Genomic DNA, 144,179 nt, shown 5'->3' with positions numbered 1-144,179 from the left:
AAGGTTCTCGGGAGGGTTTCAACTCGAATTAATAGTGGAGAAAACTCTGATTTAGGTAGAATGATCATGAATTGTCCTGGGTTAGGATTTGAGTATAATCCGAATATTTTTAGACCATTAGTTATTGATTGTAGTGTTTTATTATTGTTTTGGACTAAGAACAAGACAATGAATTGCAAAAGGGGAAAGCTCAGACTTTTTAGAGTTTTCAAGGCTTGATTCGAGGTAGGTGATGGTTTATTTATTTTCTATAGTATGTAATGTGTGCATTTTAACTGCCTTATAGTATGATTTTGTGATGTATGTAGGGGAAACTAGAAGGCTAATGTGCAATGACTTTATGTGATAATCTCATGCGATGGACCTGTTTATTTACTTGTAATTTCAAGTTAGTTGTACATTGTGAATGTGACAGTGCATGTTATTTGTGATTGATGGTTGACTCAGATACCATACTAATATAGAATACTAATGATTTGCTCGGATACTGCGCCTGATGTGAATCATTTATGGTTGGCTCGAGTACCACACCAGTACACTAGCAGTTTGTGTATGGGCTCCATGAGAGGATCATGTATGTGCATCTTGTGACCATGCTAGACATGTTTTATGTATGTATCGGTTAAATCAAGGCTATGATTGAAAATTTGTATAATGTTATGACTGTTGGTATATGGTTTGGTCTGTATTACTGTTCTGTAGTTACTTGTTCATATTCATATTTTGGAACTGGTCGTATGATCCTACCAATACACGGTGTTTGTGTACTGATATTGTACTTGTTTTTTCTTATTGAGTACAAGACATATTCAAGTGAGTGCTATGAATTCTTGCTTAAAGGACGTTTGATCATCCAAGGGTGAGCTACTCTTTTGGACTGCCATGAATTCTTCTCCACTTCTTTGTCCATCTTTTCATACACAAAAAAATTAGATTTTTAGGTTGATGTTTTCTAGTTTTCAGGGTTGCATCCCCATTCTTGCCTATTTAAAGTTTTGGTGCCATGACCTTCAGGTTCTAGGGAGTTTAATTCCACATTGATTTTGTTAATTGATTGAGTTTATGGGAACTTAACCTTTTAATTTTTTTCAAACCATTTTCCTAGTAATTTAGATCGTGACTTTGTTTTTTAAAGTGGTTTGATGGGTTTGGTTTGAGTTGGTAGTTGGTTCTCCCACCAGATGATTGCGTGGGTACCACTCATGGCGGGTTAGGATCGTGACACTTAATCATTCTAATGTAAGTTACAAGAACACCTCTAGCCTACAAACATCTCCAAAGAACCTCTTTTGGGATTTTGTCGTATGTTTTTTCTAACTTTATGAACATCATATGCAAATCTCTTTTCCTTTCCATATATTACCCCTTTAACCTTAGGGTGAATGACTTCTATATTCAACCACATTTGCATGAATTCGAACTGGTTCTTAGAAATAAACATATAACCCTTCCTCATCCTCATATCTATCACTCTCTCTCAAATTTACATAGTGTGGCTTCACAACTTAATATCTTATAATTATTGCAATTTTAAATATCAATTTTGTTTTTGTACGATAAAATCATCCAACTCCACCTCTTATCTTCGGGCATCTTCATAGTCCTAAGAATGACATTAAAAATTCCCTTGCGTCACTCCATGCTTCATGTCTTGTCTGTATTCTTCTAAATTTTCACTAGTATCTTGTATGTACTCTAGATCATACACTACATATTAGACATGACACATCTAGTATGTCGAAGCCATGCCATTCTCATCTTTGATTCACTTCACTTTACTAGATCACGAACCTTCTATTTTTTTTACTTTAGCTAACATGTACAACTTCTTATCCCCACCTTTGTCCCCATATTTAAATTCAGCACCAATAGAAAAAAGAAAAAAAGACAAATAAAGGCAGGACCCTTCTCCTAACTCCCAACTCTAAGCAAACTAACTCCTTATAATTTAATGTTGTTTGTCCTGGATCCTCTTTCTCTTTCCTCAAAAAAAGGAAAAAAGAAAAAAAGACAAGACCTACTTCATGGTTTGCATTCTTTGACTAAACAATGTGAAATCTCAATAATTGACATTTCTTTACTTGACATAACAAATGTGACAGAGCTGTGTGGTCATTAAAGACGGAAGACTTGCATACCAACCAACATGTATACATGTGAATGTGTGGTGAAGTCTTCTTTCTTTAATTAACATTTTATTAGTAGAAAAAGCCAAATTAAGGGCCGTAGCCTTTACAAACTCCGAAAAGAGGCTGATTTAATTCAAACACGCATAATAAAAAATAATATTGTAATCAATTACTATCAAAAGACGTGATGCAGTGGATGAAGTTGTTTCTTCTTTAACTAAAAGTCTTATGTTCGAATCTTTAGTACGAAAAAGAAATCATTGATAGGGAAAGCATTTCTGATCCCCCGAATGGAACTCCTTGCGTCACGAATCTGAATTAGTCGAGCTCCAATAAAAATGTTGTTTGCACTTTGAATTAATCGAACTCCAATAAGGATGGTGTTTGCACTTGTGTTTCTATTTTGTGCTGGTCTTTAGTTTTTGTCTTTCGATGTAAATAACTTTTTCATAGAACATAAATTTATATTTGAATCTTATAATATTCTACGAATCATGCTTCTGGCATAAAAAAAACTTATGTTTCACTTGACATAATTTAAATGACAAATCATGCTATGAGAGGATTAATTACTCTTAGCCCTTAGGCTTTCGAAGACACTTTTGAAAAAAGGCGGCTCTTTACATTTAACACAATATATAAAGGTTCAAATTATTTAATTTGATGTAATAGTATAAAATAATAATCTTTTTAACCATTTGATTGCGTGTGAATCTTATATGTTGAATTACCTTGTACTCTTTTTCTTTTATATTATTTGGCCTATGTTGATTTAACAAATTTTTAATAAAATTTTAATTAAAAGTGTATTTATCAAGTTTAACCTTATTAATCATATTTTAAAATTCTAAGCTTGGTTATTACTATTTCATGTAGCTATTTAATAATAAGAACAATATGAAAAATAAATTCTTTTCGATTTGCTAAAATAACCATTTATTTTTATACAAAGATTATGTAAAATAGAACAGAAGAAATATATAGTAATAATAACACAAAAAATTCTTTATGGTCTAATAAAGAAAATAGCAAAATAAATTAAATTTATTTGTTAAAAAGTATTAAAAAAAATTAAAAGAATATTGTGTAAAATATAAAATGTTGTATAGTATTTGATTTTGTGTTGTAATTTTTGATGGATCCGAATTGTGCACCTACCCCAAAAACACCTAAGATTAAAAGGTGTGCTAGAAAGTTGTTAAACATACTAAAATACAAAAGTTTTTTATTATAATTATGTCCATCCCAAATACAAACAAAATGATATATCACACTATATAACAAATTTTAATTTCATGATAACTTTCTTTATTAGAAAAAAGAAATACGAGAATTGAATTCATACTTATTCTGACAAAATTTCATTCATATTATCCGATGATAAATCTTAATTGTCAAGAGATTTTAAAGGATACAATGTACACATTCTTTTAATTTTAATAAAAATTCAACCCTTTTTGACTAATTCTATATTAGTATATTTAATAAATCTTTTTTTCCATTTGAAGAAGCTTTAATATACAATGAAAATGGGTCAACCCACTTGAATTGACTCAATCTTGGTCATAATTCACATCCTTCATGTATTCAAAAATCACCTTCTATACAAATTAAATACATGTAAATTATCTCTCCCTTTTACAAATTTTTCCCAAAATACACATAAAAAAAAGTTACACAAAATCCTTGAATTAAAAAGGAAAAAAAATCCTAATTAAAACTACTCTCCCACATGATGAGCACATGGACCACCACCTCCTCCTTTTTTCCTTAAATCCTAAAAAAAATAAAATATTTACGTTTCATCGTAATCCAAGCATTTCAGTCATGAAATGCATATGATCTCTTCACCTTCAATTAAAGGTCATGAGTTTACATCTTGAAATAGATGGTTAAGAAAAAGTACGACGAAGTAATTTGTACATAAATTAGTTTAGATAATAATAGCGAGCCCAAATGGATCATTAATAGGAATAAGTGACCCGGTTGATGACCCGACCCTTGAGCATAGCATTGTAGAGGGCGGCCCGATTGGCCGGCATTTCTTCCACTTTCTCCCTCTTGTTTAATTTATTTGAATTCGAATTTGAGAAAGAAGAAAAGACTTCGTCTTTATTTTTATGACGAAAATTATTATTAGTATTATTATTACTATTAAAATGACGAAGCTTTCTATATTCTTCACTATTTCCACTTGGCTCCACCACATCTTCTGCAAATTTCACCTTCTTTTTCTTCTTCTCCTTCTTCTTCCCATCTAAATAAAAATAAATTTAAAAAAATCCAATTAACATATGAAATTACGATATATATATTTTTTATATTATCATTATAATTTAATCGCTTATAACAATTATTTTTCTCCTGTCATTTCACATGACAATATTTGATTAGACAAAAATAAATTAAAAATTACTTTTTGCATATATCAAAATTATTTTTGAAATTTGTGATTTTAAACATGACTTATCTACGATCGCGAAAGTATTTCATATGGTATAAAAATGAAAAAAATTATCATCAATCACCCCCAATCCTCATTATTGACAAAACACATTACCTTGTGCTAAAGTTGTACATAACTTGACATGACTAGGACTTAACATAGATTAAATGAAACAGACTAAAAAGAAAAGCGTGTCATACCTGTAGATATGCAAGATCGAGGAGGGATATTGGAAATTGAATTGAAGGAGAATTCTTGAGTTTTTTGAAGACGAAAAGTGGCTAAAAGGATCATAGTGCCAGCGGAAACAGCCATGGCTGTGGCAAATACAACACCTTGAGAAGTCAACAAAGAAGACATAATTGATAGTTGTTGAAGAAAGAAAGAAAACTTTGAAATTGAAGAAATAATAGTGAGGACTTTCTTGGAGTTTTTTGAGTTATAAGTAAGAGGGATTAATCAAAGAAGACAAGATATAAATAGTATAAAGTTTGTGGAATTTTTTTGAATTTATTAATCTTCTAGATGAAATAAAGTAATGAGGAGGAAGGATTCAATTATTATTGGTTAAATTAATTGTTTTGTTGGTTAGACTTTTTAAATTTTAAAAAAAAAGTATGTGGAAGAGTATTTGATGGTGTGGCAAAAAGGCAAATGGAAATGAATATGTCAGCATAAATTTAAAGGCTTTTGGTAAGTTAGAGAGGGTACTAGACACTACCAAAAAAATATTAATATTATTTTTCCAATGTTAAATATTCGGGATATATTCACGTATATTTTGATTTAATCAATGAGAAAAGAAAAAATAAAAATATTTCCATACGAAAAATAGAATTTTTTTTTATTGTTTCAATGAAAATATGTTTCCTGTCATGACTCATGCATTTTTCCATACGCTGATTCAATGAGAAAAAAAACATATTTTATAGACCAATTTTTTTACTGATTTGTGGTGAGAAAAACTTTAGTTTCTATTAATAAATTTACTATTTTATAGCACAAATTTTATATTTATTTTAATTTTTATATATAAAAAATTACTTTAATTGTTAATTTAGCATAGAAAATAGAGTCCACCCATAAGGGGTGTTCTTAAGGTCCACTAGGCAAAAACCCAACAACTTTAGTAATTACTATAACCCAAGCAAACAATTAATATGATTAGTTATTGTTTTTGAAATTTGTAAAGATGGATATAATATATATTATTTGTTATATTATGTAGAACAACAATTCAAAACAAAATAAAAAATGTATAACATTGATAAAATAATTTAAATGTTCTTTGGTTGATCGTGCAGAACACGGCAATACCACGTTTAAAACTACAGTGTGAACTCTGATTTCAATTCCTTTCTAAACATTTTGTTTTTGAAAGTTACGCATTTGACTGGTCGACACAATTGAGTACTCGTAAAAAATTGTGTAACCTTTGAGAAAATAAAATTAGAATTCTGAATTTCTACGAGTTTTAAAAAACAATTTATTGAATGTCTGATAAATTATTTGTATATATATTGCATGCATATCTTAATATTACAAATACATAATTTAAATTATTGAATTCTGTTGAATCAGAAGTGTATAGTTTCTCCCACCTTCCAAGTCCGAAATAACAATTGTGTCACATCTACAAGTAAGATAAGATGAAGTAAAAAATTATATATGCTAATTATAAGTGGTTCTTCAAATTAACTTGTATTTAAAGATTAATTTAATTGACCAAAGTGAAAGGATAAAGAGGTCATATAGCAAATGAGAAGCATATGAAATAAGGAAAAAATATATAAATACACGACTTAAATTATCATAATTTCTAAAATTTTATATCATTTTATTTTATTTTAAAAAAAAACCCTCTCTGATATATCTCTATTTCAATGTATCAACCAACCAAGAAATATATCGGAAAGTAATGAAAAATTCGAACTTTTGTAATTTGAGAAACTTCTGATATATGATATAATTAGTCAAAATGTATAGAATTTATGTACTTTATACAAAAAATAATTCTACTCGATTAACCAATCCATTTAGCAAGTAAACTATATAATTCTCGAGAAGGTGCTGTGAAGTTTCCTTTCATATATTTTATATTTTATTTTCCACGTTCACTCCTTTATAAAAGAAGAAAAATAAAAATAAAATGATAAAAAAATAAATTAGGAAAGATCGTATCTTGACTTAAGCAAGTCATATATTACTTCTCCCTTTAGACGTGGTGTTTATTTAATTATTTTTTAATAAATAATTCTAGAATTTATTTTTCCATGTGTTACTTAGATTAACATATTTCTACAATAGCATGTCAAGTTTTCGAGGCGAAATTGATAACGATCATTTTTTATGAGTGAACTAGAGAATAAATTTTTCGTGACAAGTATCGATCTAGGATCATGTGTTCTTAGGATAATTATGAATGTACAATTCAATTTTGACAGTAATATTTCATTTTAGTTGGAAAATGTAGTCATAATAATATACTACTTTAGATAGATAAAAAAATAAAAATCTGGAAAAAAAAATCCTTTGATTTTATTTGGTTGTAAAGGTTAATATAAATCATCAAATTTCTCTATTTTCCTTTCAAAGACATAAAGAAGCGTATTATCTTGTAACTAATCTTCAGCTAATAAACTTTACGGAAAAGGGTAAAAATGTCTTTTAACACATTAGAAATACCTTTAAAATATCTTTCTTCCGCCTAGTGAATTAAATTTGCCCCTAACGTTATTTTTAGACTTGAAATTTCTCTCTGTTAACGATTACAATTATATGACATTTGATTTAGTTTTAAGTAAACACATGGTCATTATTTATCGGTCTACATAAAAATTTGACCCAGCCCAACGATCCATATATTTAATTTATAATAATTAGATGTGTATTTTACTAAATTAAGCTTATTAATGATGCTTTGGACTCTGAAGTTGATTACTACTACTAATATTAACTTTATTTATAGTTATTTAATACTAAATATAATATGAGGAAACAAATGAAATAACTTTTTGGATTATAGGGGTCAAGCAAAATGAAATGGAGGGAGTAGTTGATGTGTATTTTAATAAATAGTTGATAGTAGTTCAGGAAAAAAACCTGCTCACATTAGTTCTTACGGTTCAGATATGAAGTCCAAAAAATCAAAATATTTTAATGTATTTTTTTAACAATTAACTCTATTATCGACACATTTGGCTTTGGGGATCAAACAAACGTGTACGTTATTTTTTTGTTTGACATTATAATATCCAATAATTGTACCAACTCAACTTGTTATGGAATTGTAATAAGAGTGTATTTATTTTGGATTAAGAAAGTTTGTAAAGATATAATATATCCTCTTAGTAAATACAAATAAATATGTATATTTGCTTGGTGATTTATCATTCAACTATTAATATAATATTAAAAAAATCGAAATATTTCCTTTTTCAAAATATAAATAACTTTTTTTCAACAACCTCTTTTTGTTTTTGGTTGCAATTGTCTTATATGTGAAATAGAAGACGTGTGGAGAATGAGATATCAAAGTAGTAGTACGTAATTGGACATTTCGCTTTCGAAAATTATTGACCTTTATTTAATTCGAATCGATATTAAGCAAACTCATTATAATAAAATAGTAATCTCCGTGCTAGAAATAATTACTACTATTTTTAGACTTGAACTAGTAATACCTCATAACTATTCATAACCTAATCTAGAAAGATTAAATCTTAAATTAGCCTCAATTATCAAACGATCAAATTCAGACTGGCCAAAATTTTGGTATTTGTATGGTATCAAATTCTCAACAATTATTTATTTTTCTCTCTTTTTGAATTTTTATTGTTTCTGTATTGACTCTTATGCTTTCATCATTTCTATTATGGAAAACCTTTTTCTTTTCTGGTCCTCAATAAATATCATGCTTAAATTATGGTAAATAACAAACACACAATTAGTTATACAAGTCTTATAAGAGATATACATTCTGAGATACATATATGAAGGAAAAATTAGCTCATGTCATGCTTAAATTCTGTTAAATAACTAATATACGATCATTTATACAAATTTTATAATAAATATACATATAAGAAAGATAACTTATACAGTTATACATATTCAAAATATTTTGAAGGATAAATCGACTCATGTATATTACGTTTGAATCCAGATATACATGATGATATACCTAGAATACAATGAGGGATACACAAATCAAGTTTCTTGCCTTCTTTTTATGAGGGACAAGTGAATATCCCTTATTTTGGTGTTTATCAATGGTATGGTATATATACAATCTCGATTAACGCACTAATCTTATCAGTTATGGTATATATACAATCTCAAAAAGAGTTTGTTGCATCAATAAAGTATACATAGGCAAACAAGGCTTACTTAAACCCATCGATGTATACAAAGTCCCTTCATTTTCCATTCATCCCCATACACAAAAAAAAAAAAAAAAAAACACTCAACATACATTTTGGCATATTCAAACAATTCACTACTTTTTTTTTTGTCTTAAAAGTTACAACAATTTAATAGGTACTTATAAACAAGACATAAAAAAATAAAAACTACAAGATTGTATACAATTGCTAAACATACTTGTAATAGCTACTATATGAACCTTATTTATTACTACTAGTTTTGAACTATAGGCTATTCTAAACCTCTCTCACATGTTGACTTTAAAATAAAAGTAGACACAATTTGCTTACACTTATATATGATTGATGATGATCAACAAAAGCATGAATAAGCCCAGTGTGATTTCTTGGATATGTATGGAGAGACATAGTTGACAATAGAAGATGAAGTAGAATCCTTTTGTGTTGGATCAAGTACCTCTGTCTTTCCAGAGGCAATTCTCTTTGCTACAACATTAGTGTAGAATAGATTGGAGATTGTTGGTACAAATACATCAGCTTGTGTGCATATTTGGAAGTCAATAACTTTCTCAAAATCAGAACTTTTTGTGATTTGGTACTTAGCCTTCTCATATGCTGGAATTATTGCATCCTGTTGCAATTGCATAACAAGAGGAAAGTTGTTCAATAATCAAGAAATAGGAGGATAAATAGAATTTCTACTTACTCTCTAGCGTGACTTGAACCCTCAATCTATCAGGTGGTGTTTGAAGTGCTCAACCACTTGAGCAAGCCTCACTCTATTAGTTACTCTCTCTATACCATTTTATATGACATCTTAGTCTGTTTAAAAGAGAATGACACAATTCTTCATTAGGATCTTGTAACTATAGAATTGTTATGACATGTTTAAGATTTAGACCACGAGTTCTCAAGATACTTTTGATATGTGTCAAAAGTCCGTCTATCTTCTCATACTTAGTACTCAAATGTTTTCATATCAAAATAAAACTAAGAAAAAATAGTTTTATTTGATTCAACCTCTTAGCTTTATTAGTTACTCCCCTACTCCATTTTATATGATACTTTTAGTCTGATTGAGAAAGAATGACACATTTCTGTATTTGAAAAACTCTTCAACCTTCACCTTTTCGTCTTACCCTTAGTGACATGCCCTTATAGACATAGAGATGTCATGACACCATTCAAGATCTAGACAACAAGTTCTAAAGGTACTTTTGGTATATGCCAAAAGTCAATTTTTCTTTCTTAAACTTCGATCTCAGTCAAACATCGTCAAATAAAATAAAACCAAGAAAATACTAAATAAATAGCCAATGTACATAGACATAAATGTTACCTTGGTGAATGTGTTGGGGAAGATCTTTCTGAAATCATCAAGACTGCCATGCCATCCACTTTGAGTCAAGTAAATAGTAGTGTGCCTTTGATAACCAATCTTCTTCAAGAACTCACCAATGCCTTTGGCATTAAAACAATCCTTAGTTTTAATCACATTCCCTTTGCACAAATTTCCCAAACCTTCAACCTTTAAGTCCACAGCAACAAATTGTCCATTTGTTTTATAGCTCAAACTTCTTAATGTCCCAATCATTGAGCTAACCAATTGATTTAACTCTTGTTGCAATTCAAGACTCCCAAATATAGCTAAGCATGCATAAGGGTCCATCTTTATATTGTCTTTTTTTATGATCTCTTTGGCTTTTGACATAGTTGAAGGTGACAAGTTTGGTGTAAGCATTAAGTTTCCTTTGGCTTTGAATATTGGCTGAATTTTGGATTCAATGAAGTCTTTGGTCACCATGAAAGGCACCTTTATGTTTGTGATGTTCACTTTTGATGCTTCCATTGGTGGATCTTTCACTACTTGAATTGTACCATCTAAACTTGTCATGAATCTCTCTATGTCATAAATATCACCAAATTGCCTACAAATTTAGACCAAAAATAAGAGAAAAATGACATGAGGATTAGATATTAATTTAAGTCATGACTTGTGAATCAAAGGGGGAAAATACCTTCATTCCTTTTCAACAAAAATTAGACTTTGTTTGAGATTCTTTATGAAGGGTGTGCTTGGTAGGGAGGAACCTTAACATATTTTTCAATTTTTTCATGTCTGATTGGTCAATTTTTTTGAAAACTATTTTACTTCGAAAAAATAAATTTCTTACAAATGGGTAAAATAACTTTCTAGGTGGACATGAAAAAACAATTTCGATAAATGACATTCCAATAGCCATTGATTGTCTCCTCCTCAACCTCGAACACATTCCACCACAACCTCCCTAACCCCCACCGCCATACCGCACCCCGACTTCACTTGCATCCACATAATTTTTTCTTAGATTATATTTAAAAGGCTTTCGAAAAAATATTTTCAGCTTACTTATCAAATTTTAAAAAATATAAGCAATTTGTTTTTAAATTATTTTTCATGAAAATATTTTTTTCGTACCAAACACACCATCTCTATCAATCTCACCTACTCTTATTTTCAAAGAAAAATCCTTAAAAAATCATTTAATTACAAAAATAAATAGTTGATTTGTAAAATTGTAGATACCTTATAAATAAGATTTAATTTTTCCTTTTTTTTATCTCATGTAATTGAATTGCTAAATAAATAGAATTATTTTCCAAAAAAATAAAAACGTAAATAACTCATTTACCTCTTGTGCCCTGTTTGGGTTCCTCTTATTTCAGGAAGGACTAGAGTTGCTCCAACATATTTGGCCACAACCACTGCATTAGCAATCTGAGATGCATAATAACTAAAGTCATATCGAAATTTATTAATTTGATATAAACATCGATAAATATTTACTAATAATAATAAATTCACTTTCCATCTTAGGAAAGAAAAAAAAGGAAAACGACTAAAACTAATAAATTATTTGGATAGAACAATTATGTCATCGATTTGCTTTTTGACACAAATATGTACTATAATATATTCTTAAACTTAGAATAAAATAGAGGAATTATGTTATTCTTTTGCTACAAAAATGTTTAATCAAGTGGTGCAAAATTTCATAAATCAAACTAAATATGATTATATAAAATATGTTTTTTTTATTATTTTTTGCTGAATTAATATTCTGATTGGAAAAAATACAGTAAATTTACTAACCAAAAATAAAGAAGAGAAATGATAAAAAAAATTAAAAAGACACCAATGATGCCAGCTAGTTGACTCGTGGCAGCTTCCTGTAACCCAACCCCCTTGCCTATTTTGTCTTTTTGTTTCTTTTAAATAATTTTTTTTATGTGATTGAGTTTTTTAATTTGGTGTCGTATTATAACAAATAATTTATCTTATTTTATAAGTCGTCAAATTATAGTTATAGTGAAGTGGTACAATTTTATAGGTGCTTTATAAATATCGAATGTGAATAAATTTTTGTCGTGAGATTTTTGATAATGTATATCAATTCTTTTGAATTATCAGTACAAATAACTGAAACTAAAAAGAAAAAAAAAATTAATACCTGTATAGTATGATCTTCAGGGTTGTCTGTTAGATTAAAAAAGATGTAGCCTTTTGCCTGTTCTTCATTTGCTGAAAATTAATTAACAAAAAGTATAAAATTGAAAGGGAACTAATTTACTATCATTCAAACAATATTGACAGATGGTTAAAATTCCAAAACTTTAATTTATGAGTTTAATTATTTTTCCCCCTATTTTGTCTTTTCGAAATCTTTCAGAAATACTTTCTCTATCTTCATGTGGTAGAAATAAAATTTACATACATTCTACCTTTTCAGTTCACAACTAATGAAATTCAATAGGTATGTTTTTCTTTTTTGATGCTACCACTACTAGAAACATAGACTTTTCTCGCTGCGAATCAATGAAAATAAATCGTATTATAGAACATTATTTTCCTACTTAGTAAGTTATTTTCCACTGAACCAGCTCATTGAGAAAGAAAAAAGTGAAAAACGAATCTCAATAAAATACAGAGAAACTTATTTTTTTTTTTTGTAACACTACAATTTTTTTCTTTTCTTACTAATTCGATCAAAATGTTTATAGAAATAGTCACTAAAAAATTTTTTGTAAAAAATCTCGATAATAAAATAGTATTTTTTTAGTAGCGTAGCTAGTAAAATAATTTAAGGTGAACTTACTTGTTGATAATGGCTTCCTCCAACAAGGTTTAAGGGAAAAGTTTTCCCTCCAAATCCCTCCACTTGTACTGTCTGAGAGTTTAACAAGACTTTGCTTTGAAACTTTTACCAAATCATATTGCACTGAAAGATTTTCCTATAACAAAATAATAAACAAATATAAAATTTAACTTTTATATACTGACATAATTAAAAAAATAAATAAATTATACTATCAGATCACCGTAAAGAACTAAAGATAAATAAATATAACTATTAATTATTAATAATCCATAAATTTAATTAATGCTAAGTGGTGCTCAATTGAATATTTAATTAGTGTGACTAATTAGAAGACAATCAATTAGTTCACATACTTTTTTCTTATTCTTTATTAATATTGAGCTTTTGAAAAAAGTTTCCAATTATTATTTTTTTCATTTAATTCCAAGAATACTTCAGAAACTTTGGCCTTATAAAAGGAAAATTTCATGACTTAGAAAAAAGTCATGATGAAAAATGAGGGAAAAAGAACCATGTATTTCTTTTTAGAAAGTTAGCGTTATATTTACTCTAAAAATAAAAATAAAAACAAGCATAGTACGTTAAAGTAAAACTATTTATAATAAAATATGTAGAGAAAATTCCATTTAAAAATCTTCATTTTATTGGACTTTTCATGTGTGCATATGAAGATAAAAAAAGAATAACTAAAAATCTTCCAACTTATATCAAGTTTCAAATTTTGTTCACCAATAATATATTTAAGATTTGTATTTTTTGAAAATAAATATGTTATCTGTTATAACAAATAAAAATAACTTGATAGTATTAAAAAAATTATACTAGTAATGCATATAATGTATCTGTTTTTTTTTTTTAATTTGTTTTTTTATATGGTAGTTCTAACATCATGAACTCTAGTTTGCCAACTAAAATTGGTGCACAATTTTTAACGGTTAACTGTAAAAAAGCAAAGGTCGCATAGTCAAAAAAGCAAAGGTCGCATAGTCAGGTTAGATTCATTAAAAGAGAATATTTTTTTTATTTTTATTTCTGTAATCTCTGTTAAAGATGAAGAAATTCTATCTACTGCAATACAAAAATTCAACGGTTCATATCTAGCTATTACTTCACGTAAGCCTAGTTTACGAAACTTATAGAAACCACCTCCTCCTCCTCTCCTCATCATCATCATCGCAAAATGGAATAACAATTTCATTTTTTATTATCTCTGTTAAAGATGAAGAAATCTTATCTACTACAACACATTCGAGAAGTGCATATCTTCTCCACCCCCACCCCCTTAACAAATACTCATTTTCAAAATATTCAAGTTGAATTCATGACCTCCAAAAAAAAGATCAAAATTGGAGTATTGAGAACATGGCTTCTTATTAATTATCATCTAGCACAACATGCTTATAACTAGAGAATTTCTAAAGATATAAAAGGGAAGAACAACAAATTGAAGAAGAGATTGATTATAATTAAAATAAGATAATAAAGGTCCCATATTTCTTACCACATAAATAGGATCAAAATGATCTCTTTTAACCATATTGCAAAGCATTATAAGCATTGAACCTGTTAGTAAACCAGCCACCACTTGCCTTACATCTCTTGCCATTTTTTTTTCAATTTTCTATAGTATATGCCCTCTTTCTCTTTCTCTAGTAAGATTATATCATATATAAAGACATGTATATATATACATATATAATACTTCCTAGGTCCCATTTTATATGGCCTTTTCTTTTACTTTTTTAGGCTGTCCTAATATTTTAAAATAATTTAATTTTTAAATATTTTTTTTATTCTTAATGAGAGGATCTTTTTGCCAAGAAATGTCGTGATATATTTAAGATTAGAAGCTTCAAAGATACTTTTAGTATATAGCAAAAGTCTGTCTTTTTTTTATTCTTAAACTTTGTTCAGTCAAATACTATCATATAAAATTAAGAGAACATTATTCTCTCGTAAGTTCGAATTAAATATAGACGAAAATTTTTTAATCCAAATATATATAAGTGTTGTTTTAGAAAATCAAAAGAATGCATTAATTCTTTGATCTATGCTATACAATTTGCTAAGAAGTCTTTCCATGAACATTTAAGTTTACTAGATTAAAGAGGGAACATAATTTAGTCAAATAACTCTAACTAATCTTTTAATAGTATACGAAGCGATACTTATTTTGAAACCATAATTCAAATTTACAATATAAAATATGACTTCAGCCGAGCTTAGTAACTTCCACTCAATATCAAATACACTAACTCAAATAATTAACCGATTTAATCACATCTCAAAACACTCGTAAAATTCAACTTCTGAAAACTTTACGGTATAAAATATGTCTTCAACCGAGCCTAGTGACTTATTCCAAATATATACTAAAAGTTTTACAACAAAATCTCAAACATCACACTAACTCACATAATTAATCGTTTTAATCACATCTCAAAATAATATTCATAAAGTTCAACTTCTGAATCTTCCTCGATAATGCTATGTTGTGTGTGAGGAGGGGTGTGTAGAGACAAAGAGGAAGGAAAAGACAAAAGTATACCGAAGACAGTTAGGTAAGAGGATGGTGTAGAGAATTAGGAAAAGAAAACACCTATATATCATCACTTCAATTAAAAGAGAAAATGACAAACTAAAGACAGCTATAAAATATCATGCACTCTATATTAGCATTGTGTCTTTTCATCTATATTGGATCAGCATAGACCGCTCTATATAAAAAGAAAAATTGTATGAATATCATTGACATCATCATTTAATATAAACTAATAAACAATATTGCTTGCACACTTTATACATTTCGATTTTGTTTTCTCCTTTATAGGATACATAAGTTTTGAGTTAATTAAATTCTCAAAGTAACTATCCAATTTTGTATTATAGATTGACTTAGGGGGAAGGGCATTTGTGATTAGGCTTAGACATAGTTAAATGTCACACTTTGTGTCACGACCCAGACCATCGTGATTGGTACCTACACTAACAATTCGGTGAGAGAACCACTACTACAACCCAAACCAACCAATCAATCTAAAAACTAAGGCATATAAGTCAAATGCTAAGGAAAAAAAATAGAGTTTCCACAAACTCTAACAAAAGTTCAACAATAACTAACAAATGCGGAAGAATTAACCTAGAACCTGAAAGTCATGTACCAAAACTCTACTAACGACAAGTCTAAGAACAAGGGGTACAACCCCGAAACTAAACAACACCTTAAACAGAAGTGTGAGTCCGAAAAGAGTGGACTTAAACAAGAAAGATCCATGGCAACCCGAAAGAACTGGCTCACCCTTGAATCTAATCAGGCTCAACAGTCACCTAGCTGAGGTCTATCAATAGCCGCCTGAAAATGCCTTGTACGCAACAAAGAACAAGCAAGTGCAGTATCAGTACACAATCACAATGTACTGGTAGGATCACGCGACTATCCCAATAAGTGTAACATACATTAGTCAATACAATAGTATAATCACATGCACATATCGAACATATACAATATCATCAACATATAAGAACAATGAACAACTTCACGATTCTCACATATCACAGTTATATCAATATAGAGCAACATACCGTCTTCTAATATCAATTATCATTAGATATAAACGAACTCATCACAAGTAGATGCACAACACAATTTAATGGTCCTCTTACGGAACCCAATTCAATGGTCCTCTCATGGAACCCAAACTCAAACAGTTAGCACGCCCGAACGTGGCAATTTGATCCCATATTTATGCCAAAACATGGCAATTGATCCCATAGTTATGCCGAAACGTGGCAATTCGATCCAAGTTAGTTATGCCGGAACGTGGCAATCCGATCCCATATTTATGCCGAAACGTGGCAACGGATTCCATATTTATGCCGAAATGTGGCATCAGATCCTAGTTAGTGTGCCGGAACGTGACACCCGCCCATTCAACAAACCACAATCACAATCACAATGTATATTTTCACAATAATACAACAAGAGGTGATTCATGGCATACAATTATTCAATTATCTTTATTTACAACAAGCGTGATCAATAATGAAACATTCGCATACATATATGTATCATAATGAAGCAAGAACAAACATAGATCACACAATCATTGAATCACAACCATCACCTACCTCGAAACAAGCTTGAAACCCTAAGAAATTTGATCCTTCCCTTTCTAGATTCGCTCCACTTGTTCTTGGTCTACAAACAATCACAATAACACGGGAATCAACAAACAATCGCTAATTACCCGAAACTATAACAATTCTAGGAACCCTAAATCAAACTCATGATCCCAAACATCCAAACTAGAGTTGTTTCCACCATAGAATCTATAACAAAACCTTCCCCCATCAATATTCACCCATTATATTACGTTCTACGGATTGAGAAACGGATTCGGGGAGTGAAAAACTTACATTTAGCCTCAAGAATGGTGAAAAATGAGTAGAAATTGCATGGGGGTCGTTCCTTAGCTCTAAAATTTGAAAAGTGTCAAATAAGGTCGTTTAGGGGTTTATTAAAAACATTAAGTCACGTCTGCCCGCCACAGCGACCTTCATCCCGCTGTAGCTAGGGCTGGGCATAAACACCGAAAAACTGAAATACCGAACCGAACCGAAGAATTTTGGTATTTCGGTTTCGATATTTCGGTTTTCGGTTCGGTATTTGGTATGTGTTTTAGTATTTTTCGGTAGTTCGGTTCGGTTTTCGGTATATAATTTTTGTATTATTCGGTATTTCGGTTTACCGAAATATATTATATTAAATAATAAATATTATAATTTAAATTTAAAAGCAAAATTAAATTAGGTCAAAAAAGTGCACAAGAATCAAGACCTTTTGTGAGTCTTTTCAAACTTTTCCACTTTTCTGTGTTTCTTTACACTGTACACTACTATTTACTCTCTTTTCCACTTTTGAGTTTTGACTCAAGTGACAAGCAGCAGGCACTAGGCAGTCTGCAAGTTTTTATTCATATTTTTAAATTAAACAAAAAAAAAAGTAAATTTATATTAATGTTCCTCGTTTTTGAAAGGAAAAAAGGGACAATGAGTCAATGACGGATTGACGTCGGTGTCAGTCTGCAAGATTGGTGTCATGGTGTGGAACTTGGAAGATTCATACAATAATTAAAAAACAAAGCAAAATACTAAAATAAGCAAAAAGAAATAAATATAAACAAAAAAAATTACAAAATTGTAGAAAGCCCACAATAAAAGAAAAACCGAACTAACAAAAACCGAACCGAAATAACATAAATCGAACCGAACCGAATTATTTCGGTTCGGTGTTCGGTACACATGATACAAGAACCGAAAAAACCGGAAAAAAAAAACCGAAACCGAACCGAAATACCGAATGCCCAGCCCTAGCTGTAGCGGCGGCGCTAAGGCTGGGCACCGGAACGGGTTGTACCGGTACCATTCCGATTCGTTCCGGTCCGGTAGTATTCGGGACGGGATGGGATACGTTGAACCGGTACACGGAACGGAACGGTACCATGATTTGGTACCGGTATACCGGTACCGGTTCATTCCGGTTCCGTTCCGGTCCGGTCCGGTCCGGTCCCGGTAAATCATTTTTAATTAAAATAAAAAATAATATTTTTTTCATTATTTACTTTTATTAGCATTTCTTTTTTGTTTATTTAATTTTTTAAAAATTACAAACTTAAGTTATTTAACTTACAAGTTATAAGTATAACTTAATAACTTATAAACTTCAAAAGATTCAAATCTTTAAAACTTATAACATAACTACATAAGCTCAAAAACTAAAAAAAAAAACTTTATCAAACTTAACTTACAAACTTATATACGTAAAAATTAAAAAAAATATCTTTAAAATAAACTTAAGTAAAATTATTATAAGTTTTAAAACTTAATTACTATAAACGAATATAACTTAGAAAAATAAAAAAAACATTCGTATTTTCGTAATTCAAAATAACTCAAAAAAAATAATTATTTTTTGAAATAGTTATATGTGCCGTCCCGTTTATCCCATCCCGTTCCGTTCCGGTCCATTCCGGTCCGTCCCGGTTCTATCCCAGTATATAGTGGGACGGGACGGAACTGAGCCTCCATCCCGGTAGTTCCGGTCCGGTTCATCCCGGTACCGGTCAACAACCCGGTCAAACCGTCCCGTTCCGGTCCGGTACCGGTTCGTTCCGATCCGGTGGTCCCATTTCGGTCCGGTGCCCAGCCTTAGGCGGCGCCAGAGCGATATCAAGTCCCGCCAGAGTGGCATTTTCGAACCAGTGAGATATCCATCATTTTCTAAGAATTTTAAGTCCCGTCATACCCGCCACAACGCCCCATGTCCCGCTGTAGCGGCCCCGCCAGAGCGGCCAAACTCCCGCCAAAGCAGTACAAACGGAACCAGAGAGTCAACTGAAGAAATTCCAAAATCCCTTTTCACTACACATCTCTAACCCACTAGGATCAGAAAATACCTTTCACGCTAAGATCGATTTTGGTAGTTCTACTCGCCCGAATTCAATTTTGTAAAGTCGTACGGATTTCTCAACAAGTTATCTAACTACTCATGCAATCAAAACTATAATTACTCCACCCGATTGTTACCAGATTTCTCCACACCTCAAGAACTCCGATTTCGTTCAAATCTGGACAAGGTTGGAAAAATTCAAGTACTACGAAAAAAAATTCCGGCCCCAATTTTTCCCCGTTGGTATTTCTATAACGACGAAACTCGATAGTTACAATAGATACCAGTTTACCCATCATTTGTCCCCGAGTGACAAAACTTAGGAAAGATTAACTAAAGTAAGGGTAGAGTAGTATCTAAATCGTCGAATTACTGGGGATACTTGTCTCGCATGCCCTTCTTACCGAATTACATTACCCCCTAAGGGTTTCACATCTCCAACCTCAAACCAACCAATTGAATACCTACATATCCTCCCTTACAATGCCTCAATGAAGTTATCTCAACACTCGAGTGATAATTATTGTTGTATGTAAACTTAACTAATAACAAAAGTGATTCTCAATAACCCTCAAAGTTGATCGCACACATGTCTGCAACATGTTATCAAAGACTTTGACACAACATCAGGACAAATCATTTCTCACATAACCATAATAAAATTCTAAATCAATACTCGCTACAATTAGAAGTGAACCTGAACAAACCAACACACATTCATAATACTCAAATAATCACAGTTCTTAACAACATCTCCATCCCACAACATAAATTCCCATGAGCTTAAGTTATAACAATTTGATCTTTAGAAATCAGATACTCATTGAGGGATATGTCCAAGCATATAACCCCTCCAACAACACTATCAAAATGCTAGATTTAGTAATTGTAGATTACCCTTAAGAACAGTAGAATTGGACCCAGTGATCCCCAAATTCAACCACACATAATCGATACATAACCTTGACGACAAGATGAAATATTAGATTGTCGGACAACCATAAATACGCAGGGTAGCTCTTCTATAAATTCTCATAAGCAAGGCGGTACATGTAGAACCACTAAAATACTTTAACAACTCCAAGACAACACCAATTATGTCATTCGAAATAACCAAATCTTTCCACTCAACCAAGAGAGCGACACCGAATTGGTAAACCTGATCCACCATTAGAGATTCACCCACAAAATGAAAAGCACATGTGACCATAGCTAGTTCATCACACTCACAACTATGTACAAAACTAAATAGATAGTCACATAAGAATTTATTGAATAACATGAAAGGTTTTCCTTTGAAGAGTCGATACCATCTATTTCCATTCTCTTTACTCAACATACTTTTCACATCCTTCGACTGAAGCCAACACTCTTAATACTAACAACCATCATAACCACTCCGACCATTGACCTTACTTTAAACCAACACTTTGTAAATGAAAACATTTCTAAGGTACTTTAACAATCAACAGTAATCAACTTTACGACTCAACCCAGGGGTAAGTCTTTTCAAATGCTCAATACATGATACAATTGATCATTGTTCACCTTGAAATTCATACCTTGACAAAATATATCACCATGAATGTAGACCTACGATGAAAAATATGAATTGTTAATTCAATTGTATAACACAAACTTATCTATCAACATTAGCTTGTACTTTGAAGATTCTTATGAATTCATAGATCTTCGCTTATCATTGATCGCATCTCCATCGATCTTACAATATCTTTCGCTAAAATTCAATCGTACTTATTACTAAACTCAAAACAAGAATCAAGCACTTGCCATCACACTCAAGCTAATGTCCGCACACTCTTTTCGATAGTTTTTAACCACTCAGACACACTTGTGACACTATTTCCATAGCCACAACAAAATAAATGAAATCACGCGTCTCTGAACCCAATTATCTACTCCTCTAAAGATAACTCTTTAGCCTTAAGAATCAAATAAAATATTCTTCATCTAGCCTTTCTCTAAAGGTCGTAGTACATCCCACCATTTTTCTTCATTATGACTCTAGTTCTTTAATTTCTATTTGAATGGTGTCCCACCATCTCTTAAAACTTTTCATACAACCACGTTACTCACTAAATTTTTTGAAAGCCACAACCTTAGATACTCGCAAGTCGCAATTACTATACAAAAATTCACTTAACAACAATTTTATTATATAGTTGCCTCCCGTCACAATCCATCACGAACTCTTATTACCATTACGTTGAATCAGCCTTGACTATCACTACTAAGCCAACATTTCACCAACACGACACTTCAACTCAGGTAAACTCATTAAATTCAAAAGACTAACCCAATTTATACGCACTCTCTTACTAAAATATTTCATTTTCCATAAGCTTGTCATTTCAGTATCAATCCACTCATTTATGACTTAAGATAAAATCATCAGTCCTCATACTACCTTCTTGCTTCTTAACAAACAAGACAGGAGCACCCCACGGAAAAGCACTAGGACGGATGAAACCTTTATCAAGAAGCCCTTGGAATTGAGCTTTAAGCCGTCTTAATTCTCACACCACATGAATAGATTCAATAGAGGGGATTCGACCTCAACATTTTGAAAATGAGCCAATTACGTCAAACAATTCTGCCCTAACAGATTCCTACCCCTCACGAAAGATACAACCTTAGTTGACTTAGGCTTGTACCCCCTTTTCACTCTAACATTTCCCTAACTGGGATCTCTAGAGTTACCAACTTATTATTACAATTAAGTCCGATATAATAGGGGGACAACCAAGTCATGCCTAAGATTATATCAAGTCAGTCATATCCAGCATAACCAAATGAACCCAAATCTGAAAATCCATAAATACAACAGGACAAAATTGATATACAAGGATGACCATGACTAACTCTTCAACTAAGGTAAAAACATGGATGAGGGCATCAAATATATCACAAACCACATCAAATTCCAAGGTAATTGAACTGACATCTACGAATAAGAATAACCCATATCACACAAAACAATAGTCATATGGGCACAAACAAGAGTAGAACTAGTGACCACTTCATCACACCTCAAACTCAGTTTTGCCTAGAAAATCTTATAACTAAGCCCTGTCATCTTGACGGGCAACCTCCTCGCCTGATTGCACTACTCGTCTACTTGCATTACCATTTCCCCAGCCTCCACAACCTCACTGATTTCCTCCTCATATGCCCAGGTTCTCTATAATTTTAACACACATTATAACATATATTCAATTGTTGAATACTGAACTAGCTCGCGGGGGCTAGTTTGAGTAAAATTCGAGTTCTGAAATTGTGACTAGGAAAAATAGGGGAGACTGGGCTGAGATTCTGTCTCGCCATGTCCCACTCTGGCCGAGGGAACCCCGCACTGGCGGCCTCACCATGGCGGAAAGAATCCCGCCCCAGCGGCCGTAACAGAAATAGAATCCATACCAACAACTTTTTTGGGTTTCTTTTCTTTCCCAATTTCCCCCTAAGGTTCCTAGCTATAACACAAACATTTTTAAAGTACTTAATCCCCTTAGTTAGGATAATTATTGCCTACCTCGAGTCAACCCAACGATACACGCTCCTAAATCCCTTTACGTTACTTCAACACTACAACATCCTCGTCCCCAGGATATACCTAGACTCTCACACGATTATCAATTGGTCGCAACGCACGTCCATATTTCTCGCTTACGAACCACATCGTAATTTATCTAAATCCTTGAACCTAATCTCGTGATGACTTTGTTTTTACAACAAGTTCCAATTTCTTTAATTAGTTCGTTCCATAAACAACCATCAGCCATGCCTTATACGATCCCAAAGGCCAGATACCAAATGGGAGCTTCTCAGTTCCAATTAACTTGCTTGTGTCCCTTCAGCCGGGACTACCTAGTTTACCTTGTTGAGATACCAATTGAAATCGGGAGATTCCAATTGGACTCAACTCATACCACAAGCGACAATAGTAGTTAGCGAGCCCCACAAAACTACTAATTTCAATCATAGAACTTGGTGGAACCCAATTCTTAACCGCATCAACCTTTAACTGATAGTAACTAGACCTTAAATCAATCTTAGAGAAAACCGATGCACCTTACAATTGGTCAAAAAGGTTATTTATCCAAGGCAATGGATAATTTGTTATAAATTGTGACCCTATTCAACTGTCGGTAGTCTATGCACATCCTCTCTTGCTAGTGATGGTGTTACCGCTGTTGTTGCTCTAGCTCGGACCATAGAATGAAGGAGGAGAGATACCAATTTATATAACCCAGCTACCAATTGGATTTAAGTCATAGCACGAAGGAGTAGAAAAAAGTGAATTTTTCCTATAGTTCTATAGCATCTTGAAGAAAAGTACGGACATCACTGTACCGTTCCGCAAGACTCTACTAGACTCGTTTTGATATAATGAGATCAATGAACCTAGGGCTCTGATACCAACTTTGTCACGACCTAGACTGTCGTGATTGACACCCACACTAACAATTCGGTGGGAGAACCACTAATACAACTCAAACCAAGCAATCAATCTAAAAACTAAGGTATATAAGTCAAATACTAAGGAAAGAAATAGAAGTTCCATAAACTCTAACAAAAGTTCAATAATAACTAACAAATGCGGAAGAATGAACCTAGAACCTATAGGTCAATGCACCAAAACTTTACTAACGACAAATCTAAGAACAAGGGGTACAACCTCGAAACTAAACAACACCTTAAACAAAAGTCTGAGTCCGAAAAGAGTGGACTTAAATAAGAAAAATTCATGTCAGCCCGAAAGAACTGGCTCACCCTTGAATCTGATCACGCTCAACAATCACCTAGCTGAGGTCTATCAATAGCCGTCTGAAGATGCCTTGTACTCAACAAAGAATAAGCAAGTGCAATATCAGTACACAACCACAGTGTACTGGTAGGATCACGTGGCTATCCCAATAAATGTAACATACATTAGTCAATACAACATAATAATCACATGCACATATCGAACATATACAATATCATCAACATATAAGAACAATGAACAACTTCACGATTATCACATATCACAATTATATCAATTTAGAGCAGCATACCGTCTTCCAATATCAATCATCATTAGATATGAACAAACTCATCACAAGTAGATACACAACACAATTCAATGGTCCTCTCACGGAACCCAATTCAATGGTCCTCTCATGGAACCCAAATTCAAACAGTTAGCATGTCGGAACGTGGCAATCCGATCCAAGTTAGTTATACCGAAACGTGGCAATCGATCCCTGGTGCCGGAACGTGGCAATCCGATTCAAGTTAGTTATGCCGGAACGTGGCAATCGATCCCTGGTGCCGGAACGTGACACCCGCCCATTCAACAAACCACAATCACAATCACAATGTATATTCTCACAATCATACAACAAGAGGTGATTAATGACATACAATTATTCAATTATCTTCATTTACAACAAGTGTGATCAATAATGAAACATTCGCATACATACATGTATCATAATGAAGCAAGAAAAAACATACATCACACAATCATAGAATCACAACCATCACCTACCTCGAAACAAGCTTGAAATCCTAAGAAACTTGATCCTTCCTTTTTCGGATTCGTTCCGCTTGTTCTTGGTCTACAAACAATCAAAATAACATGGGAATCAACAAATAATTGCTAATTACCCGAAACTATAACAATTCTATGAACCCTAGATCAAGCCCATGATCCCAAACATGCAAACTAAGGTTGTTTTCACCATAGAATCTATAACAAAACCTTCACCCCTCAATATTCACCCATTCTATTACGTTCTACGGATCGAGAAAGGGATTTGGGGAGTGAAAAACTTACATTTAGCCTCAAGAATGGTGAAAAACGAGTAGAAATCGCCTGGGGTCATTCCTTAGCTCTAAAAGTCAAAAAGTGTCAAATAAGGTCGTTTAGGGGTTTATTAACAACATTAAGTCGGTCTGGCCCACCACAACGGCCCTCATCCTACTGTAACGGCGGTGCCAGAGCGACATCAAGTCCCGCCAAAGCGGCATTTTCGAACCAGTGAGTTATCCATCCTTTTCTACGATTATAAGTCCCGTCGTACCCGCCACAATGCCCCATGTCCCATTGTAGCAGCTCCGCTAGAACGGTCAGACTCTCGCCAAAGCGGCACAAACGAAACTAGAGAGTCAACTGAAGAAATTCCAAAATTTCTTTTCACTACACATCTCTAACCCACGACGATCAGAAAATACCCCTCACGCTAAGATCAATTTCGGGAGTTCTATTCGCCAAAATTCAATTTCGTAAGTCGTACGAATTCCTGAACAAGTTATCTAACCACTCATGCAATCAAAACTATAATTACTCCACCCGATTGTTACCAGATTTCCCCCACACCTCAGGGACTCTGATTTCGTCCAAATTTGGACAAGGTTGGAAAAATTCAAGTACTACAAAAAAAAAAAAAAAATCGGCCCCAATTTTTCCCCCGTTGGCATTTCTATAACGATGGAACCCGATCGTTACACTTTGTTGCTATACATGAGATACAAATGCATTTTTTTTGTTAAGTTTATTCTGCTAGAAATAGAGAATTAGATTATAACTTGAATAGACACACAATTGTTCGATAGAAAATTGCAAGTTTAACCTTGTGAAACAAATCCGACTTCTCAATACAAATAGTTAAACATTAATATAATTATTGATAGTCAAATTACAATAACACCACCTAAACTCTTGAATTATAATGACAATTAACTAAGGATAGAGATAAGAATAGAGATGAGAAATTTAGACTCTAAAAAGAAGATGAGAGGAACATATATACAGTTTCTTCACAATAGCATAACTCTTCTATCTAACCCTTGGTTAAAGGGAACTTACATAAATCCCACTAGTTTAAGAGCTAATTACTTAGATATACTCTATTTTGTAATATTACGTATCTTATCAAATTTTAGTGCCTCAAATATGTCCAGATACGTATCTCGGATAAATTAGGTCAAACATAGGTGTAATTTATTTTAGATACATTGTATCCAAGTGGATTCTCATGTATATATGATACATAGCAAATCTCGCGCGCCACCCTTCACTCTTTCCCATCTCGCTGGCCACTCTCCCATATATCTAGCATCCCAGATACATGTGAATCACTACTCCAGATACATACAAATACATGTATCTAGTGTGATTTGTATGTATCTGGATACATACGAATCTCGCTCACCTCTCTCCCTATTTCTATGTATCTGATAGCAAAAATACATTTATCTAAGTGTAAGATACATAGGAAACTATTAATTAGTGGAAAGATACGTAATATTTTGAAAATATAGGTAATAATAATATATATGGTACTAGTAGTGAAGTATGTCTAATTATGTAATTTTCACCCTATTTAACCATAATTAAGCTTGGATCCTAAATAAAACCCTCTAATATTTTATTCGGTCCAATATCTAAATCAGCCCCGATTACTACTTTTAACACATAGATAGATCCGTACAAAGTCGACTTTGGTTCACAACACCTTTTTGAATTCGAAAAAAACATATGTAAAATGAATCAACATGTCATTTAATCTTATGATATTTAATATTTCATGTGGAAAGTAAGAATTGATAAATTGTTACCATGGAGAAAAAGTTAATTTATTAATACATCATAAAAGTAATAAAGGATAAATATGTAAAAATATTTGAACTATTTGATATTTTATGAAATAAAAATAATCATAAATTGAATTTTTTGCACAACACGCGGGTACATGTACTAGTTAGTTTAATCGGAAAGACTCAACAGGATTAACATAAATTCCATGACCCTGGAATATTCCCATCTCATTATTTCAATTTCTTAATTATTCGTTTATTGTACTTGAGTTCACAAATTACTTGCTTATGATTGATTTATCACAATTAGTAAACAAAATATTCACAATATTAGAAAATCGCTTGAATAATAAGTTCATTTTAGTTGAAGTAAGTTAATAGATAACCTTATGGGCACTACATTCTAAATCTTATCACTTTATTACTTGTGCAACTGCGTGTACTTGTGTGTGTTTTGTCCTGCATATATCTTGGAGAAAAATAAAAGTAAATCTCAACATGTTTTATGTAAGAATAAAAGACGGAATTGATAGGTAATTATGCAACACTAAGATTTTCACATAAGATGGGATCGGAGTTGACCAAATGAGACCAAAAGCTCAACCACCAACAACAATTTATATTACTCACTAATGTCAATTACTATACCATAAGATATTACCTATCAGGAGCGGAACTAAGTGAAGGTTCAGACAAATTCAATAGCTTTTTAGGAATTTTTACGTGGTTAATTATTGGTTCTGGATTTGAAGTTGCTAGCGCCTTGCTATTTTAGTTAACTAAGCATACCTAATTAAGGTAGATCGTGCACGTTACACCCTTACGCGGAATGCTAAGGCTGCACTTCACATGCCTATTTGACTTCTTAGTCAAACTTATCCAACCATTATAAAAGTGTAAATTCAAGGGCGTAGGGTGAGTATGAGTTACGAGTTCAGACAAATTAATAATTTTTATTTTGTTCCTATATTTTATTATTAGAAAAATCATTAAATGTATAACGACTCACTATATTAAAATTGACTTTTATCAGTAATTAATATAAATGTTCATAAAGTCTACATTGACATTAAATTTAATGACAAAATTAACTAATGTCGATAAAGTCTTTAATATTCTTTGTTAATGTACATATTTATTACCGCTATTATAACGACTATTAATTCAATGATAAATTTAAAATTTATAAGTACTAATTCTAGCTCCGCTTCTAAAATGTGGTTGAATTTCCTCTGCCATCTGTCGATTTGTTTTGTTGTTCGTACAAAAAGACATATTTTTGGGGTTTCCTATTTCCCTTTGCGTTTTATGTAGAAATTGTGAAGCCATCAATTAACAGTTGTCTCCTCTAAAGGCTGGCATACAACAAATTGCTTTTTCAACAAAAAGGATCCAAAACCTAAATCAACGTATTCCCTTTGATTATCCACTATAAAAAAATAAAAAAATAAAAAGGAAACAACAATATTTTAGTATATTTTTATAAGAAAAATCACAATTATTATACTTTCATACTGGATGACCATAATTATTATATGTATGGTATTACAAGCCATTGAATCCAAGATTCTTTGATATCGTAATCTTTTATTATCCATAACTTATTATAAGTGCATCACCACTACTGAAACACTATGATCGAGCATTGATATTTACTGCATTCAGCTTTGCCATAAAGATCTTTTAGTCATCTTTTTCCATAATGTCATGATCCAAAATTCAGAATCGCAATGATAAATATAGATCTCACACTAATCGGTAAGTCAATCCTTTGCTAATTCATTATGTAAGTAGAAAATGCAAAATTTTAAATATAAACCTTAATAAGTCAAGCAAGTTTTGACTTATTATTTTTTAATGAAAATTAAATATTATAAAATTAGTTGCTACAAAGTTAAAGTTACTTGTCACAAACATTTGACTCGAACAATAAGCATAAATTTCTTACTTTATGTTGCATTAATTTGTCAAAATTTAGAACTTTTATTTTCTATTTGTTTATTTAATCATATTTGTAATTATTTTAAACTATTGATTTATTTTTATAATTTTGTGTTATTATATTATTATACTATAATATAAAATTACAAATTTAAAAATCCATAGGGCTTATGCCCCACGTCTCGAGGCTTATGCCTCGCCCTATACTAAGTAAAACGCCTCGTCTCACTCCCCCGCCTTTTAAAACACTGATATTTACTCTTAGCAACTCTTAGGTTACAATTTTTCACATGGCAGGTTTAAGATCATAATTTATTCTTAGCAATTCTTTAATTACAATTTTTCGCGTGGCATGTTCAAGATTATAGGATTAAAAGACATTTTTGATACATTCTACCTATCTAGTTTAAAGCCACAAAATTCGAAAATCTTGTTTACTTTCTTAAACTAGACGAACAAATTGAAACGGAGAGAGTACTGTTATACATGGGAGGGAAGGGAATCCTTCTTCATTTGCAACTGTATCAGTGGTTGGTGTGTGTGTACTTTTTCATGTGCAAGTGTATTTCCGTGATGGGAATAGAGAAAAATTTAGTCTAACGTTGTTGAAGTGTTTTGTGTATACTGTTATGAGAGCTCTTATTTTCAAAGTGTAGCTTGCAAAGTTCAATTCAATCTGCTTAGGATGCTATATCCTAACGCGATGGTAAGATACCTGATGACGGGGAACGAAATTGTATTGACAATAGGACAAGTAAAACAGAGAGTATTGAGTTATTCTGCTCTCTGAATTGCAGGGTACACTGAACAGATCAAAGAGCCTAGGCAATATTTCACTGGAAGGTATTAACCCTCGTTCGTGTTATTCTTGATATGTACTTATATCTGTTTTGTTCAAGTAGCTAATCGTTGAAATACAGATTGGGGAATGTTGAGTATGTTGTATGTCGAGATGATGGTGGAAAAATACATGCTTTTCACAATGTTTGTCGCCATCATGCCTCTCTTCTTGCCTCAGGAAGTGGGAAAAGCTCTTGCTTTGTTTGTCCATACCATGTGAGCTTTTTATTACTCAGTATTAGAGTTTTCTTGATCCTTTTAGCTGATTTCAGTTTTCCTCGTCTCAGTAGTAAATGTGATTTCACCATCAGTTAATTTCTCAAATGGTCACTCAACTAAGGGTAGTTCACTCAGTAAATGTGAGTCAACTACCAGATATTGGCTGTAAATCTAAACTCGTTTTACTTCAATAGTCAGCATGTAATGACATTTACTAGAGGAAAACGAGTTTAGATTTACAGCCAATATTGTTTTGCTTGCACACATTTTGGGTACTGTTATGACCCAGCATATATAAGTTTATTTACCATTTAATATAGCAAGTTAAAAATAAGAGTTTCAACTTTGCATTATTCCTTATTAGTCATGTGTCAAGCTTGCTAATTATTAGAGTATATGAGTTTGTATTGTTGTCTTGTGATATAAATTAAAAGAAAATTTAAGATGTATTTTATTTTAAATTTGATGTCGTCAAATGTATGAGTTGAGTGAAGAAGATATCATACCCAATGTAATCCCACAAATGGGATCTAGGGATGGTGGTGTGTATGCCCCTTTATACCTTGTGAAGGTAGAAGGGTTGTTTCCGATATACCCTCGGCTCAAGTAAAGCATCAAGTATTGAAAGAAAATAGAGTAATGAAGAAGCCATGCTAAAACAAAGTAGAAGAGAAGAGTAGCAACAACACGTTGAAGACTCAAATTCTCCTTAGTTTCTTCCTCCTTTAGTTTGTGATGAGTGCTTATTGTGACTTAGTATTAGGCCCCGTACGGATATCATTCTCATGTAACTTATTTGGTTGTTATAGCATGCAATAGTATAATTTTAGACATAGAGGAGGAAGTACTATCTGATATACTTCATTTACTGGTTCTCAGGGGTGGACATATGGATTGGATGGAGCACTTCTAAAGGCAACAGGAATCAACAACTTCAAAGTGAATGTATGTAATAAATATATGTTATATTCTCACTAGCTTCATGGTCGTATTCTCTTTGATTATCCACTATAGAAAGAAAATAAATTAAAAGGAAACAACAATATTTTAGTATATTTTTATAAGAAAAATCATAATTATTATATTTTTCATACTGGATGTCCATAATTATTATATGCCATTACAAGCCATTGAATTCAAGATTCTTTGACATTGTAGTCTTATATTATCCATAACTTATTATAAGTGCATCACCACTTCCACTCAAAGCATTTCTCTCAACACTAAAACACTATGATCGAGCATTGGTATTTACTACATTCAGCTTTGCCATAAAGATCTTATAATCATCATTTTCCATAATGTCATGATCCAAAATTCAGAATCGTAATGGTAAATATAGATCTCACACTAATCGGTAAGTTTTTTTTAATTCATTATGTAAGTAGAAAATGCAAAATTTTAAATATAAACCTTAATAATTAAGTCAAGCAAGTTTTGACTTATTATTTTTTAATGAAAATTAAATATTATAAAATTACTTGCTACAAAGTTAAAGTTACTTGTCACAAACATTTGACTCGAACAATAAGCATAAATTTTTTCCTTTGTGTTGCATTAATGTGTCAAAATGTTTCATATTATATACTCTCTATTATATAATGATAGTTGCTAGAACATTATATTTCCTAATTATATAAAATTTGAAGATTTCTTATAAGAATAAATTAAATGACATAATATATCATTTATTATTTTGCAAATAAATCTGTCAACTCAACTTTACTGGTGATCATATTGTAAGGGAGGTCCTGAAAAAAAAAAAACAGTTCAACATCCAGATTCCAGATGATAAGTTTTTTAGCAATTCTCATTTTATTATTTTTCCAGTGTGGGAAAAAATTGAAAAATAAAACTGTCATTTCATTATGGCATCCCATCTCTCCTATTCACATCTCGAAAAACGCTTTCACATATTTCAAACTCAAAATGATTCGAAATGTTTTCAAAATAATATTTTTATTAGAATATAAAAGTTATCATTCAATTCATTCATACGATTTTATCTTAATCGATCACTCGTACCAATTTATGGGACACGCTTCATTTTTTGAGAGTCAAACAGTTAAAGTTCGATCGAAATTTTGTTCATGAAATCTTCAAATTTTTTTAAAATGAAATTTATATATTTGTAAACTACGTAAAAAATATTATAAGGGCCCGTTTGGCCATGCGATATGGTATCATGATATGGAATCATGAGATGAAATTGAAGGTTTGTTTGGACATGCGATATGGAATTTTTGTGTTGTATATTTTCTCATAAACATAAAAATCTCATAAGTTGTAAAACTATTAAAATAGCCCCAATTGTTTATTCAATCTTATCAAATAAACAAAAATTATAAAATCGCATAATAAATTATTACAAAGTTATTTGTTCTTCAGTTAAATAATTGTTTCATCTAACTTTAATTTAATTAAAAAAATTGAACATAAATTGTACTTGATATGTTCATATCTCTCAACTACTCTTACAAATAACCTATAAAGTTAAAAAAAAAACATACATTAGTGAGTAAATATTAACTTAGAAGTTAAATGCACTAAGATAAAAATTAACAAACATCACTAACTTCTAACTATTTACAAGAAAAATCAATAGTTAAATATTATTGAATAACGAAATTTTAAAAAGTTACCACAAGTTTGAGTCAAAAACACTTCTAATAAAATTTAATCAAAAAAATTATAACTAGTCCACTTGACTAAATATTAACAACTAATTGATCAAATTTTCCCAAGTCCTCAATCAATTGGACTTGATATCCTTCAGTCATGTGAACGAACATTTTGCAAATACTAAGATTAAGAAAGTGCGGCACCGCCAATGAAAATTGTCTTTTATCAATATTATGCTTAGTCATAAGATTAAGACGTTTTTTTTTATTATGAAAAATCAAAAAAAGTATTACTCCCTTCGTTCTCATTTATATTCACCAAATGAATTTCTACTTTATCATTTATATTCACCAAATTTAAAGTGATAATAAATTTTATATTGGTGAGAATAATAAATTTTAAAAAGTAATGATGTGATTATAAATTCTATTTACATATGAAACAAATGGTTAGTAGATATAAATGTGGGGTTGTTTTAACAAAATATAAACTCATAGATCAATTATTGTATTAAAATATCTCAAATCATGATATGGAATCACATGGTGATTCCATATCATGGTTTTTGGAGAATATGGTATCACCTCTCATGATTCCATATCATGAGATGGAATCAGCGTAAAATCGCATGTCCAAATGATGATTCCATCTCACGACACCATATCGTGATATGGTATCGCATGGCCAAACGCCTACTAAGTTACAATAATTGATAATTCAAAAATTTACTATCAATGATAAACTTATTTAATTCTCAAAATTCAAAATGTGTCAGAGACAAAGAAACGGGTGAACTATAAAATAAACTCATCTTCCTAAATTAGTTACTCCTCTTTTACCCAAAACATTATTAAAAAAAAAAGGCAAATGTAGTGACAACATTTTTCATTCATTTGTATTTTGTACCATGGCAATGCTGCAGAACTTCAGTTCCCTCCATCAATCCATAAAAATAACTCCATTTAAGATTCACATGATTTTCACTTGTTCTGTAAAACCCCGAAAGCATTATCATTCACTTCAAGTCTCATCTAAATATACTCAAAAATTGGTTTTAGAATTTGATCCCAAAATCCCTATTGAAGAAGCCACCACCCCACCAAGTTCTTGGTACACTGATTCTTGTTTTTACACTTATGAACTCAATCAAGTCTTCTTCAAAGGCTGGCAATCTGTTGGTATAACATCATTTTTGAATTTTTACTTTAGATAGTATTCTCTTGATTTTCCTGAATCTGTGTTTTTTTTTTCTCTATAGTATGCTTCAGTTTTTGAACTGTAATTGTTGGATTTATTAGTAGACTGCAGCGAGCGCGCATTGCCTGCCGTGTTATTGTAGTTTTTGCTTTTGATATCTATTATAGGCTATTGTTGATTGTGTTTCGAATATGCACTATTTTGTTGCTATGTTTCTTCTTCTTTGTACTTGGATTTGCTGCTCTTGAGCAAATGGTCTTTTGTCAATGAGGTAGTGGTAAGCAAGGGCGGAGCTACGTTGTTCTCAGGGAATAACACCAGTTATTGCGCCTCAATCTTGTCAAGTTTTTCCTTTTTGATATTAAATTTTTTGTCTTTAATATCAATATGGCTAAAGCTTGGATGTTTAGAGCCTTGCTTCTCCATTTGCAACTGTATCAGTAGTTGGCATAGCTATTGGTATTGTAGTCTTGGAATGTAGCTCTTACATATGTTTCTCTGTTTTCATGTGTAAGTGAGTAGAGAAAAAATACTGTTATGAGAGCTCTTTCAATGCACAACATGCTTAATATGAAGTATTTCCAAAGTGTAGCTTGCAAAGTTCAAATGCAATCTGCTTAATATGCTATATCCGAAAGGCGTTGGTTAAAAACCTGATCACATGGAACAAAATTGTATTGACAGCAGGACAAGTAAAAAGAGAGTGTTGAGTTATTCTGCTCTCTGAATTGTGAATTTTCTGCAATTTCAGGGTACACTGAACAGATCAAAGAGCCTAGGCAATATTTCACTGGAAGGTGCTAACTCTCGTTCGTGTTATTCTTGAGGTGAACTTATATGCCTTATCTGTTTTGTTCAAGTAGCTAATCGTTGAAATACAGATTGGGCAATGTCGAGTATGTTGTATGTCGAGATGATGGTGGAAAAATACATGCTTTTCACAATGTTTGTCGCCATCGTGCCTCTCCTCTTGCTTCAGCAAGTGGGAAAAACTCTTGCTTTGTTTGTCCATACCATGTGAGTTTTTTCATTGCATGCTCAGATAGAGCTTTCTTGATCCTTTTAGCCTATCCTTTATGTACTTAGTTATTAGCCTCGTACACGAGGATATCATTCTCTTGATATAGAGGAGGAAGTACCATCCAATATACTTCATTTAATGGTTCATCCTATCGCAGGGGTGGACATATGAATTGGATGGAGCACTTCAAAAGGCAACTCGAATAGCAGGAATCAAGAACTTCAGAGTGAATGTATTATAAATATATGTTATATAACCACATTCTTCGTTCGATATGTAAAATGGTTTGATCTTCTATAGTTTTCATATAGGAGATGGGACTAGTCCCAGTGAGAGTAGCTGTATGGGGACCATTCATACTTCTCAACTTCGAAAATGGAGTTTTACCCGAAGAAGAAGCTGATATTGACTTGGTTGGAAATGAATGGCTGGGTAATTCATCCCAAATCTTGACTGATGGTGGAGTGGATTCTTCATTGAGTTTTTTATGCAGACGTGAATACACCGTTGAGTGTAACTGGAAGGTTAGTTCTCACATTATGGTTATAAATCAGTTCTTTTCTAATCTTTGGCTTTAGAAACATACTTTTATGCTTTGTCATCTTGTTAGCTATTCATTTTAGTGTAAACTCTGCTCGAGAAAAGCATTTTACGTCTCCTTACTTACTATCTGATCAATTACTCAGAATGATGATATGCTCTTGATCCTAGAATCAAGTTAAATTTTCAAACTTGAGTCAATTCAAAGTTTCAGACCAGTCTGTTCTATTGCAGGTCTACTGTGACAACTACTTGGATGGTGGTTATCATGTACCGTATGTTCATAAAAGTTATGCTTCGGTTCTGAAACTTGACTCGTACTCCACCACTGTATGCCCAAAACCATCTTCGTCATTCTTATTTCTTCATCCGCATTTTATGCTTGTTTTCTATTTACTCAAGAACATGGTTAACATTTACTCCTAATAACGAATCAGATACATGAGAAAGTCAGCATCCAACGATGTGATGCAGAAAAGGACCAAGAATTTGATCGACTTGGATCAAAACCAGCGTTATATGCATTCGTGTATCCCAACTCCATGATAAGTAGGTATGGTCCTTGGATGGACACGAATCTTGTACTGCCTCAAGGACCTCGGAAATGTCTAGTGATATTTGACTACTTTCTTGATTCATCTCACAAGGTACACACACAATATGTTTTCTTACTCAAAGATATATAAATGTATTACTTCAATCAATTTCATCTCCTTTGTCCACAGGGTGATGAGAGTTTTATCGCCCAGAGTCTCGAGGATAGTGAGACAGTGCAGGTACAGTATCAAGTTTTGTCATTGACACATGATTTATCGCGTATATGTAATCTGTATGTATTTAGACGCGCAACGCTCATTGCACTTTACAGATTGAGGATATGAAGTTATGTGAAGCTATTCAAAGAGGCCTTGAATCACCTGCATACTGCTCTGGCCGCTATGTGCCACAAGTTGAGAAGGCTGTGCATCATTTTCACAGCCTTCTATATGAAAGTCTTTCTAATTGATCTACTTCTTTGTGCAAATATTGCATTGATAAGATACTATCCGAAAATTATTATATTCACATCATCGAGATGATTCATGTGTTTGGGAGTACGACAATCACGTGTACAGTGTTCTTCTCATCCCCGAAAAGAGAATTTCGATCCTGACCATAATCATGATCACGATCACAACCTTTTTCAATGTGGTGGAAAAAAAAAAACAAGAATAATAGTATAATTTAGCATCAAAAAAATAAATAAAAGAAAAGAAGAAAACATAGTTTCACTTAATAAGAGGAGAAAATTACTTGTTGTCACCACTATAACTAGATCTTAATAGGGGATTGGTAGATTAAAGTTACTAATTGGGCTATTGCTGTGTCCAATTTTCCCCTTTGTTTTTTGGGCAAACTAAGATTAAGAAAATCAAAACTATTTTCCTGTGGATATATTGTAATTTAATTTTTTATCTCTAAAAAGAAATTAGAATATCTATAATAAAGTTTATAAGAAAATAAGTGAAAAGAATAAATTTAACCATCAAAATAATAAATTCAAATTAGACGTTGAATTAAAAAAATTTTAAAAAAAAACATGTGAGAAGGATAAAATATATCCCTACATAAATTGTCTTTTTTTAATAATAAAAATTAGTTTTTTCATTTTTTTTTCACTTACGTTAAAGGAAAATAATAAATGTGAGTCATTTATATAATCAATAAGAGTATATATTAGTCATTTTCAGAACGTGAATTTATATTAGCTCTGATAAAGTTGAGGAATATATATCAGACCCCTTTTCCCCTATTTTAGTAATATTATTTTCTCATATTTAAGTCTCAATCAGTAGCTAAATTCAAGATCATGTTATTATTGTTTGGCCTGCAAAATACAGAAATAATTTGAGTCTAAAACATATCCAAAAACATGGTAGTGCTACAGAGATTCACTTCTTTTCATCAGTTCAACAAACACAAATTATCTTCTATTCAATTTTTTACTTGTTCTGTAAAACCCAGAAAACATCATCTTCCATTTAAAATTTCATGTGATTATAATCAAAAATTGGTTTTAGAATTTGATCCCAAAATCCCAATTGAAGAAGCCATCACCCCACCTAGTTCTTGGTATACTGACTCTTGTTTTTACACTCATGAACTCAATCAAGTCTTCTTCAAAGGTTGGCAAGCTGTTGGTATGACATCTTTTCTTATCTTATTGAGATCTCCCCGTCTATTTTTACGTGTCCACTATACTATTGAATTGTCCAACCAGTTTATAAAATCAATGAATAATTTAATATGTTATGTCTATTTTACCCTTGTTGTTTAGATGACTTATATTTAACATGGATGATTTGGTAAAATTACCCCCTTCTTAATTCTTGTGTCGAGTCAATAGTGGACAACTATTGTTAGACAGAGGGGAGTATATATGCTTCTTTATCATCCTTGAAATTTTTGTTTAAAGATTGATAGTTTATATAGTATTTATTCTTACTTTCTCTGAATTTCTGTTTAAAGATTGATACTTTGGATAGTATTTTGTTATTGCTTTGTCTTAATTTTTTGTTTGAAGATTGATACCTTGGATAGTATTTACTCTTAGCAACTCTTTTTAAGATCATAATTTATTCTTAGCAACTCTTTAATTACAATTTTTCGCGTGGCATGTTCAAGATTATAGGATTAAAAGACATTTTTTATACATTCTACCTATCTAGTTTAAGGCAACAACATTCCAAAGTCTTGTTTATTTTTTAAATAAACTAGACAAACAAATTGAAACGGAGAGAGTACTATTATACATGGGAGGGAAGGGAATCCTTCTTCATTTGCAACTGTATCAGTGGTTGGTGTGTGTGTTCTTTCTCTGTGTGTGTGTACTTTTTCATGTGCAAGTGTATTTCCGTGATGGGAATAGAGAAAAATTTAGTCTAACGTTGTTGAAGTGTTTTGTGTATACTGTTATGAGAGCTCTTTTTAGGCATATTTTCAAAGTGTAGCTTGCAAAGTTCAATTCAATGCGAGTGCAATCTGCTTAGGATGCTATATCCTAACGCGATGTAGGGGCGTATACAGGAGGGGGTCACCGGGTTCACGTGAACCCATGGTCCCCTCCCGAAATCATATATAGTAGTGTTATATTTTTAAAAAATATTTAAATACAGATGCGTGAACCAAGACTTGAAGTATCATATAATGTAGTACGATGATGATTGGGTGCACCTCTCTAGGTGAGGTTAGAAATTTGAATCTTTTATCTATCTTGTTTTAGTTTTCTTTCTAAGATTTTGTAACTGGTTTGGATAAATAAAAGTTAATTTTGGACCTATGATTTTAAAATTTTAATGTTTTTCAATAAAAAAATCTAACCGGTCAAATTTATGTCTTAGATCCACCTTTTTGTAATAGTGCACCCATTATCTATAAATCCTGAATACGCCTCTGACGCGATGGTAAGATACCTGATCACGGGGAACGAAATTGTGGTAATTGTATTGACAATAGGACAAGTAAAAAGAGAGTAGTGAGTTATTCTTCTCTCTGAATTGTGACTTTTCTGCAATTTCAGGGTACACTGAACAGATCAAAGAGCCTAGGCAATATTTCACTGGAAGGTACTAACTCTCGTTCGTGTTATTCTTGAGGTCAACTTCTATGCCTTATCTGTTCTGTTCAAGTAGCTAATCGTTGAAATACAGATTGGGGAATGTCGAGTATGTTGTATGTCGAGATGATGGTGGAAAAATACATGCTTTTCACAATGTTTGTCGCCATCATGCCTCTCTTCTTGCCTCAGGAAGTGGGAAAAGCTCTTGCTTTGTTTGTCCATACCATGTGAGCTTTTTATTACTCAGTTTTAGAGCATTCTTGATCCTTTTAACTGATTTCCGTTTTCCTCGCCTCAGAAAATGTGAGTGAACTAGCAGATATTGGCTGTAAATCTAAACTCGTTTTACTCCACTAGTCATCATGCAATGACATTTACTAGAAGAAGAGACTAGTGGGGTAAAATGAGTTTAGATTTACAGCCAATATCGTTTTGCTTGCACACATTTTGGTTACTGGTATGACCAGCATATATAAGTTCATTTAGTACCATTTAATACAGCAAGTAAAATAAGAGTTTCGACTTTGCTACGTCCTTCATGTGTTAAGCTTGCAAATGAAATACAGTACTACAGTCAAACCTGTTACAAAAGATATGCTAATTATTAGAGTATATGAGTTTGTATGGTTGTCTTGTGATATTATTTAAAATAAAATTTAAGATCTATTATTTTAAAGTCGATGTCGTTAAATGTATGAGCTGAGTGAAGTAGATATCAAGGTTACAACAACAAGATACCAAGTATAATCCCACAAGTGGGGTGTGGAGATGGTGGTGTGTTACGTGTGTATGCAGTCATACCCCTTTATACCTTGTGAAGGTAGAAGGGTTGTTTCCGATACACCCTCGGCTCAAGTAAAGCATATCAATATCAAGTATTGAAAGGAAATACAATAATGAAGAAGCCATGCTAAAATAAAGTAGAAGAGAACAGTAGTAACAACACGTTGAAGACTCAAATTCTCCTTAGTTTCTTGTGTTTCTTCCTCCTTTAGTTTGTGATGAATGGGTATTGTGACCATCAACAAGTCAGACGAGGGACGTAATATTCACTTACTTAACTAGTTAATTCAGAAGTAAACTTTTTGCTTCTTGTCAATCGATTTTTTTTTTCTTGATTTCTTTATGTACTTAGATATTAGGCGTCGTACACGCATCCCAGAGGATATCATTCTCATGTAGCTTATTTGGTTGTTATAGCATGCAATACTATAATTTTAGACATAGAGGAGGAAGTACTATCCGATATACTTCATTTAATGGCTCTTCCGTTCGCAGGGGTGGACATATGGATTGGATGGAGCACTTCTAAAGGCAACTAGAATAACAGGAATCAAGAACTTCAAAGTGAATGTATGTGATAAATATATGTTATATTCTCAGTTCATGGTCGTTATGTATAATGTCGGGGTGATTTGGTCTTCTATATGAAGGATAGGAGATGGGACTAGTCCCAATGAGAGTAGCTGTATGGGGACCATTCATACTTGTCAATTTTGAAAATGGAGTTTTGCCTGAACAAGAATCCGATTTTGACTTGGTTGGAAACGAATGGTTGGGTAGTTCATCCCAAATCTTGGCTGATGGTGGAGTGGATTCTTCATTGAGTTTTTTTATGCAGACGTGAATACACCATTGAGTGTAACTGGAAGGTTAGTTAGTACTCACATTATGATTTCTCCTCCTCTTAGCTATGCATTTTAGTGGTCGAGAAAGTTATTTGACATCTCCGTTCTTACTATCTGATTATGCGCTTGATCCCAGAATCAAGCTTAATTTTCAAACTTGAATCAATTCAAAGTTTCAAATTAGTCTCTTCTCTTGCAGGTTTTCTGTGACAACTACTTGGATGGTGGTTATCATGTGCCATATGCTCATAAAGGTCTTGCTTTGGGTCTGACACTTGACTCGTACTCTACCACTGTATGTCCAACATCAGCTTTATCATTCTATATACTTCTATTGTTGCGTGTAACTCCTAATAATGAATCAGATATTTGAGAAAGTGAGCATCCAACGATGTGAAACTGGTAGTGCAGAAAAGGACCAAGACTTTGATCGACTTGGATCAAAAGCTTTATATGCATTCGTGTATCCCAACTTCATGATCAACAGGTTGGTGCTTCATTAACATATACATAAACGTCATGACCTGCAATTCTTGTAAAACTAAACTCTGGAGCTTTGTGAGGGGGAATGTAGGTACGGTCCTTGGATGGACACGAATCTCGTACTGCCGCAAGGACCTCGGAAATGTCTAGTGATATTTGACTACTTTCTTGATTCATCTGTCAAGGTAAATGTACGTAGTACAATATGTTTTCTTACTCTAAGATAAAAGGTATTACTTGGAGCTAGCAATTTCATCATCATCTTTGTTCACAGGGTGATGAGAGTTTTATCGCAGAGAGTCTCGAGGATAGTGAGACAGTGCAGGTACAGTAAAAATATGCAAGCTTTCATCGTCACGATAATTGCAATCTGTATGCTTTCATACTCATTATAACATTGCTGATTACAATTAACAGATGGAGGATATAAAGTTATGTGAAGCTGTTCAAAGAGGCCTTGAATCACCTGCATACTGCTCTGGCCGCTACGCGCCACAAGTTGAGAAGGCTATGCATCATTTTCACAGCCTTCTATACCAAAATCTTTCTGATTGATTCATGTATATTTTCATCTTATATTTAACTGCACAGTACTTTAATGGGGTTATGTTATACTTGTTTAATTCCTCATCACTTCCATCGTAACGTGTTAAGTTTTAAAAAGTATTATAAGTAACAAGCTTTGAGGAATTGCTCAATTGTTCATTCTCCCTCCCAAGTGGCTTTTGAAAGCTCGACATGAAAGAATGAAGAAATAAAGCCACAATACCATCCCTACTAACCTTGTAGTCATTGGGTATGAAAAGAAGTATGTTTGCAAATTTTGCCAAGCCAAAAGATTACAAATAAAAATAACTATATTGTGTACCAAACTTTGGTTGGTAACTTGAGAAAAAGAGAACATTCTTTAATCTTTAGTGAATATGAGAATTCACGCCCCACTCATTTATTTGTCAATGCAGGTGAAAGAATCATTTCTACCTGTAATACTATTTCGGCAAGCCAACATTAAATAAAAATTATATGTACTGTCAAAGATTGGCGAAAAACACCGTCCATCTCCTCATTGCAGAAGCAAAATAATGTTATAATCAAGTGCACATACAAATGGAAAATTTTGAAGTAATGATAAGAAGTTCCATCTTATATTGAACAGCACAAAAGGGCTTTCTAGACCAGAACATCACAGTAGAATACAGTCGCGGGAAAACTAATATCTGCTGCAAAAGGTTGACTGCATCCCCAAACTTAAAAAGGCATATTAAAGAAATATAATTATACTGATCTACTACATCCACAAAATGAAATGTTAGCAGTATATTCCTGTACTGTACAGCAGCAAAAGAAACGCCACTCTTACAAAGCACGACATACTTTTGGTTAGTTAAGTTTGTGTGTGTAGATGTCTATGAACACTCCTGTCGATTTCTTCGTTTTAGTAGTTTCTCGGAAAAATATTCACTAAATGGCTTCTCGGGGACAGGTATCAACTTGCCAAGAACTGCAAGGGGCCAGCTGTTGAGCAAAAACTAACTTCACTTAGTACCGGAAAAGATTAAAGATCAATTATAATGCAGTGCATAAAACCAGACTGACCTTATTACTCCAATGACGATTGAAACTAGCCATAATTGCCAACTCAGTCTCACAGTTGAAGTGAATTTTCCAAGGAAGAATATTATGATAACCTAAGCAATAAAAAGATATTGTTATTTTTATTTTTTTTTGAGAATGGTAAAGTTGTATTCATCAGCAATGAGGGTATGCTGGCAACCAAACAAAAGTAAAAAATAAAATTCAAAGGCCAAGTAGTCATGATTACAAAGAGCCTAGGAAATCTACTACCTGATCTACTTCATATATACCCTCCTCTTTACACCAAAAAAATAGAGTATTAATGCAGTTTTCTTTAACTTTCTGCATTGGGTTAGTAATATTCTTAAAGCACCTATTGTTTCTTTCCTTCCAAATTGACGACCATATGCAAGATGGAACTAGATTCCACCATTTTTTCTGTGTTTTACTCCCCCCCTCTTCTCATCCAACAGTTTAGTAGGTCAGCAGTATGCTCAGGCACCACCCAAGGATCTTGAACAATGCTTTGAAACATATACCATATCTGGGAAGTCACTCTACAGTGAAGGAACAAATGATTGTTTGTTTCCTCCTTCTCATGGCAAAAGAAGCACCTAGAAACAATCTGAAATCCTCTTTTTTTCAGTCTCTCCTGAGTCAGACATGCTCTTCTGCACACTAACCATGTGAAACACTTTATCTTGGTTGGGGTGTTGGATTTCCAAATTTGTTTCCAAGGTCCAAAAATGCCCCCCGGGTGTGTTGCCAGGTCTCTTTTGTACATTCTTCCAACAGAAAATTCCCCATCCCTATCATGTTTCCATCTGATTGCATCAGGATTAGTGTTGAGTCCCGGAAAATCTTCCAACCTTTGCAGTAAATTGGCTACTCTATCCACCTCCCAGTCATTTAAGAGCCTCCTAAGGGTTATATTCCACCCTTGCTGAGACCACATCTCAGCAATAGATGCTCCAGGGTTGTCGCAAAAAGAGTACAAATCTGCAAAGTCCTCCATGAGGGAGTTCTGTCCTATCCACTTGTCTTTCCAAAAAAGGATCCTAGTCCCCTCACCCACCTTGTAGCATATGTTCCTCGCTAGTTTTGGCCACAAATTTCTGATAGACCTCCAAACTGAGACCCCATAGGTGCTGGTCACAGTGTTGGATGTCCATGAATCAGTTTGTCCATACTTGCTAACAATAACATCCTTCCACAGAGCCTGCCCCTCTTTACCAAACCTCAATAGCCATTTTGACAGTAAGCACCTATTTTGCAGACCTAGATTCTTAATGCCAAGACCTCCTGATTTCTTGCTTAGTTGGGCAGTTTGCCATTTGATCAAGTGAATGCCCTTTCCTTCCTTGTTGCCCAACCAAAGAAAATCTCTCCTTAGTTTATCTAATCTATCTTCCACCTTTGCAGGTAAGGGGAAGAGAGACATAACATAAATAGGGAGAGCATCTAAGACAGAATTGATCATTGTTATTCTTCCTCCCAGAGATAGGTATTGTGTCTTCCAAGTGGCTAATTTTTTCTCAGTCTTCTCCACAATTCCATCCCATATTTCTAATTCTTTGTGGTTGTTACCCAACGGCATCCCTAGATATGTAGTTGGGAGATTTTCTATCTTACAACTCAAAAGATATTGTTATTATAAAAAGGTCGATGTTCAGTGCCAAAGAGAAGGATAGGGATGATGTATATACCTGAAGCACCACTGTGAGGCCGACAATTGAAACAAATAGACGGTTTCTGAGGACTCCTTTGAACACATTCATCTCATCTGGCTTCCGAGCATTGAATTCATTGAAAACCTGTGGTTTTAAGTCATTAGCAGGGATTAAATCTCGATAGGAAGGCAAATATCTGAATTTATGTTGCTCACTTGTTGAGAGCAATATGAAGAATTCAGTTTCAGACTTATCACATACGCCCATACCCCCAAACAAACTAGCTTCAGACTTTTTACCTCATACACAGACCTCCTGAACAAACTAAAAGAAGAGGAAAAAGGAAGACTGCAGGAGAAGTTGAAGGAAGCCCAAGAAGATTGTTATATCTCATATTTAATTTTCAAGTCATCTCAGGAAACACAACCAACATCCTAAAAAGGGAAGAGATCAAATACTCTGTCCGTCCAAATTTGGTTGCCCACTTTTGATTCAATAAGGGAAGAGTCAAAAAATATGAATTATTCAAAATCTGTTGTGTAAACAGATAGAACATGTTTTGATGTTTTTATTGGTGAATGAAGGGGAAAATTATAAGGGGAGGCTAAAGTTTTAGAAGTATTTCAAACATATTAGAATTAAGAAAGTGGACAACCACAATCCAAAAGCATAAGTAGGACAAATATCCTGGGACAGCAGACATGCTTGAGTTTGCACCAAGTACCCACAATAGATAATCTTTCTCATGGAAGGAAAAATACAATATGGAGAGTGCAAAAGCCAATCATAGGATAGTTTTTATCAGTTATATTCTTACCTGGCAGAAGACAAAAGCGTTGAAAATCAAGGTGTTCTTCACTTCAATAGCCCGCGCACTCGTCTCATGCTCCAAATGCAGAATTTGTTTACCTCGGAAATTGAGGACCAGGAGAACTGAAACTTGATACAGAGCCTGCAGATGTTCAACCAGGAGTATTAACCTCAAAACTAATATAGAACGAATGTTTCTCATCTGGGAACATCGCTGTTAAATTTATTTTACCTGTATTAATAGGTTTCTCCACATGATATTGGTGACTAGAGGTTCCCTGAGATAGAATTAAACAAACAATCAATTGATGATGCGCCCGAGAAACATTATAACTATAGGAACATCAGCTAGTAATATAGAAAGAAGCTGAAAATGAGTTGATCCAATTGGAAAATCATTGCCTGGAGTTGCAAAATAGTTTCACCACTAGATGTGTTTAATACAAGATGGATGTACAAAAGTACCAAAGCATAAAGTGTCCTAATGGTCAAAATTAAAGTAGGAGGAGAATCATGAGGTCTCAAGTTAAAATCCAGCGGAGACAAAAGCACTAGGTCATTTCTTCCCTTCTGCCCTCCTAGCCTTAGTGGACAAAGTAATTGTTGCTGGTGGGAGGTAGCATGTATCCCGTGGAACTAGTCGAGGAGTGCGGAAGCTTGCCAGACCACCACGGTTATCCAAAAAAGGTACCAAAGCATTAAAATGAATGGCTGAAGGTATTCGATAATTATAGAAGTCCCTACAATTTAGTAACACGAGTGGAAAGAGTCGGAAATGTATAGAATCCAGCTTACACTATAATCACATGAATGTTAAGAATGTAGTGAGATTGTTTAAACCCACTGCAACAAGAATGCACAGAAGAATGGTTTTCCTTTTCTTTCTTTTTTTTAGCAAGGAAGAATGGTTTTCCTTTAGGGAGGTTTTCACTCATTTCAGCACATCATAGGGCCAGATGTTTAATAGGTCATGCTATTTAATATATGGGCAGCATCCAAAATCTAAATAGGCATGGTGCGATAACAAAATATGGAGAAGAGTAGAACGACTATATTATAACATTGATGGGCAAGCCGGATTGTGCGCACCACAACTATTCCACCGGATAACTGCTATCTCTTACCTCCCACCAGCAGAGGTACCAGGTAACACTGCAACCACCTAGCATTTTTTGTCTTTGTTCGGTTTGAACCCTAGTCTCCAAGGCTTGAGTCCACTTCATTTTTTAATGAAGTAACCTGGTAGGCCACTAGGTCACATCACTCACAGGTCATTGGGTACTTGAAGCTCTAGATATCTCACAGCTTCAATACAAATCTACTTCCAACACTTTATGCAAAAGAAGAAATTCTAACAAACCATCGTGCATAAAGGCCTCCTAATAGGAAACCAAGTGCAGAGCCCCATGACAGATTAGCTATCTTTAAAAACCTAGCCCATCTGTAATACTACAAATAGGCAGATAAAGTAATAGAGTCAAGCTAAAGTAACTTGACGTCACAAACCCAATATCCTTGCAATTAAAATGTTGAAGCAAGTTACTTTTTTCAGAAGATTAATCTACAAACTAACCTTCGACCAACAGGATTTCGGCGCATAAGGTGATCAGTTGGTGGTTCTGTGGCCAGTGCAAGCGCCCCCAAGGTGTCCATAATAAGATTTACCCAAAGTAGCTGCACAGGTGAATGGGAAAACGTCAATGATCAACATCAGAATGTAATGTAGAACACTACAGTGCATTTTCTAATCACACTGATCGATGATACAAGGCAGAGTAACAAAACCTGAACAGCATTCAATGGGACATCACCAGCAGTAACTGCAGCAACAACATTAATTATAAGAGCAGCAACGTTAACAGTGAGCTGAAACTGGATGAATTTCTGGATGTTAGCATACACAGATCTGCCCCATCGGACAACCTGCATTTGGCGAGGAAAGAACAATAGAAATAATTATACCGTGAACTGGTTTGAAAATCTTAGAACTTCAATCAAAGCAACTAGAAAAGATACAAATGGGTTTGCAGAATATATCAGCTAAAATAGATAGACTTCAGAACTGCTGAAGGCAATTTAAATTTTCATAGAGAAAACATGCATTCTGAAATCGGAAACTCGGTAGTACTAAAATCTTTAGGGAAAATTCTCATAAAGTAAGAGATGACTAAGCGCTTCTGTCATAAAGTAAGAGATGACTAAGCCCCACAATAAACTTATCCTTAGCAGCATCTTGTTTTAGGTTCAAACTATATAAACACGACTCTTGGGTATACATTCAAAGCAGTTTAGTCAAACATGCGAGTCAAGTTAATCTTTTACAGTTTTACTGTAGAAAAAAACCTGATAACTTCCTTGATAAACTGACCTTCACAACAGAAGCAAAATTGTCATCCAGTATAATGATATCTGAACTTTCTTTGGCAACTTCTGTTCCAGCAATTCCCATAGCAAGACCAATATCAGCCTACAAGACAGCGATGAAGGAAATCTTATTAGCAAATATGGTGGTTAGTTTTGAAGGTAAAACTGCTACCCCATGAAAGAATCACAAAGAAAGTTTGATCAACGAATTAAAAAACAGAACTGCGGATAAGTGGCAACTGATGTATCCAGCCACGATCAACGCATTTTAGACATTCATCCCAAGGCCCTATGCGTGTATATCACCATAAGTAACTAGAGCAGAGACTTCAACAATCACAGGTCCGGCAAGTTACCACATAGCAACAGAAGGAAAATCCTTGGGCCGAAGGAACAGCGAACAGGATAAAATGATTCAGAAAGAAAATATACACCTAGTAGACCTCATGTTTTCTATAATCACACAAGTATTTTCTCAACCAGCCAAGAAGAGCACCTCGTGTAATGCAGGAGCATCATTAGTACCATCTCCAGTTACAGCAACAACATGGCCATTGCTCCTTAGTGCTTGAACAAGCAAGAGTTTATCATTGGGCGACGATCTTCCCATAACCTAGACATGGTGTTGAATTTAAAGTGAGGAAGAACTTTGTTGAACGACTAAAAACAATCTAGTTTCATTCCATACCGATATTTTATCTGCCACGTTCTTTCTTTCCTCCTCGGACATAGCTCTAAACCTCTTTCCTTCAATCAGATTTGGTTCAGTTGCATCAGCATCAGATCTAAGTATCCCACATTCCAAAGCTATTGCCCTTGCTGTTTGTAAGTTGTCACCAGTAACCATCCTTACCTGTGAATTTGACGGAAAACAGTTATATGCCATCACATATTGTGGAAGGTATGGCAGCTAAATATTATTTAAAAAGATTTGGAAGAGACAAATACAACAGTACATCCTATAGTGGTGGACATCCTACACTACAAGCATGTAACACAGCTCCCCATGCTGGGACTTACTAAGTTCAAATACGAAAAGGGATAGGTTACACTATGAGCAAATGAACCATTTTTATTAGAGGCATATACAAGTATGGCCACACTCGAAGCTTTTCAGGGATTAGTCAACCATTTCAGAAATCACTATGCATGCAAGAGGAACACAGCTTGTCAAGGAAAAACATTCCATAATACACTCCTAGAACAGTCAGGCTGGTGACACAAGACAAGAACTTTACAACAAAATCACAAATTAACAAGCAGCTGAGGTGCCTAATTTGTTTCAGTCCCATGAATCTGAAAAGATCTCTAAGAAAGTATACCAATAACAGGAAACACTAGTTCAATTCTTTATTGTCAAGGCATCACACTATCCGTTCAAAACCACAACTACGATGAAACCAAAAAGAACCAATGTTTATGCATTACAAAATACAAGTATCACAGACTCCCTACCAAGAACTACCACTCAGTCATGGAGTTTGCAACTTTCCACATTGTTTCTTTATGGCACCAGAAACCCAGTACTGCATTATATTTAACTCTTAAGTATCTTCCATTGGATTAACTGTATTGAAAACTGACAATCTGACTTGCTTTAACAAAATGCCACTGACAAACACAAGCAGGACAGTGAATAGAATAGAAAATAAAATACAGATACACATAGAAGCAACAAAAGATACTTTATCTTAATAAGAAATACACAAATAGGCAAATTCCCATTATAAATAAAAACACAAAGGCTTTCTTCACGATTCTCCTATAAATTAACAGCACCAACACATCAATGTAACACTCAAAACCCGTGAAATGCCATGTTTGGAAATAGAACACAATTTCTACAGAAACCAAAAGAAACTAGAATAGAAGAACCATTTTTACAGCAAAAACAGATATGCGAGCATCATTGAGCTAATAACAGAATACATGACAAATCAAAAAACTAAGTGCAAATGCATTATTCTAATCACCTTCACGCCAGCATCAATACATAACTGTACTGCATCTCTTACGCCTGGTCGGCATGGATCCTATAATACAAATATAAAGAGTTAATTACATGTGATAAGAACAAAGGAAATGATACTTAAGCATTATATATTCTTAAAAATGGAAAGGAAATGTAGATATAGCAGGAAGTCAAATGAACTGTAACTGCAGAAAAGGCTATGACACAGTAAGTAGAAAAACTGAGCACCCAGTTCCTAGAATTATCCAGGCTAAAAGATAAAGCTGCCACTTTGTTAGGCTTATTTCTTTTAAGGTTGAGCTAGGTCAAAAGACTCATCAGAAGACAAGCTTGCTTTTATTCACTTTTCTGATGTTGTGCATTACAAATATTTAAAGAGGAAACACTAGTGCTTGTCCGGTGGCCCTAACCACCCCTCCTCCTATCTCTCTCTCCATTCTCAAACTTCCTAGCCACCACTGCTACTTCCTCCAAGTCACCGCTACTTGCTCACCACTCAACTTCCCCATAGTTGTGGTTCTGCACCTGATTGCTTTAGCTTTTCTGCATTAGATTGTTTACACCCCCTTTTGCACCACCACTGTTGCTCCATAGCATAGCTATAGGTTTCACTCCCCAAAGAGTAACCACCATTGACTCTTGTACTATTGTGCATTGCAGCTGGAAAACATAGATTAATTTGGAAGATCTCATGAAATCAATGTCAACAAAACTTTGATCTATCATCTCCAACCGCGACCTTTGGGATTTGCATTCATAGACATACTATTTATGGCTAAAAAGTTTTTCCAGGTAAGATAAAGCCAAACTGAAAATTAGGATTTCTGTTGCAGTCTTGATAGTCAACTTCCAAAGTTGTTTTATCTGTTTGCCACCCTAGGTCAGCCTTCCGCACACAATCTCAAGTTCATAAATCATCCCCATTGTATGAGCTCAAGCCTCAATTTTCAGTCAGCCAAACACAAAAAACAGTTCGGACAAGGATCAGTTCAAGATGGCTCATAAAGATCTCAGCTTGGTTTTGACTTGGCTCAAAAATTTACACCCTTTAAACAGACAACCAAAATAATTCAATAACTTGCAAGATCCGTAACATTTCCATCTGTGTGCTGCAGAAAAGTTTCCCTTGGAACATAGAAGAGAAAAAGATGTCGACATATAAATAAGGGGGCGGAAGATTTTACGAGTACCTTAATGCCAACAATTGCAAGCAATATTAGGTCACCCTCAGGTATTTCCCAGTGATCTATTTCTTCCTCAGTAGGTACTGTTTCCACCTCATATGGCCGGTATGCAATAGCAACACATCTCAAACTCGAAGCAGCCATGTTGCCAATTGCTTCCTTGAAACGTGACATCTGTGGACCGTAAATGAACTTATACTCAGAATTAAAGCCAAAAATCATATCATATATATATATATATATATATATATAAAAGAGAACCTTATGCCCGCCTACGTGGCGCCACCACAAATCAGAATTCCCTTTTAATTTATTTATTCCCAAAACTTGCCTTTCCTTTTCATGAAAATTTGTGACTTTTATGAAGAGTTGCGACTTTTATGAAGAGTTGTGACTTCAATGAAAAATTGCGACTTTAATGAAGAGTTGCGGCTTTTATGAAAAAGTTATGACTTTTATGAAAGGTTGTGACCTTTCCCGAAGGGTTGCAACTTATCCAAACAGTTGTAACATTTTCGATAAGGCACAATAAACAGTTGTTCACAGTACCCTTTGTTGTCTATAAATAGAGGGATTTCCCCTCATTTTAGAACAACGAAAATTCTGAACTACTTCTTCTTCTTCTTCACAATTTAATATTTGTGTACTTTACTCATGTTGAGTGGCTCACTGACACCACTGCTTATGTTACAGATCCTGATATGTATTTTTACAATCATTAATTCATGCTTATGTTATTAAGGATAAATGATAATATGTAATAATTTTCATTTTCCTTTACATTATTAATGTTTGTTACTACGTAATCTTGTATGTAAGATAATATAGTGTTTTAGCTTTAATGCCTGATAGGTTTTAAGTATTATTTTATAAACTTCGTGTTATTAAATTTCCGCGCGAAGCACGGATAATTTTACTAGTTTATAAAATAATGCCAAATCATTTTGAATCGATAAAATTATGCAGTCTCCTGCAAAAAACAACATGCAGAAATCACTCACATCTATATTGAAGAAAGTTACAGCAGATAGTAAAATTTCATGGAAGAGACCATTCAAATTTGGCATTCTTTTATCTCTTAAAGCGCCCATTTCAGATGCAGTGGTTCATATGACAATTTTCCACGAGTGATAATTGACCGATATTCCTCAAAATGAGAAAGAGAACATCACCCTTTTAAAATAGGATAAAATGCTAGTGATTGATTAGTTTTTAGTTTTTAAACAGATCAACTGCTTGATAAGACAAACATTTCCACAAACCTTATCATCGCCCAGAGGAACTACCGACCCATTCTCATCAATGAAACTTGTACAACAAGAGAGAACAATTTCAGCAGCTCCTTTCCAGTGCAAGTGAACCTCAGAATCCTGCAAAACAGCAAACCAAACATGAAGGGTCACCACATGTCGAATCAAGAAACACAGCATTGGTATCACCTGAGGCATCATCCAGATACAAATCCTATTTTATAAGGTGGTTTTTCCATGATCAGAAATCTCTAAGATCTAATTTACAACATCCAGACATTCCAGATAGCTTCAGATATTTTCCCTATCATGAGAAAATCTTATAGCATCCATAGAAGAGGTGGGACTTTTTCTTTGACAAGGAGATGGACATAGAAGCAAATGTTTTTGTTCGAGTCATCTGGATGCCAAATAATAGATTTCTGAACATCGCCTAAGCAACTTTTGGTCTTTAGCTAGCCATCAAGTAGGAAAAAGATCCAGCGAGTCAAGTTCCAGAATGATTAAAGCTCAAAGCATAAACAACTTTTACATTATAAGCCTGACTCTTCAAGATGATGCGGAGATTGCTCTTCACAAGCTGGTTAGAGAAAGAAAATTGGAAGAAAAGAAACAGCACATGGCTACTATTCAGAAGTAAGGATCAAATGGGAATCGTATGTCACTTTTCTCTTAGTTTGCTTACCTGTGAAGTCCTCAAGTAAAAGGTATAATCACACTAAAAATCTATGTTGCTCGGACTTCCAAAAATGCCTTCCAGTGTGTGTCGAATCCTCCAAAAGTGGTGTATTCTTTGGAAGATTGGACACGGGTATGGCAACATATTTTGGGAGTCGGAGCAACATAGCTAAAAATAAATCCTATTATATGATAAGAAAATAAGCTTCAGAATTGAGCATTGCATTACCAGCTTCACAGCAACGCCACCTCTTTTTTTCTCTGAGTTGAATGGGAAAGCATGGATTATAGATGCCTCTGATCGTACTGCATCAAAATTCATCCCTAGCTATAGAAGAAAATACCAGTTTACTTCAGAGAATTCAGGGATCAATTACTATAAGCATAAAGCATAGCGTAATTACATTGAGACCCCATTGGAGGATAGCTTTCTCTGTCGGCGATCCAGAAATCTCAACAGCAGCACCACCCTATCAGAAAATGAGGAAGCACATGATTTTCAATTGCAGTATGTTCTCTATCTAAATGCAGAATGTAATCCTCACAAAGTGAAAAAGTAAAACCGGCAAGACCACCCCTTAACTGATTAACACGAACTCACACCATAAGGAACCAAAGGACTCCGAGGTGCTTCAGCACTTGTTTAATTAGAGAAATCACTCTCAAAACAATCTGTTCTTTTCTTTGATAAGTACAATATTTATACACAAGCATCACCAGCGCAGGCCCTATGGAACCATGTTGGACAAACATATCAAGCAGTATCTCACCCCCACCAAAAGGATTCTATCTGAAGAAAACAGTACCTAAGCCTCCATTTTATTGAACTATTCGATAAACCACCATTTTATTCAACCATTGATAATTTCCATTCATACAGCAGTTCATTTTCCTCTTACTATCTAAAAAAAACTAGTGTGAATCCCTGTCAACTTTGCAAGTAAGCTTCCACTAATTGAAACACTATATTTCAAGGCAACAGGTTCATGTCAAAACTTGCCAACACCACTTCTAACCGGACCACAAGGACAACGCCAACACACAGCTCAAAAATATCAACCACCTTATAAAATGTGGAAAAGCTATCAATATAAGCAAAGAAAACACTTTCCGCAATAGTAATGGAATAGCAGATTAACAACCATTCAGAGTTAATAGATCACTGCAAACATCAATAATTCCTCAAACATATATAGTATGTGTCAACATCGTATTGTCAAGGAACAAGTGCAACCAAGAACTCTTCTCCATTCATCATAATCAAGAAGCACAAGACAGGTGTTGGTGTAACTTGATTTTACTTTACCAAAAGTGTCAGTTTTTCAAAGTACGAACAAATAAACACCCATTCAAAAAACATTTCTACTAACTGAGACCATCAGCTGGGAGCAGCAACTGTTACGCCAAAAACTAAAAAGGAATGAAAGAATAATCAAAAAACAATGTCATATAAATTAGAGCATTGCCACTAAAACATCTTATTACCCAAATTATATCAACTTCTAATAAAAAGGATAGAAATCACATAAAGGCTCCAACTAGACAAAGCAAACAATTTTTTATTGACTTGCCTGTGGTACAAAAACGCTGCCAGTTGTATTCAGTCCCACCCCTTCATGAAGCAGAGACAACACAGTCGGGGGCACTTCAGATCTATCATCAGGTGGATCAATCTTTTTACCAGAGATGTAGGCCTCAACCACAGTCATCTACAAAAAAAAAGGTGTGGGGGTGGGTGGGTGGGTGGGGGGTCAGAATTGAAGCTAGGCAGCATCGTAAAGCAAGGTTGTATACAGTATAAATTGGCTCTTCATCCACAACATCAACACTAAACCCATCCAAAACCAAGGGGAATGAAAAGAGGAAGCGGGAAAAGCACAATACAAGACGATTTTAAAACATTCAACCTGATTCAAAGTCAAGGTTCCAGTTTTATCACTGCAAATTGTAGTTGCAGAGCCCATAGTCTCACAAGCAGAAAGCCTTCTTACCTGCAGTTAAATATTGTTTAGAACACAGAAATCTTGAGAAAAGAAATCAGAGAAAGATGACTGCTCCTACCAAAGCCTTATCTGCCATCATTTTCCTCATAGAATAGGCAAGCCTGCAAGACAAGTCAGAGACAAATTCAAAATACCAGTTGTGTAACAGAGAATCATATTGATACAAAGTCCAATAGTAACGCAAGTTGATGAAGAACAGAAGGACCAAACTAATCAATCACTTGGAGATCTCCAGCAATACACATGACCTTCACAACCATACTCAAACTTGTCTTTAACAACCAAGGAATCTAAAAGATAGGCAAGAACTGAAAGACCAAACTTACGTTAGAGTAACTGCCAAAGGAAGCCCTTCAGGCACTGCCACAACCACAATTGTAACCTACATTTCCACAGGTCACTGGTGAGATGACAGACAATTAGAGAACATAAAGGTCATTATAAAAAATACACATACAGCAATAGTGAATATTTTTATAGCTCCATCTACAGCCTTGCCAACTTTTGTTTTCCCAGCTGTGAATTGAGGAGATCCGTCTGGCTTATAAGTATGACCAGTAAAGAATCTGTACATACATTCTTAAACTAAGACTCCTGGAGCAGTAGAGGTAAAGTGAAGGATAAACAGCATCAATTAAATTCTGCCACTACCTGATCATTAGGACAATCAGAACAAGTAAAGCTACAGTGAGCCCAACTATGCCAATGAAGGTTGCCACCCCATTCAGACGGACCTAAAATGAAATACGCAAACAAATTGAATTTATGAATGTAAATCTTTCAGCAGAATCATAACATCTCACACTCAAATAACCTGCAATGGTGTTTCCTCTCCATTATCCTCTGTAATGCTTGCCATCAGCAATCCCCATTCTGTGTTTATTCCAACACCTACCACCTGGAAATGAACATGACGTGTATAAAATCATTTGCAAATCAATCAATAAATCAAGCATGCCTCGGTCTCAAAAAAAGTTTGGGTAAACTATATGAACTCCTTGAACCATTCATCTCAATTCGGACCCTAATTCCAATGGTTTGCTTATTTAACCATGTCTTTCACAGCAAATCAGGGATCTCTAAAGCCATTTGAATATCTGAAATTAAAGTTTAACAGGAAACGACCAAAGTAGGCTCTTCAAACAGAGAGACATCATGCAGAGCATACCAGCATCATTCCATATCCATCAGCTACTTTGCATCCAGACATTAGGAAAGGAGATTTAGAATCCTTGCGAACCTGGATAACAAAAGTAATACCAGTTAACAAGGAAATTGCAGCCGTGTAACCTAAGAGATTACTAGAAACACTCACAATCTTGCTCTCTCCTGTCATGCTTGATTCATCAAGTGCAAGAGATTGACCCGAGATTAATATTCCATCTGCAGGTACCTGCAATCAATGTAGAGAAAAGAGGTTCATAGAAAAGATGTCATACTTACAACATAAAATAAAGGAAGAAGAGAGGGAAACTGACCTGGTCACCTATTTTCAGAGGTACAACATCACCAACAACTACATCAAATATTGAAACAGGAATTCTTCGCCCACCTCTAACGACCTGTTAAGATTAGACTCCCTCAGAATGTTAAAACAAAAATAAAAAGGTATGGAAGGGAAGGACAAAAAACAGAGATTGCCATAAGCAATACCAGGAAACAGTAGAAGACAAACCTCAATTTGTATGTTCTGCTTCTCTTCATTAAGATTTTGGAATTGAAGTGATTGCTTATAGTCACTAACAGCTGCAAATGCATACCGGGGACTTGTGAGTTACCAACAGGAGAGCACAAATGAACTTTAAGGCTTTATTCATTTGTTAGATATAATCCAAATGCTAAAATAGTTTCTGTGCAATGGCTTGTATAAATAAATATAGACGAGTAAATGCATATTAGAACTGGATATCTTTTTAATCAGTTAATATGACGTTGTAACTGAAACTACTAATCAAGAGCATGCAAGATTTGCTCCGAATTCATTTTCCTTCCATAATTTCTTGTACAATTTATTCGTCTAACTAGGCAGAAATCACAGATTTGACAACATCTGCATCCTTATTACAAGATTCCATGACAATGCTTTAAGTAATTTGGCATCGGCACTGAGCATAGAGTTGTCTTTTACCCTATAAGTTGATTGCAAATTGGACATAGTACCTAAGATAAACCTAATTGAAAAAAACAGATACTGGAACTGTTAATATTTGTAAAAGCATTGGTTGCTAAGAGAAGAAATCAAGCTTCCGAAACTTGGAGGGAGATATTAAATTATGCATGAAATGTTTACCCCAGTGCAGGATATTCATCCAGAGCTCGAGTCTAAAGGTACCACGTAACTCTCGTCTCTCTTATACATCATTTCTAGTATAGTGTGCAAAGTTGTGATCTCACCATATCCCATCTGACATACCAAATGACTCCTAATTGGACTCTACTATGTAAAAAACCTCCAGGTACGATTGAGTATGCCAAATTACGATTATCAGTATAATTATCGATCAACCTCTCAATCTTTCCCCTTTTATATTAAAAATACCAACTAACCTAATCAGCCCGAGTCTTCCCCATTTTGAATCAAATTTCAACTAACCTTGTAGTTCTAACGTTTGACATGAAATTCGAAGACTATCAACTAGAGCAATCGAATAGCCTGTTTGGCTTCTAGGAAGTTAAAAGTGCTTATTTTAGAGAATTTGATATGTTTGGTCAAAGCTTTTAGAAACAAAATAAATGTTTTTGAGTAGCAGCAGAAGAAGTTGTTTTTCAGAAGCTAAATGACGTAGCTCTTCTCCAAAAGCACATGTTACTGCTCTAATATTTTGGCAAAAGTGCTTTTGAAATAGATTAGTCAAAACACAAACTGCTATCTACAAAAGTACTTTTTTGAAAAGTACTTCCCAGTATAAGTGGCCAAACAGGCTATAAATTACGAACCCATGTTTTTGATAACTTGTCCAGTGTTGAGAATTGAGTGACATTACACATTGCTTCATACTAGCCAAATTAAACACAAGTTCAACATCAAGAGCTCTATTGAAATAAAATTGCTACAGAAATCATTGTACCTGTCACAACTATGACAATAATCACTGCCAAGGCAATGCTTCCTCCATCATACCATCCTTCTTTTATACCCTAACGGAGAAAGCATAAATTAGAGCACGAGGAGAGACTCGCAAGCAGATATTAAATACTTGTTTGAAGATGAAACATACTGGAAAAGTCAAGACGTAATAGGCCCAAAAGAATGTTGGGAAAAAAGAATAAAGATGTTCACGGCAACAAATTGATGGATATTGGTGCATTATTCTCTATGTATAGTTATATGCTCCCTCCGTTCACTTATACTTGTCACGTTTGAACTAGGCACATCCATTAAGAAAACAATAATTGACATGGCTATTTTACCACACTTCCGCTAGTGATTGATGTTTAGTATTAAGTCTTGAAAAATGATTTGGAGAATAAGTAATTAATGCTAAGGGTAAGACATGGAAAAAAATAATTGTCCTTTTTTATATGTAAAAAGTGGACAAGTAAAAGTGAAAATCTATTTTGGGAATAGTGGACAAGTAAAAATGAACAGAGGGAGTACTTTGCATATGTGAAAGTCCCATAAAAGACAAAAAACTTGAGAGCTTTTACTGATAGGTATGATGAACACAGGAGATTCTATTAACACAAATGTGTTTTTCAAGATCTATTAAGACTGCCATTCTCACCCCCGGCCGCAGTTGTGTGTCTTCAAAATATATATTTCCACTCAATATCAATAAAGAAAGACAGAACAGAAACTCTTTCTACTGAAATTTCAATAAATAGTTTTGCAATGCAGAATTTTATATCCTAAAATGGTGACCAGAAGTTAGCATGTGTTCAGCAAACCTCAGTCTTTATGCCCAGCGCCAATGATGCAGCTGCGGCTACCATCAAAATTATCAGGGTTGTATCACAGCAAGCTTCCCAAACAAACCTCTACAGCGGAGAACACACGAAAAGGGTAATATGTTTGATGATAAATAATGTGACATTTATTCTCAACAGTAAATCACGGTATTAAATGATGTAATAACTGTAACACATACCCAGAAACTCCTTCCTTTCTTCCGAGGATATGTGTTGGATCCATATGCATTCTTTCGCTTCAGCAGATCTACTTCATCTCCATCAATTCCCTTATCTAAATTTGTTTTCAACTTCTCTGACACCCCTTTAACCTGAGGTTACACCATTGCGCAATAGAAATAGCAAAGATAGACTTTTACTTCACCAAGCACTCGTATGACTAAAAGAAAAAAATTAAGGGTTTTATAGGTGAACTTGCCCCTCCACATTGCTGCAAAGCAGTAACATCATGCTCTCTAGACATAAAGGTCAGCTCCTCCTGGCTGATATCAAACTCACCAAGAGAGGGAGTAGTTGGAGGCAACATTTTAAGAGACCCATCCCCTAAAACATAAAAAATGTAAGACAAAATAGTACTACACCGAAACATGTGACATACAAAAAATTCTACCATTTGAAAATACGACTAGAACATCTAGGCTCAAAGGTTCACCTATAGAAAACCTTTCAAACTATGTTGCTCGAACTCTTCAAAGATGCCCATGGGGGGTGTCGGATCCTCCAAAAGTAGTGCATTTGTGGAGAATCGACATGGGAGCGAAAACATTTTTGGAGAGTCTGAGTAACATAATTCAAAACTAAAATGGAAAAGCCTAATGGTTAAGACTCCCCTTTAAACACAAAACAAACTCACTGATACCTCCAGCATAAATTATCAGCAAAGATGTAACTGTTGCAGTTAAAAAGTAACTACGGAAAAAAGGTCCAATTTCATTGGACTATTGTCCTACATTCTGTGATAAATTCTTTGCAACAACTACCCGTCAGTAATTAAATCTGCTTCTGTATTTGTGATTTGCACCAAATAAATAAACAAGAACTGCGCTTCGCCTTCTTGAACTATTTCATTTAACCATAAAGCAAATTTGAAAGGTATCTGACGGACATCTGTCGCCACCTTCAGCCGGCTACCACACCAACTTAAAAGACTAGATATTACAAATTAATTCCCTCCACCAGAAAAAGCTAATTAGCATTCCAAACAAGGAAAGGGAGAACATAAACTTCCAATATATTGGTTCAAGTGATGTAACAAACAAATAACCACGAGTTATTTTTAGTTATTACCCACTTTCTCTCACATACTTCAGTCTTCCAGTATTTAGATATGGATACGATTTTTTTAGGCTAAACAGTTAGAGCTGTCACAACATAGTTTTCACTCAATGACTTAAAGTAGCATCAGGAAGTGTTTACCATTGACTGCTTTCCCTGCTTCTTGAAAAAGAACTGCCGCCTGATTCAATGCAAAGAAAGAAGGAACAAAGAATATTTACTTCCATTTAATGCACTGTAGGGTAATGTGAAATATTCGAGAGTAATATTTACCCGAATGACTTGTGCATGGGTTCTTATCTTAGCAATCAATTGCTTTCTTTCTTCTTCCTTTTTTAAGTCCAACGTATATCGAAATCGACGAGAAGCATTGAGGACAAGTGCAGCTTGCTGAGAAAAGATAACTCAGGTCAGCAAAAGTTTATACCCGTCCTAAACCAGAGGAAGAATCACAGTTTGCAAAGGTTTTTTTTTAAATAAATTAAACTTATAAACAGAAAAGGCACGCATGCAGCAATTGTCAAACTAGCAGAGAAACAAGAATACTAACACACTCGACTTCTCCAACACATCAACAAACAATATAATAAAGGAAGACTCACATAACCAGGAACCAAACTGCTCTCTGCCACTTTATTAAAAGAAATTAATACTCTTCCTGAGGGCATAATTGTCATTTTGGGATAGGCTTTATTACAGTCCAACCACTGTGGTCGTGTCCATCCATTTTACAATAAAGAATATATCACCCTTGAAGTAACATAACTATCATGTAGAAAGTGGACACGGATAGCCACATTGCATTGGGTAACAGAAAAGCTTCAGTACTCCACATTGTATCTGTTTATTGATATTGTAATTTGCTCCCTTGGTGACTCGAAACCACAACCTTAAGGTTGGAGGTGGAGGTGCTTTCCACTTGAGCTACCTCTGTTATCCGTCAATACTCCACATTATATCCCCTTCGTAATAAAATTTTGGATTCAGTGTAACCGTCATGAAGACCATACCATAACCATTTGGGTTTTGGCAACGGTTGCAAACCAAACTTCTTTGTTTTGGCATATAAGGAATTCATTGCTAGATTTCCTTTTTTATGTTTATCAGTTAACTCACAGGATTGGAATCCGAAGACCAATTTTCCAGTGCATTATGTCAGATGTAAACTAAATCGTTCATGATAGGCTAATAAAAATGTTATATTCAGAAAAATCTCAAACATAAAAATGAGGATGGAAGACAGAAAATCAATCTCTCTAACGGTGACATGATTAATAAGATCAATCCCATCTCAAACTTCTCCCTCCAGTCAATTCCTTAACTATTGTCAACAGGGTGATTCAAGTAGGCCATATTTTTAAAAAAATATGAACGAAAAAACTGAATATAGAAAGAATGGAAGTTGGAGACACCTATCCTTTTATGACAAGCCAGTATCAAATTCAAAATTCACCGACATTTAACCCAAATGAAAAACTACAATCCATTTCCCCATAAATCTTGACCTATGCAAACTACATTCTCCATGGTTCATTTAAGCCCCTATTAAACACGACAACTCCCTAGCGACTCGACCAATAGAAAACCAACACCCAATCCTCCTAATAAAAGAAACAATATACGAAAACTAATAACACAGTAAACAAAGAACAAGCCAAAAGCATGGATCCTTAAACCCATCACAAACAAAAACACAAGTCCAAATAAAAGGGGGAAAAGAAAAAATCAATGGATAAACACCCACATGAGCATCCAAAAAATCACAAAACATTACAGCAAAAATAAAACAAGTAAAAATAAGCCCTATGAACACAACATCATACCCAGTGTAATCCCACAAGTGAGTCTGGGCAAAGTAGAGTGTATGCAATCCTTACCCCTACCACATAGCGGTAGAGAGGTTGTTCCCGAATCGGCTCAAGTCCAACAAATCAAAGTATTCACCAAAAAGGTAATACGAAGGTGAAAAAAACATGTCGATTAATAAGGAAAGCAGTACAAAACATTCATAGGGAAGAAATCATAACGGCGAAATAAAATGAATACCTAAATAAGATTTCACTCCAAAAAAACACATAATACCAAAAAAAATATGATCCAATTAAATATCCAAACTCAAAACATACATACAAAAAAAATAACAATAATTATACGAAATCAAAAACACTTACCCTCCACCTTTTCAACCGATCAATAGGTGCACTCTTAGTCCTTGGAATATCAAAAGGACTTCCACAATCATCCACAATAGACTTGCTACTACTTCCAGCTTCCAAATCCTCATTCTGATGCCGCCTATACGGCGACCCTTTAACATTCTCTTCACTCATCGTTTCCACTTCCAAAATTCCTCTACTGTCGCAGGAGAGATGACACCAGATTTGACAACAATTTTTTTTTTCTCAGATTTTCTCTGTAATATTTCAAACAACATAAAACAAACCCAAAACATATAAATCTAAAAAAAAAATTAAACCCCAATTTCATAAAAAACAAAAAATCAAATTTTCACTAGGGTTTATCGCCTTCAACACCGACCAAATACTATCATATTTACAATACCAATAAAAAACATAAAAACTATCAATATTCAACCAAATTCACCATTTTCAACTCGAACTATGTGCAGATAAACAAACATATATAATAATATACTATACTTTATTGTATTCACTGTAAATAAACATTTACTGAGCCTCAATTTTTTATATTTTTTTATACTGAACCAATTTTTTTGAAAAAAAAAAAGTAAGTTCTGGAGAATTTACCCGATATTGGAGAAACCGACAGAATTTGGGAGATTTGAGAGAAAATAGTTGCAGATGCTACAGAGAAAAGGCGAACTTGCGAGACGCTAAGGAAAGTGTTGGGAAACTTCGTCTCTTTTATTTTTTTTATTATATACTTTTTTGATGATTTTGACGTGTAAATATTATGGTACTACTACATAAGAAAGCATAATAGTTAATTTTCGAAAAATAGAGTAAGATTTTATAATTTTCTTTTTAAAACAAATTAAAATCTCAATTAATTCAGATTTGCTATTAGCAAAGGAAGCGCTTCCTTACAAGATTTGTGTTTCGTATTCAAAGTTCTAGAGATTTTCTAGCTTTAATTTAGCTATAGATTTTGGAGTCAAGTTGTAGAATTTTGAAATTATTATTTGAGGGTTAAGGAATTATATTCATTGTACTGTAATTCTTGTTGATTTTAGTAGGTGTTTGATAATTTTCATTGATAAATAAAAGAAAAATGGATATTTGAAGTTAGGTTGAAAATAAGATATTGAAAAGTTAAAATTGTGTTTATTTAAATATGAAAATATAGTTAAAATATTGTGAATAGAAACTTGAAATTCTTTTTCTTTTAATATGTATTTCAAATTTATTGTTGAAATAATGAATTAATATGATAAAGAAAGTATTTATTGAGAAATAATTCGTAAAGTATTTTATTTCTAAATATGTGAAGAGGAGGTGCGAGAGATTGGTTGCAGAAGAGTACACAAAGAGGATGTAAGTCGAAAAAATATTGGATATGTGTTTTCTTTATTGTTTTTTTCTTTTTTTACTTGGGTTTGATGTACTTGAGCTGAGGGTGGATTTGATTTATTTGAGCTGAGGGTCTTTCGGAGCAGCCTCTCCACCACCATAAAATTATGATAAAATTTGTATATACTCTACCCTATTTAGACTTTACTTTTACTAAATATTATTGCTAACCACAAAAAAAATAAAAAAAATTCACGTAATAGGTGCATCTTTTTTTAGGAGAAGAATCAATTAATAAACCATCAACTAGTTAACCTACCCTAACCCTCCTGCCCTATAATTTCTTTATCCCATTAATTAATTTCTATAGTTGCAAATTTAAATGCGACGCCACTGCAATTATTACTTTGAAAAAAAAAAGATTTTTACACGATAAATATTCATTTTGATGTTTAACTAATTTAATTGGCGTAAAACAATTCTAATTAATTTAGTTAATTAAACTAAATTTATAAAATTTAAATTTCAAAACTTATGATTAAAGACGAATACTATAGTTATTTTTATTTTCATTACACGTAATCATACGTACTAGGTAAGTAAATTCCATTCATTGGTTAAATAAATTGCGTGAGTTATAAGTAATAAATAATCCCCAAAAAGTGGATTAATTTTTTAAGCTAAGGAAAACAATAATAATAATAAATAAAGAAATAAATAATTATGTGAAGGTGGGCGGGCCATGAATATCTGTTTGGAGTCTTAAAAGAAGAACACGAGGAACTTCACTTGTACTGAATTACTAACGCGGGCCACAGAAATCAAATATTTTTTATTTTATTCAAAAAAATTTAAAATAAAGGCAAAAATTGTATTTTAATTATATTTTTTTGTGTAAGAAGAAAAAATATTCCATTTGAATTTTTTTATGAAAATAGAGTTGAAAAAATATTTTATAAGCTATTTTTAAAATTAAGAATCCAAATTGAACTAATTTTCACGATTAAATATTGATTTTAAAAAAATATAGCTTAAAATTTAACAATTTCACTTTAATGAGGATTTTATCACCTTATAATTCCGTCCCCTATTAGCTTAAAATATAATTTATTTTGTTGTATGGGATAAGGGAAGGGAATTACAACGTAGAAAATCAAATTTTTACTAATAAAATGAAAATTCAACTCAACCAACAGAGCTATTAAAATTTTCCGATCAGAATACAATTTATTTTTCTTTTTAGAAAAGAAAAAAAAAACGCGTCATTAGCTTTTTTGTATGTGGAAGGAAGTCCTAAAATGGAGGCACGTTGAAGACTACGTGGTATCCCAATCTTTAAGGAACCAACGACCCATCCATAACATTATTTTAAAAATATATTAAAAAAACTATAGTATAAAAACATAAAGACACTTTTTATTAAAGTTAAACAAAACGAAAATGCCGTGACTAATATAACTTTTTTTTAATTAATATTTACTGATTCAATTAATTTAAATGACGATATCAAAATAGACTGACCTAACAACTATATATAAATTTAATTTGTCCAAAGGGACAGATGTGTCACATGCAGAAACCCAAAAATATAAAGGACTTCTATTTTGTCCCCCACATGATTATGACTTTAATATATAAGATATGTTATTTAAATGTTAGTTTCCCCTTTTTTGGGGGTTAATTACGTGTCTAGAAGAGGAATTATATACACTTATATTTTAGTATTAGTTGTGTAGATAAATTAATTAAGTTAATTAACTGAAAATGACAACCTAAAAAAGAAGGCGTATCTAATTGTTTCTTCAAAAGTATTATTTATTTATTTGGTTTGATGATTAGGTGGCATTTTGTAGTTGTTGAGATGTTTCGAGTCTTTCTCTATTTCATTTAAATCGAGATTTATCAAAAATAATATTTTTGTTCAATTTTTTTTTTAAAATGGCATATATTTGACTGTTTTCGAATTTTGTTTGTAAAATTATATTAAACAGATCATTGTTGTTTTTTCTTATGTCCCATTTAGGGGTGTGCACTATTCGGATTAAACCGAATAACCAAATCAAATCAAACTGAATTTTTATTTGGATTGGTTTTTCAGATTGGTTTTGAATTAATAAATTACTTTTTTGATTTTTTGGTTTGGTTTCGGATTTTAAAAAATAAAAACCGAAAAACCAAAATAACCAAATTATATATATATATATATATATATATATATATATATATATATATATATATATAATGTTTAGGTTTAGAATTAAGTTGGAGTAAACCACTTTTGTCCCTTTTTTATTATTGTCTTTCATGATGATTACGTTTAAATTTTATGTTTCAACATCTATAATAGGTATACTTATAAATATTGTGCTTTAAGTTTTACTTATAATTTATATTAGCAAGTATATTTAAGGGATTAAATATTATTACTTTGGTTATGTTATTAATTATTGACATAACCGAATAACCAAACCGAAAAAAATCGAACCGAATAGAGGAAAATCAAACCAAACCAAATTTATTTTGGATCGGATTGAATTACACTTTTCAAAACCAAAAATCAAAAAATCCAAACCGAATAGTGCAAAACCAAATCGAAAAACCGAATGCACACCCCTAGACTCCCATTTGAATATGACTGCAAATCAGCAACTTATAATTCAAATTTTATTTGAATATGAATTTGAATTTCTTAAATTTCTATATTTTTCCTTATAAACAAAAAGTCTTATAATAATTTGTGGAAAATATCAAAAGTTTTATATTTTTATATAATTTTACCATGAGTAAATCATATGAAATAATTAAGTATGAAATACCAATCACAAGGCATCACATTAAGAAATCGCAATCCTCCATATTGTCTTTTATAAATAAATAATTTTTGTTATTATATGTTACTAAAAACTTTCAAATAAACATCCACTAGTCAACAAAAGTTAATCTTATTTAGTTATACAAATTAACAACGAATTCTATGAAAATTCAATTATCATGCACCATTAAAAAAAACCTTCAAATCTAATACAATAATAAAACCATTTATTTATAAGTAACCACTAAAACCTACACGAAATTAACATGCGCGATTAAAAAAAAAATCCAAACACAAATTATTTTATTTCTATCGACAATACTTTTAATATATATATAAGTAATTATATAATACTTTTTTATATCATTAGCGTAATTATCAGTAGATGTTCTTATTAGATTAAATTATTTTCAATTATCTTTTAAATAATCCGATGAGGTGACATTATATTATATTATAATGCAGAATAAAACCAAATATACATAGCATTCTCCTCCATGAACATGTACTATTAATGTAATTTTGAAAATTCTGTGAAATCTATGTTTCATTTGCATATTCTAATTTAAATTTAAAATATTCAGAGACATACAACTATTAACCCAATAAAAAAGAAAATCAAACTCCACTCAAATCCTAAAGGACAAAGTTATTCGATATCTATGATAAACAATAATAATATATTCAGTATAATTTTATAAGTGGAATCTAAAGACACAATAGTGTATATCATACCAATTTACTCGATCTTATAAAGAATATAGAAAACTTAGCTTATCCGCCTTATTTGATACTCATGATGATGATAGATAATAAATAACTCATAAAATAGTTTGATACTATTCAGTATAATTCTATACGAGCGTAATCTGAGGAAGATGATAATATGATATATACGCTATTAATTTACTAAACCTTGTGAAAAATATAGAAAACCTAACTCCCTTCACCATTATTCGATTTCAATGATACGATGAAAAATAATAAATATCTCGTGAAAATAGTTTGATATATGAACTTAGACACTCAAACTATTAAAAAGATAAAATGAAACATTTGATATGGTACGTACCACTAAAGCAAAAGGCACCTCTTAGAATTGCTTCGTCTTCTTCTTCAACTTTCAAAATTTGCTAAATTATAAACCTGCAAAATTATAGATTGAAACAAATATATGAATATGTGCTTCAACTCTTCTAGTCAATCATATAAAAAAAACTTCAAATCTAATACAATAATAAAACCATTTATTTATAATACAATAATAAAACCATTTATTTATAAGTAACTACTAAAACCTACATGAAATTAACATGCGCGATTAAAAAAATAATCCAAACACAAATTATTTTATTTCTATCGACAATACTTTTAATATATATATAAGTAATTAGATAATACTTTTTTATATCATTAGCGTAATTATCAGTAGATGTTCTTATTAGATTAAATTATTTTCAATTATCTTTTAAATAATCCGATGAGGTGACATTATATTATATTATAATGCAGAATAAAACCAAATATACATAGCATTCTCCTCCATGAACATGTACTATTAATGTAATTTTGAAAATTCTGTGAAATCTATGTTTCATTTGCATATTCTAATTTAAATTTAAAATATTCATAGACATACAACTATTAACCCAATAAAAAAGAAAATCAAACTCCGCTCAAATCCTAAAGGACAAAGTTATTCGATATCTATGATAAACAATAATAATATATTAAGTATAATTTTATAAGTGGAATCTAAAGACACGATAGTGTATATCATACCAATTTACTCGACCTTATAAAGAATATAGAAAACTTAGCTTATCCGCCTTATTTGATACTCATGATGATGATAGATAATAAATAACTCATAAAATAGTTTGATACTATTCAGTATAATTCTATACGAGTGTAATCTGAGGAAGATGATAATATGATATATACGCTATTAATTTACTCAACCTTGTGAAAAATATAGAAAACTTAACTCCCTTCACCATTATTCGATTTCAATGATACGATGAAAAATAATAAATATCTCGTGAAAATAGTTTGATATATGAACTTAGACACTCAAACTAGTAAAAAAATAAAATGAAACATTTGATATGGTACGTACCACAAAAGCAAAAGGCACCTCTTAGAATTGCTTCTTCTTCTTCTTCAACTTTCAAAATTTGCTAAATTATAAACCTGCAAAATTATAGATTGAAACAAATATATGAATATGTGCTTCAACTCTTCTAGTCAATCATATAAAAAAAAATTAAAAATTACTTTAAATATTTGACCAAATCTAACATTGTCATTTTTTCCACAAAAAGGAGATGAGGAATTGAACTTTGAAAATTAATTGGTCACTTCCACAATAATCATCAATGGCCCTTTTATATCTTTTGTTAACACAATTAATAAATATATCTTACTTTATTTTTTTATAATATTGTTTTGTTCCTCTTTAGTGATGCTTCATTAGAAAGAAAAGAATTTCTAAGAATGCCAAATGTTTATATTCTGAAATCACTAGATGAGGCCCTTTTTTAATAGTAGTAAATTTATATTCTCCCTCCTTTTACTTTTTCTTTTAGTGCTTGTAAAAATAGTTAGATAAAATTGTTTTTTTTATAAAAAATGAACATGTATTTTTTTTCCAGCTATTAAACAACTCATGATAATATATATTCCAAAGCAAGAGAAAATCCAGCCAAGATATGATAAAATTGTATATATTGTCCCATTATAAAGTTGTTAAGATATTAAACATATTTTTATTTATTTAATTATCTTTTTTTTTGCCAATATTTTGTAATTTCAACTTTCAAGTAGTACTAAAGTCAAAAAAAAATATCAAACGAGTTTCAAATATGAAAAAATAAATATGTAAATGTTGAAATTTCAATCATGTACAAACAAAAAAAAAATCACCAAAAACGGCTCAAACTCCATTCAATCCTACTTAGACTCTATCCCTTATTTCAAACGAATGAAATAATAAAAGACGGAATTAGATTTTGAAATTTACTAATATTTATATAATGAGCTCAAATTAATAATATATGTTATTTATAAAGAGTCTTATTTTAAAAAATTAAACGAGTTTAAATTATGTGAATTCATGTTATACTAGTTAGTAGTTATTTAAGCGTTTTATCATTTATCATAATTCCTTCTATATATATCAAAAATAATATTTTTATCTTTTTTCATTGAGAGTGTGTAAATTGCTAGGAAGAAAGTGTATAAATGCAAGGTGTGAATGACTAGATATGATGAGCGGTGAGTCATGACTAGCAGTTTTACACGTTTAGCGCCTGTCAAGGGAATGAAAGCCAGCACACCAAATTTATCAAGCTTTGCACCAAAAACAAGCAAAGAAGAAAGTGACTTTGTTAGGATGGTAAATATATATTCTTCACCTCCAACTTTAAGAATACGAATGAGTCATTCAAAAAATATTTTTATATTTCTCTTAAATATTGTAGATATGGGAGAATAGTAATAGATCGGTTGGTTGGCTATCTGAAAAACTCTTATTTTGTTGGTAAAGAGACAAAGATGTGGTCGAACTCTTCTTGAGTATCAAATACAATCCACAAGATATCGGTCGGTTTGGTTCGGTTTTGAAGTTTATCAGTTTGACTTGTTGATTATCGGTTTGTAAAGATGCTAAACCGTTATCCAACAATTAATATATTGGATTATTGGTTATTGATCGCTATCGGTTTAACCGTTAAGATTTGATACAAAAAAATAATATTGAAAATCACTTAGAAACAAGGTGACAAACCAAATGAACCATGCTCATGAGTTTACAAGTTAAATCTTGCTCAAAAGTAAATATTTTAACATTGTAGAATAACCAAGTGTTTGAGACAACCAGAAATAAAAGTAGGAAACCAAACTCTAAGTCAAGGACTTTATATACAAAATGGTATAAATATAATTATTTAATTTACTATGGGTTATCGGTTAATCCGTTAAGAAAAAACCTCAAACTCTTAAGAACCGATAACTCGATAAGAAAAAAAATCAAAACTGTTATCAAAATCGCTAAACCAATAACTTTTTCTTGATTCGAGTTATCGGTTTTGATTTGATTTTGAACAACCCTAAATTCAACCAAACAATACATGTATAATCATAAACAAATATCTTTTTCAAAATATTCTTTGACGTGGGCGGCAAGGAATAACAAAGTATGGAAAATGAAAGACTTTGTGTAGTCGCCCTAGATCCGCAAAAATGGATTTTATGATTTGAATCTACCGTATTTTAATTTTAAATTTCAAATCATGAACATGTAGGACCCGTTTGGTTATAATTATTCATTTTCTTCAAATACTATATCTTATTTGAAAATTAGTAATTGATAATAAAAATTTTAAATTTTGAAAATAGCTTATAACTTATTTTTATCTCACTTTTCAAATTTTATTTACATACATTAAAACATAAAGATTATTTTTAAATATTTTTTGTAAAATATATTAAACAACATAATTTTATTTTTAACTCCAATTGCATAAATTTTAATAAGTAAAATATATTTTTATCAAAGACCAAACACCTACATGATTTCAGGAAACTTGATTGATTTACTATTTGTGTTTTAATTTATTTTTTTCTAATTTTAATTTGACATGACGTTTAAGAGTAGTAAAAAAATAATTTTTTATAGTGTTTAAACTAAAGATATGTTGAATGTACTAAAAAAAATTTAAATTTTATGATCTTAAATATGAAAAGTTGAGATGCAAGAGTTGTCAAAAAAAATATATTAATTTTAAATATATTATAAGAAAATAAGACAAATAAATTAAAAGAAAATAGTCAGGAGAAGCAAATTCCATAACAACTATCCAAATATGCTTTTAGTGGGCAGAATTATCTGATGACTGAAAAGTTGTTTGATCATGCAATTTTTTTACTTTGTTAATATGGAACTCTAAAATATGTTTTGACGATAAAATTTTCAAAATTAGTTGAATTCCATAATTGTAAAGAAATTGGAAAAATAACAAAACAAAAAATATTTTACTTTTTAACTCTAAATTTCTTACAAAAAAAATCTCTTACCAACAAAAATAAAATCAAAGCAACTTAAGTTTGTACTTATGCAAATATCATTTTTACAATTAGACGTTGTCAACTACCCATGTTCCCAACAAAGTAATTTTAAGTATGCATAAATTTACTTAAGTTGATGAAAATACAAATCAAAAAGAGAAAATAAAATTAGTTATTTGTATTGATGGGTTTGGACTCAACAACTAATTCGAAACCATTTAAATAATACAAAGTTATTGAACTATAATATTTTAAAAGAAATAAATTTAAAATTATATTATTAAATCGATAAAAATTATATTATAATAAATTTAAATTTCTTTCAAAAAAGCAAAATATTTACGTTCTCAATTACTATATAAGAAGAGGGAATAGCAGGCAGCAGACCGTTAAATCTGCTTGTGCTGCCTTCTTATTCCCCTTGGCTGCTGCTCTTTATTTATTTATTTTTTAAAAAAACGGCTACATGCTGCCTCTTCTTTAATGAAAAAATGGAAAAAAACGGTTATATGCTACCTCTTCTTTATCCCATGAAAAAATGTGGAATTCATTTAATATTTCAATTGTAAACTTACTTTCTTAAGATCCTTTATAAGATGGGGTCATGAATATACTTTATGAGCTTTATTTATATTTTATATTTATCATGTTTATTTTACTTATTTATTTTAAATTTATTATAGTTAATTCTTGAAATTCTATCGACGAAATACCACAAATAAATATTACGAATTTTAAATAATAATGATTGAGCCCGTGCTCCGTCAACATGTGTGCTTCCCGAAATTTCTACAATAGATTGAGGAATTTTTTGTCCATTCCTTTTATTTTATAGCTTCTAATGTTCAGCTTGTTGCAACTTTTATGACTTTTTTGGAATTCTCTGACATAATTAACCTTTGGTTACCTCATCTATTGAGCTTACGAGTGATACTTATTATGGGTCTCACCCAACTCTTTCCCTTCACTTTTAAGGTTCAGCAAAACAATTCTAATATAGAACTTCTCTCCGTATAATTTTTTTCGGTAAAATTTATTATTTCCTCCGTTTCAATTTATATGACTCATTTTGAATTTTGAAATTTAAATAAGTCTATCTTTGATCATACATTTTTAAAGTTTTCCGATTATCGATTATTGTAACTTATAATACTTTTTAAGTAGTTTATAAATATATAAATTTCATTTAAAAGAATTGAAGATGTCATGCGCAAATTCTCGATCAAACTTAATTGTTTGACTTTCGGAAAGCGCAATGTGTCACATAAATTGAGACAGAGGGAGTAATTGATTTTATTTGAAAATTCAAAACTAATTTTACGTTATATTTCGAATTTAAAAAATAACTTATAGTTTGTTTGTTAGCACACTTCTAAAATAGCATTATATTCAAATATAAAGATTATCCACAAATTATAAAGGAAAACTTGCATAGATATCCTCTATTAAGAAAATATTTATCATTGACAACAACAACATATTATTTTTCACTGGACACTTATAATACATTTATAATACAATTTTAATACATGTTAGAGAGAATAGTTTATAAACGCATATGATATAAATTTTATTCATGGATAATACGTTTATCATATACTTTAATACACTTATAATATATTTATAATACAATATTAATCCATGTTAGAGAGAATAATTTATAAACACATGATACAAAAAAAAAATGGATAATATATTTAAACGTTTTTGGATAATACATTTAAAAAATTTGGACCAACTAATTTATGAAGTTTATTATGATAAAAGAATCTATCTTAAATATTTCACATATATTATTGGGTTCGTGCACAACACAGGCTATTTTTTACTAGTATGAATATAAAAGCCAATTTCAGACTGAGTGTCCGTTTGAATTGACTTATTTTAGGTGTTTTTAAACCAAAATAATTTTTAAACAATTTTGAAATGTTTGGATAAAATTAAAAAGTACTTATAAGCACTTATTTTTAAATCAAATTAACAAAAATAAGTCAAAAACCATAAGTTACCATCTGTAATACTTCAAGTCAAACATGTCCTTTAATATTAGAAATTTATATTTTATTCTATAGTTAGGGGTATCAATTGTTGGTGTTCATACCTGCCGTAATGCTTAAAGTACTTAAAATGTTTTTGTTTAAAAGGTAAAGTCACTTTCCAATTTGTACTTGTCTTTAACTTTGGACTTCATGTTAGTACTCCCTCTTTGTATATTAGATACGAAATCGTGTTACACATGATCAATATATGTTTTTTTTTTTTATTTTAATATATTTTATACATATGAAATTTGAAGTTAAATAATATTTTAACAGATTTTAAAATATTTTAAATTGTTAATTATTATCATTCATAATATGGTTTACATGTAATTTTCACATGATATATGTTGCTTTTTTTATCTCAATTTAAGTGATACGGTTGAATTTGAGAGTCAATCAATTTTTTTATATATATTTATTTTAGATTTTAAATTGCTAATTATTGTGATTTATAAAAAAATTTTAATGTAATTTTCACATAATATAATACGTGTATAGGATCTACTCAATGACCAAATCCATTTTATGATGAGTATGAAGTAAGAGATGGATAGAGTTTTCTCATTGAAATCCGGTCTAGAGGGGTAAGTAAATGGGTGAGGTTATTTTTTAAAAGAAATAAGCGTAAAAAACACACCTAAATTATCTTCTTTTTTGAGTTTCATATCTAAATTATTGCAAGTGTGAATTTCATAAATAAACTATTGTACTTCTTAGTTTGAGAAACACACCTAAGTGGTGTGTTATATACACTCTCTCTTTAATTTGTAAAAACCTTGACACATGACATTCTACATGGATAAAATATTTCACTTTGATAAAATCTAAAAAATGAATTATTAGCCTTAATTAAAGACTAAAATATTATTATCCTAAGAAATTATATTTTTTAAACTCTACCACCTAAAAATATATGTATATGTCTAACACAAAACGAGAAAAAAAATAGAATGGAGAGTTAGGTGGGTGGAATTATTTTAAAATATATATAATAATATCTAAATTATTATTTGAGGGGGGGGGGGGGGGGGAGAGGGGTACGGTAAGAGGAAGTGGGTGGTGGAGTCGGGTAAGAAAAATATTTTACATTTAATTTTTGTAACGATCGGGTTCCGTCGTTATAGAAAAGCCAATGGGAATTTTTTTTGGGTCGGAAAACCTTTTCGTAGTACCTTGGAATTTCTCAACTTAGTTCAGATTTGAACGAAATCGGAGTCATTAAAGTCTAGAAAAAGCTGGTAACAATCGGGTGATCTAATTATGATTTTGATTACGTGAGTAGTTAGGTAAGTCGTTAAAGAGTCCGTACGATTATGAGAATGTACTTTGTGATTGTGATTGTGACTTATTGAATGGATCGGGTGTTGCGTTCCGACACACTAACTTGGATCGATTGCCACGCTCCGGCATAATTATGGGATCAGTTACCATGTTCCGACATAATCATTGGATCGGGTACGTTTCGGTATGCTAATAGTTTGGGTTTGAGTTCTATGAGAGGACCAATGATTTGATATAATTGTGTGTCTTGAGAAATATGAAAATGTACCTTGTTCGTAAATATTGATAATATTGTATATGTTCGATATATGTATATGATTATATTGTTGTGATGACTTATATATGTTGCACTTAATGAGATAGTCGTGTGCTCCTACCAGTACACTGTGGTTGTGTACTGACACTGCACTTGCTCTTTCTTTGTTGAGTACAGGACATCTTTAGGCGGCTATTGACAGACCTCGCTTAGAAGATCAGTGATCGCTTCGAATTCAAGGGTGAGTCAGTTCTTCCGGGCTGCCATGAGTTCTCTTTTCATGTCCATATTTCAGCTTTAGACTCTCTAGTTAGTTATTAGTTCGTTAGTTCGGGGTTGTAACCCTTCTTGTTTAAACTTTGGTTCATTGTTAGATGTTTTGGTACATTGACTTTCAGGAATTCTAGGTGTTATTTTCGCATTTGTTTAGTTGATAGATCTTTTGAAAGTTTATGGGAACTTCAGTTTTTAGCTATTTAACTTGCTTCTGTTACTTAAATGCTTTAATTTTTGGTTTAGTTGCTTGGTTTGGGTTGTAGTAGTGATTCTCCCATTGGAGGGTTAGTGTGGGTGTCAATCACGATGGTCTGGGTCGTGACAAAGTTAGTATCAGAGTCTAGGTTCGTTGATCTCGATGTACCAAAATGAGTCTATTGAAGTCTTGCGGAGCGGTACGGAGACGCATTTACTTTTCTTCGAGAGGCTATGACTTGATTCCAATTGGTATATGGCGATTCAAATTGGTATCTAACCTCCTTCATTTTTCTGTCCCCAGATGGTTAACACTAGATTCAACGACGTCAGCCTCATAACTCCGGTCAATGCTCCAGTTGAGGAATCTGCATCGAGAGGTCGCGGTCGAGGTAGGGGTAGAGGAAGAGCTAGGGGTAGAGGTCGAGGAAGAGTGGCACCTGCTAGATATAGGGTTCCGGTCGAAAATGTTCCCTAAAATAAGTCCCCTCTCGTACATCACGAAGAAATTGAATAGGATATCGAGGTTGAAAACGTTGAGGGTGGGACAAGAGGAAAAGGTGCAGGCTGAGACTACCGATGTTCCTCCCATAGACCCAGTGTTAGCTCGACAGATCATGTCATTCTTGAAAGGGTTGGTTGGTCCTAAAGTGCTTCCTTCTGTTCAAGCAACTCAAGCTCCCGCTAATACCCATGTTGCTAGCGCTGTTCCCAAGACGGGTGGAGCGGGAGGTAATGATGTTTTCTTCCGTCTTTTGTTGGGTTCTGTTATGAATGGTAATGAGCATGAAATGTTGACTAAGTTTTTGAAGCTAAAGCCTCATGTGTTTCTTGGTTCTGAGAATGATGATGTTTATGAGTTTATCTTAGATTGCTATGAGAGGCTTCATAAGTTGGGAATTGTCCATCAACATGGGGTTGAATTTGTGACCCTTCAACTTCAAGGCGAGGCTAAGCAATAGTGGTGGGATCATATGGAATGCAGATCTTCAACTTTACCCCCACTCTCTTGGACCCAGTTTCATGCTCTGTTTTTAGAGAAATATGTGCTTAGAACTTTGAGGGATCGCAAGAAAGATGAGTTCATGGCTTTGGAGCAATGTGATAGTATGTTGTTGCTTAAGAGGCCAAGTTTCATGCTTTGTCTAGATATGCTACGCAATTGGTGACTACTGAGGAGAAGAGGATCCGTTTATTTATTAGGGGATTGAACTCTGAGTTACAGGTATTATCTGTTCATATGACCTCAGCAAATGGTAGCTTTAATGAGGCAACAAATTATGTTAAGAAAGTGGAGGAGGTGAGGCGAGACGATCAGGCTAAGACATTGGAAAAAAGGGCCAAGAATTCAGGCAATTTTCAAGGTTCTTATTCCAGAGGTTCAGGGAGGCCAACGCTTGCAGCCAAGCCAATTCAGTCTGCTATTCCCACCTTTACAGGTAATTACTCGGGAACTCCATCTCATAATTTGATTCAGGATAGCCAATGAGTCACACCTTCAGCGGGCAGCAGGCCATGTTTTGATCGTACATGTTACAACTGTGGTGAACCTAAGCATATGAGGAGAGATTGTCCCCACCCACGTGTGTTAGATTCCGTGCAACAACAGTTTAGAGCAGTGGTACCCGCCGAGAATGGTAATAATGGTTGAGGACGTCCACAAGGTGGACGAGTAGGTAATCAGCGAGGTCGTGGAGGTAGAGGAAATGGTAATGCAGGAAGGGGTAATGTGCAACAAGGCAGGGAAGTGGCTCGTCAAGATGATAGGGTTTAGTGTTATGCCTTTTCGGGCAAGAATGAGACGGAGGCTTCTGACGCGATGATCACATGTATTATTCTTGTATGTGACCGAATGGCTAATATGTTATTTGATCCGGGTTCTACTTATTCCTATGATTTTGTGCGATTTGTCTCATAATTTGCTATGATTTGTGATATACTTGATGCCCTTATCCATGTTTCTACCCCAGTTTGAGAGTCAGTCATAGTCACTCATGTCTATCGTGCTTGTTCTATTTTGTGTATAGGTTTTCAGACTTGGGCTGATTTGGTGATTCTGGATATAACTGATTTTGATATAATCTTAGGCATGACTTGGTTGTCCCCCTATTATGATGTGCTTAATTATAATACTAAGTTTGTAACTCTAGAAATTCCGGGAAGGGAAAAATTAGAGTGGGAAGAGGTGTACAAGCCTAAGCAAGCTAAGATCATATTCTCCATTTGGGCTAGAAAATTGATAGGGTAGAGTTGTTTGGCTTATTTGGCTCATATTAAGGATGTTGAGATTGAGGTACCATCCATTGAGTCTATTCCTGTGGTGTCAGAATTTAGAGAAGTGTTTCCTAATGACTTGCCTAGTATGCCTCTGGATAGGAATATAGACTTCTGCATTGATTTAGAACTTGGTACTTGTCCCATTTTCATTCCTCCATATCACATGGCTCCAGCAGAATTAAGAGAGCTTAAGGCTCAAATCCAAGAACTTTTTGATAAGGGATTTATTCGTCATAGTGCTTCCCCATGGGGTGCTCCAGTTTTGTGTGTTAAGAAAAAAAATGGTAGTATGAGAATGTGTATAGATTACCGGCAATTGAATAGGGTCACTATTCGAAACAAATATCCTCTTCCTCGAATAAATGATCTTTTTGACCAATTGCAAGGGGCGTCAATTTTCTCTAAGATTGATCTAAGGTCTGGTTACCATCAGTCAAAAATTAGGCATGAGGATGTACCCATGACGGCGTTTAGAACTCGATATGGGAACTATGAATTCCTAGTTATGTCTTTTGGTTTGACCAATGCACTTGCAGTTTTCATGAGTTTGATGAATGGGGTGTTCAAGCCATTTCTTGACTCGTAGTCTTTATTGATGACATTTTGGTCTATTCGAAAAGTGAGAAAGAGCATGTCGACCATCTTCGTATTGCTTTGGGTGTTCTCGAAAAACAAAGGTTATATGTGAAATTCTCTAAGTGTGAATTTTGGCTGACTTCGGTTGCATTTTTGGGGAATGTAGTTTCAAAAGAAGGGGTAATGGTAGATCCTCAACAGATTGAGGCGGTTAAGAATTGGGTTCGGCCTAGCTCGGTGACAGAAGTTAGGAGTTTTGTGGGGCTCGCTAGCTATTATCGTCGATTTGTGAAGAACTTTTCTTCTATTGCCACTCACTTGAAAAATTTGACCAAAAAGGAGATACCATTTGAATGGACTAAAAAATGTGAGGAGAGATTTGAAAAGCTCAAGACTTTCTTGACCACTGCACCTATCCTAGCATTATCAGTGGAATGTAAAGATTTTATTGTTTATTGTGATACTTCACATTTTGGTTTGGGTGTTGTGTTGATGCACGATAAGAATGTTATAGCTTATGTCTCGCGTCAATTGAAGGTTCATGAGAGAAATTATTCAACACATGATTTGGAGTTGGCAGCGGTAGTGTTTGCTCTTAAGATCTGGCGACATTACCTCTATGGTGTTAAGTGTGAAGTGTTTACTGATCATCGTAATTTGCAGCATGTGTTCACTCAAAAAGATCTGAATTTGAGACAACAAAGGTGGATAGAGTTACTTAAAGATTATGATATCACTATTCAATACCATCGAGCAAGGCTAATGTGGTGGAAGACGTTTTGAGTCGAAAAATGGTAAGTATGGGTAGTTTGACTTGTTTGAGTGTATCCAAACGACCTTTGGCTAAGGAAATTCAGATCTTAGTGTCTAAGTTCATGCAGTTGAGCATCTGAGAAAGAGGTGGGGTGTTAGCTAACATTGAAGTGAGGGCCACATTCATTGATGAGATCAAGGCCAAATAATTTGAAGATAAAAATTTGGAGGAGCTTAGAAAGCAAATTGTGAGTGGTAAGGCACAAGAGACCACTCTTGATGCGAAAGGCGTGCTCAGTTTTAAAAGAAGAATTTGTGTTCCTCGAGTTGATAACTTGATTCAGAAATTATTGGCAGAATCTCATGGTTCGCGATATTCTATTCATCCCAGTGTGACGAAGATGTATCGAGACTTGAAACAAATTTATTGGTGGCCGGGCATAAAGAAGGATATAGCGGAGTTTGTGGCTAAGTGTCAAAATTTCCAACAAGTAAAATATGAACATCAGAGGCCTGCAGGTTTGCGTCAAAGAATGCAAATTCCGGAATGGAAGTGGGAAATGATAGCCATGGATTTTGTGGTTGGTCTTCCTAAGACTGTGGGAAAATTTTATTTTATTTGGGTAGTGGTTGATAGATTGACTAAGTCAGCCTATTTTATTTCGGTAAGAATAGATTATAATGCTGAACAATTGGCTAAGGTGTATGTGAAAGATATAGTGAAGTTGCATGGGGTGCCCCTCTCTATCATCTCAGACCGTGGTACCCAATTCACATCCAAATTTTAGAGGAAATTACATGATGAATTGGGGACACAACTCACTTTTAGTACAGTCTTCCATCCACAGACAGACGGACAGTCAGAGAGGACTATTCAAGCGTTAGAAGACATGTTAAGGGCATGTGTGATTGATTTTGGAGGACATTGGGATAAGTTTTTATCTTTGTGTGAGCTTTTATAATAATAGTTATCACTCAATCATAGATATGACACCGTTTGAGGCACTTTATGGGAGGGAATGTAGATTACCCATAAGATGGTTCGAGGCTGGGGATGTGAAACCTTTGGGGGGTGATTTAGTGAAGGATACTCAAGATAAGGTGATGAGTATTCAAGCTAAGCTTTTAGCTGCCCAGATTAGACAGAAAAAGTATGCGGATCATAAGGTAAGAGACATGGCGTTTCAGAACGGTGAGAATGTTCTTCTTAAGATATCACCCGTGAAAGGGGTGATGAGATTTGGCAAGAAAGGTGAGATAAGTCTACGATACATTGGTCCCTTTAAGGTTGTTGAACGTGTACGATCGGTGGCGTATAAATTGGCTTTACCTCCCAATTTATCACGAGTTCATTCGGTATTTCATGTGTCCATGTTGAAAAGGTATCATGGTGACGGGGATTATATCATTAAGTGTGACGCAATTGTGTTAGACAAAGACCTCCAATATGAGGAGGAACCGATTGCAATTCTTAATTGTGATGTGCGTATGTTGAGGACCAAAGAGATTAAGTCCGTGAAAGTCCAATGGAAGCATCGTCCAGTTGAGGAAGCTACTTGGGAAACCGAGAGGGACATGCGAGACAAGTATCCCCAATTGTTCATCGATTCAGGTACTACTTCATTTTTCTCTTAACCTGTTTTCTTAAGTTTTGTCACTCGGGAACGAGTGATGGGTAAATTGGTATATATTGTAACGACTGGGTTTCGTCGTTTTAAAAAATCTAACGGGAAAAATTTGGATCGGAAAACTTTTTCGTAGTAACTTAGAATTTCTCAACCTAGTCCAGATTTGGACGAAATCGAAATCATTAAAGTATAGAAAAATCTAGTAACAATCGTGTGATCAAATTATGATTTTGATTACATGAGTAGTTAGATAAGTCGTTAAGGAGTCCGTACGACTTTACGGAATTGAATTCGGCGAGTAGAACTCTCGAAATTGATCTTAGCTTAAATGGTATTTTCTGAGTGTCGTTGGTGGAAGGTGTGTTGTGAAATGAGGGTCTTGAAATTATTAAAATAGCTTACTGGTTTGGGCAAGCCGTTGGGGTGAAATTTTTGTCGTTGTAGAGGGGTGAGTGTCGCACTGTCGCTGTGGCGGACTAGACGCGACTTAAAGTTGTAAATAAACCCCAAAACGTCTTTATTCTGCACTTTTCGATTTTAGAGCTAAGGAACGACCCCATGCGATTCTTGATAGTTTTCCACCATTCTTAAGGCCAAAGATAAGATTTTAACCCCCCAAATTCATTTTTCGATCCGTATAACGTAATCTAATGGGTAATTATCAATGGGGAAGAGATTTGATTTAGAATTTATGATGGAAACAACCCTAATTTGGATACTTTGGATCATGGGTGTGATCTAGGGTTGTTAGAATTGTTAGTACTCCACGTAATTAGTGATTGTTTATTGATATCCGTATTATATTGATTGTTTATAGACCAAGAACAAGCGGAACGAATCCGGAAAGGGAAGGATCAAGTTTCTTAGGGTTTCAAGCTTTTTTCGAGGTAGGTGATGGTTGTGATTCTATGATTGTGTGATGTATGTTTGTTCTTGCTTCATTATGATACATGTTTGTATGCGAATGCTGCATTATTGATCACATTAATTGTAAATGAGGAAATATGAATGATGAATGTCATGAATCATGACTTAATTGTATGATTATGAGAATGTATTTTGTGATTGTGATTGTGGCTTGTTGAATGGATCAGGTGTTGCGTTCTGACACACTAATTATGGGATCGGTTGCCACGTTCCGACATAATCATTAGATCGGGTACCACGTTCCGGTATGCTAACAATTTGGGTTTGAGTTCCATGAGAGGACCAATGATTTGATATAATTGTGTGTCTTGAGAAATGTGAAATTGTACCTTGTTCGTAAGTTGATAATATTGTATATGTTTGATATATGCATGTGATTATATTATTGTGATGGCTTATATATGTTGCACTTAGTGGGATAGCCGCGTGATCCTACCAAGACACTGTGATTGTGTACTGATACTGCATTTGCTCTTTGTTTGTTGAGTACAGGGCATCTTCAAGTGATTATTGACAGACCTCACTTAGAAGATCAGTGATCGCTTCGAATTCAAGGGTGAGTCAGTTCTTCCGGGCTGCCATGAGTTCTCCTTTTGTCTATGTCCACATTTCGGACTTAGACTTTCTAGTTAGTTATTAGTTCGTTAATTTGGGGTTGTGACCCTTCTTGTTTAGACTTTGGTTCATTGTTAGATGTTTTGATACATTGACTTTCAGGTTCTAGGTGTTATTTCTGCATTTGTTTAGTTGTTAGTTCTTTTGGAAGTTTATGGGAATTTCAGTTTTTAGCTATTTAACTTGCTTCTGTAACTTAAATGCTTTAGTTTATTGTTTAGTTTCTTGGTTTGAGTTGTAGTAGTGGTTCTCCCACCGGAGGGTTAGTGTGGGTGTCAATCACAATGGTCTGGGTCGTGATAATTTTATAAAAGAATATTACTACTTTGGGATAATAGTCTTTTAATCTTTAATCTTAACTAATACTAATTATTTATTTAATTTTTGTCAAGGTGAAATGTTTTGTCTATGTGTGTATGATGTGTTTAATGTACAAATTCATTTTATGACTGAGTAAGAGATGAATAAAGTTTTTTTTCATTTAAACTGGGTCTAAAGGGGTAAGCAAATGCGTGAGGTAATTTTTCAAAATCATGTAATTTATTTATTTTAAAAATAAATCGGGGATAGGAGAAGGGAAAATGGGGAAGGGATTACACTATGGTAAATTGAACACTCATCAAAAGATGAAAGTTCATGTAGCCAATTAACTGAGCTACTAAGATTCAATGTAATTTTTTAATTTAAAATCAATTTTAAATTATTTATAATAAATATAATTTTGTTAACAAAAAGGGGTTGAATAAATACTATTTGACTTTTTAACCAAAATTATATCTATTCTAAATATTAAAATTAAAGATATATTTGACTTTTTTTTTCTTTTATTCCAAAAAAAAAAAAAAAAACCACAAAATTGAGCTAGATATTACATTAAAGGTAGGTTAATATATATCCACATTATTTTAATTGATATTAAACAGAGAATATTCTAATCCCTTATATCATTGCTGTCGTGCACAACCTACACGTTCAACGGATTTCCTTATGAATGAGATCTAGGTCGAAAGTCGAAATCGATAGAAGTTCGTTGATTATGGTTTAAAATTGAGTTAAAATATTATTAATAATATTAATATATTTGATAAAATTTCATAAGCAGGAATATAGGATATAAGGAGATAAAATAAGGAAAAAATGACAAATATATTTCGAACTATTGTAAATGGCATGCAAATACCCTTCGTCATACTTTTGGGACATTGGTGCCCCTGCCGTCCAAAAACTAGAGCATATATACATTTTATACTAATAGACATACACGTGTCATAATCTTATCCACCGATCCGACATTTGTCGATGGATAAAATTGTGCCACGTGTCCCTATTTAGTCTTCCGTTAGAGTGAAGGGCATATATGCTCTAGTTTTTAGACGGTAGGGGCACCAATGTCCCAAAAGTATGATGGAGGGTATCTACATACCATTTATGATAGTTCGGGGGTATATTTATCCTTTTTCCCATAAAATAAATGTAAATCTAATTCTTACCACGTAAATATAGAGAGAGAAATTGGCGGACTAAATTGTATTGAAAAAAATTTATGTGTCGATTTATGAAAATCGATGGATTGTCTTCATTATAATTGAGGAACGTCAGTTGATTTCATTAAATTTATAAATATCAATTTTTATATTTAAAAAATTAAAATAAGATTAAATTTTAAAAATTGAGGAACTTTATCGGTTTTCCAGAATATATATATTTTTAAAGAAAAATATAGCAAATCGAAATTGAGCTCAAGGAATTATCATGACATTGAATAATTTTATCATGAGATTACTCATGCTCTTTCATAAACACATTCGACGTCTTTATTTGTACTTTTTGATAATAATTTTGCATTTTATAAATCATCTGAGGTCTGTCGAACTTCATTAAAAAGACGATGTATTGACGATTTTCTTATTTTGAAAAAATATAAAACACAAGTATGATTTTCATGAGTTTAACTAGCGATAATCGTCGATTTCTTTAGATTAATTTTTTAACTAGGTACCAAGACATTTTATAATTTTTGTTCCACTTTATTAACCATCACAAACTTTTACTTATACCTTCTTATCTTTTCTATAAGCACACAAGTATATAAGATTTATTTTAAATTATTAATTAAAAAAAATTAAATTCTTTTTATGTCCAGTTAAACAACGTCACATATTATTATTACATATGGCTCTCAAACCTGCAAATCACGATAAGAACAGTACCTTTCTTCATTCTACAGGCAGTAGAGACTAATTAATTTTATTTATTTTATTTTAATAATTCATATAAAGTGGAAATTTTATTCTATGGGCTAAAACAGACGTGCATGCACTTTTAAGAATTGTATACGTTTACCTAGGATTAATTAGCAACATTGTTTAATTATCTTAATTTGTGGACGGTGGATATTGTTCTTATTGTCTCTACTTGGACCACAAATTATAAACTCAAAATTGATATTTTTTTTACTTCTGTTTCTGCTTTTTTTTAATAAACCGATTTTTTTAATTTTTTTTTTTCAAATGTAGAAAATTGCTTCTGCCTCCATTCAATAATATTCCCATTGAATGAATAATAGATCTGGATCGTTTGGCTTATTTTGTCAAATACTTAATTTTTCAAAAAAAGTGTTTTTGGTCTCTCAATAACAACGCTAAACAGGCTCTAAGTTGAAAGAATTAAAAAAAAAATTGTCCTTTTATTTTTAGGAGAACCACGATTGATTGAAAATATTTTCTCCTCCTTAAGTTTTCAACATTTGATATTAAAGTTAATTATCTTGAGGATACTTGGTGAAAACGATATTTTTGAATATACTAATAAATAAAATTAATCGGCTAATTAATTATTATAGGAACGAGGAAGTTGTAGGGATTATCAGAAGTAATTTGGAAAAATTATTGCGATTCATATTAGCGAAGCTTGGATAAAAGGTTTCATCAAGACTTTTTTGTTGATTTATATATAATAAATATTGAACATTTTTTCTGTTTACTTTTTCATATATTGAATACGAGCGCATTGAGAGTTATGTTCTCAATATTGTCCACATGCACTCTACTAATTGTAGAGTTTGATTTTTGATCATACGTATGCATGAGAAGAGTGGAGTTAAAAGAGTTTGTTTGAATTGATTAATCTGGAATATTTTAAAATTAAAATAAATTTTAATATTTTTGAAGTGTATTAGTTAACATAAAAGAATAATTTTAATTATTTATTTAAAGTTAAAAAGATAAAAAATAAATCAATAATTATAAATTATAATTTCTAATATTTAAGTTATTTGTGTTTTCTTTTTGGATCAAGTCTCCCACTAAAGTCAACAAGGTAGTAAGACTTATTACACTGTCGTACCATAAAATGTTTGTCCTTTTCCCCCTTTTCTCCCTCACTTTTTCCCTAATAACGTTATATCACATCGTTACAGTCTGATATATAAAGTATTTTATATTTACGTAAAGTTTGAAAAGTTATATGATATCTATCACAACTATACAAAAATGAAACTCTTTGGTGTAAAATAACTATAAAAAAAAACAGTATATGAAAAGAATCAAATTAATGTACAACTATATTCATATAAAGTGATATATACTTGCCTTGAGTGATTTGTGAATAACCTAAAGATGAAGTTGAAGTCCACCAGAATCATTGGCACAAGCATTTTCTTGAATCCTATTTATCCACAGTAAGAGACAAAGAATAAAAAAATTATACAATAAGGTCAAGAATAATATATTTAATCAAGAATCTCAAGATATATTGAAGAATTTTAAAATCGAATGTGCGTAAAACTTTTTAAAAAAAGAATAAAGGAAAAAAGAGGACTATACTTTAGTTTAAAGAAAAATGTCTCGTTGTAAAAGCTGAAAATAAGAAGAGTGGACTTAAATTAAAGTTGAATGCGTCTAGGTTCAACAATATAATCATAATTTACATAAACTTAAGCTAGTTTTTTTTGTCACAAATTTTAAAATATTTTTAGTAAGTTATTTTTAGGTGAAGTTTCACCATATATTTTGGAAAAAATAATTAAGTTTTTAAAAAAATATAATTTATACCCATAAATTCTAAAAATTATTAAAAATACATAATTGTATTGTCATTTAATAATGTTTTTTTTTTCGTAAAAAGCCATTACTATGAACATAATTGATGTGAATTTGAAAAAAAAAAAATAGGAAGAAAATAAAAGGAACATATCATTGATTTGTATACGAGAAACTATTGTTACTATTTAAATTGGAAGTGACTTCGGATAGCAAGCTCGGATAAAAAATATATAATATATGTATATAACAGTATAAACTTTGTATAACAAATTAGGAATGAAATTTAGTTCAAAAATATAAATGATGGGTGTTTTTATAAAATATAAAAATTTGGGATTTAATTTTTAAAAAAAATTCCAAATATTATAATTTGGCCAAATTCTTGTTTTTTCTAGTATTTTGGAACTTGAGATGTTTGTCAAATATATTTGTCAAGTAATGACAAATTAATATGGCCAAACACTAGTTCCCAAATTTTTTCCAAATATATTTGTGGTCAAACGAGCCCTTAAAAAGTAACTGCAGATAATTTCATTTGATAGTAAAAGTAGCTTATTTGATTAAGCTTTTAAACCGTCAATAATATTTAATTTAAAGTGTTGAGATGTTTGACCTAATTTTAAAATATTTTTGAATAGTAACATAAGTATTTTCCAAAAATTAAAATAGTTCTTTTTCTTCAAAAATATTTTTAGAAACTTGATCAAAAACAATTACTGCTTTATATTGAGAAAAACACTTTGAAAGCCCAACACATTTTTTTACTTTTCAAAGACACTTCTTTTAAAAATCACTTTTCATAAAAATTAAAAAGAAAGATCTTCAAATTTACGGATAATCTGCTATAATAAGTTAAATTATCGCGATAATATACAAATTCAAGAAAATAATGTAAATTTTAAAAGTAACTTACCACACTAATTTCTTTTCTTTGATTCTCTTTCTCTTAATAATGTGACCAAAAGGAATCACTTAGTTCAAAAAGTGAGAAAAGGCAAAAGATTATTCAAGATAACTAACCCTTTTATTTCCTTTTATGATTTGGTTTAGTTGAGAAGTCTTGGTCATCTTTTACTTTAGGAAATTTCTAAGAAATTTCTTGGGATGACCCCATCAAGACTTAAATTAAAGAACATGCATATTTTATTTTTATTTTTATTTTTTCCATAAAAGAGTTAATTAAATTGATTATGCAAATTAATAAATTAAATTTGGTTTTTAATCTTAGTTTATAAGATGTATTGATCTTGGATTAAGGGTTTTGTGCACTTTTCTAGTTAATTTCAGTCCTATGATGAACATTCTTATGTGTTTGTCTGTCAATCTTGTAGTGCTTTATAACTTTACTTTTAATTTTATGTTATAAGATATACTCAATTTTATACTTAAGAGATTTGAAAAAAATGCATGAAATTTGAAATGATCATTTCGTTTGTATATATATGTATGTGGTTAGGTTAAATAGAAGAATTATTGATTTTTGTTTTTGTTTTTTTCCCTATTGTCTATTACTCACCTTATTGTTGATAACCGGTTTTTGTTTTTTTAGTTGTTTATCAACTCATGATCGCTAATCGACTTTTTTTATTTGGTTGATGGAGATTATTTTAATATTATTCTTGTTTTTTTAAAATCATATAATGGCTAACCAACACTCTTTTTGGTCAATGGAAGTTATTTTTATCTCTTTACTAAGTCATTTATCAATCCATTGTTTGGTCGATGGAAGTAGTCTTCATAATTTTTAGAGGAAAAGAAAAAGGGAGGGGGGGGGGAGGGGGGGTTCATTTCCTTAATTCAAGGAAAGGGAGGGGGGGAGGGAGGGGTTCATTTCCTTAATTCAAGGTTATAATTTCTTGAAAAAGATCATTAATTCAGGAGTACATGAAAAGCAATAATATTAATTATAATAAGGTTGGGATTTCCCATCATTAATCTAGTCTTCCCAAACACATAATCAAACTTCCATTGTAATTCAACTTTCTTCCATTTAATAATCATAATGTACAAACTAGTTTGCTTGTATCTTGACTAATTTTACAAGATATTTGTTATTTTCTATCAACAACAGATATCAGATAACGTTGTCTATCAAGACTCAAATAATATTTAAAAGTAGAAGGTTTAATGCATTTGCTAGGTACAATAATTCATATATAAAATCATATAAATTGAACTTATGTTTGGAGGATCCAAAGGTTATTAGACTTTGATCACCACCAAGGGGTGCGGTGAAATGAATGTGATTTAGCTCTCCTGCCTTAATTAAAGGTTTCGATTAAATTTATGTCCTGAAACAGAAAAACTATAGTAAGAAAACGTTTTTCATCGTGTGAGAGTGAAACACGAATCTAAATCAGTTAAGCCAACATGCTCAATACTAGATAATTTTTAATCCTCCTTTTACTAAATTATGCTTCCGTATAGAAATTTTCTTGTTGCACTTATATATGGTGACTTTCATGCATGTAATATCATGTATTTTATTCAGTACACCATGCTTTGGTAGGTTAAGACTTTTTTTGATAATCAAAAGAAAAAATAATATTTTTAATATGGAAAAATAATTGAAAATACATAGCATTTCTTTGTTAACAAGTTTTGAAACTCTCTTGGTCTTTCTATTTTCCTAAATTTTAATGGAAAGAGTTATCTGGTATTCCTGTATGAAGGTCATTGTTATAGTTACAATATGATAGAATATAGTAAATGTTAACTACAATTTATTTAAAATCTAACAAGAAAAAGAACTATGGTCCCGCACTCATAAATTGAAAAACCAAAATTCATTTATGTCGGTACCTATTTTTGTGAGAGGTGAAAATTAAAACCTACTCCTTGACTTCCTGCACGGTTGACTTGAAACACATCTTAAGAAACAATGAGGTAATATTACTATATTATTTTTTAAATATATTAAATTTAATGCTTTGGAAAATGCATTAGATATTGAATAATATTTAATAGCAAAGGTAAAATAGACATGAAATGATATATTATCTCTTGATTTTTTAAATTGAACAAGTATTATTGAACAACTATTTTTAATTTAGTGGACAGATAAAGATGAACAGAGGAAGTAACAAGTACTAATATAATAGTAATCAATAGGGGGCGAAGTTAGCGTGTAGAAAACGAGTTTGTCCGAACACCACTATCATCCTATTTCTTTTTTTAAAAAGAAGTTAAGAAATTCTCTTGGTTTAAATAAATCTAGGGCACACATGTACATTTTATTAATTTTTTCCCTTAGTAATCAATAGGGGGCGAAGTTAGCGTGTAGAAAACGAGTTTGTCTGAACACCACTATCATCCTATTTCTTTTTTAAAAGAGAAGTTAAGAAATTCTCTTGGTTTAAATAAATCTAGGGTACACATGTACATTTTATTAATTTTTTCCCTTTCTCATGTATTTTAACTATAGGTGTTTTGGATTTTCATGGAGAAAAATATTGATACGTTTCCAAGAAACATAAGATGAGTGACTTCCACCGTCCATTGCATTTTATTTCTTTTTTGTCGACGGAATGGAGTTAGGTAGGGTTAAAGGATTTGGACAGAAAATTACATTATTTATATATATAATTAAAAATTATTATTCATGTATATATAATATACGTTGAACCCTTTCAGCTTCTTCCTGGGTTCACTTTTTCATATTTTAACCCCTCAAGTAAAAATTTGTCTCTGCCAAGTTGTCCTCTAAACAAACATATCCAAAACCCTATGTAATAGATTTTATCCCAAATATGAGTTATGGTGCAATGGTGGGATTGCTTCACCCTTAGCCAGAAGTCTCAGGTTCGAGCTCTGGATATGGAGAAAAACTTGTTAAGAGCGTCACCCCCAAATGGGTCCTGTAGTGCGCGATCCGAATTTAATCGGAGCTCTAATATGGATTCCGGACACCGAGTGGAAAAAAAACTTTGTACTAAAAAAATTTGGTACAAAAGCTAATAAATTTCCAATGGCCTGATTCTTGCTTAATTTTTTGTAAGCAATTGAAATATTTACTTTTAAAACAATGAGGACAAGCTGATTTAGATAATGGATAATGATACCATTCACACTCACAACTCAGAAGACAAAAATACCAATCAATGGTTTTTTTCTTGTGTGGGGAAAAAAGGTCATTTTTTGTACTAATTAAAGGTCAACTAAATAATTTAAATAACACTATTATATAGCTTTTTTATATATATTAAAAAAGCTCAACATTTTCCTAGGAAACTCATTTGAGAAATATTTTATACTTGTCTGGCAATTTTCAACATGTTCTTAAGGGCAGCCCTACAACCCACATTAGCGGGGTCCGGTGAAGGGCCGTACCTCAAGTGGTGTGGTGTAAGCAACTTATCCTAGTGGATTTCATGACTCAATTCGTGATTTATAAATCACACATAGACAATTTTATTGTTATTCCAAGGCTCCCCCTTCACTTTGAAGGGTCGTTTAATTGGAAACAAATTATTGCAAAATAAGTTATTCTATCGTGTATAGGGGGTAATTTATCCTGTCACTATGACAAAAATGGTGTAATAAATAATCCAAGGACTACCTAAATACCTCCAACCAAATATGGAATGAAATAATCCTACATTTTATATCCTAAGGCTATTATACCTTCTACCTCGCACGACTTCTAAACATATTCTTCTAAGAAGTATATTGACTTATTTAATACTTCTAAGTTAGCTAGCACAGATCAGCAAGTTTTAGAATCCAAAAAAGTTTAAAATTTTAGACATTATTATTGTAGAAAAGGGATATATTTAATTCATACATACACATCACATGTCACCTTTGCCACAACATAATGGCCCATGGAGCTCATTAATTGTTCACAATAAACTATTTGGACTTCAAAAGGCACCATACTATGGGCCCGTTCGGCCATAGATTTCCCAAGTAAAACTTGGGAAAAAATTTGGCAAATATTGTTTGTTCATACACTTTCTCATTATTTGGCAATTTTTTTTGGCAAATAACCCAAATTCCCAAATACTAGTTTTTTCTAGTATTTAAGTCAAATCTCTTTATTTGGAAAGTTTAAAAAATTTAAATTTAACACCAAACTTTTATTTTTTACAAAAACACCCTTTATAGTCATTGTTTGCGTTGTATTACATAATTTTTTACGTGAACACCAAAGTAGTGATGAAATATTCAGTGAATATGAAAGTGATGATATGATTGTTGATGGAAATGATGAACAATCGGCTCAGGGTAACAAAGTCATGTGTTTTGTCTACTTCACGATGTATGGAATGATGCTTGTTGCACTCACTCAAAACTACCACGTTGCTCTAGTGGCATGGACACTACTTGTTATTTGTTGCAACGAAGATCCAATTGACTTGTAATACAAACTTATGGTTAATTTTGATAGTTTTTAAAACCTATGGGTATAAACCATATTTTTCTAAAAAGTGAAGTATATTTCCCAAATACTACGGCCAAACACATGGTGAAACTTCACCCAAATTTTCACCCAAATAATATTTGCCAAGAATATTTGGAAATCTATGGCCAAACGCTAGCTATAACTTGGCCTTTCAGCTTTGATCAATTGACTCAATAATGAAGATTTAAGTTCAAAGGAAAATAAGAATCTCAGCTCTCATGTTGAGAGATTAAGGCACTAGGTTGATTAATATTAAATACAATTCATGAATTGACACAATTTCTGAGCACAAAAACAACTTGAAGAAACTAACAAAAAAATGCAAAGGACTTTCTTGCATAGGATCAACTTCAAGTTTAATGAAATCTTCATCGTTCTGCTTAAATAATAAAAACACCCACAACGGCGAAAAATAATTCTATTTTCTTTGTAAAAGGATGAAGAGGCTCTCCCTGAAAATATGCTTGAAACAGGCTACTCCTCATCTGAGTAGTTGAACTTGACGGAGTGCGATTGCAAGTCAATTATCCCTCCTCTGTAACTGCCTCGCTTCTTCTTGGTTTTCTCATGTCGGAAATCCCTGGGAAATAGCATATGGATAATTAAGCTTTGCCATTGCGACAAAAGTAGAACCTATGCAGACAATCAACACGCTCAGGGTTCTCACTAGAGAGCATCGCACTTCATAGTTTCAATAACCCCACCCACCCACCGAAAAAAAGAGAAACATTGTAACATGCCCTTCGTTTAACTACCAGGAAAAGAACTAGTAATCCTTTCATCCCAATTTAAGTGTGTTACTTTGACTGGGCACAAAGTTTAAAATATGAAGGATGACTTGAATCTTGTGCTCTTAAACTAAAGAAGTGAGCCTAAACTTGCCAGGTAGGATGTTGACATTGGAAACTTACAAAATAAAGAAGCACTTTTATTTTGGGAAGAAACAAAAAGAAAGAAAGACACTTCAATTGGGACGGAAGGAGTAATACTTAACAGAAGGATGAGAAGAGGGGATGGAAGGAGAGGACTATAGTAAATACCTTGGTGCAAAATGAAAGTTAATGCTATTGAATCTTGATTAGTATACTTGTAAGATGATTTGTAATTTTCCTAAGCATAGCAGCATTAACAAATGTAAGCAATCTAGTATTTTTCCCTACTTCCCCTTGACATCTGAGTTCAGAAATTTATATTTTAACTCACGCGAGAAGACTTGTCAACTAGGTAACCTCTATTTATAAATTAATTCGTCTTCGTCAAAAGTAAATTCAAGTTCGTTAAACTTCTGGACAGGATTTGGAAAAATATACCTTCCTTTCACCTGGCCCAAAACCTCCTGTGCCTTTGCACCATAGCCAATGTCTGCACCATCCTGCAACAGTCGTACGTGGAGAAGTGGAAAAGTTAGTTGAATGGTAAATGATGAATATCCAACATATACTTAATGAGCATAAAAGCTGGAAGACGAGAATCTGATCATACCTTTGCCCAATAAGAATTATCTTTAAGTCTATCATCTTTAAACTCCACCTGATCAATTTTCACTCTTTGAAAGGCATTTACGGTTTTTGGCTGCAATAGCAATCAAAATGCATTTTCAGAACATCAGTAATAATTCAGTAAGCACATTCATAATTCTTCCCAACAACAACCACCATATAAATCATCTGTTAGCCAATGTAACATTGCCACACAAAATTACGCAAGAACGACAGGACATGAAACCAAGCAAAAGAACGGTGTATGACACAAGCTGCAATCATCAATTTTAATATGAAAGAACAAAAGAAATATTCTGTTAGGATTACAGGAAAGCTTCCCTCCACCCCTTTCTATAATTAAAGATAAAGAATCCCATCAGTTTTGCCTCAAATATGAAAAATTCCAAAAAAGCTAATTGTGTCGGCAAAGATGGAAAGCTACCTATGCAGTGGAGAGACTGCAAAGCTGGGGCTTAACTAGGTAAACATGACCTATGTTTTTTTCCACTGTACTTTTGGCTGTTGTGAGTCTCAAACTTACAGTAGTATGGTTCTCTTCCTCAAGATTGCATATTTTCTCACTATCTAACTTGAAAAGAGGCAACTAAATATGTCTGGCCAATATTCCAATTAAACTATATTGTCTGAATGGTCAAAATAGATACTCTCTTTGTTTCAATTTATGTGGCTTGATTCAGAGGGTCAAACTAACTGAAGTTCGGTGTGAATTCAAACATAGATCATCCATTTTTTTAGAACATACTGAGAAACTACATGAAAGTACTATAAGTCACAGTAGTTAACAATTCAAAATATTTGAAAAAATTATGGTCAAGAAAACATCCTTCGACTCTCCAAATAATAACTAAGACACATAAATTGAAACGAATGGAGTATTTAACAAGACTTAATCTTTTGTGTTTAAAACAAAGGAAAAGAATATGATGAGGAGAATTATGAGCTAAAGTCAATTTAGAAAGAGAGAGGAAATGAGAGAAACTAAAGGAGAGCTCATATGTTACATGAACAAAAACTTAAGTTTCTTCCCGCCCAAACTATGAGGAGATTGTTATCCCTCATTATCCATCTATCAAAAGGATACCTAGCCTCATCCTTCTTCAGACTGTTCCGTTATTTCTCACAATCCTCACTGCCCACACCTTTTTCTTTTCTTTTGTATTAATAAATCCCTCTGTATCAAATCATATTATGATGTCTCATTATCCATAATCTGTTCTGTAGCAGAAAGTCCATAAATCAAAAATAAAAATAATGCCCACTTAATCCTCCACACAAGGACATATAAATCCTCTGCAAATGCCTGAGTTTACTTGCTGAAATCTCAAAGATCAAACAATTTAAAATAACTCAAGCATGCTTCAAGATTATTTATTAAAACTTGACACAAACATGACGGAAAGTCATTTTGAAGGATTTGAGATTATTCTGCAATTAGGAATTCTTTTAGATAATTTTTCCTTTAGTACATAACACACAATTTAAGAATTGTTTTTGAGAAACTGTCAGGTAATCACCATTTCAAGAGTTGTACTACGACATTAAAATGCAAATTACGAACCTCACTTGTTAAACATTGGTACACATTAACAATCCAAGGCCAAAAAAGGTAGTAGAAAAAGGACACAGGCATACCTCTGCTGATCCATAAAAGTCTTTCCTTGATGATTTCTGCTTAGCAGAGTTGTTCAACTCATCCTGATTATTACCACTAGAGTTTGCTTCAACAACTTCACCATTTTGTTCAATTCCATTGTCTGTGCAAAGAGCCTTCGATTCTTCCAAGTCTTCGGTCTTTCTGCGCTTTGATTCTTCAGTTTCAACCCCATCAACTCCCTGATTTGCATTTTCATCAGAAGCTAATCTTTTTCTCTTATTGGAATCCTTAGAATCAGTAGCTCCACTCTTTTCCTTGGACTTCTTCTTTTTATCCTTTTTAGTTGTTTCCACAGTAAGATCATTATTATCGTTGTCGATAGGGTCTACATTTTCTGGTTTCTCCTCAGTTTTCTTCTTTTTCTTCTCCTTCTGCTTCCTCAAGGGCACGTCTGCCTATAATGGAAAAAGAGTCATCAGCACTCTTCTTATGCTTCAGTTTTTCTCATGATAACTATCTAGTCGCTCGTATTTTTACATGTAAATTTGATTGCTAACCTTATCATCTGCTAAAACCTCTTGAGCAGTAGCACCATTTTTCATGGATTTATCAACACTTTCAGGATGAGACGCATCTGGAACAGCAATATCATTGTCTTCACTTCTCTTTTTCTTCTTGTTCTTGCTAACTTTTTCCTGAGAGTCGGCATCATTGCTACTTATGTTTTTTCCCTTCATGCCGTCTTGACACAGCACTGCACACCAAATTGTGAAAGATAAAATCAAGTTAGAATAGCACCCGTAACATCACAAATACAAGCCTCATGAAAGAAACTAAGTTTAAGATGAATGAAGATATACGATAAATTACCTGGCTCTTTGTCGCCCTTTGATATTGTATCATTATCAGTGCTGCATATTTGAGGAAGGTCAAGTAGCATGAGAGGAGGACTTGGAAAGTAAAATTACTATAAACAACTGCACAGACAAGTAAGAAGGAAGCAGGGGATGTTTGGCCAAAGTAACCCACCAAACAGCATCCCACATACAAGAGATGTCATATTCATTGTGTTGGACACAATTTACTCCCAACCGCCTCCCCCCCCCCCAAAAAAAAAAAAAAAAAACTACTCTCGATCAACAAACTTAAAAAGATAAATTCTTGCTTGAGAATCATTATAGTTGCGTACTTGTGAATGCTTAAAATCAACTATTCCTTCTGGCAACCAACTGTGCACTCTAGTGGTCATTGAAGTGGGTTGAGAACCGTGATGTCTCAGGTTCAAATTCGTCATCAGGATAAGATTTTTTTTTTATGACAAGGGAAACCCGCAGCCGCTACCCTTTGGGTGCGCACAAGGTAAAACCCCTGCTCCTATGCAATAGCTCGCAAACCACACACAAGAGAGATAAGTGATTACATACCTGTTTTTTAGATACTTGCTGTACAAATCCTCCAAACTAAGGGAACAAGACTTCCAACTGTCACTCTGCATCAAAAATTCAAAAAGCAGAAAGACATGATTGACTGTACCAACATCCTAGTATAGAGGTTAGTTGCAGATTCTACAGAGACATCCACAGATCAAACTTTCGATCGAAATGAAGGAATCAACCAGAAAGTACATATGAAATTTCCAACAAAACCTGTAAACACTAAAGGATCAGTGAGACCTAGCACAGATTTCAATCAGTGGAACAGAATGCCAGACGTGATAAAAGATGTTATTAATTCAATAAGTGAAGGTTTCTTCGACATAGTAATACTACACAAGTACAGAAACCTTCAATTACTTTCTTTTTTCTTCTTCATAAAACAAAAGCAATTTTCGACGTTGACTATGTAACACTATGATACAACATATGAATGAGAACACAATTAACAAGCCAAAACAACAAGCTCTTGTTGAAGACTTTTTTCTGCATGGGATATTAGATAAGAAAGAACAAATGCTCTCTAGTTTAAGAGGAAATCATTGTTTTGGCAACCTCCTAGTTTAACTTATTAATCCCCTCGCCCCTATTTCATATCTTCCGTCACTTATTCCTATGAGTCAATAAAACATATTCAGATTCTACCAAGACTTTTCACCATACACTCAACTTCTTCCCAATGAAACCAAACACTCCCCCTTATTTTGGTTAGACAAGGAAAACCAACCATCCTACTTAGATCAACAAAATGCAATTCATCAAAGATAAGATATATAGTATAAACATAGCTGAAAAGTGCAGTTTATACAGCATCCCACAAGCTCCATCAAACCAGAGTTATAATTTTTATTCCTACTCGATTACCCAAGAATTATACTCCCTTGCTCCATATTTCTACCACATTGCTACTATTTGACAAGTGTTACTTCTAACTATAAAAATCATGTGACCTGTAATACTTCCCTGCATCTTTTGTATACATAAATCTTATTGCAAAGTTAGGAATATACGAAACATTAAAGACAAGAGGGGTAGCTGGAATGGTAAGCCCCCTCCACCTCCACCTCAACCTCAAACCTTAAGGTTACAAGTTCGAGTCACCAATGGAGTAAAAAGGGTGGAACTTCCTAGGCAGAGGCAAAAAAAAGCTTAAATAATTCCACCCATTAGCTCCAAACAACAGTAATAAACATATAACATGACAGGTTCTAAAAATCTTGGATAAAAATCACATTTTTATAAAATAAAAAAGGGGATATAAAAGAAAAACAAACCTCAGTTTGAGTTTCTTTAAGAAAGTATTTGAGGGTTTTGGAGAAACCATTGAGGTTAAGATAATGGAGTATAGATTGTTGTAAACCAAACGTGTTTTCTTGATTCTGCTCCTTCTTAGCCATAACAAGATTGGATTTTGATGACTCTGCTAGAACTACCTGCCTAGGCTTGAAGGCTAGTAACAGAGCAGCTGCTGCTGAGGGAGAAGAGGTGCTAGGGTTTTGCAGCAGCCTGGTTTTTGTTTCTGGTTCTAGCATATATTAAGGAAAGGGTTTTAGGGCAATTGATAAAAAATGAGTCTTTGCCTCGCAAATATAACTTGTGTGGTCGCTTACAAGAGTACAAGAACATGAAACATTGGAACAAAGTAAGAAAAAGGGGGTTGGAATAAGCTCGGATATCTTATATTTGGTTCGGATTATTAATTAGATTTTTGTATTTTTTCAATTTGTCAATTGAATACTTAAATATTACAAAATTTAGGATTTTTAATATTTTATATGGTCAATCGAACTTATGTATATGACATTGATATGATTGAACTGGACAAAATGTGTGATTTACACACACGTATTTTTACCGTGTAAATTGATGATTTTAATTTTAAGAATGACTAAAGTAAATAAAAGAAGAAAAAAAACTCACTCTTGTAACCGTTCTGCTTGTTGATTGAGCATGTGTGGCATTCATACGATTGAATTTACATGCATATTTGGCGCGTGAATTGATGATTTTAATTTTAAGAAAGACTAAAATAAATAAAAGAAAAATAACTCTTTCATGTTTATATTAGTTAACCTGAAATAAATATGATTTCAATTTCTATCAGGAAATTAGCAATCCATGAATTGTTTATGTCACAAGATAAATTACATTTTTAGTTTCATATGTTTTTTAATTTTTAGATTAGTAATTCATATTGTTTATACCAAATTGTGATATTATTTTTATTCCACACCAATGTAAAGGTAATTTTCTCACACACTTTTTTACACTAATTTTATTGCATTAAGCATTAAAAATAAAAAAATAATTGTCAGTAGCTTTTTTTATAAAAAGAATATGTGTTTTATTTATTTGCATGAATTGAAAAAGTATAGTTATAAGATGAGATTTTACTTGACAAAATTGTGCCAGAATGATCTTTATCGAAAACATGAGGTACATATTTGGTGGGCTCGATATAATGTAGCATTACCACCATTGGTATTCTTCAAAATGAGGAACGTGTTTATTAAATTAGCATATCGACTAAATGATTGACCTCCCGATAGATGTCTACTCTTAGTACTATGCAGAGATGTTATCAAAGACTTGCAATATGAGATAATATATGAGTAAAGTTGGATGTTCATGTGTGTGTTTGAGTTAATACCTACGAATCTATCTTAATTTATTGTGGACAGAGATTCAAATCTCATGTTAGGCGAAGACTCAACATGAAAATCGCAAACTCACATTCGAATGCAGTACTTGAGCAACTGAGATTATAATTTTGTTCTTGAAGACAACCACTTCCTCCGGCACCACCTTTTTTGAGATGCGATCGAAAGCTCCAATAGTGTTAAGCTTGTAGTGACATGGATTAGAAGATGCCATTTGATATGTATAATTTTTTGTAAGAAATATCAGGTTGTGAGGATAAATAGATGTGAAATGAGATAGTTGTTATGGATACATATAAACGTTATCGATGAAATAATTGTGGTTACGATTTAGCTTAATATGTCATAGTTTAAATGGGGTGAAAAATGAGATAGAAAAGATTATACGGTGATAATAAATAGTAGGTTCATAGAAGAATAATGAGATCGACTCCAAAGAAGAGGGGTGAATTTGAATTGTAAGAAATGACAAAGAAAATCCAACACATAATAAACTTTGACGCGTCCAAATAAAGTATCATAAACGATTTACTCAGTTAATGTACAATAATGACACGATGATGAAGAAAAGATATGAAAGAAGTCATGTATAGTCTTTGATATTGCCAAAAACCAATTCTAATTTTTTTTATTTGGTAAATATAATTTTTGAAGTCACATTATGTGTTAGTCCATCTCGAAGAATTTAACATGGATGAAGAAATAATAAGCCGAATTAGTGTAAAACAATCCATTAAGAGTAGGAAACTAGTTGAAAGTATCCGAACATAAAATTCAATATATTTTATTCGAAGAAATTGTCAAAAAATTATCTTAACTACATATATTACTTTCTCATTATTCTTTATTATAACAATAGTTCTTAATAATTACAAAACGTAGCAAAATTATATAGTTTTATAACACGTATATATGTATAAAAAAAATAATAAGTTACTTATTTTTTTTAAATTAAGTACTTACTTTAAATGTTTTTTCCTAATCATATATATATATCTATATATATAAAAGAGAACCCTAGGCCCACCTACGTAGCGCCATCACAAGCCAGAATTCCCTTTAAATTTATTTATTTTCAAAACTAGCCTTTCCCTTTCATGAAACGTTGTGACTTTTATAAAGAGTTGCAACTTTTATATCAAAATTTGTGAATTTTATGAAAAGTTGTGACTTTTATGAAGAGTTGCGACTTCTATGAAAAATTGTAACTTTAATAAAAGGTTGTGACCTTTCCGAAGGGTTGTAACTTTTTCGATAAGACACAATAAGCATTTGTTCACTATATCATTTGTTCTCTATAAATAGAGGGATTTTCTGCCACTATTATTTGTAGGTTTTTCCCCGTTGTAGGGTAGTCGAATTCAAATACATTAATTAAGCTTCTTATGAAGTTTGTTCCATTCCTCAAAGTTTTCTTCCCTATTTCATGGAGCTAAATCTTCACTATAAGTCATAGTGATCTTGTAATTATGGCAATTTCTTTTTGCTATTTCGGTGACTTTTTTTTAACTCTGTTTAAAATTTCAGCAAAGATAATTGAAAAATAATCTTTTCTTTTGTCCCTTTCTATAGATTTCTTCATATAAATAAAGAATTTTGATTTTGATTTCAATGCGACATTACTACTCTTGCACCTTTCATTCCACAACTCATAACGCTGTTGAAATGGCTGAATTCATTATATTTGGTTCTTTAGTAAATAAAACTTTAATTTCTATGTTTTTTTTTTCTATAGGGGAGCCGAATTCAAATACATTAATTAAATTTCTTATGAAGTGTGTTTCTTTCCTCAAAGTTTTCTTCCTCAAATTTCATGAAGCTTAATTAGTGATTCATGTTTCTATAGCAATTTCTATTTGCTATTTTGGTGATTTTTTTGAACTCTGTTAAAAATTTTAGTGGGGATAATTGAAAATTTATCCTCTCTTTTGTCCCTTTATATAGGTTTTTTCATATACCTTTTGGGAAAATTGCTTGTGGGTTGTGCTATATTTGATAGCACACAACAACAAATATGGAACCAATGATGATGTTTGTTAAAAGAACTAAATAGATTGCTCTCTTGTTTGCCACAATTAGTATATTATTTTGATTGTTTTTTCTTATGTACAAACAATTCGTATGTCATTGCACTATTCCTAGAATATTAGTATAGACAAAATCAGTCCACTTCTTTTGTTGCAAGTTAAGTAGTTTATCATATTTCTTCGTCTTTTCTTTTTGGGCATAATAAGAGATCCAATTTTATTGAAACTAACAAATGTCCAAAATACACTATAACGAAAATAATTTTTATCGGCAATAAATATGCAAATTAACAAAGTGTGCTAGAGCCTTTACTGACATTAATTAATTGTCATTAGATTCAATGTTGTTGTAAATTTTAGGGACATTTATAGAGAGCAACAATTGCCTCTAAAAATGCATATTTAGCGATAATTAAGCTATTAATTGCTGTTAAAGATCATTTTTACTGTAGTGATAACTCTTTATTTCGATTAAGTTTTTTGTTTTATTTTATAAAAGTAACAACTCTTTCTTTTGGATTATTTTAATTAAATTGTGAACTGTAAACTTGGATATAGTATGATAGACTATCTTTTTGAAAAATATGTTAAGCAACATGCCTTTTTCTTCTTGATTACTAGGAAAGTAAGGTTGCCTTTATTATTATTTGTGGATTTTTGCGAGTTCAAGTGCTCACAAAATTATGCCGTGAGATTTTAATATGTTATGTGTCAAAATTCTGATTTAGAATATCCAGTTGTGAACAGTTCCATTCAGATGTCACCTATTGCTTGGTTGATAATTGTGTTAATTCTTTGTATCTACATACTATAACCATAACAATAACTATGATTCAATTCCAAATAAGTTGGGGCCGGTGATATGAAACATAAGCAATAATAATGACTATTCTAAGACAATGAAGAAAAACATTTATGATACTAACAGTTTTAGGGTCATTTTTAACCTATACATGATACATCATACTATAATAAAATCAGATCGATGAAGGTTCATAAGAAAGGAGTTGAAGGTCTTCTATTTGAGTTTATTTAATTATGTTCTTGTATGGACGTGATGTTCCACTTTGGGAGTGTTGTTGTTCGAGGCTTTTTGATTTCTTCTTTAACGTTAGATGTTGTTCTTTATAACTTTTTGGAATTTAGCAAATTTTATTACTTCTGACCAACTATTTTTATAAACGTCAGAGGAACGCTTTGCCTTAAGATAAAATGTTCTTTAACAATGTAGTGTATGTATTGAAGATATGAATATTACCGAATGATCATATGTAAGCTTAATAAAATAGTTCCGGGTAATTTACCTAGTATACATTATAAATAAAAATTAAGAAAAATATAAAGTATTGATATCGGCGGCTATCCCCAGCGTTGTTAGGGCTGAAGTGTCCATTACAGCCGTGCCACCCACACTCCTCTCCTTTCTCTCTCTTAGGGTATAATTTTTCCTTTCTCTCTCTAACAAATCTGCAATTTTCCCATTCAATTTCAATATTTTTTCATTTTTTGGGTGAAATTTAGGGATTTGGGATTCAGATCGGTGAAATAGAGACATCATGTCGGATAGATTGACGCGTATCGCCATCGTTAGCGCCGACAAGTGCAAGCCGAAGAAGTGCCGCCAAGAATGCAAGAAGAGCTGCCCAGTTGTTAAAACTGGTATAATCTTCGATTTCCTTATGCCAAATCTTTGTTTTTGGTTTGTTGTGAAAATTTTCAGATTTATTTGTGCTAAAATTTGTCTTTTTTTTGTTTAGTTTGTGTATTTTGGGCTATTAATATAACAAGATTGTGTTTTTCTATGTGAATTTATAGGTTAAAGTTGTATCATGTATGTCTTTTTTAACCCCCTCCCTAGGAACTTCCAAGTTTTACTTCGTTGGTGAGTCGAATGCACAACCTTAAGGTTAGAGGTTTTAGCCTTACATAATAAGATGTAGTAGCTACACTATACAAATCAAGTGATACAATATTTATAAACAACCCATTAACACATTCGAGCCATATTGGCAACATGTAAGCTATTAGGTGAGGATCGGATCCTTTTTATACATATGTACCTTTCTACTTTTCCCCCGTTTTAACGGCCACAAGTTAAGCATATAATGGACATATACTATCTGAGCAACCCCTCTTGTCTGTATCATGTATTATGTCTATTGGTATTTTCAACAACATGTTTATCCATTTAATGTTTTGAGCTTTGAATGATTGAGTAAAGAAGGGGATATATTTACTACTCTTAAGGAGTATATGATTGATATGAGCTATTGGGCTTAAAAGGAGGTTTTGTGTTGGAAGTTGATGACATTTTAACTAGTATTTCTGATTTTTAAGTATATATTGTCGTCTGGACTATAGATTTTAGCTTTATGTGTATAATGAATTCAGCCTAGTGGAGCGGACAGTTCTGTTAATACGTTCAGTGAATTCTGTGGTCTTTTGGTATTTTATTTAACCTTTATTCTTGAATTTTGCCTATATCTATTATTATATCTATAAATGAATAGAAAGTAGATGTCCTACCATGTAGTTTTCTGTGGATAGGCATGCATTACAATTGCCCCTAAATACCAATAAACCTAGAAAAAAAAGGTAAAAAGAAACAAGGGCGCTGAAAAGCTTCCTCTGTTACTTTGAGGTTGTGCTGGAGTCATTGTAGGGAAAGTAGAATGTGGCTGCAAAGACTTGGCAAGGTAGAGTTTTCATCATGGCAAGGTAGCTACGGATGGAATCTCCTTGTTGTTTGTGAGGACGAGGATAAAATGGCTTTTTTAACCAAGGGGTTGTATTTCCTGATGTGCAGTAGCAGAAATATTAGGTCTCAGGAAAAACAGGAGTAAGAATTTTGGTGTATTGGGTCTTTATAGGTATGCACAAGATCAACCATGGCTATATGGGCGAAATTCCAAATGAACCTACTGTTCACCATCTATTCATTATTATTGTAACAGAGAAAAAATAGACTATTATGTTGGGTGGTAAACTGTTCTTTATTTCTTCATTTAATTCATTCTTTCTTGATAATTGAAGTATTAATAGGGGGGCGAGGCTCTCTGAATCAATGTGTTTTGTTGAAGAATAGAACAGAGGAAGCATGTGTCCGTTTAGATTATACCACAGCTTATAGGGATCAAGGTTTAGTCCTTGTTCTTACATTTACACTAGGTTCTTTTTAGTTGAATTAAATACGTTTACATCATTTAGGGATGCATGTAAGATAAGAGAACTTCTGATTACGGAAAGTTATCTAGAATTTGAATGAAATGGGTCAAAGTGGAGTGGGGTTGTGGAAGTCTCATGTAGTCGACCCCTATTTAGGACTGAGATGTAGTTGTGTTTCAATCCTTGGGATCGAGGTGTAGTTGATTGACTGACAAATCAAATAATCAATTTATGGAGTATGTATAACTGATTGTAGTATTACTTCGTATATCAGGGAAATATGTTTGCGTATTTTCATTATATGGTAACGTTAAGATATGTCTTCTTCAGTCAATTATGCTTTCGTTTTGCAGGTAAGTTATGTATAGAGGTCACTGTAGGCTCGAAGATTGCTTTCATCTCAGAAGAGCTGTGTATTGGATGTGGTATTTGTGTAAAGGTTTGTATATATCGCAAATGTGGGGATACATTTTGCTGCAGATTGATCATTATGCTGGCTGACTGATAATTTATTTGTTAATACAGAAATGCCCATTTGAAGCAATTCAGATCATCAATCTGCCAAAAGATCTAGATAAGGATACAACCCATCGTTATGGTCCCAACACTTTCAAATTGCACAGGTCTGTTTAAGCTGCAGCTCTTCTTGAGAAGTCTTTTGCTAATCAAATATCTGTTTATAAAGTTATTTCTTGAAACATTGTTGCAGGTTACCTGTCCCTAGGCCAGGACAGGTTCTTGGTCTGGTTGGCACAAATGGAATTGGAAAGTCAACTGCCCTAAAAGTTTTGGCTGGAAAATTGAAACCAAACTTGGGGCGCTTCACAGTACTACTCTTTTGCCATCACTAGTCAATTCATGTCCATACAACTTGCTTATGCTTTCTTTAATCCTTCTGTGGCAGAACCCTCCTGATTGGCAAGAAATCTTGACTCACTTTCGAGGATCCGAACTGCAGAACTACTTCACTCGCATTCTGGAAGATAACTTAAAGGTGACTTCTGATTAAGTGTTTCAGCTCTCCTAAATGTCCCGTCTTTTGAGTTGGTTTCTTTGTGTGTATCACTCACCTTTGGATATACATAATGCCTCTTGCTCCTTTTAATCGGGGGGGGGGGGGGTACCAGCGTAATGTTTGAATAAACAAAACATTTACAGCACAATGGATTTAGTTGTCTGACTGGGAGAGCATTGTAACTCTCCAGAAAAGGTTTTTCTTTTTCTGTACCATTGTGATTGGTCAAATCATTACTAGTTATTCACCTAACTCTATGTCGTAACTATACCTCTTATGATTTTCGATTGTAGTACGGCAGTGTCCGTAACTTGTGTAGAATTCTGGCATATCCTTTTTTCTACTAGGAGCAGCAAGACCACCCGCTACATCTGAATAAAATATTCAGTAGGCCATTGCCGTTCCGAGTAATTAAGGATACTCAACTGCTCCAAGATAATGATTGAATGCATCATTCAAAGAATTGTTGAGCAACTTAAATTTTAAAATTCATCACCCCATTCTACGTCAAGATATTTTTTTTTCTTACTAGTTACCTTATTTTTAAAAAAAAGATGTATTTTTTTCTTTACCTCGTTATTTGTTGCGTCTAATCACCTTTGCTCTTGACCATGTAGTATTTTACTCATTTGTAATTTGAACCTTTCTTCAAACAGGCAATTATCAAGCCTCAGTATGTCGATCATATTCCAAAGGCAGTTCAAGGAAACGTTGGACAAGTGCTTGACCAAAAAGATGAGAGAGACGTGAAGGAAAAACTCTGTGTTGATCTAGAGCTGAATCAGGTTTTGGATCGTAATGTAGGTGATCTATCTGGTGGAGAGCTTCAGAGGTTTGCTATTGCTGTTGTTGCAATACAAAATGCAGAGATATACATGTTTGATGAGCCTTCAAGTTACCTTGATGTGAAGCAAAGGCTTAAAGCTGCCCAAGTTGTCAGATCCTTGCTTCGACCAAATAGGTTCTAGTCCATTCTCTTCTGACTTTTCAACAATCAAGAATTTTATTTATTAGTCCGCATACTGAAATGATCTTCAATGTTTCAGCTATGTCATCGTTGTGGAGCATGATCTTAGTGTGCTTGATTATTTGTCGGATTTCATTTGCTGCTTATATGGGAAGCCTGGTGCATATGGAGTTGTGACCCTACCCTTCTCAGTCAGGGAAGGAATTAATATATTTTTGGCTGGGTTTGTGCCTACAGAAAATCTACGTTTCCGTGACGAGTCTCTTACTTTTAAGGTAGGACTCAGATTTTTGTATTACCCACATGTCATGGCAAAAATATTATCTGAACGATAACATTTTCTTAGGTTGCTGAGACCCCACAAGAGGCTGCTGAGGAAATTGAATCATATGCACGTTACAAATATCCAACCATGACAAAGACTCAGGGTAATTTCAAGCTTAAGGTTGCCGAGGGTGAATTTACTGATTCACAGATTGTTGTGATGCTTGGTGAGAATGGGACTGGGAAGACTACCTTCATTCGCATGCTGGTATGTTTGTTTCACAAATACGTCATGTCTGAAATTGCTGCTGTTTACAGTCTTCTGTGTTACAATGACTCTTCCACTTGTGTTTCTGTATACTGCAGGCTGGTCTATTAAAGCCTGACGTGGTGGAAGGATCTGATATTGACATACCAGAGTTCAATGTTTCATACAAGCCCCAGAAAATTAGTCCAAAATTTCAATCCACTGTGAGGCATTTGCTACATCAAAAAATACGTGATTCTTATCAACACCCCCAGTTTTGTTCAGATGTGATGAAGCCTCTCCAAATTGAGCAATTGATGGACCAAGAAGTTGTGAATCTTTCTGGTGGTGAGTTGCAAAGAGTTGCCTTAGCCCTGTGCCTTGGAAAGGTAATTTTCTCCCATTCTGTAGAACTGCTGCTTTGGTTGTTTTGTACATTGATCTGGTAGATGTCTTGGTCCAATCAAACATGATCTTTTTTTTTTTTTTTTGAAAAACTGGTAATGTTGTATTCCTCAGCATTAAGGTATGCGGGGAGACCTCAAAAAAGGTGGCAACAAGCTAAAACAAGAAAGTAGTTATAGTAATCCTAAAAGATCTACCAACTGTTCAACATTTTGTATACAATGTTCTGTACACCAAAAGTAGAAAATTGCAGTAGTCTGCCTTCTTTTTTCTTTTTTTGGCTCTCTATGACAGATACTGGGCCTCTTTTTCCGTTAGTATTTTTTTTTTTTTTTTTTCCTTCTCTTTATTTTACTTTATTGTATCCTACTTTTGCGGAATGGCCTTGCAAATGTTAGCTATCCTAATTTGGATATATTAGAGGTGGAGCTGTAACAGCCTTGTTAATGTGTTTTTCTGTATTTTGCAGTACCTTCTTGGTACTCTATTAATGAAATTTCCTCAAGTTAGCTCTTATTGCAATGTAAAGGTATCTGATCCAACAATGCAAATGGTCTCTCCATCTGTTTGTTTGATGCTTTAACATTTTTTTTAAGGTTGTTTTTATTTCTTCCCTAGTGTAGGGTGTCATGTTGAGGGTTTTGCCAAGTTAATTGACAAAACCAGCTAGAAATTTCTATTTGCATCGTGGGTTGCGTTGGGTAGTTAATATCCGTATTGCATCTTGCTGCTTCTCTGCCTCCATTTTGTTATTTATAAATAAGTCTAACCATGTGCTATAATATCATTGAAAATCTGTGTTTCTTACTGCACAGTTATAAACATGTTGCAAAAAATATGTTTTATCACGTTACTCTAAAGCCATTTAGATAGGGGTACTATTTATAGTGAAGGGTAGATGAAGAGCCAAGTTTGTCTGCAATGGAATCATATGAAGACTATTGCACTCATGTTTACTCTAGTGATGTATTTATAAATTGTAACCTAACTTACTCACTTAACTCCGTGCAGCCCGCTGATATATATCTGATCGATGAGCCAAGTGCCTATCTTGATTCTGAGCAACGTATTGTAGCTTCTAAAGTCATCAAGAGATTCATTCTTCACGCAAAGAAGACTGCATTTGTTGTAGAGCATGACTTTATAATGGCAACTTACCTGGCAGATAGAGTCATTGTATATGAGGGGACGCCTTCCATAGATTGTGTTGCAAATGCACCTCAATCACTGTTGACTGGAATGAACTTATTTTTATCAGTAAGCCTTCTGCATATATCTTGCGTCATTACTTAAAAAGTTCTCTTACTAACATATTCATTACTCCAAGATTTATCTCGTCGTGTAGCACATATTTTCTCAATCAAAACAAATGTTGTTTAGACTTACTGCACTAGCTTTTATATTCTGATCTGATATGTTGATTGGATTCGTGTTCTTATTGATGTGTGTGCTATCCAAATTGTGTGCAGCATCTGAACATTACATTTCGAAGGGACCCAACTAATTTCCGTCCAAGGATCAACAAACTGGAATCAACCAAGGATAGGGAGCAGAAGTCAGCTGGATCTTATTATTACTTGGATGATTAACCAGAACAGGTTGTGCATCCGTGATCCTTGCGTACCTCTTTTAATTGGCACCTTGATGTTAACAGAAGCTCCACTCTTCCCTTAGGTGCTAATCGATGATCACGAGCAGCCTCTGGGCATTTTTATACCATAGACGTCTGACGTGATTATTAAGAGGTTAACGTCTGAGCAAACAGATGATTGGATATCAGCAGAATGCCTTTTGTTTCGTCGTTGATTTAGTAATTATTACTGGTATTATGTACTCATAAATGTAGTTTTGTTCACCAATTTTGACAGCAGATGGAGTAGTTGATTTCTCTTTTTGTATGTTTTATCTTTGGCACATGAATGAGTCATTTGATTGGGTTGATGAAAACTGGAGTGACATTTATGCAGTATGCCACAGTTTATTTTTTATTCTCTCATTGGGCTAAGTTATTTAAGCGTTTGGTGGTTGCTCAAGAGCTTTTTATTTTTATTTTTTAAACGTTAGTTGTTTTTTCTCCAAAAACTTCCTTCATTCACAATTAAAGGTTGGGTGTACAAAACCGAACCGAAAACCGAACCAAACTGCAAATCGAGTCAACCCGAAAAAAACCCGATTAGTGGTTTGGTTTGACTTGGTTTGGTTTTGAAAAAAAAAAACCCGACTATATTAGGGCTGGTTTGGTTTTAACTAAAAAAAATCAACTCGAGACCAAACCAATTTGACATTATATATATACATAATCTAATTTTAATTTCCTTTAATATTTAGTCATGTAACTAATACTTATTAAACTTAATTTTAGCATGATTTAGTACTTTTAAATTATGATCATTTTCATTATGACTTGTTAATTTGCAATATTTGTTTTACGCGATTTCATTATTATTATTTTTGTTGGATATTTTAGTGTCATTAATCATATCATATTGTATTATATTTTTAAGAAACATCTTAAATAGTTGTATTTTGGTAGGACTAAAGAAATATTTGAAATACAAGTAAATTATATGTTTGTATGAATACTTTACCGGAAAAACTCGAAACAACCCGAAAAAACCCGAGGTTGAAAAATCCGAGTTTTATTGGTTTGATTTGGTTTATAAATTTAAAAATCCGACACAAATGATTTGGTTTGATATTTGAAAAACCCGAACCAACCCGGCCATGTACACCCCTAACTAAAGGTGTACATAAGTTGGGTTGGTTTGGGTTTTTCAATAAATCAAATCAATGGGTTATGCACTTATAAGTTGTGGTTAACAAAAGATTATGGTGTCAAAGAATTGTGGATTCAATGGTTTGGAATATAATATAATGATGGTCTTGGTTCAGCCATATAAAACTGGTTTTGATCCAAGTTGATCAAATTCTTGGTCCTTTTCTGCATCACATAGTTGGATGCTGACTTTCTCAGGTATCTGATTCATTATTAGGTGTTACATGCAATAATAGAAGTTGATTGAATTGACTTCTAGAAATTAAAGAGTTCGAGATTCTTTTTCTGCATCACATGTTATGTATATTACTGGATTTTGGTGCGTCTAGATACGTCCGAATACATTTATTTCAGGATACATCAGTGAAATTTGTTCTAGATACATTGTATTCAAATGGATTCGCATGTATCTAGGGTACATAACAAATCTTGCTCGTCTTCCTTGCCTCTCTCCCATCTCGCTTGCCACTCTCTTATGTATTTGGTATCTGAGATATATAACAAAGTCTCATTCGCCTTCCTCCCTATCTCGCTCGCCTCTCTTCCTATTTTAGTGTTTATGGTAACAAAAATACATGTATCTAAGTGTATCTTTCTCAATATATAGTAAAAAAAACTCATAATTAGTGGTAAAATACGTAATATTTTGAAAGTTAGTATATATGAGAGTGAAGTCTGTCTAATCAAGGCGTATGCAGATGCCCTCTCCTGTAATTATGTTTAGTAGTGTTGTATTTTCAAAAGAATTTTTAGAGAAAATGACCAAAAGCCCCCCCAATCTATAGCTGGATTCCCAACTACACACTCATACTTTACGGGGGTCCTATTATCCCCCTGAACATTTTTTTTTACTAATTTTCTCAGCCTTATTTGCTGACGTATCCACATAAACCAGATATAATTAAATGTTTGTTTACACGCGCTGCCACATAATGATTGGACCCCAGAACCCACGAATTTCCTTTAATCTTTTCATTTTCCTCTTTCTTTCTCTAAACCATAACCTTTTTTCGATCTAACCAAATTCACCCCCATTCTCTTTGATCTGAGATTTCGTTCCAATCGAAAATTTTTGGGGAAGGTTGGGGAAGGTTCGGTTAGCTTTTTTCGTTTGTTGGGTCGAAGTTTTCTCTAAGTAAAGGTTAGTTCTTTTAGTTCTTTACTAGCGATTTTGAACGATATTGATTATTGTGTTTGATTAGGGTTATGAAATTGACAAAAAAATGAAGAGCAATAACTGGGTTTTGGTATAATAGCATTCCATTGAAGAATTTTTTTGAACCATAACTATGAAATCAGAGAAATTACAAGCCCTAAAGCTTCAAGCTTTTTCGAAATTGAAACTACAATTGAATGCTTTGACAAGTAAATTCAAGTTTTAAGCTGATTTGGGAAAGAATGAAGGAATATACCGTTGGAGATCTGTCAACTATTAGAAGAATTGAGAAAAAAAGGAAGAAAAAGAGAGTTTGATTTTGGGAGAGATGAGATTATACCATTGGAGATTTAATATAGCTGATTTGGACTCACATGTGTAGTTTTCTTCATCTTTTAACGTTTTATTTTTTGTTCTTACGCGCCTAAGGGAGTTGGTCTCACCTTCTTGGACATGTCAGCAAATAAGGGTGAAAAAATTAGTAAAAAAAAAATGTTCAGGGGGGTAATAGGACCCCCGTAAAGTATGAGTGTGTAGTTGGGAATCCGGCTATAGGTTGGGGGGCTTTTGGTCATTTTCTCGAATTTTTAAATATAGATGTGTGAACCCACATTCGAAGAAATAATGATTGAGTTCACCTCTTTAAGTGATGTTAGAAATTTGATTCTTGTATATATCTTGTTTTATTTTTCTTTCTATTAATTTTGGACCTATAATTTTATAATTTTAATGATTTTTATTGATAAGAACCTAGATATCAATTAAATTTATATCTTAGATCCACTTTTTCGTAATAGTGCACCCATGATCTCAAAATTCTAAATACGCCAATCTAATTATGTTGTGTTTCCAATAAATTATTGTACATTATAATTTAAAACTATATTTTATAAATAATATTATAATTTGGTGTCTTTCTAAAAACACAATATGGGCTCATTCATCATATTAGACCCAAGCCCAAGGTCCAAATATGAGGAAATGATAAATGACAAATCTACCCCTCAGGTATTGAAGAGACAGAGTTAAGAGGTTTAAGCTAAGGTTCAGTCATTTTCTTCTGCGCACCCCAAATCTCGACGGCGATTTCTGGGTCTCTGTCGAGAATCAAAAAGGTTAGCGAAAACCCATTTCTCTCTCTCTGTTTTTGGGTTTTTTTTTTTTTTTTTTTTTGGTTTCAAAGATTTAAGTTTTTATTTGATACTTACTGTTAATCTTGAAAATTGAATTTTTTTTAATCCAATGGTTCTATACAAAATCTGTTAGTTGTATTTGATTGTTTTGTGTGTGGGTTGAGGTGGGTTGGTGTTAGTTTTAGGTTTTGTTTGGTTGATTGATAGTTGATTGCATTGACTTCTAATAGGGGTCTTACTGTTTTGATGCTTTTTGGTTGTGAAATGATTGAAAATACACTTATTTAGTGATATAACGAAAATGGGGTTTATAGGAGATAATCTTGTTTGAAGTTTTACTAGTAATGTCTATGTACTTGTTCTGGAAAGGAAGAAAAATGTATGGAGTTTGAATTGGGGGTTTAATTAGATTGCTTTTTGTGTAATAGTAGCTTATATAGTCAAAGATATGTATTAGGCCTATAGAATTTGTGGGGTTGGGTTTCAGTTATGGTTTTCCTTGGATTGCATTGACTTCCAATAGATATTACTGTTTTGATGCATTTAGGTAGTCGAATAATTGAAATGCCGCTTATAGTAATATCAACAAAATGGGGTTTACATTAGACAATCTTGTTTGAAGTTTCACTAGTAATAGTTTCAATGTACTTGTTCTGGAAAGGAAGAAAAATATATGGAGATTGGGATTAATATGTCTGTTTGTGTAATATTATGCTTAGATAGTCAAAAAAATATATATTAGGCTTATAATATTCATGGGGAAATTGATACCAAGATAGACATTGCTGACCGTGGAGAAGTATTTGTGAATTTGAAACCTATGAGGTACTTAAAGAAATTTCAATTCCTTCTATCAATTTAGAGAAAAGAAAAGAAATGAAATTTCAATTTTATGATATTATAACTCAATTTTTCATGTCAGGCCCGAAGTTGCTTGCAAGTTTAAATATGTTAAGTGTTGTTAAAATTGGAACAGAATAATTTCATTTTGTGTTCTTTTGGATACCTTGTGATTCTGTTTTCATCGAGAACGAGCTTGTATATGGTTTATTTTTGTAGATATTCTCTTAGGATTGTTCTGCTTGTGAACGAGCAAGGGCATACAACTAGTTGAAGGAAGGCCGTATTAGTGAGATTAGAAAACAGAGAAATAATTTCACTTAATTTGTTAATGGTCCAAATTTGTCTACTGCAAATGCAAAACTTCATGTTGCTTGATTTTGGTTATGGTTTATGCATAATGGGAGAAAAACTGTATTTCTTCCATAACTAATTGTATGCTTCACTTAACTAACTGTGTTTCTTTCGATCATGTGGGCATAACTAATCGTATGCTAATTGTTTATCAGTATTGATCAGGGTGATTTCATTTGAAGAAGAGATGGAGCAGAGCCCAGCACCATTTTCCGAAATCGGCAGGCGGGCAAGAGGTAATGATTCACCATCAATTTAATGAGTACTGATGCTTCTGATACTTATTAGGAAGGTAAAATGAAGTATAGGAAAACATTCATGTACTAATACATTTATTAAACTTGATCTTCTTGGAAGAACGAAGCAATTTCTCCTTTCTAACTGTTTAGGTAATTGAACCTGTCAAAAGTCAGCCAGCACAAACTAAGTACCCTACCATGCAGGAGGGTTCTCTAGATTTTAGCCCCATGATATTGTATATTTAGGGTCTCATAATCAATTCCCAGCGGAAGCAATAATACTAGGTGATTTCTTTCCATCTGCCCAAGCCTTGGTGGCTAGAGCTTACGTGGCATGGTTTGCTAAATTCAAGTTCTTTCTGCATATGAGCTGATGTGGGAGATAGTAGGTACCTCGTGGAATCAGTCAAGGTGGGCACTAGCTAGTCCGGATGCCACGGTTATATAAAGGAGATACTGTCTATTTTCTGTTTGGAACTTAACATTTACTGGAGAGTTTCCAAGTGTATACCAGTACCATTGTTGAGCCAATTCACATCAATGTTTTGGCGCTTTGGTCTTACCAACTCTACACAATCTCCTCTTGGAAGCAGTTACATGTTACCTCCCCTATTAAATATGTGATTGTAGTGGATAAGTTATAACAGATGTATTAACACTATTTATCAAGAGTACAGTAAGTTTTTTCTTATGTAGGTTTTCTATTGTCTGGTATACTATTTGTATATGGGTGAGTCTGGCCCAAGCATCAACACAATTTATTTACCTTATAAAAAAATCAAGAGTATATAGTAAGTTTGTTATATAACATAGAATATCTCATGAGCTTTTAACAGTTGTTCGTAATGAGTTGGACAGAAAATTTTCATGTAATATGTGCTTTTGAGAAGATTTTGTGCTCAAGTACTCATTAAAAGGGAAAAGGGAAAAGGGAAGACTTTATGCTCAACCCAGTGTACATATTGCACTTTCACCATCACTAAAAAATATGCCAAATATATATATATATAAAGTATGCCGGTTTATAGGCCTTTCAAGCTAGGTTTGCTCAAACTCGCCTCCCAAACTTGTTGAAATAGGTTATACCAAGCCTTGAATAAGAGTAAGTCAGGCTGAAGGAGCTTGCTTCAGGTCACTGCGAAGCTGTGCATAGATTGCAGCAGGGCGAGCGGAGCTCAAACTTTAACCAGCTTGATTATATAGCCTGCAATAGCCTATTTGTTTCATACTGATTTCTTCCACTTAGATTGTTATAACAACTTAACTAGGTGAAGTATATAGTTTTGAATTTTGACTGTTCGATTACCATCAAAATTCCTTGAATAGATTTCTATTTGGTGAGCATCATATTAAGACTCATCTAAAGATCTAGTCATTTAACAATTTTGACAACTTTTATCCATCTCTTAATATAATCTTCTCTGGAGGAGAGCTTGTATTTTTTTGGCCATATGTGAATATTCTAATGGTCTGTGAAATGGTCACATTCATGCAGATCTACTGACCAAAGACTACAATTATGATCAGAAGTTCACCTTCTCTATTCCGAGCTCTAGTGGGGTGGTACTAGCTTATTCTCTCATTTACTGTTTCTCATTTAGATTATTTAAGCTGTTGAGTCTTCTATTTGGGATTCATAAGGCTGCCAAACTTTTCCACTTGCACACATTGTTGTAGTTTATTTATTATATTGATATTGGATAAATATGTACTTTAAGTTACAAAATCATTTGTTCATTCTGAAATATATTATTCTGTGTCTTCAAGTCTGGTATCTGTCCTTTGTACTAGATTTTTTTTTATGAAAAAGGTGTTTGGGCCAATTTGCACACCTCGACTTTTCCACTGAGTACCTGTTACCATAAAAGTATAGGGTATTCTGCCCATCAAGGCTTGAGCTGATGGGATAAAATCACCTAGTGCTGCCATTCTAGCAGTACCGGGTTAACAAATTACACCCCATCTGAACATGTAAGGCCCTTTTTCTGAGAAAGGAGAATAGGATGAAATAAAATAAAGCAAAATAGAAAGAAAAGAATCTAACTATGTGCACCTATACACACCCACACGCTGACACACAAGTTTTCTGTCAAATTTATATGAGGTTTTGAAAATTCTATATTTTTACAACATTGTTAAGGGATACTAACTTTATTCCTAATAGCCTAATTTTCAGGTAAGACATCCTTTATTCCACATGTGGCTGACACAGTTGTAATTGCTGTATTTGCAATTTGATAATTAAAGTCAATTCATATTAAAACCTTGTCACATCCACGTCTATATATATTTATTTTTGTTCCTGAAGTACATGCAAGGCTTGTAAGAACTTAATTTGGTTGTGAAAATTAATAATCCACTATTTTCCCTTTTGAGGGTACAAATAAAGGTGTTCTTACTGTTGTTCTTGTACTGTGTCCGAGTACTAGTTTTATAGGATGATCATTCTTTTTTTAATTTATTTATTGAGAAGGATTTCCGTAACATTATTCAGTGGCTAGAGCTTACGTAAAGTTCGGTTTACAACTCTAGGAAATCCTTGGAGAATGAAATATAAATGGTAGAAAGATGTTCATAAGAACATTTGTGTTCTTGATTCTTTAGAAAATGTACTTGCATCTTCCTTTGGTTTTGGGAGAAATGGAAATTGTCCTCTACTTTAGCCATGATTGACGACTTTACCCTGTTATATAGTTTGCAAGGAAAAGAGGTATTAGGACCTCACCTGATCTTAGCTTACATTGTCTAAAATAACAGTTTGCATTTGCTAATATCTCTTGATTCCGCTTGATTATGGTGTTCCATTAAGTATATCCCTTGAAATTGATCTAGAAATGTTTCATATCTTGCATAAGTTTGCAATTTCTTTGAAAGTGACGTTGGTGAATTCTTTGGCAATCATACATGGTATGCTTTCATTTATTGTGACTATAGAACCTTTCCGAAATCCCAACAGATGGTGCTGGTGTGCTGTAAAATCTGATGTTTCTGACGTTTATCATTGCTATTTAATGTGCAACTTTTTCTGTATTCTATTAATTTAGAGTTATATCTGAATCCGATCCTAACTTCTGTCATTTTCTCATATTAGGGAATAACAGCTACTGGTGTGAAGAAAGATCAAATTTTTATTGGTGATATAAGTACTCAATATAAGCTCGGAAGTACAGTTGTTGATATCAAAGTTGATACCTATTCCAATGTAAGAGCAGATTCCCTGTCACTTAGACCAGCAATTGCTTCATTTGCTTGTCCTCTTGATAATCTAATTTGTGATCCTGAGATATATTTAAACTCTTGGGTCTCTTATTAGCAAGTGCAACAAATTTCTTACGTGATGTTTATATGTTATCTTATATGCAGGTCTCAACAAAAGTTACACTGGTTGACGTTTTCCGATCCACAAAAGTGTCCTTAGGCTTCAACATACCTGATCACAAGTCTGGCAAGGTAAATTGTTGTGCTTTCTCAAGTTCTGGTCAAAAGAATCTCTGGTCTGTCTGATGCACATCAACACATGTATGAGCCAAAGAATTAAATTAGTGCGTGTCATGCTACCACAGATATTATGGGCGAAGAGACAAATTAGAGGATAAAAGATAGCTCATTTTTAAATTGATTATTTCCAGTTATGTCTTTGTTTCATTGATGGTACTGGTACAGGCAGATAATGATTTGTGAGTGATTAGTTGTTCACAGTGAACTAACTGAAACTTGGTGAGAGCGTCACTGGCTGCTAAGTGAACTATAATTAATGTGCTACCTACTAAGTATTATTCTTAAAAAGCTTTCTGTGGATACAAGTAATTCGTATAGGTCGATATCATATGTTATCACCAATTACATTTTCACCCTATTCCATAGCATCCTCTTTTCCTTGGGTGTCATCATCTCAGCTAATGTTAATTACATCATGCGGCGCAAATGTTGAACCTTAGAGTTGGGCACATGGACTTGAAACATTTAATGTCTGTTGCACTTTTTCATTAATTTATTTTTACTTCAATTCTGACTAGTTTTTGGGGGATAATGTGCTAATTCCAGACTCCTTTATTCACACACAACTCAAAATTTAAAATCTTATGAAAGATACACTTGTGAAGGACGGGTCTATTTGTTAAGTTGTCTTTGAAAATGGGAGCCGATGCTTTACTTTTTATCCCGATGGGCATGCGCTTAGTGAAGACAATTTGTGGGTCATCTAGATTACTGGTTCTATTATTTTCAATATTCAGATGATGCTAATGTGAAGTTGTGAACAGTATAAAAATCTCAGTTTATTTCTATTACAATCTCTTTTTCAGCAGATAAGTGGAGTGGAAAGAAAGTAATTGAACCTATCGTGTCAATTAGAGGAGCAAGTTCTACCTACCATAAAATAGTGTCTAAACAATATCTAAATTTCGATAGAACTACCTTACCTCATTAGGGAAAAACAGTGTGACATGTTTTTTCCAATGTCCTATGATTTCAAGCTGTTTTTAAGTAGGAACAATCTGTATGTTATTTGGTTTGTGAATTCAATATCAATCTCTGAATCATTTATTTTGTATTTTCAGCTTGATGTTCAGTACCTTCATCAGCATGCTGCCATCAATTCCAGTATTGGCTTAAATCCCTCCCCTCTCTTGGAGCTCTCGGCTGCTATTGGCAGCAAGGATTTAGCCCTTGGTGGTGAAATAGGATTTAATACTGCTTCATCTTCTTTTACCAAGTGCAATGCTGGAATTAGTTTTAACAAACCGGATTTTTCTGCTGCACTTATGTTGTAAGTATTCATATGTTGTTTTCTGCTTAGTATACTCTTGGTGCTTCTGAGTTCTTCAAATGTTTTCCTGTTAGCTAAGTAAAGGTGAGATGGTCAATCCAACTATGCAACATGCAGTTATATGCTTTTTATTTATTATGTCAAAATGTTGTGCTGACTATTGAAGTGTAGTTGTCAATTTCTGTCTGCCCCACTCTATTTGTTTCATCATTTATTTCCAAGATGTTTTGACTTTTAGCTTTAACTGTTGAAGTCTTGGTGCACCACCATTATCAGAAATAAAAATAAGTTTTACATCTGTAATCTACTAGTCTGACTATGAATAAATCTTTACATTTTTTGATATTAAAAAATGTAGTTTTCTGGACATTCTTAAGGGAAGGAAAAGAATGGAGAGAAATCTTGTGTGAGGGAATGCATGTAGTACTAGTTTTAGGAAAACATTAACTTGCTGTTTGGTTTAAACTACATAAATTTTCCAACCAAATTTTCATCAATTTGAAAGTTAAAGAAGTATATCAGAAACCAGTCTTTCTACCCCACAAAGTTAGGACCTTAGGGGTAATGTCCGCATACACCCCACCCTCCCCAGACCTCACTTGTGACACTGGGTATGTTGCTGTTTAAAAGTTAAAGAAGTGATGTTGTTGCTGAAGCTCTGCAAAATTCAACTAGAATTATTTGAGAAAAATTCTGCCAGAGTTAATGGACGCAAATATAATCTCTAGAAAGAACATGCCAGTAATGTCTATTTTTTTTGCAGCATATGTTCAAAGCGAAGTCTTCAAGGGGTGAAAATAGGCAGTCAAAAGGAAACTAGGTTATCTTTCGAATTTCATTAGTTGGAATCCCAGATCTGAGATATAGTCTCTTTATGCTCTATCTTTAAAAGGGCATAGATATAGTTGGTAAATAGATAGGTTGAAAGTTTAGAAGTGATATGAAGAAATTGTTAGTGATTAGTATTAAGAAATTAAAACTTCGGTACAAGATACTAGCTTCAAAAAACATAAAACAACTTATTTTGATACTTTACCTTGTAAAAAAACAAATACTAACTACTTTTCATCTAAATCAAGAAAAAATTAATGGGTTTTAAGTTGATTATCATGATTTTATTTCATATATTTTGCTTAATTATAGATATTTCAATTCTTTCTTCAAGTAGTTATGGTTTGTGTCTATAGTAATTTTTCTTTGCATCATGCCCATGTATACACATACATATATGAATTGAAATAGCGAAATATGGTCATTGAGGGTTCATATAGCCGACCAACTTGTTTGGAACTGGTGTAGTTGTTTGCTCACAAATGGCCAAATAAGTTCTTAGCGCTTTATGCTTTTAACCTAAGTTGTGTGTGGACTCTTCACTTTTGATGCCGCACCCGTGTCGGATTCTCCAAAATACACTACAGTTGGAGAATCCGACACACACATGTTGACATTTTGAAACTTTTGGGGAAGCCACTATGACATGAATTACCATAACTTGCCTCAATCCCAAACTAGTTGAGGAAGCAACCATGACATGAATTACAAAAACTTCTATTTCTGAAAGGTGTTTTCCTGTTGAAACAAGTACATTTAAAAGATTGTGTACTTACTGAGTAGCGGACTTTTTGTTAAAAACATGTAAAATCACATGTTGAAATCTGGAGTCCCGAGCTAAAAGGGAAGATTCTGTCGCAAAAATGCCATAAGGGCAAACAAATTCAGAAAAAAACCAAATGCGCATGGCCTCACACACCTTGCCCTTTGTCTCTTAATGGCCATCAAGTAAACGTCAAAGGCAAGGTGCATGATCCCACACACTTTATAAGGCGCAGGGGCCCTTGCGCCTTACGCCTTACGCCTTATTGGTGGGCCCCAAAGGAAACCACAAATTTTACCCTAGTTAGGAAATAACTAGGGAAGGTTGAAGAAAAAACAAAAGAAAAGTCAAAACAACAATGAAAACATTTTCTTTATTCCATTTTGGTTAAAGTATTTAGAACAAAATCAGTAATTGTATTTTCCAAAAAATACATTTTGACATAATAGTTTTCCATATTAAGAACAACTTTTTTTTTAAAAAAAAATTCCTTTATTGGCTGTTTATGTGAACATTTTATATAATCAAATTGCCCTTTCTCTCTTCCTTTCTCCCCGTGTTTCCCTTCTCTTTCTCTGTCTATATTTTTCTCCTCCCAACTCTTTTTCCTACATTTATAAAAATACTACGTCACTTGATTTGAAGAGACAAAGAAATTGATGATACTTGAGTTTAATATCAGAAAATTTACTTTGGATATCACATACTCTATTTAATTTATTTATCTTGTTTCTTTTACTAATATAAATTATTTTAAATATATTTACTCATTAGGTGTATTTCAATCTGTTGTGGTCATGTCATTTTCCTAGTTTACTCAGTTTTCTGGTGACTGATCAAAGGTAGAGCAGTGAGCACCAAAAGGAAAGGAAATATTAAAAGTATTTGATTTGGGGGAGGGGGGGGGGGGGTCTTTGGGAAAGAAGGGAAGGTGTGGGGAGATGTGCCTTACCCTTTTGGCTCCGGACTGTTGAAATCTGCATGTCTGGGATATAGCTCTCTATATATGGTGCTTTGCAATGAGGGTTTGTAATTGGAACTTAATTCCATTCTCATTTGTTTCTTGAGCTCATAAAAAGTTGGTCAAGATTAAGTGTATGACCGAGAATGCATACGATGGCTGAAACACTTCAATTTTTATTTTCCTAATTGATGATGTACATCAGCTTTATTCATTCTGTCAAAAGCAAAGTTCATTGAAGATTTAGCATGTCCTTTCTGCATAATACATGGAAAATTTAATTCACACATCTCAAGTATCTATTCTGCTCTTTTGTTGCTATCCATGTAGAACGGATAGGGGACAAGCTGTGAAGGCATCATATGTACACTCGGTAGATCCAGCAAATGGAACTGAAGTCGGTGCAGAGATGATACACAGATTATCTACCTACGAGAACAGCTTCAGCATCGGGAGTGCTCACAAAGTTGACCCATTAACATCATTGAAAACTAGATTTTCTGACAATGGGAAAGTTGCAATGCTTTGCCAGCGGGAATGGAGGCCAAAGTCGCTTATTACTTTCTCAGCCGAGTATGACACGAAGGCAAAGAATTCAGTACCCAAGTTGGGTCTTGCCCTTGCTTTGAAGCCATAAAAAACTGCAATCTCTCTAATTCAACCAGTTTTACTTTGGTAGCTTGACTTTGTTAAAATTCTTTCAAAAGGCCTCAAGTGTTGCCCTTTACATCTTACATCATTTTTTTGTTTGTTAAGATTCATATAATGATGATAAATTTGAAAGAATATGTTGTTACAGTAGCATTGTTGCATAAACCTTTTCAGGGTTTACTGACTTTCTATTACCTTGAAACTATTGATACATGTATTTTTTGGAGAATGAAATATTTCTGATGCTTCGCGTTTTTCGCAACATTTTGTTGAGCTTAATCTTGCTTCCAACTTCTTATGATGTAGATTTTTGTGTAACATGAACTATTTACTCTTTAATTTGCTGGAGAAAATTTAGGTGATGAGTAATATAAAATCAAGTTAACTTCATATTCAACTATATGGTTGTATTTTTGGTTGATAATGATGTATGGTTGGTTATGATAGAAATGAACTTTGTAGTTAACGTCCATAATGACATATGGTGATATTTGGTGAACGCTTCAACTAGCTTCACATTAAATTTATGGCCGGTAATGTTTTTGAGCTGATGGTCTATTGAGAACTGTTTTTCTATCTTACTAAGATAGAAATAAGATTTGTGTACATATTTTCGGATCACACTTGGATATGTTACTATTATAATCTTTCATGATATGGTATAAATTTCAATTAATCGAATATTTTAGAATTTAGAGTACATAAAACACTACATCTATATTGGAGGTGCTTGGAAGGAAATAGACAGCTACCTTAATTAGTAGTTCAAGATTAAATGACTAAATTATTGTTTTAAGATAACATTTGACAAAGAAAAAAGAATGCAATTAATTGGATAATAAGTTGTGGTGCTAAAGTGAATTACTTTTTTTTTGTCCAAACCAAAACCAAAAAAGGAAAAGAATATTCAATACTCCCTTAGTCTCATATTAATTATCAACATTAATAAAAACATCAATTCCAAAATATTTATCAATTTACAAAATTAAAATAGAATTAATAACTTTTTTTGTTTTCAATTTCCCTTAAAATTAACTATTTTTAAAGTAAAAAATATTAATTATATTGTTAAGAGTTAAGAGTAAATTAGTAAATGCATTTCTTGTTTATGATTTTTAATAAGTCATGTAAAATAAAAATGTAACAACTAATACGAAACAAAAGGAATATTATTATTGTGAAACTTTTGGTGCTCACAACACTAAATATATGTAAGTTAACAAAGAAAACAAAGCATGCAAACAAATATATATAACTATTTTTAGTATGAAAGTAGGTAAGCTGTACCATTTGTTACATTGTGTATAGACTTTTTCAAAGTTTTGACCTAGCTAGATTTAATTTTCTTTCATATAAAAACACATTATTATTATTATTATTATTATTATATTACAATATAGGTTAGTGTATTAATATAAGTTATGTTTTTTCCTAGTTGTTAGGTGAGCATGTACGTACACTTTGCTAAACGTAATATCTCCACATGAACTTCTATCTAAACTTGCTTGCTGTTACAGGTTAAATTACACTAATAATATCAATATCTGAATCGTCCAAGATTGAATTACAAAGAGCAAATCATATATCTTAATATGGTCAAACAAGTTAATGGATTCAATCTTGATTTATTTCCAAATATAACCCTTGATTAGTATAACTATTAACTTTAATGAAGAAAAGGTTTCTATTAACGTATAGACTTATTATAGTATCATATTTTTCGAAATCAATTTTGATTTACAACCAAATTGTAATCTTTGTGTTTATAACACATAAATAGTTGAATTTGCAACTGTTTGGATATTTAGATATATATAATTGATTGCAATAATTCAATCGTAACCATAAGAATATACCATATTAAATTCTTTCGACAAATATGGATGCACTATATAGTCCGCTAAACACTCTATTTAAAGTCGAGGATCATATGTTTACTTCGTTTTTAAAATCTGATATGCGAAAAATCGTTATTTTCACTAACATTCTGATTAATAAAAAACAATTTAATTTGTACCCTCTATTATTACTATAAATTGTGTATAATAAGTATTGAGTTTAAGTTCTATACATTAACGATGAAAAAATATATACACATAATCATATTGCTTATTAGGTATTTATTGCTGAATATCATAATAAACATCAATTGATAATATACTAATTAACTTTCTATATCATATAAATTTCACTCATAGTGTAAACACAACTTTATAGTATTAGTAATTACATAGTTTTCTATTCTTTTATGTTATTTTACTATTTGTTGCTTTATTTTGTAATTCGTATTTTGATATTATATTGCCATTTTTTAAAATCCTTTTATGAATAACTTTCTTTTAAGTCGAGAATCTATTGAAAACAACTTCTCTAGTCTCTATCTATAAGCATAAAGATGAAGTTTGTATACATCTTATTCTTCTCGAGTTCATTTTATGAAATTACACCAGTTATATTATTTTTGACGTTCTACTATATATAACTTAAATGCATAAAAATAATGAGCTGGCCAAGGTAGCTTATCCACTTTTATATGCTTTTCTAAACCATTTTTTAGCCAATAGCAAATCCATTAATTTACTAGGCCCCTCTACCATCACCTAATCCTCTTGCCTTTGTCTATAACTTACCAATTCCCAAACAAACCAAAGTTGAATGTAAAGATTATTCATCTAAGTTATACCTATAAGCCACCTTCTCTTTTCTCTCTCTCCAAAGCAAAAACAAAAGATTATGGAAGAAATGATCAACAAATTAGAAATTAATCATCATGATCGTGATGATCAATACATTTTTAGATCAAAACTTCCTAATATTTACATCCCAAATCATTTACCTCTTCACAAATATTGCTTTGAAAACATTTCTCAATTTAGTTCACGCACTTGTTTAATCAATAGTGCCACGGGTGCGACATACACTTATGCCGATGTTGATCTTACTGCCAAAAGAATCGCCCTCGGGCTCCACAAATTCGGTATCGAACAAAGAGATGTCATCATGCTCTTACTTCCGAATTCACCCGAATTCGTGTTCTCGTTCCTTGGAGCGTCACTCCGAGGCGCGATTAGCACGACTGCGAACCCGTTCTACACTCCGTCCGAAATCACGAAGCAAGCGAAAGCATCGAACGCGAAGCTCATCGTAACACAATCTTGCTACGTCGATAAAATCAAGAGTTACGCTGAGGAAAATAGAGTTAAAATCGTGTGTGTGGACGATTCCTTGCCGTTGCCCGATGGATGCCTTAGTTTCGCGGAGTTATTGTTAACTACTACTCATCAATCGGACGAAAACAATTGCAATGATGACAACATCATTTTATCTGATAGTGTAAAAATTCTTCCTGATGATGTGGTGGCATTACCTTATCGTCCGGTACGACGGGGTTACCAAAAGGAGTGATGCTAACACATAAAGGACTTGTTACAAGTGTGGCACAACAAGTTGATGGTGAAAACCCTAATCTTTATTTCCATAGTGAAGATGTGATCATGTGTGTTTTGCCATTGTTTCATATTTATTCTCTCAATTCAATTTTGCTTTGTGGATTGAGAGTTGGTGCAACTATTTTGATAATGCAAAAATTTGAGATAAAAGGATTAATGGAGTTAGTGGAAAAATATAAAGTAACAATTGCACCATTTGTGCCACCTATAGTATTGGCTATTGCAAAAAGTCCATTGGTAGATAAATATGATTTGTCATCTATAAGGATGATAATGTCAGGGGCAGCACCAATGGGAAAAGAGCTTGAAGATACTGTTAGAGCTAAATTGCCTAATGCCATACTAGGACAGGTAAAATCCTACAATTTTTTTAATTTCTTTTTATATAATTTTTTTTTTTAAAAAATATTTTATAAGTTTTAATTTCTAGTGTTACAGAAGAATATTTGCACTCAACTATATGTATATAGCCGGCCTAGTGATTGAGATGGACTAAAAGAATTAAGTAATTTCGTTTCATTTGTCTAAGTTTTGATAGACAGATTTTTCTAGTATCTATACTTGAGTTATTAGGTACCTGAATTGAAATAGTTGATGTGTATGCGCGAGAGCCATGGCTCGGACACCATCATCATAAAAAAGTTTTAAGAGAACATAATATTTGTTTATGGTGTAAGAACACAAACAAATAATTAATAATCTAAAAATTAAGGTAAATAATATGCTATAATAAGTTGAAGCACACTTGTGGTATATATATTTGTCCCGTTTCAATTTGTTTGTTTGATTTTAATTTGACATAGAGTTTAAGAAAGTAAGAAAAAGACTTTTGAATCTTGTGATTTAAACTTAAAGATATGTAGAATATATCAAAATATCTTTTAGTTTTCTAGTCTAAAACATATCACGTGGAAAATTAGAATTAAAGAGTTGTCAAAAGGGGAAAGAGCCATTCTTTTTTAAAAAAAGGGACAAAAAAGAAAAGTAAGACAAATAAAGAGTGAGTGTGTGTATATATATATATATTTTATATTAACATTGTATATTAGTTAAGCTTTACAACTAAATAGATCTGGTTTGCGAGGAGAAAACAATGATAGGAGGGCGATCTATTTAACATTCCCATGTACATTCTTTTACATTAATCTATCTCGAAAATAAATGATACATTTTTATATTTAGAGATAGTTTGATTTTACCCTTTTATTTTCCAAGTTATAAATCTCATTTTTATGGATCATTATAATTTTCATTTAGATGACATGATAGTACTACTATTGTCAGTGTATTTTATTACATCAAATGTCAATTTTGAACAAACAAAACGGCATTTATGGCAAAAGACATACATAAAGCTAGAAAAAGACCAAATCATGTGCAATTTGGGCTAAAGTCTTTAAACTAATGTTATGACTTATTGTGATATACACATTAAATTGAATAGGGATATGGCATGACTGAAGCAGGCCCAGTATTATCAATGTGTTTAGCATTTGCAAAACAACGGTTTGATGTCAAATCAGGTTCCTGTGGGACAGTTGTTCGTAACGCCGAGATGAAGATCGTCGATAGCAACACCGGAACATTGCTTCCCCGGAATCATGCCGGAGAAATATGCATTAGAGGTGATCAGATCATGAAAGGTGATATACGCGTTCGCGTTAATTCTAATATTAAGTATATCGATAGAGATCATAGTCAGGCCCAATAATATTAATTGACCCAAATAATACACTTTATTGTTGTGTTTTGATCCAAGTATAATGAGACCTAGAAGTTTTCTGGCCCATTAAAATACAATATATGGGCTTCAACAAATGTTTAGCCCATGTTTATTGGCTCAAATATGAATTGTTTCTTTTCCAACTCCATTTAATGCACAACTCACACAAATCTCACTAGTTTAGGAGCTAATTACTTAGATATACTTTAGTTTATAGTTTTATGTATTTTACTGAATTTTGGTGCCTCCAAATACATGTATCTCAAAATTCAGATACACGAGATCAGATTTAGGTGTAATTTGTTCTAGATACACTACATCCAAATGAATTCGTATATATCTGAGATACATAGCAAATCTCGCTCACCTCTCTCCCATCTCGCTTGCCACTCTCCCAAGTATCTAGTATCCCAGATACATGCAAATCACTCCAGATACATATATCTAGTTTGTATCTAGTGTGATTCGCATGTATCGGGGATACATACGAATTAATCTCGCTCGCCTCCCTCTCCAATCCCGCTCGCCTCTCTCCCTATTTTTGTGTATCTGGTAGCAAAAATACATGTATATAAGTGTAAGATATGTAGGAGACTCTTAATTAGTGGTGAGATACATAATATTATGAAAGTATAGGTAATAATAGTATATATGGTAATGATATATGCCCACTTATGCAGTTTTTCCTTTAATGTATTGATCGAACTTTTATATATTGACAGTGTGTTTCCGCACACTCTCTTTTCTATTTTTGCTGCATATAAGTTTATACTAACCTAAAACAAATTCGAATTTTCGAATATGAATAGGATATTTGAATAATCCAAAAGCAACTGAGGAAACAATAGACAAAGAAGGATGGTTACATACAGGTGACATTGGATACATAGATGATGATGATCAAGTGTTCATAGTCGATAGATTAAAAGAATTAATAAAATACAAAGGATATCAAGTGGCTCCTGCTGAATTAGAAGCTATGCTTATTTCTAATCCAAACATTATTGATGCTGCTGTTGTCCCGTAAGTCGTTACGATAAAATTAGTTTATGAATTTTTATTTTTTTTAAATTTGAATTAATGACATATCCATTTAATTATAGGATGAAAGATGAAGTTGCTGGAGAAGTTCCTATTGCATTTGTAGTGAAAGCAAATGATAGTAATATTACTGAGGAAGAGATTAAACAATATGTATCCCAACAGGTAAATATCATTTTTTATTAGTTCGTTTAAAAAAATATATTTAGAAATAATTTAATCATACGTAATTAATAAAATTATGTTGCGTACAGGTTATATTTTACAAGCGAATAAATCGAGTATTTTTCATAGACGAAATTCCAAAAGCTCCATCAGGGAAAATACTTCGAAAAGATTTAAGAGCTAAGCTTGCAGCAGATTTAGCTAGTTCACTTTTGTTATAGATTTTTTTTTTTAGATATTCTATATGTTTTTTGTTTCTTTTAATTATTTCATGATATATAGGAATTTGTAAAAAAATATGAACCAAATTTATGATATGCTTATAATTGTTTGATTTGTATATTGAACCAACGAAATCACTTTTGGCTATACTGACTATGGTGTTTTTTTTTTTTTGGGATAGCATTCGTCTTCCACTTATCTCCCTCCACTAATGTAATTATTTATTTATGGCTTAATACATAATTAGTTTTTTAAAATTTGTTGTGATATTCACTTAGATACTGAAATTAAGTCTTGTTCCAACTGAACACATCAACTTTTAACACCCTTTCGATTCATGATTCGTCTATTAGATAATTAAATTAAACACATAAAATATGTCATCTTCTTTAAGTATAAGCATTAACATCAAGTAGAAAACGCATGAAATTTTATGGCTAATTGAGGTGAATGTATATAACTAAAGAAAATAACATAGTATTTTATATGGTTAACTTAACTATTTCATAGACATATGAGAATACACAATTTTTAAAATAAAAATACCCTAGCAAATTTATGAAATTGGTTATGTATTAAGTTTTTTTTTTTTTGAAAAGCATATACCTATAGGATATACAATTCACATATTGCATACTTAAGTAAGATACTGTGATTCAACTATATTTACAATTGTATATCACTAAGAATACAAAAAAAAGAAAGTCAATTGAATAAATTTACTATGCATATAACTGTTGCAACATAATTTTTAAAGGGAAAATTATTAGAATATGGACCAGTGAATATCTTATCGAAAATAATCTCATGTGACCTTATAACAAATGAATTCAATTTCTAAAGAAGTATGTCTTACTAGATGTGTTCGTTTGAGGTACACAAATTAAAAACTTAACTCATTTAAAGGTCAAAATATTCAATTTTAATACTATGTTACTCCTTCCATTTTAATTTGCTTTACATATTTTGACTTAACTCGAAATTTAAGAAAATAAAGAAGATTTTTGAATCTTGTGGTATAAAATTAACGGAAAAAGAACAAATATACCCATGAGCTTTCAAAAATGGCATACATATACCCTCAGTTATATTTTGAGGTTGTATATACCCTTACCATCATACTTTTTAGTCATATCCTTGTACCAAACAGAGAGACACGTGACAACATCTTAACAATTTACCCAATTTTGTAGGTAAAAAATAAAATAAAATAGGTTATATTGTTAAGATATCACCACATGTTTCGCCATTTGGTGTAAGGATATATAAGGCTCAAAAGTATGACGATAAGGGTATATACAACCTCAAAAGTATAAATAGAGGGCATATGAATACAATTTTAAAAGTTAGGGGGAGTATATTTGGCCTTTTTTCGTAAAATTAAAAGTATGTGTAATGTACCAAAATGAACTTTAATCTGATGGTTTTAAACATACTATATAAAATGGGAAAAAGGACAAATCTATTCCCAAACTATCGTAAATGATATACAGATACCCACTATTATATTTTTGGTACATTATTGCTTTGGCCGTCCAAAAACTAGAGCATATATTGTTCTTTGTCCTTATAAAATGACATAAAATGGATAATTTTGAATGTTGGAACTAAATTTGGGCCTGATTAATTGGGCCACGTAGAGGCCCAAAAGTAAGAACATATTCTCCAGAAACCCTACTACATAAATCAAATGAACTTAGCCTCAGCTAGTTCAGAGAAGGAAGAACGCTGCAGAGAAGAGACGCCGCCGCAGGAATCCTTAGGGTAATCAAATTCTCGTCTTCGCTTTATGTTTTGCTTATGAGTTTATCAATCTTTTGAGCATTTTTTTTTTTTTAAATCATACTTTTTGAGCTAAAGGAAAAGATACAAGGCTTAGGCGTTTTGGAATGGGCTTGTGTATGAAGTTTAAGCATTTGATCGAATCGTTGACTTGGGGTTTTAGATAATAGCCTTAGTTTTTGATTTGTTGAAATGGGTTTGTGTCAAAAGCTTCAATTTGTTTGATTCTTGATATTTTGTGTGTGTGTGTGGGAGGGGAACGTGGTGTTATCTGTTTTTTCTGTTCAGAGTATTGCTGTGTTTCTAAACTTGTATTTTTGTGCTCTAGATTAGAGATATGGGCGAGGGAGGTGTAGTAGTCCCAGAGTCGGTATTGAAGAAGCAGAAAAGGAATGAGGAGTGGGCTCTTGTAAAGAAGCAAGAGCTTGCAGTTGCCAAGAAAAAGAGTGTTGAGAATCGCAAACTTATCTATAACAGAGCTAAACAGTATGCGAAGGAGTACTCAGAGCAGGTAATTTATAAACTCAAATGTCTCAGAAAATGATGCTGATTTTTTCCCTCTATTAATGTGGTATTTAAGAGTTTGTGTTATGCATTTAGGAGAAGGAGTTGATCCGTTTGAAGCGCGAGGCACGATTGAAGGGAGGATTCTATGTTGATCCAGAGGCTAAGTTGCTCTTCATCATCAGAATCCGTGGGTAAGATGTTGCCTGATTGTTTAAATCAGGGATTTGATGAATTGATTCTTTTTTATTGACTGTCATTTTGAATTTTCAGGATTAACGCAATGCCCCCTCAGACAAAAAAGATTCTGCAGCTTCTCAGATTGCGACAGGTGAGTTATTGATGTTTCCTGTTTAATATATATAAAAATCCGTAAGGGGATGCTTATTCAAGTTTTTAGCTGGTTCTAAAAAATGATGATCTACTTTATGTATTATTGGATTATATTTTCCTTTCTCTAGTTTCCATGCCACTCTGTAACTTTAAGTGATTCAATCTGCTCAACTTGGATGTGGACTGCACCATTATTATGGTCAGTTACATGTTGTTTTCAGTCCGAAAGATTTAGAGTAGCATTTCAGCTTCCAATTTCATCTATTTACATCCATGCCAAGATAACCTTTGACATTCAACTTGGATGGAGGAGTTGATTCATTCATTTCATTTTCTAACATCTAGGCTTTACATTATTTAGTCGATTCATTCATTACACTTTCTTATCATGTAACCTTGCACATACTTTTATCTTTTACCCTGTGATAGTACATGATTGGACTGCCATTTTACTTGGTACATCTTTTACTTTTTGTGGTTACTTCATGATTTCCACTAGTGAGTTGTTACGAAGACTAAGTTGTGTTGTGAAAGGACATACCAATCTCTGTCCAGGCATTACAGCTATGCTCTTGTTTTAGATTGCTTGTTCTCTTTTCTTAGATCTTTTCTGAAGATGTGATGACTTGCCATTGAATTGCTTTTAAACTTTTGTACATGGAGTATTTTTTTGGTTTTCTCTATGTAAGTCTCTCTTATTGTTCTTGTTTTAGTACTTACCCTGCTCATTTTTGTCTGTCTAATGAGATGACTCTTTGCTATATGACAGATCTTCAACGGTGTCTTCTTGAAAGTTAACAAGGCCACCGTGAACATGCTGCATAGGGTTGAGCCATATGTTACATATGGGTATCATTCTATTTGTTTTCTAATGCGTTGTGTCTTTCTGAGGTTAATTTTGATTTTGGAGTTCTTCTATCTGTTATTGATTGATGAATCTCTTCAATTTTCCCAGCTATCCCAACTTGAAGAGTATTAAAGAATTGATCTACAAACGAGGTTATGGAAAGGTAGACAAGCAGAGAATTGCTTTGACCGACAATGCTGTTGTTGAGCAGGTTGGTGCAAAGTATATTTGTAATTCATTCATAGTGTCCTATCAAACCTCTCTTTAATATATAATATAAAACATAACACGTAGAATTGATTCCGAGAAGAACTTGGTTGTTGTAAATTCAAGAATTCCCCAAGCTTCAAACGAAAGGATACCCTAATCTCTACAGCTTTTTCATCACAATGTTCCCGTGTTGTAGGTGTTGGGCAAACATGGAATTATTTGCATCGAAGATCTCGTCCACGAGATCATCACTGTGGGACCACACTTCAAGGAGGCTAACAACTTCCTATGGCCTTTCCAACTCAAGGCACCTCTTGGTGGACTAAAAAAGAAGAGAAACCACTATGTTGAAGGCGGTGATGCTGGAAATCGCGAGAATTTCATCAATGAGCTCATCAGGAGGATGAACTAAAGCATCATCTCTCACTAAGCTACATTTTTGTTTCTTTAGAAGTTTGTTTTTTGTGTTTTGAACTGTTTGTAATATTGAACTAGACGCACGCATTTCTATCAGAGGTTAAAAAATAGTCTTTGGATTAAGTATACCAGTTGCCTCTGGTTTTCTCATTGTTCAATATTAAAATGGAAGTGTGCTTTGTTCAATTTATATTTATGGTTTCTGCCATTGGGTTTTGAACATTGATATTCTTACTCTGTTTCAATTTGTTTGTTTTTGACATGATACCCTGTATGAGAAAGTGCTTGAATCTTATATTTGACTGTGACAACGGCGTGTCAATAGCTGCTTGCACGAGACAGAACCTCATAAGTCTTCCCAAAATTGCCTATTTTGAAACACACCTTCAAATCTTGTTGTTCCACACCAGTTCTTTCACGACAATTTTGAAATCATGATTTCATATCGTGATATCAAATCATGATTTCAAATTCTAATTTCATATCACATGAACATGAGCCATAGAATGCTAAGCTGCTATCCCAATTACTATACAATAATCATTAAAAGGCTCAGATGTAAACTCACTGACATTATTATCTAAAAGAATTCTCTTAGTTGAATATTCTGAAAACTCTGCTTTTAATATTATTAATTGAGCTGATAACCTCACATATGTCATATTACGAATTGATAACAAGCAGACATGTGATCACCTTGTAGATATTAATTTATAAACTGGAAATACGTTAAAAAATGCACTTAAACTATATAAAATAAACAAAAAAATGCTTTCAATTGATAGTTTGGTCTAAGAATCTCCGTGTTTTCAATAGTTTGGTCCAAAAACCATATTGTTACTTAAGAAAATAATGTACTATATTTTACTAATTTTTTTTATTGTTATCTAAATAAAAATTAATGATGGGATTACAATATAAGTAATGTTGCACCATAGATATTTATCAAAGTAATTATGATCCGCCGATTCAAATAAATATAGAAAGTTTGATAAATATGAAAATAATTATAATTCATATAACATCGTGTCATTCTTTTACAAGAAATGTATGAATTTGAAACAAATCAATATACACACTCAATGATGTTATCACGTAGATAGAGTCATTCAACACATTAGTTTGAGTTCATCTTGAGAAGTACTAATGAGGGGCTTAATCATAGTCGCCCTTAAAGTTGTCCGCATATTTTACTTAGACACCTTAATTTAGTCTTGTAACTATTAAACACATAAATCTTAACAAATTTATACCTATTTTGACATAAAATCACAATTAATTGGAAAATAAATATGTGGGTATTTCAAACACCCGCAAATAACAAACATACCAATAAAATGATGACACATGACATTGGATTCAACTTTTAAAAAAACACTATTTAAATAATCCAAAATGAATTTTAAGAAAATAAAAATCTATTGTTTTGAATTAACCTCCCACACCGCATCTTCTTCTTCGAGACCTATTTCCATAGCCATTCTTGTAGTAGAAAGTATTATTTTCAATAGCTTTACGTGACTAAAGAGAGTATAGCACATGTTTTTTGACATGTCTGTGTCTTATAGAAATGATTTTTGAACAAATAAAGTGTTCAATAGACACAAAAATAGATTGAGATGTTCAAATAAAATATGCGGACAATTTTAAGGAGATGCATATGACTTAAGCCGAAAAGAAATATTTTAGAATAATGACATACGTTGAATTTGATAGGCTTAAATGAAGTATTATTTATTAATTATAGTTCATATTTTTTTAGTTCTATTACCGATGTTTTAAACTCATATATAGTACCATCGTAGTATATTATACTGGTTGAGGTTGGAATATATATATATATAATATGGTATACCTTATTGTTTAGTCAACGACATACATAAGTCAACATAATTTTGTGTATACTTTCATAATGAATTGTCATTATCATCACAATCTCCAATTGCTAGGACCAATATGGAAATTTCATTATGAGATAATCATTTTTTTTATATTTCATTAAATAATTATCAAGTTCCTTACCTTTTTTATTATGATGGAAAGATAATAAACATTATTCCTTTTTAAGCTAGTAATGGATGGAAACAATTTAATTAAGTATAGATTTTTTTAAAATTAAAGTCAAAGATCCTTAACTATTTCTCACAATATAAATAACACCATCACCATCTCACTTATCACAACAAATATACACATTAACTCTCAAATATTTGTACTAATATAAGCATGGGCATCAAGAGTGTTTCACTTCTTCTTTTTACGCTCCTTATACTTTTCATAGGTATTTTTAACCTACATTAATTAATTTTTTTATGTTATCTCAAATCATTTGCAATTTTCACATACTTTGGCATTTTAATTTTGGACCTAATATTTTAAAATTTCAATTGTTTTTTCATGATAAAAATCTAAATGTCAAATCGATCAAATTTGTATCTTACATCCATCTTTTCATAATTGTGCATCTATCATCTCGAAATTCTAAATACGTCTCTGTTTGTAGGTTGCAATAATATAGTCGATGCAGCTGGAAAGTGTTGTTTGGATCACCCAGATATAAGTCCATGTATAGCAGGGAAAGATGATAATCCAGAAAACGATGGCAAATGTTGGATATTTTGCATTGATTCATGTGAGCGTGGAGGAATTTGTAAAACAGTTGGACAAAAGACTTTATGTCATTGCACATGTTCTTAGTTTAATTTCTACAAAAAATTAAATATGAAAATTATATTTACATTTATTCATTAAAGGGCATTTTCGTCCTTTTCGTTGAATCATAGTGAATGCTTTATTTCTATAAAATATGTTTCTTTTTAATAGTATGAAGTTCGATGAATTTTCTGTTGAAATAAATTTAAATTTATTCCTCTTAAGGTAATTACGATAGGAGTTAGGAATTCAGTCAATAGAATTTGTTCCAAAATAATCATTCGACTAAAAAAAAAGAAAAAAATGGTCTATTGAATAAATCATCCTTTCTAAGTATTCATTTTTATTTTAATTTTTATGGTATATTATAAGATATGTGGGAATAATCATGTACCCAATAGTTATATGAGAAATATACATTGATAATTAGTTCAATCGGAGCTTCCATGCTCCCAAAATATTAGAAATATCAAAAATTTGGGATCGATTTATTTAAACATTGTCAAAGTGACTTTTTTTTTTTCCGTTGAAATCCACCGCATTTGTGAAGAACATGTTTGTAAAGAATAATCCTCTCAACAAAAAACTGTAACAATTGTGTGTACTAAAATGATCATTATTTTCTCATATGAATTTAGAATGTGACAATTCTTTTTGATATAATTTCAAAATTGCGATATGATATAATAGTTCAATCAAAGCTCAAGTGGAAGCTCATATTATTCTGGCAGTACTATAAAATTTCGCCTTCATAACGAACATTCGAGATTCATTCGAGATCACCCAAACACAAATCAATAGTATAAATCAATTATAATATATGTTTAAGATATGTCTGAATAATAAAGTCGCCCATCTGAGAGTGATTGTCTTGATAGAGTGTTGATCGTTGTCAACTCTAAGCTCTAAGAAATTTATAATTTCATCTAATGATTCAGAACACCCCCAAATGTCCCAGGAATCACACCAATCATTCAAGAAATTAAAATCACCCTCAATACTAAATAGAATTGTTAGTACTCAGACTCAACTTTGTTAACTCAAAATGTTGGCTTTGGTGAAACGTTTCAAATTTCTAGCTTTCAAAAATTGAAATCTCCACCAAACTTCACCGATCATCTCAAGAGTCGTACCATACATTCTCGCAAGTCGTAGATATTAAATAAAACATTTTATAAAAGACCGAACCCTCCCTAAAGAACTAGTCTAAATAGGTACATGGCATTCTAAAAATGTATAATTTATACGTGAAAATAAGGAAGCTGTTGGAGATCATCATCGTCTTCACCTATGAAACATCGCTGAACCTGCACCCAAACTACGACAAGTGGCATAACGAAGATTAGTATCACTACAAATACACCTATTTGTGTAAATAATTGCTTCATTTATAAATCTGACCCATTGGGTCTAGTTTGACTAAAAAAAAATTCACTACAAATACACGTTCTTGTAGGCATCATCGATCAATTTGAACCTACGACATAATTAAAATAGACATTCATAAATAGACATACAATATGAAAATTCCACCACCCCAGTCTTTATCCACTTGCTTTTACCATCCCTGGTATAACCCCCATAACTAGTATAATTGATTCCAACTTCCTTCCTCATTCCACTGCCAACTCCACACTTTAACATTTGACCCTCTTTCCATTCCAAGACTTTCCAAGCTTACCTACCAGATCTTAACCTAGCCCCTCTATCACATAAAGATTTTTTTAATTACAAGACCACTACTAACTCTGTTAACCAACCTACCAATCCTCCCTCAAGTTCTCATGCTAACACCCTGACAATTTCAGATCAGTACTTAAAACTGACACCTTAGACCAACTCATCCTTCTTGACTCAAATCCCAAACATCAGACATGCTCTAGACACTGAACAACCATAGCCATCCCCAACATTTAGATATACATTAGACCCTCGGTCATCTGCCTGACCTATTAATCACGACCTTGCCAAAAAAAAATCATACAATAATATCACAAGAAATATATAGCCCGGACTTCCGTCCTTACGCTAAGTTAACATTCACATGAAACATGTCCCATATGATCACATACCAGCCATGCCTGAGTCCAAATCATCTTCCAAGTAATCTAGACCACTCAAGGATCCAACACACATATATCACATAATAAAAGGTAAATTCGATTCACTCATGGAACCACAAATACACACCTGATCCTCTCAAGGGACCCACACTCAAACTATTAATGTACCCGCGCGATACTCGAGCCAATAAGAGTTAGTGTTTATATCAAGCATGACATCCAAGTCAATCGTTAGTATTTCTATATCGGCGTGGTACCCAAGCCAACCAACAATCACAAACAATCATGCACAAACACCATTACAATGAACAATGACACTTGAAATCCACAAGTAAAGTAAATAAGTTCATTGTATGAGATTATCAACATAATGTCATTGCATATCCTTTCCTATGATTTTCCTAACATGCATTACAAAAGTGATACCATGAAGCAGTAAATACGCTTACCTATATTAGACAACACACAACTATCACCTCTATCTCAATGGCCCGATACTGGACCCTATTATGAGTACACATTTATTTTTCTTGATTCTCATAAGTCCCAAAAATAGATATAGCCCAGCAACTTGATAATACCCTATCTTACAATTCCCATAAATACCGCCTCAACAAGAAAACTCAAGGTTAACAATCAAGAACTAGAGAACCATTTTCCCTAGTCATTGTCTTTTTCCTCCATAACAACAATAAACAACAATCTTTAGCCATCCGATTTTACTAAATTTTTTATTGTTATCTTAACAAAAATTAATGACGGGATTATAACGTAAGTAATGTTGCATCATAAATATTTATCAAAATAATTATGATCCGCCGATTCAAATAAATACAAATTTGAGAAAGTTTGATAAATATGAAAATAATTATAATTCATGCAACATCGTGTCATTATTTTATAAGAAATGTATTCAAACTTTAATGTATGAATTTGAAAAAAATCAATATACACACTCAATGATGTTATCATGTAGATAGAGGCATTCAACACGTTAGCTTGAGTTCATCTTGAGAAGTAGTAATGAGGGGCCTAATCATAGGTGACCCTCAAAGTTGTCCAAATATTATACCTAGACACTTCAATTTAGTCTTGTACCTATTAAACACTTAAATCTTAACAAATTTCTACCTATTTGACACAAAATCACAATCAGTTGAAAAAAATGCGGGTATTTCAAACGCCTGTACATAACAAACATATCAATAAAATGATGACATGTGGCATTAGATCCAACTTTTAAAAAAATCTATTTAAATAATCCAAAATAAATTTTAAGAAAATAAAAATCTTGAATTAACCTCCCACGCCGTGTCTTCTTCTTCAAGACCTATTTCCATAGCAATTCTTGTAGTAGAAAATATTATTTTCAATAGCTTTACGCGCCTAAAGAGAGTGTAGTACACATTTTTTGACATGTCAGCATTTTATGTCTTATAGGAATGACTTTTGAACAAATAAAATGTTCAATAGGCACAAAATAAGGTTGAGGTGTTCAAATACAATATGTGGACAACTTTAGGGATGCATATGACTTAAGCCGAAAAGAAACATTTTAGAATAATGACATGCATTGAATTTGATAGGCTTAAATGAAGTATTATTTATTAATTATAGTTCATATTTTTTAGTTCTATTACCGATGCTTTAAACTCATATATAGTACTATAGTAGTGTAATACTGGTTGAGGTTGGAATATATATATAACATGGTATACCTTATTGTTTAGTCAACGACATACATAAGTCAACATAATTTTGTGTATACTTTCATAAATGAATTGTCATTATCATCACAATCTCCAACTGCTGGGACCAATATGGAAATTTCATTATGAGATAATCATTTTTTTTATATTTCATTAAATAATTATCAAGTTCCTTACCTTTTTTATTAGGATGGAAAGATAATAAACATTATTCCTTTTTAAGCTAGTAATGGATGGAAACAATTTAATTTAAGTATAGATTTTTTTAAAATTAAAGTCAAAGATCCTTAACTATTTCTCACAATATAAATAACACCATCACCATCTCACTTATCACAACAAATATACACATTAACTCTCAAATATTTGTACTAATATAAGCATGGGCATCAAGAGTGTTTCACTTCTTCTTTTTACGCTCCTTATACTTTTCATAGGTATTTTTAACCTACATTAATTGATTTTTTTATGTTATCTCAAATCATTTTCAATTCTCACATATTTTGGCATTTTAATTTTGGATCTAATATTTTAAAATTTCAATTGTTTTTCCATGATAAAAATTTAAATGTCTAATCGATCAAATTTGTATCTTACATCCATCTTTTCATAATTGTGCATCTATCATCTCGAAATTCTGAATACGTCTCTGTTTGTAGGTTGTAATAATATAGTCGATGCAGCTGGTAAGTGTTGTTTGGATCACCCAGATATAAGTCCATGTATAGCAGGGAAAGATGATAATCCAGAAAACGATGGCAAATGTTGGAAATTTTGCATTGATTCATGTGAGCGTGGAGGAATTTGTAAAACAGTTGGACAAAAGACTTTATGTCATTGCACATGTTCTTAGTTTAATTTCTACAAAAAAATTAAATATGAATGTTATATTTACATTTATTCATTAAAGGGCATTTTCGTCCTTTTCGTTGAATCATAGTGAATGTTCTATTTCTATAAAATATATTTCTTTTTAATAGTATGAAGTTCGATGAATTTTCTTTTGAAATAAATTTAAATTTATTCCTCTGAAGGTAATTACGATAGGAGTTATGAATCTAGTCAATATAATCAGTTCCATTTGTCCCAAAATAATCATTCAGCTAAAAAAAGGTCTATTGAATAAGTTACTCTTTCTAAGTGTTCACTTTCGTATTAATTTATTTGGTATATTTTAACTTGACATAAAATTTAATAATAAAATGAAGAACTTTAAAATTTGCGATCTTTAATATGCCATAATTTTGGTGGATTATAAGAAAGGAAAAGAGTCTGATATACCCCCATTTTACCATTTAGAGCTTATATACTCGTTAAAAAAATGAGTTATATTTATCCTATTATAATACAAATGACTCACATATACCCTTTTTTCTAATAGAAATGAAAAAAAAAATAATTTGTAATTTATTAAAAGAAAACATTTATGTTGGCGTATATTTGATTCTTCTCACACATATTTTCTTTTTTCTTCTTTATAAAAACGTCAATTTGAATTTATTATTTTGATTGTCAATTTTTATTTTTTCACTTACTTTCTTGTAAAATTTATCATCTATGCCAAAGCTTTTTTTTACATATACAAAAAATAAATTACAATATAGCCGACAAAATTATTTTTACATTTTTTCTCTTTTATTTTATTTCTTATATTTTAAACTAAAGAATAAAAGAAAAAAATAAAATAAGAATAAGAAACTCAAATAATGATAATCTAAGGAGTAAAAAAAAAAACCATATGTGAAAAGGATCAGTTATATCCCTACATGAATTTTTTATATTAAAAATAAAAAAATAAATTTAAAACTAGTCTTTTCATTTCTGTTAGATAAAGATATACACGAGTCACTTTTGTGACATATGATTATATGTGAGCTATTTTTGTAATGAAAGATATATAAGAAAATCAGAAAAATAAAAATTTAAACAGATATCAAGATTAAGAGTATAAGCACATGTAATGGACTAGAGATATTATTTATTAAATTCAGAACCTAAATGAATACCTCAATTTGATCCGTTCAATACATACAAAATGTACTAACACAAGAAGTTGAAATTTTTTCATTCCCATAATTAAGATCGAATTATATTCGGAGAAGAGTCTAAAATACCGTTAAATTATTGGAATTGGTACAAAAATACCTCTCGTTTACCTTTTAGCCTCCAAATACCTTGGAATTGACCTTTAGAGACCTATAATACCATTTTCGTGACGATAGTATATCTAATTAATAATTTCATTTATTACGTGGTGTTATCTAATTGATTGAAAAATTAAAGAAAACTTTCGCAAATAATCATTATAATAAATTTAATTATGCTTCATAGCTATAATTTACATATTTACATAATTATTAGAATATACCTTTATGATACTTTGTGTTTGTGAGTATATGTATACTTGATTGATATAATAAAGGATGTAATAATCCTCATGGTTATTTTTCGATTTTTGTATATTACGACTGTTTTGCCCTTTTCCATAGTTTTTATGTTGCTATCAAATAAACTTTCATGATGTGCTGTTTTTTTCTAAGATACGTGTATACCTTTATCTTGGTACACATATACATAGGTATTAGAACTCCATCTACTTTTTTTTTTTAAAAAAAAAACTAATACTACTATATAATATAAATCAACAGAAAGTTTTCATAATATTTATTTGATAGCAACATAAGAAAGTTTATCATTGTGAAAAAAAAGGGAAAAAAAATCAATGGACGCAACAAAAGAGAGGAAAGAGCAAATGGAAAAGAAAGAAGATCCTATGGCCAAAACTAGAGAAATTATTAGAGAAGCTATTATTAGTGATGGTCAAAATTTTCCAAACACTAATAATATTATTAAGAAGAAAGAAGGTGTTGAAGAACTTGAAGATGTTTTAGTTTTTTCAAGAACTGTCCAGAAAAGGGACTCTTCACTTGAGTGAGAATATCCAGATTAATTTTACGGGATATCTTTCACCTTTTACTAGTATTTTTTTTTGTTTATTTATGTTAGATTTTCCTGGTAGAGACAGAGCTTTGATTTGTATTTATAGTTTGATGAAATAAAATAAAATAAACATGGTCATATTTATATTCCTTCTTATTCTTCCAATGTTAGAATTATATTTAGGGTTCATTTGTCGACACCTTCTTGACAAATGTGAGGGAAATGTTTATCTTTTCCTTTAAGAAATGGGTTTAGAATGATATGGGCAAAGGGTTTAGAAAGGATGGGTCGGTAGTTTTTCAATCAATTAGATAACATCACGTAATAAATGAAATTATTAATTATATAAACTAATTCATCGCGAAAATGGCATTGCAGGTCCCTAAAGGTTAATTCCAGGGGTATTTGGAGGCTAAAAGGTAAATGAGACATATTTTTGTATCAATTCAATAATTTAAGGGTATTTTAGATCCTTCTCCGAATATAATTCGATCTTAATTATGGGAATGGAAAAATGTATTGAACGGATCAAATTGAGGTATTCATTTAGGTTTTGAAGTTAATAAATAATATCTCTAATCTATTATATGTGCTTATACTCTTAATAATCTTGATATAGTTATTATGATTTGTGCAATTTATTTTATTATTTTAATCATATAAAAGGTGATAGTCATGTGCAGTTTGTTTTATTATTTTAATAATATAAAAAGTGAGACTCTATGATGAGTCAAAATATTCCTAATGGATTGAATAATGATAAATTATATTCGTAAAATAATAATTAGTCGATAGAATCATATCTCAGATATAAGAAAGAAATATAAGAAAGAAGACACCCCTTTATGATTACTTATAAGTTGTCACGTGAAAACCTTATAAGAATAAGCTCGAAGCCCTTGAATCTAAGATCAAGTCCAGGAGCAAATTCAAAATTCAAGATCAAGCTCAGGAGCCCTTGAATTATATATGAGAATCAGAGGAATAATAGAGATTGTAACACTCGCATTTTGAAATAATAAATACTGTTGCGATGCTCTTTCGTCCTTGATTATTATTTTCTCGACGTAAATTTTATTATCTACCGTATATTTGTGATTTTGAATAATGTTTCCGTCGTGCATATTCTAACATAAAATACATCGGCCGAAGCAGTAAAAGGAATGCAAAAAGGATAACTCCCAAAACAAACAATTCGTACATATGAGATTAATACAAATAAAATAATCAATCATCTATGGTAAGATTAAAATGGGTATATTATTACAAGATTAAGAGAAAATACACATATTGCATGTCACACCCCAAAACCAGATGTGATGGCACGTGCCCAAACCCCACCGAACACGTCAGCCTAACACCCAAAAACCCGACGATACATAATTTATAAAACAAGAATAAGATAGAAAGATAAGCGGAAGTCTTTAAATAAACTCAACATAACCCCAGAATTGGTTGTCACATGTACAAACCTCTAATACGAAATCTGAATAAAATATACAAGTCTCATAGTAAAGTTCTAGAATAGAACAGAACAGTAAATATAGATAACTTGAGGGCACGTCTGGAATGAACCGCTACCTCTCAAGTAAGTTTGGAAGCTCTAATCTGAAGATGAGTAATAAGCCGGATCTGATAGAGCTGTCAACCTACACAACTGTGTAGAAGCAAGGGTGAGTACCAAAAGCAACAGGTACTCGCAAGTAACACTAAACTAAGCTAAACTAGCAGCTACAAACAACTCCTTTCAATCCCAACCGAACCACCGAAACTTCATTCTAACAACGAACTAACAACCTATACTACACAATTCATAATCAACAGATATATCCAACAGTGTCTCAACATCAACCTCATATCCTCATGTAAGAGCAAATAGATCATATATCACATGAAGAGGGGCAAATAAGAAAAATCCACACACCACAGACAAAGATGAAGTCAAATGCGATGCAAATGCAATAATGATGTCATGTAGTCGTGATGCATGTCTGTCCTAAGATACACATCTGTTGACGTAATCAGACCGCGCTGAATACTCAAATCAGAACCCATGGGGGCCACACATGGACCATGTATCACCGCCGGAACCAGATCCCATCGATATCCAAATCGCTAGCCGGAGCTAGTCCATCTCATATATCTCTAGCCGGAGCTAGTCTCAACTGTGTCTCATATCCATCCATCCTCATATCAGTGTCTCAGAACTCATGCAACAAATAGTTCACACATGGGATGAATAATGAATATGCACATGTCATCAATCACAATCATTTCACGATCACATCATAGTATTACACATCATCTGTCTCAATCACAACCATATCGCGATCACATCATAGTATTACACATCATCTGTCTCAATCACAACCATATCACGACCACATCATAGTATTACACATTGTCTGTCTCAATCACGATCATATCACGACCACATCATAGTATTACACATCATCTGTCTCAACATCAATGTCTGTAACAATCATAGCCTACTCATGCTCTTCTATCCCCTCAATATCAGTTATCACATGACTTATTCAACAAATTCAAGTCACATATAACACATTTAGCTCGTTTTATTCCCCATCTTTCAATTACAACAATTTCAATCAACAAATAAAACTCATCCTCAATCCCCATTACTCCCCAACACAATTAGGAAAGTAGTCATGTGTAGTCTAAGAGTTTAACAAAGTTTAGAAGTCACTTGCCTCAAAACACTTCAACTAGTAACTCAAATTTGAGTTTTACCCTTCCGAGCACGCTCCAAATCACCACAATCTATTCATAAATGGAATCT

The 144,179-nt window shown here is 32.6% G+C and overlaps 10 protein-coding genes and 1 long non-coding RNA gene across 13 annotated transcripts; 7 read left to right on the top strand and 4 right to left on the bottom strand.

Annotated features, from left to right (window-relative positions):
- Window positions 1-3,601: 3,601 nt before the first annotated feature.
- On the bottom strand, window positions 3,602-5,005 carry LOC125824369 (uncharacterized). Its single transcript, XM_049503738.1, has 2 exons — window positions 4,776-5,005; window positions 3,602-4,386 (listed from the first exon to the last, which is right to left on the bottom strand). Exons 1-2 carry the CDS (start codon window positions 4,933-4,935, stop codon window positions 4,094-4,096), a joined length of 453 nt encoding a protein of 150 aa, XP_049359695.1. The 5' UTR covers window positions 4,936-5,005; the 3' UTR covers window positions 3,602-4,093.
- A 4,243-nt stretch (window positions 5,006-9,248) lies between these two features.
- LOC125824399 (protein MANNAN SYNTHESIS-RELATED 1-like) lies at window positions 9,249-14,736 on the bottom strand. Its single transcript, XM_049503769.1, has 6 exons — window positions 14,601-14,736; window positions 13,097-13,232; window positions 12,452-12,522; window positions 11,633-11,718; window positions 10,300-10,888; window positions 9,249-9,591 (listed from the first exon to the last, which is right to left on the bottom strand). Exons 1-6 carry the CDS (start codon window positions 14,703-14,705, stop codon window positions 9,313-9,315), a joined length of 1,266 nt encoding a protein of 421 aa, XP_049359726.1. The 5' UTR covers window positions 14,706-14,736; the 3' UTR covers window positions 9,249-9,312.
- A 15,160-nt stretch (window positions 14,737-29,896) lies between these two features.
- LOC125824609 (uncharacterized) lies at window positions 29,897-31,078 on the top strand. The gene is made up of 3 exons (XR_007442777.1): window positions 29,897-29,933; window positions 30,011-30,146; window positions 31,029-31,078. It is a non-coding gene; the product is annotated as an uncharacterized LOC125824609 (long non-coding RNA).
- A 2,600-nt stretch (window positions 31,079-33,678) lies between these two features.
- LOC125824608 (choline monooxygenase, chloroplastic-like) lies at window positions 33,679-36,541 on the top strand. Its single transcript, XM_049504013.1, has 9 exons — window positions 33,679-33,949; window positions 34,720-34,765; window positions 34,850-34,985; window positions 35,147-35,221; window positions 35,301-35,513; window positions 35,764-35,859; window positions 35,967-36,176; window positions 36,255-36,305; window positions 36,398-36,541. The coding sequence occupies exons 1-9, from the start codon at window positions 33,679-33,681 to the stop codon at window positions 36,533-36,535; spliced, it is 1,236 nt and encodes a 411-aa protein (XP_049359970.1). The 3' UTR covers window positions 36,536-36,541.
- LOC125824606 (suppressor protein SRP40) lies at window positions 34,186-97,693 on the bottom strand. 2 transcript variants are annotated; one of them, XM_049504011.1, is made up of 9 exons: window positions 97,375-97,663; window positions 96,092-96,156; window positions 95,538-95,578; window positions 95,225-95,421; window positions 94,706-95,122; window positions 93,054-93,143; window positions 92,882-92,943; window positions 92,003-92,151; window positions 34,186-34,196 (listed from the first exon to the last, which is right to left on the bottom strand). In XM_049504011.1, the coding sequence occupies exons 1-8, from the start codon at window positions 97,630-97,632 to the stop codon at window positions 92,046-92,048; spliced, it is 1,236 nt and encodes a 411-aa protein (XP_049359968.1). In that variant the 5' UTR covers window positions 97,633-97,663; the 3' UTR covers window positions 34,186-34,196; window positions 92,003-92,045. The 2 variants fall into 2 exon arrangements, with proteins under 2 accessions (XP_049359968.1, XP_049359967.1); XM_049504010.1 differs by lacking the exon at window positions 34,186-34,196 and having other exon boundaries at window positions 91,764-92,151; window positions 97,375-97,693.
- Window positions 37,442-41,793, top strand: LOC125824605 (choline monooxygenase, chloroplastic-like). The gene is given in 11 exon segments (XM_049504009.1): window positions 37,442-37,709; window positions 39,089-39,134; window positions 39,219-39,354; window positions 40,406-40,480; window positions 40,566-40,736; window positions 40,738-40,779; window positions 40,955-41,050; window positions 41,121-41,242; window positions 41,330-41,423; window positions 41,513-41,563; window positions 41,656-41,793. Coding segments are annotated over 11 exon segments (1,239 nt in total).
- On the bottom strand, window positions 42,265-62,388 carry LOC125824607 (calcium-transporting ATPase 10, plasma membrane-type-like). The gene is made up of 33 exons (XM_049504012.1): window positions 62,100-62,388; window positions 60,202-60,318; window positions 60,070-60,109; window positions 59,072-59,196; window positions 58,833-58,964; window positions 58,633-58,722; window positions 57,813-57,882; window positions 56,420-56,490; window positions 56,223-56,306; window positions 56,060-56,137; window positions 55,913-55,984; window positions 55,559-55,642; window positions 55,396-55,478; window positions 55,202-55,310; window positions 55,071-55,126; window positions 54,803-54,845; window positions 54,649-54,732; window positions 54,313-54,450; window positions 53,146-53,211; window positions 52,971-53,069; window positions 52,076-52,183; window positions 50,820-50,987; window positions 49,631-49,690; window positions 48,346-48,510; window positions 48,154-48,270; window positions 47,662-47,760; window positions 47,079-47,216; window positions 46,867-46,967; window positions 45,526-45,571; window positions 45,301-45,435; window positions 44,520-44,627; window positions 42,835-42,926; window positions 42,265-42,753 (listed from the first exon to the last, which is right to left on the bottom strand). The coding sequence occupies exons 1-33, from the start codon at window positions 62,256-62,258 to the stop codon at window positions 42,645-42,647; spliced, it is 3,246 nt and encodes a 1,081-aa protein (XP_049359969.1). The 5' UTR covers window positions 62,259-62,388; the 3' UTR covers window positions 42,265-42,644.
- Window positions 97,694-102,104: 4,411 nt separating the features above from the next.
- Window positions 102,105-108,744, top strand: LOC125824293 (ABC transporter E family member 2). 2 transcript variants are annotated; one of them, XM_049503641.1, is made up of 12 exons: window positions 102,105-102,446; window positions 104,306-104,391; window positions 104,478-104,575; window positions 104,662-104,779; window positions 104,857-104,946; window positions 105,624-105,928; window positions 106,014-106,209; window positions 106,281-106,466; window positions 106,565-106,834; window positions 107,862-108,107; window positions 108,320-108,448; window positions 108,525-108,744. In XM_049503641.1, the coding sequence occupies exons 1-11, from the start codon at window positions 102,344-102,346 to the stop codon at window positions 108,437-108,439; spliced, it is 1,818 nt and encodes a 605-aa protein (XP_049359598.1). In that variant the 5' UTR covers window positions 102,105-102,343; the 3' UTR covers window positions 108,440-108,448; window positions 108,525-108,744. The 2 variants fall into 2 exon arrangements, with proteins under 2 accessions (XP_049359598.1, XP_049359597.1); XM_049503640.1 differs by having other exon boundaries at window positions 102,143-102,223; window positions 102,309-102,446; window positions 108,320-108,744.
- A 3,030-nt stretch (window positions 108,745-111,774) lies between these two features.
- LOC125824461 (mitochondrial outer membrane protein porin 4) lies at window positions 111,775-121,584 on the top strand. Its single transcript, XM_049503840.1, has 7 exons — window positions 111,775-111,897; window positions 113,265-113,345; window positions 114,844-114,911; window positions 116,440-116,550; window positions 116,712-116,798; window positions 117,908-118,116; window positions 121,002-121,584. Exons 2-7 carry the CDS (start codon window positions 113,297-113,299, stop codon window positions 121,306-121,308), a joined length of 831 nt encoding a protein of 276 aa, XP_049359797.1. The 5' UTR covers window positions 111,775-111,897; window positions 113,265-113,296; the 3' UTR covers window positions 121,309-121,584.
- Window positions 121,585-124,055: 2,471 nt separating this feature from the next.
- LOC125824341 (4-coumarate--CoA ligase 2-like) lies at window positions 124,056-128,175 on the top strand. Its single transcript, XM_049503704.1, is given in 6 exon segments — window positions 124,056-124,692; window positions 124,695-125,122; window positions 126,216-126,414; window positions 127,304-127,517; window positions 127,598-127,700; window positions 127,790-128,175. Coding segments are annotated over 6 exon segments (1,713 nt in total). The 3' UTR covers window positions 127,922-128,175.
- A 1,410-nt stretch (window positions 128,176-129,585) lies between these two features.
- LOC125824342 (60S ribosomal protein L7-3) lies at window positions 129,586-132,236 on the top strand. The gene is made up of 7 exons (XM_049503705.1): window positions 129,586-129,686; window positions 130,033-130,215; window positions 130,305-130,402; window positions 130,482-130,539; window positions 131,311-131,390; window positions 131,497-131,599; window positions 131,795-132,236. Exons 2-7 carry the CDS (start codon window positions 130,042-130,044, stop codon window positions 132,008-132,010), a joined length of 729 nt encoding a protein of 242 aa, XP_049359662.1. The 5' UTR covers window positions 129,586-129,686; window positions 130,033-130,041; the 3' UTR covers window positions 132,011-132,236.
- The last annotated feature ends 11,943 nt before the right edge of the window (window positions 132,237-144,179 follow it).

The sequence above is a fragment of the Solanum verrucosum genome, unplaced genomic scaffold (assembly GCF_900185275.1).
Source record: "Solanum verrucosum unplaced genomic scaffold, falcon-dt-bn FXZP01000022.1, whole genome shotgun sequence".
Classification (NCBI taxonomy): domain Eukaryota; kingdom Viridiplantae; phylum Streptophyta; class Magnoliopsida; order Solanales; family Solanaceae; genus Solanum; species Solanum verrucosum.
The sequence above is the reverse complement of the archived record's forward strand: the minus strand, read 5'-3'. Positions and strand labels throughout refer to the sequence as shown.

What these genes read in the sequence shown, in the direction of transcription:
- LOC125824369 (XM_049503738.1), bottom strand. Translation starts at nt 4,935, where the DNA reads ATGTCTTCTTTGTTGACTTCTCAAGGTGTTGTATTTGCCACAGCCATG. An exon ending in TCGATCTTGCATATCTACAG is followed by an intron (nt 4,387 to 4,775) that starts GTATGACACGCT and finishes ATTTTTATTTAG; the next exon opens with ATGGGAAGAAGAAGGAGAAG.
- LOC125824399 (XM_049503769.1), bottom strand. Translation starts at nt 14,705, where the DNA reads ATGGCAAGAGATGTAAGGCAAGTGGTGGCTGGTTTACTAACAGGTTCA. An exon ending in GAGGAAGCCATTATCAACAA is followed by an intron (nt 12,523 to 13,096) that starts GTAAGTTCACCT and finishes ATTAATTTTCAG; the next exon opens with CAAATGAAGAACAGGCAAAA. An exon ending in TCCCCAACACATTCACCAAG is followed by an intron (nt 9,592 to 10,299) that starts GTAACATTTATG and finishes CAATTGCAACAG; the next exon opens with GATGCAATAATTCCAGCATA.
- LOC125824608 (XM_049504013.1), top strand. Translation starts at nt 33,679, where the DNA reads ATGGCAATGCTGCAGAACTTCAGTTCCCTCCATCAATCCATAAAAATA. An exon ending in CCGTTGAGTGTAACTGGAAG is followed by an intron (nt 35,514 to 35,763) that starts GTTAGTTCTCAC and finishes GTTCTATTGCAG; the next exon opens with GTCTACTGTGACAACTACTT. An exon ending in TTGACTCGTACTCCACCACT is followed by an intron (nt 35,860 to 35,966) that starts GTATGCCCAAAA and finishes ATAACGAATCAG; the next exon opens with ATACATGAGAAAGTCAGCAT.
- LOC125824607 (XM_049504012.1), bottom strand. Translation starts at nt 62,258, where the DNA reads ATGAGTGAAGAGAATGTTAAAGGGTCGCCGTATAGGCGGCATCAGAAT. An exon ending in CCCATGCACAAGTCATTCGG is followed by an intron (nt 60,110 to 60,201) that starts GTAAATATTACT and finishes GCATTGAATCAG; the next exon opens with GCGGCAGTTCTTTTTCAAGA. An exon ending in GAACCTTGACTTTGAATCAG is followed by an intron (nt 54,451 to 54,648) that starts GTTGAATGTTTT and finishes TTTTTTTTGTAG; the next exon opens with ATGACTGTGGTTGAGGCCTA.
- LOC125824606 (XM_049504010.1), bottom strand. Translation starts at nt 97,632, where the DNA reads ATGCTAGAACCAGAAACAAAAACCAGGCTGCTGCAAAACCCTAGCACC. An exon ending in ACTTTTATGGATCAGCAGAG is followed by an intron (nt 93,144 to 94,705) that starts GTATGCCTGTGT and finishes TTGCTATTGCAG; the next exon opens with CCAAAAACCGTAAATGCCTT. An exon ending in ATAATTCTTATTGGGCAAAG is followed by an intron (nt 92,944 to 93,053) that starts GTATGATCAGAT and finishes CGACTGTTGCAG; the next exon opens with GATGGTGCAGACATTGGCTA.
- LOC125824293 (XM_049503641.1), top strand. Translation starts at nt 102,344, where the DNA reads ATGTCGGATAGATTGACGCGTATCGCCATCGTTAGCGCCGACAAGTGC. An exon ending in TAGCCCTGTGCCTTGGAAAG is followed by an intron (nt 106,835 to 107,861) that starts GTAATTTTCTCC and finishes AACTCCGTGCAG; the next exon opens with CCCGCTGATATATATCTGAT. An exon ending in GAATGAACTTATTTTTATCA is followed by an intron (nt 108,108 to 108,319) that starts GTAAGCCTTCTG and finishes AATTGTGTGCAG; the next exon opens with CATCTGAACATTACATTTCG.
- LOC125824461 (XM_049503840.1), top strand. Translation starts at nt 113,297, where the DNA reads ATGGAGCAGAGCCCAGCACCATTTTCCGAAATCGGCAGGCGGGCAAGA. An exon ending in TTCCGAGCTCTAGTGGGGTG is followed by an intron (nt 114,912 to 116,439) that starts GTACTAGCTTAT and finishes TTCTCATATTAG; the next exon opens with GGAATAACAGCTACTGGTGT. An exon ending in CTGATCACAAGTCTGGCAAG is followed by an intron (nt 116,799 to 117,907) that starts GTAAATTGTTGT and finishes TTGTATTTTCAG; the next exon opens with CTTGATGTTCAGTACCTTCA.
- LOC125824342 (XM_049503705.1), top strand. Translation starts at nt 130,042, where the DNA reads ATGGGCGAGGGAGGTGTAGTAGTCCCAGAGTCGGTATTGAAGAAGCAG. An exon ending in CGAAGGAGTACTCAGAGCAG is followed by an intron (nt 130,216 to 130,304) that starts GTAATTTATAAA and finishes TTATGCATTTAG; the next exon opens with GAGAAGGAGTTGATCCGTTT. An exon ending in GAGCCATATGTTACATATGG is followed by an intron (nt 131,391 to 131,496) that starts GTATCATTCTAT and finishes CAATTTTCCCAG; the next exon opens with CTATCCCAACTTGAAGAGTA.